Here is a 143,510-nt window from a genome sequence, read left to right on the forward strand (position 1 = left end):
TTAAGGGCTACGACTCAAAAGGAATGTAAGCTATAGCAAAAGGTACCCTAAAGTCAGAAGAATAGAAAAAATGGAGGAGAAAATCATTAAGATACAACTTGAAAAAAATACTCACATCTTGGCTACCTTGAGCGCTCAATTATAGCACTCATCCAAGTCTAATTTGTCCATCTCCATGGCCACCTCAAGAGTGATATTCTTAGAAATGTAATGGAGGTATTCAACTAGATGTGAAACATTCTTATTGCTTACTGGATCGAGCTCTCCTTCAACGAAGTCCCCATGCAAGAAGAAGAGGGACCATATCTTCCTTTGAAACCACCAAGAGATGAGCCATGTAACTTTGTCTTTGCTACCGAGGCTCAGGGAGAAAGGGGACCCCTCGAAGAGGTGGCACTTGGGGTAGCCGAGGAATCATTCCTCAGCCAGTTAATGAAAGAATCAAAGTCCTTACTAGACCAATCCATATCTGTCAACCACCATGCAAAACACGGAGAAAATGTTAGGTGAGCAGAAACAAAGTTTATAAACAAAAATAATAAAAAGGCAAGTAGCGAGGAAAACACAAGGCTAGAAAATAAAAAACAAGTTGACAAGGATCTCTGACCAACCAACCCTATCATCTTTAACCGATCTACACTCAAAACATCACTTTCACTCAACAGGACCAAAAACCTCGTCTCATAACATCTTACCTTCTTACCATTACAAGAAAATAGGCAATAGATGACGGGAAATAACCGTCATAAAAGGTGATGCATGACAGACAGTTCATCTGTCATCTATGTCACTGTCACTAATTTATGACATAATATTTTCCATCATGAATTCTTGATGGTATTTTACAATCATATATCAGTCACACAATATTTTAATGAGAAAAAATAATTAAATAAAATTTAAATTTATTAAAATTTGTGCTTTTTTTTAATTTTTTGGCGGGAAATTAAATTGTCATTTGTAAATTTATTATTCAATTTTGGTGGAAAATGTTTTTATGACAGATTTTATGATGTGTATTTCCCGTCATAAAGTTAATTTTTTTAAAAATTATATTGTGATTATAATTTATTTGTGAATTCCTGTTTACAAATTTAATTATTTAATAAAAATGAATATTGTCAAAAAATAAAAATAATAATAGTAATTAACATCCATTCAATCCAACAAATTAATTTCAAAATGAATACATCTAGTATTCAATGTCATTACCATTAATACATAATAAAACATCCCAAATTAAAAAAAATGTCAAAATATAAAACAATAGTTAAATTCCAATTAAACTCCAAGAAATGTAATTCAAATTCTAGACACTAAGCCAAGCTCCTCAACAAAACTTCCAAAGATTAATGGAAATATTCCAACAACAAGACTTCTAGAAGCAATACCCTCTTCCAACGGCAATACATTGAATAATCTTTGAAGCCATGACTCCTCAAGGCAATGCCAAAAATGTGTGCAAAATTAATGCTCTATCCACAAAAATTTCAGTCTATATTGGTAAGAAGATACATGAAGAAACAATTACCTTAGCATCATCATTATTGGAAGCCAAATCAATTGTAAAGACCACAAAATGTTTGGTTAGAACTAGTGGAAGTCTTACTCTAAAACTTTTAATTTTTGAATTTTGAAAGATCTAGTAATGACAAAGATTCTCATATCCAGTGACCAAGTTTTGAAAATTAGAATACAGAATAACGTCAACTAAATTCACTAATATAAGCTAGAGGAATCCCTAGTGGATATAGCACACATGCACACATGATATGCATCAGAATACACAATAATAAATTATCTCAAAGTCAATAAGAAGCCAAAACTAGAGATAAACTTTTAGCCACTATAAGGAAGACTGATATTTGTAGTGTGATTACAATAGACAAACAGAAACTTCACTACCCATAAGTAAAACAAAATAAATAAAGGATAATAACTAACCAAGAAATGGAAAAGCTCACATTCTCTGAACACGCACCCCAAAAAGAAAGAAAGAAATAAATGTTCTCATTGGATTTGAAGCACAAGCAATCCACTGACATCCTTCTATAATCAGCTAATTTAAAGGGGTTAAGCTCACATCTTTTACGGAAGCAACAAGAGAATCAACAACATTCCAGAGGATTTAGGGAAAAACCACGAGGCAAGAAAAAAGAAGATCCTTCTTCAATCTAGATATCTTGACACTGCTCACCATCTACAACAGTCTGGGGCTTAAAAAGCAGGTCACTAATCTCTCCCTCCCTCTAGCACCATTTTCTCTCATGTCTCATTTTTCCCTTCCTGCCAACTCCCACTACAATATTGAAACTTATTCTATCAAATCTTTCCCCCTTCAATAACAAGACCAAAACCAATTTTACTCCCCAGTTAGCTAGGTAGTAAATGGAAAATTGTGATTCTGTCATTAACCCGTAGAAGCAAACCAGAACTGCATAAATTTTCTTATCTTCCAATAGCTTTTTTTCTCCAGAAATAAGCACAACTATTTGACATGAAAATAGTATCTAACATGGCCACCTTTAAAGACAAAGACATACTAAGGACACGGTTTTAGATACGGATACAAGAAACAATCACAAAATGTAAAATATATACATATGATATTAATTTCCAATGGATACATCACTTCATTCTTTGACATAACTTCATCATATTACTAGGTTTGATTAGGTTATACACATATTTATTCATTTATTGTTTTCAACCTATAATCTACATGCACTTAGAATGAGAGGTACCTATAAAAACAAGTTACCAGAAAACAATACAGCTAGAAAACATTAAAACATTAATCTAAGTAGTTCTATAGGTTTAACTAACTGCAGGAAAAAACTATTGATTTTGTTCGCCAGATTATTGAGATCCTAATTTTGGTAAAAAGAAAATGAGATAATAGAAAATCAAAAATTAAATAGACACAAAATGAGAAATCAAGATCATACGGCAACTAATATATAGCATGGGCTGCAGCTAATAAGCAATATAAGCCATGATATTATGCCAGATACAAAATTTTGAGATCTAAGAGAGATCAAGAAGCATGAATATTAAAAGAAGTGAGTGCAGAAGGATAAGAAATCAGGTTGATATTCTTCATACTTTGGATCAACACGTAGTGATGCAATAAACTTGGAATTAGCTTCAAGTGTATAGGCTACCATGTCAACATTTCCGAAAACACACAAGATTGTGCTGGATTCATATATAGTACATATATAAAAAAAAAAACAATATGCTTCTAAACTTCATGAGAACATCAAATAATGAACTTACAATTTGATCCCTCATCATTTTCATCGCACCATTTGTTCCAATCAACCTTAATGTAAGGTGCTGGTTTCTCTTCTAACTTGAGTAGCCTTTTCCACCAACCTTTCTCTTCTTTTTGCACCGAGCATATTATGTTCCTTAACCCAACTTTAGTCTAACATTTCTGCTTTCTGCACCACTAGTAACAAAACTCAAAGCATTACAAAAGAGGTATATTTAGTTGCTCTTGACTCGAGTGAGAGAACATGATAAACATGGCATTCATTCACATGAAGCAGCCCTTCACTCTGGACCTGTAAAGGACCATAACCCAACCTATCTACTACAAAGTATGCTAAAAATAGTAGGGAAAATGATCTTAAAATAGCTCCCTTTCAATTTTTTTCAGCCGGGCAAAATTGATTCAGGCTTTTTATCAAACACTTGAAGGGAATACAAAAATACTAACTATATCCCCAATTCAAAGATAATGAACATATGACTATAAACATGTGATTTGCCACACCTAAGAACAAAGCCTATGTCATTTTGTAGTTCTAAGGTTTGCTAATTTCAACAAATTAGAAAATTCAACCAATGAAAATGAAAAAAAAAAAAACCTTTACATCACAGTGAATGAATTTAAGAACTACAGCTCTAGGGTTTTTAACTTCTTTACTAGGGTTCGAACAATAATTACTTGTAACAATCAAACAATCGGGTTCTAATATGCTCAGTCAGTGGTGTGCTCTTAGCTTAGGTTCTGAAATTTGAGTGTGGCAGCACGCGTTCCGTGGGTTCTCCGTATGGTTCTCAGTGAGGGTTCGCCGATTTCGAAATCAAAGAATCACAATGAAAGTCACCAGTGACCATGGCACTAAGCAGCGGAGATGGGTAAGCATGACGGCTAGGGTTTTTGTTGAGCAGCAGCAAAAAGGGATTTTGTTGGATGCAGCAAGGGTTTTCTTCGACAAGTTTAAGAGGTTGAGAGTATCAGCTGGGGGGTTTTAACACTTAGAAAAATTTGTTGCTTTTTTTTTTCGAGTTAGTGTTTTATAAAAGTGGTAAAACGGTAAGTTTTACTTTTGGTTTTAAATAAAATAATACATTAAATTTGGGTCAAACATGGTCAAAATATTTTTTCTATCACAATATCTTGATATATCAAATTCTATCATGATTCTATCATAAATTCGTAATAAACAATGATTTTATCACAAAACCATCATAAATCCGTGATAGAAAATAATTCTATCACAAAGCCATCATTAATTCATGATAGATTGAAAATTATGTCACAAGTCTATCATAATTTTATGATATACCCAGAATCTGTCATAAGTTGTCTGTCATCTATTAGTAGTTTTCTTGTAGTGTACTCACTTCCTGAATAGGGCATTTCCCTTTTATCCATGTAATATCTATAAGATCGTGAGGAGCCCTGGGTGAGGAAGAGAAACCACATTTATGCAAGTACACCAAAAAAAATGAGGAAGAGACTTACCTGATCGAAGCCAAAGAAAAAATTAAAGAGTTTGTTAGGATTTCAAATGGATAAATAAGTTGGATTGCCAAAATGCTTGGGGATTGGAAGAGAACTCTAGGGATTTAAAAAAGGAACAAAAAGAAAAAGAAAGAGTATAAGAAGAATGGCACAAAAAGAAAAAGAAAAAGGTGGGTCACCACTTCAATCAAGGTGAAAGGTAGTATTTGTCAATTAAGGAAAGTACATCCCTTCAAAATTCAAATTGGAGGGAGAAAAAAAAAATCCTGACAAGCCTCTTTTAATGTCCCTAAATCCCAAGAGCGTGGTAACTGTAAGGCAAAAAAAAAAAAAAAAGTGGCTAAGTCAAAAAAAGTGGTCACTTTGCACAAGGAGACTCAAATGGCCTAGTCAAAATAGAGGTAGCCGAGGTATCCTTTTTATTCACTCATCCATTTACAAAGGAGAATCAAATGTCACCACGTGTCGTTCATAATTCTTTTGCAAGTTTCTTTTGTCTCAATTACTTTCACTAAAAGAAACTGAGGGGATGCTGTTTAGGGAAGAAATTAAAAGTCAATAATGGAGCGCCACATGTCAATGAAAAATTATATGATTGACTAGAGGGTACCTGACCTACACTGGATACACCTAATAGTTAAGCTGGTACGCGGGATACTCCATTTCAGAAGTGAAATGGATAGAGAAATCGTCTGAAATATTCGCTGCATAAAATATCTTCATCGCCTAAAAGAGAATATTTGATTTGACAAAATCAAATAAGAAATATCTTACTACCTGCCAAAAAGTAAACGACAGCACATTCTTAAAGTCTGACCAATAAAATTTCTCCAAATGGTAGGCGACCAAGACACCCAGGGCACTCTATATAAAGACACTCAAGTTCTATTTTTCTCACTCATGAATGCTCACAACAACACACACAAAAAAAGGCCTGAGGGTTCCTTTAACCTCTAGCCAACATTGTTAAGGGCTTGCAAACTCTTAACACCTAAAATATTACCCGCAAACTGACTTGAGCATCAAAGTGTGGTCACCGGCCACCGCTGGCTCAACCTCTAACCTTTTTTTCTATTTTGTAGGTTAAAAACAGCTCATAAGCCAACCCTCATTCCCTACCCAATTCTCTCAAAGCTCACTCACTTCCTCTCTTCACTTTCAACTTACATTCAAAGCCATCTCAAATAACGCACCTTGGGCTATGCGAGGCACCTCTATTATCCTTAATACAAATTTTATTGTATTTAACCATATTTTAATTTCTTTTTCCTTCATACCAAAATCTAGTTAAAGTAGAAACTATTGTACAAATCACTAGAACAACGTAAGCCATGGTTAGAAATTCAATAAAGGTCTAGCAGCACAGCAATATGATAATAATAATTTATGTACTTCTTTTCCCAATAAAAAAATCATGTACATGTTTCAATGAAAATACTTTGATCATCATGTTCATGAAAGAGCATTTTTTTCTAAATATGTCAATCAGCAATTATTGGAGAAAATCAATTAGATTTAAAACTATTTTTCTCAACTTTTTCCTGTCTCATTCTCTTTAGTAAAGAAGATAACAAAATCTCAATTCATGTCATCATATTTTTTCAAATTTAAGTCATTTTTTTGGAGACCTATGAATAAGGTGAACTTTATTTAAGAATCCAGAACCACATTTTTGGAAGCCAATATGCTAATATTCATTGACTACACCTATTCCCACTTCACACTAAACAAATGATCTTAAGATGGTATGATTGTATAGTTAAGATGGTCTAATTGTATAGCTTAAGATAATTTCTCAACATCTTATAAGCAACAAATGTGCACCAGTTTTAGTTTAACACACCAAAAATTCTAGCTATCTAGACTAGCATCATAGGTATTGCTTTTCGTTCTAAGATACTACAATGTCACCATATACTCCCTTTGGCAGAAGATGCATGAAGATTAAGTTTTTGCATCATAAAAAATAACCTAATGCTATAAAAATAAGGGACAAATTAAATAACAAAAAAGAAAAAAACACATATTTTAGTGCATACAAAATTAGGATTGCAGGAGTATTAAGTGTTGGGCTAAGCTTCATCGGCTTAAAATATTAGAAAATAATTAAGAACCATAATTGTTACAATTTACCTTTTTTATTACTAAATAAGATACAATTAACGATTTAGAAAATTATGGGTCACAACTCACGACAAACAGTTAGATTTGTTCACAAATGACCATTAAAATCTTAAGAGTAAGCACATTCCCTGCTGATGATTTCATAGGTTTGCTGATCATTCTACTATATCGATCCTTTTGTAGGTTCATTATGGTAACATTGTTAAAACTTCTCCTTCCCATAAATAAAAATATTTAGTGGACTTCTCAAAATGTCACAAGAAGCAAACTCCTTGTGTTGCTGTAATTTGGAAACTTCATCGAACTATTCAATTAGTAGAAGCGGTGGCTGGTGTGTACAAAGGGCTATGACATAGTCAACATGAGTTGATAGTTAATGTTTTCTATAAATTCCAAATTGAAAACCCATAGTTACAAAGATTTGTCCTCATCACGATGAATTTCAAGTTTTGGGATACATGCACACTATACTAATATATTCAACAAGTCTATTGCCTTGCCAATAAGCCTGGGTAATCGTTTATTGTAACATTTGTACCCTCAACATACGTGTCAGTTGTCCATTGTTCGTAATAGAATGAAGTAGTTTTATTTAACATATGAAATTAATTATATAATTCTTAATACCACCTCAATCTTAGGATTTTTTTTTCTTTTTCCCAATCTACTAGTATTTTAAAGAAAGAAAAAAATGTCATTAGTTTTGTTTGGGGAAGAAATTGAGGATTAACAATGAAGCTCCATATGTTAATGAAAAATTGTATAATTAAAATAATCGCCAAAGGGTACCCTGACTATACTGAATACACTTGATAATTGAGCTGGTACGTGGGGTGCGCCATATTAAAAGTAGAATAATGAGAGAAAATACATAAAATGCCAACTATGTAAAATATCTCCATTTTTGCATAATCAAATAAGGAATATTTTGTTGAAAAAGAGTGGACAACTAGTTGTCACACCTGTAAAAAGTAAAAGACAGCACACCAAAGACAGTGGTCCTCAGCTGCCACACCAAAAATTGCTAAAACTACCTTTAGAAAGATATCTTGGACCATCATGCAGTGTGCACCATGTGTACGAGAGTACAAACTATGCCAATAGCGCTCTTAGTAGTCCCAAGCATGCTCCTAATAGCTCAAAAATCTTGATAAATGTGAAAGGACAAAAGAATACCGGAAAGGACAACAAAATCACTACTAGAAATGCGTCACATAGCAGGGCAAGCAGGGTACTCCATATATAAATACACTAAGATTACGCTTTTTTTCATATACCAAAAAAAAAAGAGGCACATCACAAGAGCTGAGGTTCTCTTCAACCACCAGCCACCATTACAGAGAGCTTGCAAGCTCTCAAACCTGAGATAACATAACTCTAACTTGAGTGTCGAAGTGTGTTGCCAGCCACCCCCAACTCTACCTTTGACCTCTTTTTCGTTGTTTTGTAGATCTGAGGTGTCCTTTCATCTCTCATTCGAGATTTGAACCTCTCACCATTATCATCATTCTCCCACTCTTATTTATCTCCATAAAAGCTTAAAAAATAGTCCATACACTTCGATTAAGTGAGATACCCTGCATCCTAAAAATAAATTTTTTGTTTTAGTTAAGTCTTGCCTCTTTATCTTACACCCAAAATCTACCAAAAATAATTGGTGCCATCTGGGTGGGGAGCAGACAAAAAGTCACCACTATGGTTGCTAAACTAATCATGGTGTGTGCTCATAAACCATGGCACCTCTGATGCTATTACGATAGATCTTGTAAGAATGGGAGATGAGAGCAGTGATGAGGTTAGTAATCCAACAAGGAGAGCAGTCCAGCCCGAAAAGGGTAAGTTCATCAAACAATTTACCGATATTCCCCTAAATGAGGAGCCTGTTTTTCTTGCACCCAAAATCTACCTAAAACACTTATAAAAAAAAAAAACTACCTAAAACAAGTTTGATTGAAAATGATCTCATTGTAAGATAAAAAGAGAAAATGCCAATGGCCTCTTGGCACAACCATGCACCAAAATTTTGTTTTCTTTCCCAATTAAATTGGATAGAAGTAAACCACTCGCCCTAGAGCCACTCCCTCACAAGTGTGAGGAAAGTGGTTCGAACCCTCATAGAAGTATTGTGGGGGTTTAATTTAAATGTTCTTCCTTAAAAATTTAAGTGAAGATTCAAGTCCTTCGAATATTAGAGAAAGTTAAAATCTGTGCAGTCTTATATAAGATTTAATGTAAACTAGCCGCAGTAATGGTTTGATTGTAAATATCTGTTATAATATCATGTAATATGTTATAATGTGAGAAATAGTCTCATGTAATAAAACAAATTCGAGAGAGGTAAAAATTTCTCCTCCATGAACATAGGTGTAGTAGATATCCCGTCGGTATTATGTAAAAGTAAAAATTCGAGTTATTATACGAGGATGAAACTATCTCCCTCATTAATATGAGTGGAGTAGATATCCCTCAGTGTTATGTGATAGCGGAAATTCGGCTATTATGTGAATTATTAAGGGTAGTCTTAAATGTTTGTGATTGTAAATATTAGTAGAATACTAATTGTTATAGGTCACTCTATAGAAAAAAAAGTAAAAAAGAGAAAATGATTAAAAAGATTAAATTCAAAAATATTAAAGGCTTGTTTGATACCATTGTTCACCCCTTGTTTTCGTTTTCGTTTCCAAAATGCAGATATAATACATGTTTGGTGCATTAAATTCAAAAAATAGATTACAAAATAAGAAATCTAGATTACACCTTTATAACTACAATCATGAAAACATGTTAAACATGTTCTCCAAATATTCACAAGCCTGAACTAAAAAATAAACTAAAAACCATCGTGACCAGTTCTCTTCATCTTTTTCTCTTCGTCAACACTTCTCTTTCCCTCCTCATCTTTCTCGATCTCATGGCAGATCTTCGTCCTCTCTCTTTTTATCTTCATCCAACAACACACTCTCTCTCCTTATCTCTCCTGATCTACTCTCTCACGATATGCCAGTTGTTGTCCTTTGTCTCTGCCACCGCTGCAACTTCATCTCAGCCATTGTTGCAGCCCCATCTCCACCGTGGTCGCTGCTGCTCCGTCTCCGCATATCCGTTGTTGCTCCGTCTTAGTGTAGCTGCTGCTGCTTCGTCTTGATCACCTGGACTGTTGTTACACTCTTGGCTTTGTCTCTTGCTGGTATTTATTTTATTTCAGCAAATTTTGAGTAATTATTTGACTAAATATTTGAATAATTTTAAGTAATTGTTTTTAAAGCATGTTATACTGTGGATTCTCTCAGTTCATGCCAACATTTTGGAATTGATTATTTGTTCATACTTTCGTAGCATGAACCAGGACATTGAGTTTGTTGTCTGTCAATCCAAAAATTTTGTTTTATTACAGAGAAAATGAGTCAAGCAAATTGGGCTTTTCTTATTAGATAGAAATAGAGATTTTTCAAAGTTTTTCTTTTGATGGAATTCACTTAAATAGCCTGTAGCTTGTGGACTTATGAACAAAAAATAGAAACTCATTTTACCAATTTGATTAATTGATTATAATATAATAGAATTGATTGTAAATTTTTCGAAACTCATTTATTTTGTTTATCACATTTTTTTTGTGCAAACAAAAATATTTCCTTCTTATCTCACCAACTAATTGCAGTGACGAAGTATTCTTAAATTGTGACTACCAACGTGCATATAGAACTTTATTTGTTATTTCGATCTATGAGTTTAAGAAGTTGATGTTTTTATAGTATCTATTCTATGAACACATTTGTTTGTTAGTCAAATTGTGTTTATGCACTTTGGTTAATCATGTCATAGTTTCATAGTTTTGTACAATATATTGCTTCCTAATACTGCGTTATAACTTTTGGTCCATGCAGGAATGTATCAATGAGATTACCTCTTTTGAAAATATGGATATGTATTATTCCATTTCTTGTATTTTATTTATTTATTTACTTTAATGAATATGTTGTTTAAATTAAATGATGGCTCATTGCTGCAATTTTTTGTATTTAAGCTCTCGGCTTCCAATTTTTCTGAGATGTCTTGTGTCGATATATATTTTTTGCTTTAGAATTTCTTATCCTTAAAACCATCAGCAGCCCTTCCTGATTGATGGAATGTCATTGTATTTCCTTCTGGTTGACCTTAGTTTAGGTTTGTCTCTGATCCTTGATAATTTTGATTACGTTTTTGCCTTGTCATAGATAAACTTGAATGGTCCTTTCTTTCTATTGGTGGTTTATGATGGGGATGGCAAAATTCAGATCCGAATCCGGATGTAGGTGCATCCGGATCTGGATCCGCATTTATACTTTTACATCCGGATACGGGTAATATCTGCAATTGATGCAAGTAGATATTCCAGATATCTGGATCCATAAAATTAAAATTCAATAATTTAAAAATTAAAGTAATTAAATCAAAAACCTAATTAAAGTAATTAAAGCCATTCTGAAATTAAACTAATTCGTAAAGGTCCAGGCATGATTTTTCACTAAATTTATGCTTTTACATATTAATTCACTAAAAATATGAATATTGATTCGTTAGAAACTAATTGGCGTGGGCTTGGCAATTGGCTCACCTTTTGTGTTTCTTATTTTGGCCGGTTGTGAGTGGTGGGGAGCAAGGGTTGATTTTGGCCATTTGTGAGTGATTTCAGTTGCTTGTGGCTGTGCGAGGTGAGGTTCGGCCACTTGTGGCCTGTGGGTGGTTAGGAGCAGCTGAGTAGTGGAGGCATTAGTCAGTTGTCCGATGTCCATTGTCGGCGTGAGGCTGAGGGCAAGCAAGGGAGTAGCCGCACGAGGGAGCATGCGATGAGGCTAGGCGAGAGCAGAGCCATAGGAGCAGTCGTGCGTGTTCCACTGTCGGCGTGAGGCTGAGTGCGAGCAAGGGAGCAGGCAAGGCCGCGAGGTTGTTTGTGTTTTTAGGGTTACTGGATTTTAGATTTGTGTTTTTGCAATTTTAGCTTATATATTTTAATTATTTTCCAATAAAAATTGATTTAATTAATAATAGAATTAAAATTAATCCGGATCCGTGCGGATACTCATTCTTAAACTCCGGATCCGCATTTTTTAATATGCAGATCTAAATTTTTTTGGATTCGAATTTTCTAGATCTTTGCGGATCCGGACCGGACCCGGATTCTTTTGCCATCTCTAGTTTATGATATTGAGCTATGTCCTGTAAAATGCTTGCTAAGGAATTTAACTGTGAATTTGCTCTTTGAATAGGACAACTTTCTGATGTCATGGATGATAGAGGAAAATACATATACATCTTATAGGAAGAGATGAAAGTTGTAGCCAACTACATTAGGTGTCAGGGAAGAGTTAGCATATCGCATTTAGCTAGTAAGTCCAACCAGTTCATTAATTTGGAATCAAAAGCACAATTTGTTGAGGATCTCAGCAGTGTGGAGGAATTTTTGTTGCCTGATGTCAAGTATTTCTGTGGAGGAGACACATAATGCATGATGTCTATCATGTAATTTTTATAAATATTTTGTTTAAATCATATGTGTTGTAATATATATCTTAATTACAGTGCAAAAATAATGACAATGTAAATTTTTTTTTATTAATGCTAATACTAAAATTTTATCATCATGTGTTTTTTTATAATTAGTTTGTTTAAATAATTTATGTTATGTTCGTGTATGTATTAGTTAAATAATTATTTCTAACTATAAATTTGATTTAAATATTTAGTAAAAATTATTTTTGAAAATAGTACTACCGAACGCATACTCGCTATTTTTATTATTTTCAATTAGGTCTACTGAACTTATATTACTATTTTTAATTTTAAAATATAAGATACAAAAAATATAACAAACTCATAATTAAATTCAAAATACAACAAATATAAAATATAATTTTCATTCTCATTTTTATTCTTAGAAAATACAAATTCCAAAACAGTACCTAAAATTTTATTGCAACTGCTCATCCTGCAAATTCATGAAACCCTAAGGACAGATACGTCAACTTAAAAATTCAACTCGAATTTTAGTATTTTACTCTCAATTTTACACTTAATCCCCCAAAATTCTTCGTCGCTCTTGGGTCTTGTCTATTAACTCCAAAATCTCGAAAGCTCACAAACCCTAGTTCTGAGTCTCGAGTGCTCGACTCTCATTCTGACAAAATGGACGCAATGAGGAAGCAACTAGACGTCCTGATGGGAGCCAATCGAAACGGCGACGTACGAGAAGTTAATCGCAAGTACTACGATCGCGATGTTTGCCGTCTCTACTTGGCCGGACTTTGCCCTCACGAGCTCTTCCAATTAACGGTAATTAATTTAATTAAAATTTTTAATTTCTGCTGTTAATTAAAAAAAATTTAAAAACCCTAATTTTTTTTTCACAGAAAATGGATATGGGGCCATGTCCGAAGGTTCATTCTTTGCAGTTGCGAAAAGAGTATCCTCTTTCACAATTACGGCGTCGTATAATTCATACTGCTCTAAATTTACAAGCATTTTTTTAAATAATTTTGTAGTGATATCTCGTTAGTCATATGCTATTTTTTGAAACTGCTGTATTTCTGCTCAACTTAAGATAATAATGATTTAATTTAACATACAAGAAAGAATGCATGGAGCATTTGAATGGGGGGTCTGGTTTCAGCTGTGAGACATCCAGTAGTGTTATTGCCAATTGAACGCTGGAGCATTAGCCCTTAGATATAGTAGTTTCTATGTTAAGCACATCTTTCATAAGTAATTATGTGCCAGCATCAGCAGTTAGACAGTGGATTAATTTACCAGTAGTTGTTGAGACACATTTTATTTTTGTACCTGGTAATTATAATTGTTAATTGAGCCTACATGCTAAATCTGATTTAGATGTTTTCTCAAAAGCGTGTGTCACTCAGACCCTGGGAAGTTAAATGCGTCCTAGTAATTCTACGATGCTAATCAACTTCATTTTCGCTCCTCAATAAGACAAATATACTTAAACTAGCTGAGTCCTATTTGAGTTGCGGGTTATTATTGCTAATGTCTTAAAAGTTGGATAGGTTTTGTGGAATCCGCCTTACTCCTTGAGCTGAATACTCAGGTGATCTTGCAAAGTTCTGAATGCTACTGCCAAATGTCTGCTAGTGAAAATTAAAGATATGGTGGTTAACTTTTGGACTTTAAAGGGCTAATTCAAATTGGATGTCATTGGCTGGTATTACTAGTTTTGGGGAAATACCTTAACTGTTTTTAGATATGAAGAAGCCAAGGCAAAAGGCGTTGATAATTATGACAGAGAATTAGAAGATGCTATTGATAGACTTATTGTTGAGTGTGATAGGAAAATTGGTAGAGCTCTTAAACGTCTTGAAGATGACGATGCAAAGGCTGCTATTGCTATATCAGTCTCGGAGGTGACTCAGGTATCGATCGAGTCTTTGTAATTTTTAAATTTTCTTCTGGTCACCTTTTGGTTTGAACACTTATTTTCTTTCCTGATTTTGCAGACTCCAGAGGTTCTTGAGTTGTCAAAACAGATCAAAGAAAAGTTGAAAGAAGCTGATCAATATGGTAACAGACATCTGAACTGACATATGTCTTTTGACCTATGTAGCCGGATGGGATTTTTTAAATGTTGTATGTTTTAAATCTCATATTTTGTTCTGATTGAAGATAGAATAGGCATCTCTTTGTTTCATTTTGCAGTCTTTTTCTTATCTATCTGTGGTTTGCGGTATTTTCTTTTGTTCTCTTTAGTATTTTACACTGCTTTCGCTTCTTCCATCTGTAGGTATGTGATAGTTTCTTCAATTGTCTATTGTGTTTGTTTTAACATTTTTGCATTCATGAGTTCTTAGTTACACCTCAGTTGATTTTGATTTTCTACTTTTATAATTGGCTTATTGTGCAGTTGGATAAAATTTACAACCATTTTGTTAATAGGACAATTGGTTCTGGGGTGTAGTCCAATTGCAAATTAGTTGGTTCTTCGCATGTGCGTGTGTTTTGTTAGTTACGTATGTCCAGTATATGGGATGGTGCACTTTGGTTAGGTTTTGTCAAAACTCAAAAATGTTCAGTTGTACAGAAAATAGATAGTTATATCTTTGTTGTTTAAGAGTTTGTCTATATATCTAAGCATTAAATAATACGGAGGTGTTATATGAACAATCTTGTGAAATTGTTGAGATGGATCATTTCTTCACCGTATTGCTCTTCAAATTTTTCTCGGAATATGGTTGCTTCCTTTATAGTCAAATGGGACGAATTTTTTTCTTTTTTTTTTTTTATAGTATGTGCTGAGATATTTTCTTTAATTATTCAGATTATGAAGGCAAGACTGATCTTAAGATTCGAGCTTTGGAGGTGGTAGAAGAACTCAGAACAAAAAGAGCTGATAAACAGGTATCATTGGCTTCTTTAGGGTAAAGAAACCAACATTACTTGTACATATTTTTGTGGATTTGTAATCCCACTAATCCTTGTAATATCTCTTGTGGTTATTTATATAATCTTTTGTTTCTTAGCCCCAAAAAAAAAAAAAAAAAAGTCGAGGAAGCTAACATGTAAATCTCAACATAACCGCTGTTTGCTTAATTGTATTACCATGTTGTGGAATTTGTAAAATGTTTCATTTATCTAATAGGATAAGATTTTGACTTTTATACCTGTGGAATTCTGCATATTTCAACAGTCCATGCTCCTCTTGGATGCTTTCAATAAAGATAGAGCATCGTTGCCTCAACCCCTTCCAAACCCACCACCATTGGCACCTTTGCCAATTCCTGCACCAGATGCTCGTACTCAGGAAATGATAAATGAAAAATTGAAGAAGGCGGAGGATCTTGGTAAGTTACTTGGTTACACAAACTTAATGGATTGCAATTTGCATTATTGATGTGGAAATTTAAGTTAAATAAACTTGATCACATATGTTTTGCTGATGCAATTGTTTGAGTTCTTTGTTGGTTAATGCTTTTGAGAATTGATTTGACAGAGCAAATTAGTTACTATGCATGACAGTTTCTCAGAATTGAGATTTCGTGTTCTTTAAATTTGGCGTCAGTTGCGCAAATATGAACGAACATAATTTCTTAGCTGGATAATTCATTAGTTGCATTGCTGGGAAGCTTTTTAGGTTTAGTTCTCAAAGTTCTTGTATGTTGATCAGGTGAGCAAGGAATGGTAGATGAAGCACAAAAAGCATTGGAAGAGGCTGAAGCACTTAAGAAGGTTCTAATCTCCTAACTGAAGTTTTTTCTTCATTCATTGTATTTTCTTTCACTTGTTTTTACATCATTTTTAATATCTTTGAGTCGAACTAACGTTGCTTTATTTCTCTCTTTTCATTTTTTGCTTCTTATTTGTAATAATTGGTTCAGCTGCCTGCCAGACAAGAACCTACACTAGATTCCTCCAAATACACTGCTGCAGATGTGCGCATTGTAAGTCCATTTGTTGCTTGTTCGTGCATGCATATATGTATGATATGGGCCATATCGTTGGAGTAATCAATTTAATGAAAGAAATCAAAATCATAGAATGGACTGAGAGGAACCAGATAACATTTATACTTGCTTCTTCTCTTAAACCAAGAGCTCAATTGTTTTGATTTCTTGCGAACTGTTTGTACGAACATAACATTGCACATAAGGCATAAAAATGAGACTATAAAGCCTGAATGACATGTTTAAATATTGAAAGTTGCTACTTGGTGTGTTTCAATAGCGTCAGAAACTTTACCATTTTATTGTCTGATTTATAAACTGATCTGGGTGTAAGATATACAATATATTGACTCGTGAAGTTCTTTCTTATTCATATGTAATGGGTGTTGTTTATAGATGTGTTCTTACTCATTTCTTTGATTTCTCTTTAACAAGTTGTGTAGGGTATTTTCATACTGTGTGCTGCATTTGAGATTGTCCTGGGAATTTTTTTCCTATCATATAGAACATGAAGGCTTTGTTATTGTACTATTGTTCACAAGCCTAAATCTTGGTGATATGATTCTGGTTGCAAGTGAATCATATATGTGGGATATATATATACTTTGAATTCATGGTACAAAAGCAGCTTGTATTAATTCTTATTTCAATATTATTTCAGACTGATCAGAAGCTACGTGTGTGTGACATCTGTGGAGCTTTTTTAAGTGTTTATGACAGGTAAGATATTTTTCTTGTCTTTGGGAACCCCAATTTTGTTTTTTAGCTTTTCTGAGGGCAGTGAAGAATTAGTATTTGGGGTTTCAAGTGCTTCAGCTTTTGACCCGACTATTATACCTCCTTGTCACCAGCAGGCTTTTGGGCCCAGTTTTACGAGGATAACTTTTGCAGCTAAAGAATGTGCGTTATTTTCTGTTTTATATGCTTGTAGATCATGCTATTGTTGGATAGAAGTATATCGGACAACTTACCATACAAGTCTATCTGATATGAAAAGTTTTGAATATTTTGAGTGAAGCTTTTAATTTATCTTGTTACTTTCAGTGATCGTCGCTTAGCAGATCATTTTGGAGGGAAGCTTCATCTAGGCTACATGCAGATCCGTGATAAATTAGCAGAGCTTCAGGTAAAATTCATGATATGAAATTCCACTGTACTTCTGTTTTGGTAGATGCATTTGAGCATGTTGATTTCCCCTTAGAAAACTACTTTCAGCATAGTTTTCTTTTATTTATGTGGCTTAGAAAGTGTGATGGTTCTTTGTCATCTACTCGACTAATTTTGAACCATTGGCTACTGAATACCATTTATTCAAATGGTTTTTTTTACTGTTTTATCTTTCATATCTCCTTAATGTCCTTAAGTTGGTATTGTGAATATGGTTCAGGCACTGGTGTAATGTCTCACATTCCTGTAGAGATTCTCAGTTAGTTTATCATCTGTGAGTTTTTCTAACCTCGGAGAATGATAATTGTTACACTTTTCTAATCTCATCTGAGTATAATATAGATACTGGGACACTGAAGTGAGAATTCTTTTCTAGAACCATCAAAAATATGATTGGTACGTACATGACTCGGAAGATGCTTTATCTATGGTCTGTTACATCTGAAATGTGCTGAATGAATCCAATTTTTGGAATCAATGTATAACAGTTAGCATGAGTAACATCCCGTGTGTGGGTGTGGTATAGGTGGGTTAAAAAAAGGGCAGGCGATTGCTTGAAAAATGGACAGGTGATTGCTTACTGCAATATTAATCTTGGACTGCCTTATTTATAGAAGCCGCGATCATAAGCAGAGGAACTGTTGTACGCAATGTAAAATATTTTAAAATGTGTTGTTTCTTCCTGCGTGTACCTATTTCTGATTTTCGTCCATCATTGGTTGTGCAATTCTCGACCTTCCTTTGGCTGTGAATTATTAGCTGAAAGTTAAGTTTGTCAGATAAACTTGATGGTATCTACATTTGTCTCTGTCACTTGTTGACTTAATGTGATTCATTGCTGCTCAATTGATGACAGTGTTTTAGGTAACTTTTTTGGTTTTGGAGATCATAGGAATGCCAAATGCATCTTCAATTTCTTAAAGTAGGAGGTATTTTGTGCTTTAGGTGGTTGCAAAGGCCTATGAGAATCTTTTTGATTTTAGAGCTCGTCTTAAAAGGACTTCAATGATTAATAGTCTTTTTATCTTTTCACTGTTGGATTGCACAAGCATCATTTGTTTATTAATTATGTGAATTTTGTATCACTGAGAGTATAAGGTTAATAATGAGTACAAATGGTTTATAGTGGGTCTAGTTGAATGCTGTAGTACTTAAAGTATAATGTTTCATATTGTTGTTGAAATTCTGATTTTGTTTGTCAGCGAATGCAATTTTTATTAAATTGACCTGCATAGTGATTGAAATGCTGGAATATAGTCAACAAGAGACTTATTTATTTATACTGATGGTGGTGAGGTCTTGCTGTTATTTACCCCTCTTGAGTATACGTATGTCTCTGTATGTTATGGTGGTTGGTATTTACTTATATATGTATTAAGGTGCACCTATATTTATTATTGTTTTAACTGTATGCTTAGAGCACTACCAACTATTATTTTTTGCCTGTACACTTAGAGCACTACCAACTGTGTTGCTCTTCATACTACTTAAAACTCATTAAGGTATAATAGTTTTGACTTTCTTTTTTTATTTTCTTTTTTATCTTTTTTTGGGAAACAGAAAAATTCTTGATGCTTTAAATAGTTAGAGTACTCATTATGTGTTTCTTGGAAAGATCCCTTGATTGTGCTTATAAGATGTCATCCTAGCTAGTTTAATACAAGCAGTATTTCATGTCATGAAGAAGGGTTTTCAACGGTACTTTGTTGGAAATGTTTTGTCAGGAGGAGAGAAACAAGAAACACAAAGATCGCTGTGATGATAGAAGGTAACTTGTGGCCTTTTTGCGGTATTTGTATATGTATTTACTTTTAAGATGATCGTTAATAATGTTCTTTCCTTTGTCTTGTGCCCAATAGGTCGAAAGAACGAAGTAAGGATCAGGACAGAGAACCAAGCAGGGATCGTGAGAAGGAAGCAAGTCGGGATCGTGATCGAGGGGATAGTCGTGACCGCGGGAGGGATTATGATCGTAGTAGCCGAGATCGTGATAGGTACTATGATCGAGATCGCAGATATGATCGCGAGCGTGATAGGGATTCTGATCGCCACCGAAGTTATGATTCAAGAAGTCACCGCAGGTCACGCTCGCGGTCAAAGGAACGTTCAAGAGATTATGATCGCCACAGGTTTTTTTTTTCTACATAATTAAAGTTTAATCACCCTCGTGATGTTTGGCCTTTCCTCCCATTTTCTTTCCTCTTTTTCATTTTTTTTTCTTTTTTGGAGATAGTTCTTCAATTCTTGTTTAAGCTGTTAGTTACTCGCAAAGCCATGGTACAAGTATCCCCTGTAGATGGTCAAATTTGGCTGGTGTTCATGAGTCTTACCAGCTATCTATACGAGTCTTGTGCCTTGGAAATCATTCAATGGATATTTGAATTACTTCAATTTTTTTTTATTCAGTAGACAAAATATAATCAGAATTTCTGTGCTGTGCATTTTAGCTGTTTCACGTTTAGTGTTTTTTTTTTTGAGCCTTTGAGAACCTTCTCCATTTCCTTTCTTCAAGTTGCATTTTTTTTTCCAAACTTCACATTGGTCTTTGGTTTAGTACTTGTATGTCAACAATTTTGAAGCCGCTTGTTTTGGCGGATACCTTCTACTCTGTTCATAATTATGAAAGCCATGCTTCCAGTATTAACTATTCAACCAGCGAAGGTAGAGTTATTTGGTATGATGACTTGGACCAATTCTGTTCATGCTCAGAGTCCATTGCGTATGTACTTGAATGATTCTTTTATTTATTTAACGGTTTTGATTCCCTGTATTAATTGTTCTTTTGGACATCTTTTGTCAGGCGTCATGATCGGTACTAGAAGGCCAAGTTTGAGAACATACAATCAGAAATGTGTTCTTGTTTAGGTCAGTGAACTTATGTAGGTGAAGTATGTTCTTGTGTGTTTTTTCTGATTCCTTAGTGGAGTTCAGCAGTTCTACTGTTATGGTGACGTAACAACTGCTTCGAAGGTTTTGTTGAATTGCGTTTATGAGGTATGTGCTACAATGTTTTGGCATAATATTTATGGCTTAGTGTTACACTAAATTTCAAGAATATACATCATGATGAAGGTGGATAGAGTTAAGATTAGCTCTGACATGATTAAATTCATGAAACTTGAACCCCACCCTACAGAAGGAGTTTAATTTTTCTTGTGAATTTTGGGATGAATGCTACATGCTTCCGATGGTTTATATTGCAAGAGTGCAAGTCATGAGGCAAGAGTGCATGGTTATTTGGAAATGTTTCTGTAAATAGAAAACAAACAAAAAATAAAAAAAAATAAAAAAAAGGTTACATATAAACTGAACAATTTACCGTGGGAGAGGAGGTATCCATTAAAAGATTATTCAACCATCTGGCTTGGACAAATTGTTGGAAGTTGTTATGCAACAACACTAGGATTTTTTAGTCATTAACAGAATGCATTGTTACAGCTTCAAGTAGTTCAGCGTCGATATGTCTCCCATTAAAATTCCATCTTGTTTAAGAAAAGAAAGAAAGGAGAACTGCTGGAGGGGGATTTCCATTTTTTTTTTTTTTTAAGATTCTCTTAGATAACGTGGTGTGAGGAGTAAGTTGAAGATCATGCAAGGAGCTTGGTCAAAAAATTTGATTCCATTTGTTGAAATTGGTGGTATCTTACTTCAATGTTTAAATCTATTTGTATCGTTTGGACTGACTCCTTTCTAATGAACGCATTATGAATGACACAATACAATCTGCTGTTGGATGGCAAGAATCTTGTTTGTCTAATCAAGATGATTGATAACATGTTTTGTTTTTTCAGATCTGTTAGATATAGCTGTCTTTCATAGTCATCAATGAGTTTTCTATTTTTGGGAAAACTTTCCAAAAGTGCGCATTACTGTATTAATCTTATTAAACATCTAAATGATAAGGGACTAAAATGACTGAAACAAGAATTTTGACAGTTGGTGTTATATATTTTTCTCGAGCTACATCAGAAAAGGAATTACCAATTTAAATTTACTTTGTACTATATTCAATTCCAAAATCTTTTAAATGGATGTGTTCAATTTCTTTCTGGGGCAAATTAGCAGTCGAATTTATTTTCTCTGATTGGATTTTTGAGTTATAAGTAATTGGGCTATGGTAATTTAGAACTTTCATTATAGAAAATGGTGCTCTCAATCATTCATAGCATCGATTCTATGCCACGGCATTAAATGGGTTTTGAAACATAAGCGAAGAAATTGGAGGGCTTTGATCATGATAACAATGTTAAAGGGGAAGGCCTTTGTGGTCATCACCTTCCGGGCCCGATTCTTACAAGAACCACTAGCTAGTGTTGGAAAGTCTCGTAATTAGTCTTATTTCACTTGTTACTAAACATGATTAGTTGAGGTAATCAGAAATTCTGCTATACGTCTTAAGGTATTATGTCAGTCACAAAATAAGTAAATAATACTATAATGTGCGTATTTATTTTAAAAATTATTATAAAAGTTAAGGTTATGTTAAATTTAATTATACTTGTCATATATATATTAATTGGTTATATTAATTTTGACGCATTGTAGAATTTCTGGAGGTGATCATAGAGTCCTATTCTAATAAGAGATTTGAAAACTAAGTTTGAAAAATAGAAAAACAAAAACAACTTAAAGATAAAATATACTGTCATTTGAGTAATGTCAGAGTCGATTCAAAAAATCTAATCAGCAGTAAAAGGATTTGGACACAAAATATAGAAAAAAAAAGGGGGAAAAAAAAAAAGATCTTCCTACTAGTTACTGCCAGGACAGCGATTAATCGCGAAACAACTACGTATCCACTTGTGATTGGTCGGAAAGGGAGGGCCGTTAGGGTTGATGAATATAGGGAGAGCGGGGTTCCTTCATCCATGCAAACATCCCTAGATTCTGGCATTGTTCAAGGATCACATCACTAGTCTTTTGTGTGTGTGTGTGTGTTTTTTTTTTTGGATTTGTTTTTGTTTTCGTTGCTTTTCAAATTTTGATCTTAATGTCTTAATTCTTTTGTCATTAATTATTAAACAATAAGGGCCACTCAGGTGACTATATATTAGGTTTTGCGAGTTGGGAAATGTATTGTATTTTTGTTAATTGTTACTAATGGATGATTGAAATGGAATTAATTGTTTTATTTCGTATAGAATTTTTTGTTGATCTAATTGTAACTGTTAGTAGTACTATGAGTAATAATCTTTATCGTAAATATTATGTCCTTTTTTTATCTATACATGCAAACTCTCCAAACTATCAGCAGCGTATATCGAGCCTGAATTTGACTGGGAGTTGATATTGGAAGATCAAGATTTAATTTATCGTAACAATGGTGAAATCGAATCCAATTCCAAGCCTTGGATTAAATTTTGTATGCATCCATAATCTATTCATCATAGAGGATAGAGCACGGTATACAAAAGTAGAATCAGACGCTAATGCAACAGATCACCGAGCAATCCACCAGTGGGGAAGATTCGAGAGAATTAGTGGTTAGATGATTCATACAAGCATGTCATCAATAGCGGCTTTGGAGAATGCAATAATAACAGTTGGTGATGATGATGATAATGTGAATTATAACACTAAAGATCACGATGAGAGGTGTGCAATTTGAATTTGGAGGAGTACTTTGTAGGATACACGTTAAATTAATTCGCACGCAGTGTTTGCATGAAGCTCATGCAAACTTTATTACCCAATGGTTTGAACACGAGTTATCATCCCCTTGTGCTTTTTTGAAGTTTTCTTTGATTCACTCTGCTCTTTTGAATTTTTCTTTTATTCACTCTTTTTAAAAGCCTTTCGGTGAGAGAGGTTCTATAATATAAAATTATCGTTTGTAAGGGCAGAACTCAAAGTAAAACACCACGGGAGCCATATTAGATTTCAAATATTTTTATTTTTATGTGGTGTTGCACTTCTCATTTTTTTTTATCTCAAACAATTATGTAAAATGTGATATTTATCAATTGGTTGGTGAGATAATACAATTAATTCACTTAAATTTTGTAAAGAATTATTAACCAGTTAATGAATGACACATTATTTAGGATTAAACTTAGTATAAAAATTTGGGATGTCGGTCATTACTTTTTTGTTTATGTATACAGGACTTTATTTTGACATTAATACTAGTAGGAACTATAAAATCACATTTTTATCCAACATATCAAGTTATGGATTAAGTGCGTGCAAGGGTTAATTTAGATTTTTTATACTAATTTTCATATTTTATATAGAATCCTAATTTTTTTTCAAATTCCTTATATGCAATGGCACCCTCTAACCATATACTTCCTCCGCCCTGGGTCATTTGAGACATAAATAAATAATTTCTTATTAATATTCATAAAGAAGTAAACAAACATCAGGGTCTATTAATTTTGAAGCTAAACCACTACATAAACTAGAGGAACAAGTTATAGTTAGAGCATCAAGAAAAAGGTCTTCTAATTTAACTCTTCAAATACTTATTTGCTTACCTATGTGTAAAAACATAAATCATCTCCCTAAACTCTCTATATATAAAATTAAGTTTATATTATTTTAATCAAACTTTGGCTCAAAAGAATAACAATTATAACACCTTTGTTTTCAAGAATAATAAGATAGAAATAATATAATATTAAATTAAAGGCTCTAAAAGACTCTTAAAATAAGATTTTCAAATAATATATAGCCTCTCTCTCTTCAAATCTTATTTAAAAAAATCTCATTTGAAGAGTCTTTAGAAAAGTCCTTTAGTCCTTAGCTCAGGAGATTCTTCAAATAAAAATAAGTCTACATTAGTTTAATCAATTTTTTTCATCCAGTAAAATAATATAATTAAATCAATTTTTTTCATCCAGTAAAATAATAACAATTATAATAAATCTCTCCATTCAAGAATGATAAAATAAAAAATAACATAATAATAAATTGAAGACTCCAAAATACTTATTTGAATATAGAGATTCTTCAAATATTTTATTCGCTTAATTATGTTATACGGTCAAAGAATATTGGATGCAACAATGTTTAGGAAAAAAATATATATATATATCACCTACTTAGTTACAGTCCACGGCAGCGATGGTGGGGGGAGCAACCACGTGTCCACTCGTTCGCTGGAACGCGAGGGGTATTGGTTTTAGTGAATTGCCGGAGACAGCGGGGGTCCTTTATCCATGCTGACTTCCCTAACTTTTCACAATGTTCGAGGATATCGTCTCCATTCACATTGATGATTAACACCAATAAGATTGCAGCAAAAAACAAGATCCACAAGCTAGCGTTGGAAAGTCTCATTCTTTTTTCTTTGTTTGCTTTGCTTTTCTTCTTTTGTTTTATGATGTTATTAAAAAATATGAGGTGACGTCATTATATAGGTTTTCGAATTTGGAAAATGTATTGAGTAGTATGTTTTCGTTACTAATGGATGATTGAAAATGAAATATACTCTTTTGTTTCCTTTAAAATCGTTCATTATTTGCCAACAAAAGAAAAGGATATATACCAAAACAGAGGAGGGAAAAAAAAAAAAAAAGAGGTTCTGTTATGATTTGGTGGATAAAGATATTCATGTCGTTTTTCAATGTTTATTTTTAAATTCATTATAATCGATGGATATTACAATGTTTGTTGGGAATCTCTAAATTCATACACAAGAATAAGTAGTGAAAGAACTCGTGGAAATTAATTAATGGACCTTCATAAATAAAAAATTTTAAAGTAAAAAGAATAAAGATGTACAACCAAAAGCCATTGAACAACGGTACTTGTACAAACTGAGTTAGAAGTTTTATATGTGGCACGAAATGCTTGATTGGACAGAAGTTTCGGAAAGTTCACATAATATTTTCACTGACTACTTTTACCTTCAAAACCAATCCATGTCAAATAAGCTGTCAATGCAGTTTATACAATGGTGCAAGGGAGACTTGCTTTGCAGGAGGATTTGATATAACAAAGATGTTAAGCATTCAGTGATCACCAAAGTTATATCACTTTATGTTTAGAGAGTAATTCTTTAACGAAAACCTACTGATTTTAATAAAATAAGAATGCCATTAAAATATATAAAAAAAGTAAATATCTCAATGTACTAAACAAATAAAAAAAGTTATAGTAGTTAATATATTAAAATCTGTGCTTTTATGTATTTTAATAGTATTCTCACCTTCACAAAATCTAGAAGTCTTCACTAAAAAATGACAATATCTTAGAATCCTTAATCCATTTTAAAGTTTCCAGTTTCCTTCGTTTCTTCGGCACACATGCAAAGGCAGTGACAGCTGCATCATGAAATAAAGTTAAGCATATTAGTTATTGAGATATATGCAAGCAATGACAAACATTTTGAAAGGAGCATGCTAGATGAGATCATAATTAAAGAGAAATGATTACATAAGCTCTTGGCTTCTAAGCAATTGACTTACGCTTTCTCTTGAACGCATATTAGAATTTTACAAACAATCTTTAACTGCATTGAAGATTCAATATTTTTGCAATAACTCTCAAGATGAAGGGGTAGATAACGGCGACCTCAAGCAGATCTCGAGCCAGTCAACATATGATTTTAGTTATTTTTCATAAGACTAAAACTTAAATTTTTAGTTAAACATCAGAGTGCTAATGCCGAAGAAACTTCATTTTGAAGATCACAAAACGGATATTTTAAGATATAAAGACAAACTATTTGTATAAATTAATGTGATTCTCACTCGTTTATGTTGGTAGGACAAAATAATATTATAGGTGAGGCCGTTTGGAGTTAAGCTTCTTGATATGCTTTAGTATCATGTGAACAAAACTTTAGCCTCAAATCACTTTAAATGTTATGTACCCTTATCTATTTTGAAAGTTTACTAAATAATTCAAATGGGAAGTGGATGATGATCCATCATTTTGTGATTTTTGCTGATTTTTAATTGAAATTAATTTGAATGAATTAAAAATTGAATTTAAATTCAATGTTGAGTCTGAGCTTTGATGTGATTCTTTTACAAGGTCGTGATCAATACTCATTATTGAATAAAGATATACATGTAATCAAATCTGAATTTTATATAGTTATAAATGCACATGTGAAAAGATATTCAGATTGTTGACTGATGATTTGAATTTGTAGTCGTAGACATAATCACTCGAGTAATAATATCTGAATTTTACGGTTACGAACTCTTATGTGTGTGTAACCTGTATATCATGATTGATTGAATAAAAAAATTAAATAATATAAATAAATGATATGCTCAAGACTCGAGAGAGATGATGTTTTCATTCATTCAATTTTATTATGCCTCATTAGTCTGGTTTGTACAAAAGAATTTATAATTTTTTTATTTTAAAAAATAAAAAATTAAGTTCAATGTGTAATTTATTCTTCAGCAACCAAAAAAAAAAAAATCTTTGGTTTTTGAGTATTGCATGCCATATTGGAAAATTTATACCATTTAAATTTTCAATGGAAGAGTGCGAGCCATTGTTTGACCTATCAAGATATTGATAAAGATCTTATATATCCGGCAAATCCTAAGTTACATGTAATGTAATTTATAACCACACACATGAACAATGAGTGAGTCCCACACAACCAGTATTTATGTAAGTAGTTGTAAATTACATTTAATGTAACTTAGGAGGATCCTATATATCCTGTCACTATCAATTGCTTAATGGTATTGGACAGTGGATGGCGCACCATTTTGATTATTTTCCAATTACAAATAAAACTGGGAACTAACTGTCATGGTACAACCTGCAATGATGAAATAAACTGCACTTTTATTTTTGTAATTTACTCTTCCCAAAAGGATTATTTCTGATCACACAAGCTCATATCTTGAATAGGGACTAAAAAAATAATTTATTCGGACGTCTGCAGCTACACATTTTGGCGGGCACCATGCCAAAATAATTCCAACCAAGACACAATAATTATCTGCCTTTTTTAAAAAAAAAATCCTTCAAATAAACATGAAAAAATATTATAGTCTTATCTAATCGTTGGCATCAAACTCAAAACATGCCTAATTCCATTTCTTTTAGCTGCGCTGCCACTCTCATATGGTGCTTCAGCAGCCTGTTGCTTCATTCATATAGCTCTTCTGCCCCTTATTCAAACGAGACAAATCATCTCGCATTGCTTGCCATAAGGTCACACTTTCATGATCCAATTGGATTTACGACTTCATTGAACAATTCTATAAACTTGGGTCAATGGACTGGTGTGACTTGTGCTCATCGGCACCAAAAAGTGGCTAAGTTAGATTTGAGAAAGTACCAAAGCTTAAGAGGTTTCTTATCCCCTTATGTTGGAAACCTCAGCTTCCTCAGGCACATTAACATTGCAGACAACAGTTTCCATGGTGAAATTCCCCGTGAAATTGGGAACCTGTTCAGCCTTGAAACACTAATGATCACAGACAACTCTTTTTCGGGTCTAATGCCTACCAATTTGTCTCATTGCTCTAATCTCATCGCGTTTCATGCCAATAACAACAAGCTTGCTGGGGAAATTCCCGAAGAGATCGGCTGAACTGTCCATTCGTAGGAATCTTCTAACATGACAGCTCCCTGCTTCTATTGGGAATCTTTTAGCTCTTCAGGTATGTGAGAAACTGTAAAGAAATGTGTTTACTAAGTGAGAAAATGACAGAGAAACGAGAGAGAAAATTTGAAGAACAATCTGGATCGTTTTATTATTGTTACAACTTTTACAACTATTTATTTAGCAGTTGGAAAAGATCAACTAAAGCTACTAGAATCTACAAAAATAACCATGCACAGTACAATTAACAAATTATGTTTTATACACATGAGAAAATATATGCTGTGTGTGCGTCCAATAAGCTTAGCAAGACCCTAAACAATATTTTGCTATAGCCCTGTTTCAGCCCATATGCTAACATTCCCCCTCAAGCTAAATGGTCCAAGAAGAACATTCAGCTTGGATTAAGATACTAAAATTGGCCATATGTCAGTGCTTTAGTGAGAATATCAGTTGTTTGATCCTCGCTAGGAACAAAGCTGATTGAAATTTGTTTTGCTGCAATTTTCTCCCTAATGAAATTGATATCAAACTTAATATGTTTAGTTTTTGCATGATAAACTAGATTAGTAGCCAAGGATATAGCACTCTAATTATCATACCACATAACTGGTGTTGCTTTCATTTTAAATTTTAACTTAGTAAACAAAGCTTGAATCCACAAAACCTCAGTTGTACCCAATGCCAGAGCACTGTATTCTGACTCTGTGCTAGATCTAGATACTACATGCTGCTTCTTTGAAGACCATGACACCAAATTGGAACCAAGGTACACTACGTAGCTTGCTACAGACCTTCTATCATCTCTATCACATGCCCAATCCGAGTCACTGAAGCAAGTTATTTGTAAATTACCACTATGATATGGCTGAAGACCATAGTAGATTGTACCTTTAAGATATCTCAGTAGCCTCTTGCAAGATTGCCAATGTTCTATTGTAGGAACTGCAAGAAATTGACTTAGTTTGTTCACTGGAAAGGCTATGTCTGGCCTGGTTAATGTCATATATTGTAATGCCCCAACAAACCTTCTGTACTGATAAGAATTATCAATTTTAGTGCCTGAGTGCTTTGTGAGTTGATAAGAGGTAGCCATTGGTGTAGGAACTGGACTACAACTATCCATGCCTTATTTAGATAGCAAATCAGCAATGTATTTACTTTAAGAAAGATGAATACCTTCTTTGGTTTTTGTTACTTAGATACCAAGAAAGTAATTAAGCTCTCCGAAATCTTTGGGAGCAAAAGTGGTTTGCATATAAGAAATTACTTGCAACACACTAAGTGGATTAGAACCAGTGATGATTATATCATCTACATACACTAGAACTAGCAAAATGTGACCATTAACCCACTTGTAAAACAAGGATGAATCTTTCTTACAATTAACAAAAATCCATTGTGTAACCATGGCAGATTTTAATCTATCAAACTAGGCCATTGGAGCTTGTTTTAATCCATAAAGAGCTTTTTTTAGTTTGCAAACATGATGAGGCTTAAAAGGCTCAACAATCCCTTCTGGTTGTTCCATATAAACATCTTCATCAAGGATCCCATTTAAGAAGGCATTATTGACATCAACCTGTCTAATAAGCCACATGTTCATCACTGTCAAACTAAGAACAATCCTTATTGTAGATGACTTAATAACAGGGCTAAAGGTTTCACTATAGTCAACACCATAAGTCTGATAAAGCCCCTTGGCAATAAGTCTTGCTTTGTATCTAGATATTGACCCATCTGAGTTGTATTTGATTCTGAATACCCATTTGTTACCAACTACTTTGATAGGTATTGTAGGTTCAACCAGAATCCAAGTTTGATTTGCTTGAAGAGCATTAAATTCTTCTTTCATGGCTTCAAACCATTTAGGATCTATTAAAGCTTATGCTACAAAAGTTAGTTCAGAGGGTTTGGACAAAAGAGCAATAAGATATGTTTTAGGTTTGAAAATACCAGCTTTAGACCTAGTGATCATAAGATGACCAGAAGGCTGTGATGCTGGTAATTGATGAGTATGTTGAGATGAAGAAGATGTGTTAGGTTTTGTTGTAACATGAACTTGATTATTTGAAGAAGATACATGCGAAGCATTAATAGGCAAATGAGACAAAATCTTACAGGAGTCTTGTGGTGGAGGTTCTTGGAATTTAGTTGCTGAGAAAGGTACTGGAAAGGCTTGCATTGAGGAAGATGAAGATGTTGTATCAGAATTTGATAGACTTGAGTTTGTGACTGAAAAAAGATCAACACCTGACTGATATGGAAAGGATTTTTCATAAAAAATTACATGGTTTGAAACATAGACCTTTCCAGATGAATGAAGACACTAATATCATTTATGATGGGGACTGTAACCTATGAAAATGCACCTGCTTGACTTGAACTCAAGTTTATGTCTATTATAAGGTCTGAGGTAAGGATAACATGCACAGCAAAAATCCTTCAAAACTGAATAATCTAGATGTTATTGAAAGAGTTTGAAGAAGGGTGATACATTGTTCAAAACAAGTGTAGGTAATCTGTTTAGAAGAAACACAACAGTTTGGAATGCATTCCACCAAAAATTCAGGGGTAATTTGGATTGAGCTAACAAAGTCAGACCAATATTTACAATGTGTCTGCGTTTCCTTTCTATCCTTCTATTTTGATTATGAATATGAGGACAAGGATACCTAAATTGAATATCAGAATCAGCTAATAGAGAAGAAAAAGATATGAATTCACCCCCAGCCAATTTGAACAATTTTGATTTTCCTGTCAAGGTGTTGTTCAATAAAGGTTTTTGAACATTGCAAAAACTTGTAGTGCATGAGATTTGGCTTTTAAGGGAAATAACTAAGTAAATCTGCTAAAATCATCTAGAATGGATAAGTAATAGTTGTAACCCTGAGTAGATGTTATATGAGAGGGTCTCTAGAGGTCAGCATATATGAGTTGCCATGTGCTATGGTTTTGGTCTCTACAAAACCAAAATGTTGAAGATGGTATATATGGCTGAATGTCCTACCCTTTGGTGAAGCAAATTTACATATACTGAATAAACAAACATTGACATAGCAGTAGGCTTCCAAACTGCATTATTTAAACAAGCTAAGATTTTTGAGTGACCTGAACTGGAACTTGACTTAACAGAAGTAGAAAGAGTAGAAAACATAGACAAATGCTTATGAGTAGGAGTTTGAGAGTAGTAAGCTGAGAAAGTTTGGTTTAGAGACTTCAAGGTTTGAGAAGATAACATCTTGAATCTGATACAAGCCTTCGTTAGTAATACCTCTGAGCAAAAGAATTCTTGTGTTCCTGGCCTTAATGAGACAGAAATTATCAACAAATTCAACAAGAACTTTGTTATCAGTTAAGAGCTGAGAAACACTTAGCAAATTTTTAGTTACATGAGGCACATGTAAAACATGATTAAGTAATAGTGGTTTATGTGAGAGTGTAGCAAGCAATACATATCCTATATGTTTGAATTTCAAGCCATTTCAATTTCCTACAAGTAATTCTTCTTATCCATAATAAGGTTTCAAATCAAAAAGTTTACATGAATTATTTGTGATGTGGCTAGATGCTCCACTATCTATATACCATGAGGGATCTTTAATCACTTCAACTGGAGAAATGACTGGAGCAACAGAGTTTTGACTTTGATTGAACTTATGATCATTACTCACTCCATTATAGTAGTTGAAAGCAGCAGGATTACTAGGACTAGAGTAAAATGAACCAAAAGGCAGTCCAACAACATAATCTGAATGAGTTGATTCTGGATAAGCAATGTGACCTTGATAACCTTGATTAGGGATGGCAAAAACCGGATCCGGGTTTGGCCTTTCCGGTTTCGGACCCGGATGCCAATTCTCCTTCCCGAATCCGGATAAAAACCTGCATTTTCTTTCTCCGGGTCCTGTACGGGTTCAACTCGGAAAAATTCGGGTTTCCGGATTGCGGGTTTTAAACCCAGAAAGTTGGAGGCTGGAACAATGAAGCCTTTGTGCATGCCCCTTTTGACTCTGTACAAGAGTGGATTAGCGGTTTCTTTAAGGTGTCGGTTGAGACACCGGCGAGTCCAGGAGGCAGCAGCCATGAAAGCAATGAGCAAGGTTTGAGATCCAGCATCCACGAACAAGAGAGAGATGAGATCGAGCGCCAGCAAGAGTGGATTAGCAGTTTCTTTGAGGTGTCGAATGAGGCACCAGCGAGTCCAGGAGGCGGCAGCCATGAGAGCAGCGAGCAAGGTTTAAGATCCAGCATCCAAGAACAAGAGAGAAATGAGATGGAATTTGATGAGAGATGAGAGATAAAGTTGAATTTGATGGTGCCAAAGATTGTTTATTGTCTTTGATGATGATCGATGATGAATTGACAATGATTTAAATTGATGTTGAGGATGCTATTGATTGTTATTATTGTTGATGATGAATTGACGATGGGTGGATGATGATGAATTGAATTGATGTTAAGGAAGAGGAAAATAAAGGTGGCAGCTGGGGTAGGGATTTAGGGTTTCTTTTTATTTCTTTTCTTTTTTTTTTTTACTTTTGGCTTTTATATTTGTATTTAATGATAAAAATTAATTAATTAATAAATTATTAATATTGTAGTGCGGGTCCGGGTTCCCGAAATTCGGGTTCGGTTGAACCCGTAATCGGACCCGCATGTATCCGGGTTTGAAAAAATGCTACCCGGATTTGCATTTTTATGCACCCGGGGCGGGTTTAACCCGGACCGGATCGTCCGGGTTTATTCGGGTCCAGGCTGGGTCTGGAAAAATTTGCCATCCCTAACCTTGATAACCAAAGCCTTTTAAGAAGTCACTATTGCCACCTCTTCCAAAATTACTGAAAGGCTTTTGACCAAAATTATTTTGATTGAAACATTTACCATACTGATTAAACATGGGTCTAAAATTTCATCTTCCAAGACTTCTCTGAGGAACAAAAGCAGAATTATACATGTTTTTGCACTTATTTGCACTATGACCAGGTATAAAACAGATCTAACAGATTATATTTGGCTTAAATGGCACATTATTTCCTCCATTACCTCTATTTCCAAAATTATTTTATGTGTTACCACCAAAACCTCTTATGCCTTTCTGATAACCAGAATTACCTTTATAGAATCTCTGATTCTTTTGCACAACATTAGCAGTGAGATTATGCATGACATCAATACTCAATTTTCCTTTCTTTTGTTCAAGCCTCATTTCATGACTTAACAATATTGCATATAGTTCATCTAGACTCATATTTTCTCCTTTTACAAGTAATGTAGTGACCAGTGATTCATAATCTTATGAATCCAGACCTGTTAGAATATAGGTTACTAGATCATTATGTTCAACATACTTTCCAATAATAGCAAGATTATCAGCTAAACGTTTTATTTTAGAAAAATATGCAGTCATAGGCATATAACCTTTTTAGCATCTGAAGTGGCATTACCTTAGCCCGAGTTTGAGAAACAAACATTCGTGTAAATGATTCCTACAGTTCATGAGAAGATGCACAATGAATAACAGATGTCAGCAGATTCTCTTGAATTGAGGAAAACATCCAGCTGAGAAGTAATTGATATGTTTTGATCCAGGAGGCAAAAGCAGGATTCTCATTTCTTGAATTTGATCTAGCATTTAAGGAGCTTGATGCTTCATTGATATGAGTGAGATATTGTTTTGGACACTGATTTGCTCCAATTATAAATCCTTCCAGTCCATTTCCTTTGATCAAAGCTAGAACCTGATTCTTCCATACCAGAAAGTTGTTTTGATCAAGTTTGATAAGTGTAACAAAGTTATAGGATTGTGTGTTTTGATTTATGTTAGCCATTAGCTCTGATACCATGTGAGAAAATGTAAAGAAATGTGTTTGCTAAGTGAGAAAATGATAGAGAAACGAGAGAGAAAATTTGAAGAACAATTTGGATCCTTTTATTATTGTTACAACTAAAATGAATGTTTACAACTATTTATATAGCAGTTGGAAAATATCAACTGAAGCTACTAGAATCTACAAAAATAACCATGCACAATACAATTAACAAATTATGTTATATACACAATAGAGAGGAGTAACGAATTCTGCCAGCTCAGCATGAGAAAATATCTGCTGTGTGTGCATCCAGTAAGCTTAGCAAGACCTTGAACAATATTTTGCTATAACCCTGTTTTAGCACATATGCTAACAAGGTAATTAATATGGAAGCAAATAACTTAGTAGGGAGGATTCCAAATGCCCTATCCCAACTAAGAAACTTAATTCTAATAGATCTTGGCCGAAATAGATTCTCTGGTATAGTTCCTGCTTGAATTTACAACATCTCTTCCCTTGAGTAGATTTATCTCTCAGGAAATAGATTCATCAGAAGTTTACAATTGACACGGTATTCAATCTTCCGAACCTAGGAGAACTTGCTATTGGTGAAAGCAATCTTACTGCATTTCTTCCGGATTCATTGTCCAATGCATCAAATCTTGAGATACTTCACCTTGCCAACAATCATTTCAGAGGGAAAGTGTCAATTAATTTTAGCAACCTTAAGAATCTGTCGAGGCTAAATTTAGGGAGTAATTATTTAGGAAGCGGGGCAGGTAATGATCTTGATTTTATAACACTTCTCACAAATTGTAGCAAATTGGAAAAGCTTGGCCTATATTATATTCAATTTTGAGGAGTGCTACCACGTTCTATAGCCAATCTATCAGCTTCATTGACAATAATTGCTATGGAAAACAACCAAATATCAGACACCATACCTATTGGGATTGAGAATCTTGGAAGCCTGAATGCTTTTAGCATGTACAATAACCAATTAACTGGCATTATACCTCCGGTAATTGGCCAGCTCATGATAGACAGCAAATGCATGAGCCACGAAGATCTGGAAAAATGCTAAAGCCAAATCCTAAGTTTACTACGTGAGGGCATGAGTCCCATGCAAGCCATGTATGAGACATGCATGCGCTGATATTGTGAAGATACGTGCTGGAGCTGGAGCCGTCCCATGCAAGCCATGCATGAGACATGCATGTGCTGATATTGTAAAGATACGTGCTGGAGCTGGAGCCGTGATCTAGGGATAAGCTTATCAACGATTGTGCAGCGATTAAGGAGGGAAGCTAAGACACAGAAGTTGTTTTCGATTATTTTTCGGTCTCGAAATATTAGCTAAGTTGTTATTTTAATATTCGTTTATTCAGCCGTGATTGTAGTTGAAAACCAAAGTCTTGTTATTATAAATAAGTTCCAAAATATGAATAAAGGCATTGAGAATTCAAACTATAATTATTTGGTCCTTTCTCGCCATAAGCAGAAAAATATCACTAGCATTACTCGTAATCATTGTCTGCATCTGACTGGGACCTAACAGCTCAAAAACTTACAAATGTTATACATGAACGAAAACTTTTTAGAAAGAGCCATTCCCTCCTCTATAGGTCATCTAACTCTATTATCAAATCTTTTATTGGATTTCAATAATTTGCAAGGGCCTTCCAGTTCATTGCAAATCCCCTGCAAACATCGCTTTTCATTTCCCCATTCAAACACCATGGCTAGGGCCTTCCAGTTACACACGACCGAACCCAACAATTCGAGCCATTGCACTCCCAGAACCATATCTAACCCTGATATTGGCAATGAATAAACAGTGAGTGAAAAAGGGTCATCTTGAATTACAATATGTACCTTTTCAAACTTTCTTTAGCATATCAAGTTTTCTCCATTGGCAACTCGAACTGTGAAAGCCGCCATTGGTTTGATTGGCAATTGCAACATGTTGGCTAGTTTAGTACTGATGAAATTATGCGTGGAGCCGTTATCTATTAATACTATAATTTTGTACGGCCTGATTCTTGCCATAACACGCATTGTTTGGGGTGTGGCCCATCCAATTAACGCATACAAGGAAATTCTAGGGTTGACTGATTCACCAGGTTCCCTTGTTATTTCTTCTCCCATGATTTTTTCATTAACAGCTTCATCTGGTAGTTCTTCACTCTCAAGGAGCAGTAGTTGTGCCTTGGTGCATTTGTGGCTGGCGGTAAACTTCTCGTTACAGTTGAAGCACAACCCTTGTGTACGCCGATGTTGCATCTCTTCCCATGTCAGTCGTTTGAAATGTACTGAAGGTGAGGCTCGATTCGAGGCTGCTGGTGGTCGGCTAACAATTAGTGGCCGGAGAAACTTCCGCTGATGAGATATCTGGTCATCCTTCATTCGTGCAAGGTTGATTGCTTCCTTCAGTGTGCGTGGCCTAACATGCCAATGTCTTTTGAAATTTCAGGTTTTAAGCCGCCCATGAACGTGCCTACCAATGCCTTTTGAGACCACCCATGAACTCGGTTTCCTAGCTGCTCAAATTCCTTCTGATAATCCCGCAGAGATCCTGTTTGCCTTACCCGAGATAGCTCTTCGTCAAAGTCCTCGCAATCCGTTGGGCCAAAACGTGCCCACAATTCATCAACAAATGTCTCTCATATAGTGTTATTGTAAGCATTTCTCTAAGCACTTCATTGCAAATTCCTTCATACTTGCTTATATATTGTGTTATTGTAAGCATGAATAAAAAGCACTAGCCACGTTTGTGTTATGTTTTGACTCTAATTCTTTTATGTTTTGATTCAATTCTCGTGTTAGATTTTATTTTTTTTCATTTCTCCTTATTTGAGTTTTGTGTTGATTCATTCTTCGGAACAAAAACTAGCTAGCAACATTAGGAAAATACACCCCAAATATTTAAGAAAAGGGATGCAAAACTCCTTAATATTTTAAAAATGATATTTAAATGCTAATTTATTAATAGATTCTATTAATTTTAATAGAAAATTTATTTTGCACTTAAAATTATTATTGTCTCTCTCTATCATATACAAGTCAATATATTGATTCTCGACATGTCATCAAAATATAATTATTGTTTATTTACTCATAAATCATTAATAAAATTATGAACATAACCTCATTTATAAGCACAAGTCAAACCATTTAAACTTCCATGATCAACTAAAAAAAAAAGGGACAGTTAAAAGAAAACCAAAAACTGTTACAACAATACTCACTTAATCTTAATAGTACTATTTAGCATATCCAATTGACATGAAATTATCAATGCATTCACTATAACATCATCATCTTCAATGGGCTTCATCTCCCTCCATCCCCACCCCTCAACTTTACTATTCTACCACTCAATAGGAATGGCAAATTAGTCCATCCAAATTGGATATTTATATATTCAATTGGGTAATATCCATCCAAAATTTTTTTAGATATGAATATGGATATTTTAAAAAATATCCAATTAGATATTGAATAGATATGGGTATTTAATGGATATCTAAAATCCAATTCATTTATCCGATTTTAAGTTAAAAAAATATATATCGTAAAACTAAAATGAGAAAATAAAAACAAATGTCATATGTTATCGATTTAGCAAACCCTAAGATTGTCAACACTCACCAGCCGCTTGCCGCTCGCCGGCGCTCATCGCTCGTCGGCTGCTCGTCGCTCGTCACTCATCATTTGCCGCTCATCTCTTCTCTTCTCTTTTCTCTCTGTCACTGAGGAAAAGAAACAAGTGGAGGCGAACCTGCGTGTATGTAACTCAAAGCTCTCTCTTTTTCTTCACTTGCACTCCCCAATTTTTTTTTGATTCATTGTGTTTGATCTGTAGTAATTGATAATGGATTCTTAGTGTAGTCTCTCAAAATACCGACGAAACAATGTAGTTCAGTTGTGATAGAACTTTGCATTCCATGTTGACTCTCAAATATTCTCTCGGCTTAGAGTTTTTTATTTATTTTTGCTTCTTTTTATTTGATTAATTTTGGGTTTTAAAATTGTTCAATTTCAAGTATTATAGGCGATTTGAGTTGCCATTTTAGCATGATGACATTGTTGATTGCAAGCATCCTTAAACTTTAAAAAAAGAATTCCATCCTTACCTCCTAAAGACTTTTTACTGTTATGTTTTCTTAGAGTAGATAATGAGTTCTCGTTTTGTTGTTGATTTTCAAGTTTAACAATAAAGAAATCAATATTTAAGGTTTTATCATAGCATAAGCCTTGCTAATGTCACTGACATGCGCCACTAATCATACTTATTGACTCATTTTTTTACTGCTTAAGTCAATATTTGAAAAAAGGAACCATGATTGAATTTTGAAAACAACATGAACTTGCATTTCATGGAAATCTTTTAATGGGTCAAGTGGTAAGCATGTTTCCACATAAAAATATTTGAAAAAAGGATGGTCATGGTAGAAGTGATTGTTACAAGATGCTAACAAACACGCAATATTCTATAATAGAAGACAAGACTTGACTTCCCAAGTGGCAACTTTTTTCTTATTGAGAGTTTTATATTTTAAATTGAAAATTACCGGTTAATCATGCGTGTAGGTTTTTCAGGAATTCACCATATAAGGTGACATCCTACTTGGGAAAACCTGAACAAGTACTTGTTCATTGTTACCGAACCACTTACCCAGTTGTCCAAATCTGAAGTTATTAATTTGTTAATCCTGAATTCGGTTATTCAAAATGTGAATTTTATTTTAACTTGTTTGAATCTCTCTTGTTTTGTTCTTATTCCTAAAAAAATTAATAATTGTATTTTAGTAGCTATCAACTTTTGATCCTCTACCTTAACTATATTCTTGTGATAACCGCGAGAAGGGCATCTTAGCAGTTCCATAGTGACAGTAGTCCGAAAGTAAACTCCATGTTTACAAATTCCAATCCTAGCATTTTATTTTATATTGAATTTTGAGGAAATTAATCAACTTCTTATGATTTATGGGTTCTACTCATTGGTTAATTTTTTTTTAATTTAGTTTGCTTGATTGAAAATTCAGTTATTTTTATTGGTTCTGGAAGTTTATATTTCCTTCAATTGCATTGTTTTCAATTACTTGAACCGTCACAAACTAAACCAAATTGAACTTTTTCAATTTATTGGTTCTGGAAGTTTACTTTTAATTCTCAAATTATTTTCTTAGCATAGTCTACTAAGAAAGCAAACAAAAAAAATAAAAAAGGAAGTAGCTTGTTAATGACTGCTCTGTAATGTCTTTTTTTTAAGTTAATTATGTCTGATCTTGATCCCGATCCTGTTGTTCAATTAAACCCTCAAACCTGAAGTAATGTTAATGCTGAAAACTCACAAACTCATTCAATTAGTGAATGTACAAAATGAGACTCGGAAGGACAACCTAGAAGCTCATTGAAACAAACATCTAGAGCTTGGGACCATTTCACAAGGAGAACAATTAATGGAGAAATGAAGGCAGTGTGTAATCATTATGGCAAAGGTTTTGCCGAACAACAATCGAGTGGAACTTCACATTTGCTAAACCATATTGATAGGTGTCCCAAACGGATACAAGAATTAGCTCCAGCCCCAGCTTCTAGCCCTAGCCAAGCATCTAAGGTCTATAAGAAAAAAGATGCTGAAACTTCAACAATTTCAGCATTTGATCCCACTGCATTTGATTAAGCACTTGCTAGACAGAAAATAGCAAGAATGATAATCATGCATGAGCTTCCTTTGAGGTTTGTTGAGTATGAAGGTTTTAAGCTGTTTGATTTTGAAAAGGCTAAGACAATAGCCTTGCTGGAGGATATTACTATTAAAGTTTCCATTACTACGGATATGTGGACATCTAGCAATAAAAAAAAGGGATATATGGTTATGACGACGCATTTTATTGACAATTCATGGACTCTACGAAATCCAATCTTAAGGTACCAATTTAAAAGTTTAATAAATGTTATTTATATTTTATTAGATGTACTTTATTTTATTTATTCTCATTCGTAATTTTGTTTATTCTTTTATTGAATTGTCTAGATTTATATATGTGCCTTCTCCACACACTGCTGAAGCACTTTCTAATGAGTTGGCTAAGTGTCTATTGGATTGGAATGTAGATAGAAGGTTATCTACAATAACAGTTCATAATTGTTCCACTAATGATGCTATGATTCCACTTTTGTTGGCTAAGTTTCCTTTTGGTTCATTAGAATTAAATGAAAAATTGTTGCATATGAGATGGTGTGCTCACATTTTAAATTTAATTGTTAAGGATAGATTAGATCCAATAGGTGATGGGATTGAAAAGGTTAGAAACAGTGTTAATTACTGGATATCATCACCTAAAAGGATAGAGTAGTTTGAAGATACGGCTAACTGCCAATTGAAGTTGAATTGTTCTAAGAGTTTAGTGATTGATTGTAAAACTAGGTGAAATTCAACATATTTGATGCTTGAAGTTGCTTTGATTTATAAAGATGTTTTTACTCGTCTAAAGCATCGTGATAACCAATATAATCACTTGCCCACTGAAGTGGAGTGGGAGTTGGCAAGAGTAGTATGTGAGCATTTGAAACCCTTTTATACCATGACAGAGATGTTTTCTGGTACTAAATACCCAACAACTAACTTATTTTTTCCAATAATTTGTGAAATTGGATTATCAATGAATGCTTGACTTAATTCTTCATGTGATGTGATAAAAAAATATGGCGAAAATTATGTTAGAAAAGTTTGGAAAATATTGGGATGAAATCCATGGTGTGATGGTTGTTGCTGTTGTATTGGATCCTAGATACCAAATGGTTCTAGTGGATTATTTCTAGGGATGTCAAATACATCCGGATCCATCTCGGATCTAGAAAAATTCAGATCCGGACATGGAAATTTAGGATCCGGATGCAAGTGCATCCGGAAAAATCGGATATCCGAATCTGGATAAATTTTATTTTAGATTAAAAATTAAATTGAAAAAATATATTAAAAATTAAAAATAAATTTTATTTGTGGATTTATGATGTTGTTGTATAGTATTGATGTTGACTTATTAATTGTTGAATTATGATTGAATTTTATTTGATATTATTAGGTCAATTATTGAATTTTATTTTCAATTAAATTTTAAATTAAAAATATATATTAAAAATTAAATTTTATTTGTGGATTTATGATTTTGTTGTATCTTATTCATGTTGAATTATTAATTTTGGATTATGATTGAATTTCATTTGATTTGATTAGGTAAATTATTGAATTTTATTTTAAATTAAAAAATTAAATTAAACATATATATTAAAAATGAAATAAAAAATAAAATTTTATTTGTAGATTTATGAGATTATTGTATGTTATTCATGTTGAATTATTAATTGTTGAATTATGATTGAATTTTATTTGATATTATTAGGTAAATTATTAAATTATTGAATTTTAATTTTTGCAAATCCGGATATCCGGAATATCCACCCGCATCCGTTGCGGATATTAACTCCCATCCGGATTTGCATCTTTTTTTACGGATCCGGATGCGGATCCAGATTTAAAAACTTACATCCGGATCCGGATCCGGATGCACCTACATCCGAATCCAGATCCGGATTTTGCCAACCCTAATTATTTCTTTCCTCATATTTATGGCAGTGATGCATCAACTCATATTGATAGAATCTGTACTCTTTGGTTTGACTTATATTCAGAATATATATATATATAAAGAGTATGGTTGGATCGAATTTGGTTGAAGGATTTGATGAGTCTAGTGTCGTTTGTAATTTTAGTTCTAGTTTAGTTGTGATGGGCATGTGGGATGTGCAAAAGTTTAATGCATTCAAAAGTCAACATATTTGTAAATGATCAGTTAAGTAGGAAAGATACTTACTTGGAAGAGGAGAATAAGACTACTCCAGACTTTGATATTTTAATGTGGTGGAAGGTGAATAGAAGTAGATATCCTATATTGTATGAGACTGCTAGAGATTTGCTGGTTGTTCTGGTCTCTACAGTTGCTTTCGAGTTTGCTTTTAGTGCGGGATGTCGATTTTTAAGCCCACATCGTAGTAGGCTTCATCCAAGTATATTAGAGCCCTTAATGTGTACTCAAAATTGGATATGGGCTCAATTGAAAGGTATCAATTTCAGCTCACTTTTGCATTTTATTCGATTTTGATAGTATTTGTTTTCTTTATATTTTACATTTTTTTTTTCAAATAGGTGGAATTACTAGAGATAAGGTGATGAATATGGAAGAAATGAATGGAGAAGTGACTGATAATGATGATGAAGAGGAGACATAGCCATGTTCTGAATAGTATTTATTTTTCTTTTTTTGGTATGTGCTTGATGCCTATTGTGATGCTCAATTATGAATGATCATGGTCATAAACTCTACAAATTATTTACTTGTTTAATGCTTTGCTTTAATTGGCAGATTAATGATGATGGTCTGGTTGGAGATTTTAGAAGAATGAATTTTTTGTATTTAGTTTGAAATTAATTTGTAATTTCATATTATAATTTCTTTTTTTAATTCATAGTTTTGATATTTATTATTTGAGATGTTTTGTAATTTCATATTATGAGTTGATATTGAAATCTAATACTAGTTTTAACTATTCTATATTATTGTTTTTTATTTCATTTTTTGTATTATTTTTTATAGGGATGACAAAATTCTCCATGAGTTTGGTGCTTATGGGGTGGATTTTGAATAATTTGTGGGGAATGGGGTGGAGAATAGGAAAAAATAATTCCCAAATTCTTAATGGGGTAGAGTTTGGTTTTGTACTTCCCACCTCACCCCACCCCAATCCCCATTATATATAAATATTTTTTCTAATTTTTATTTAATAATTTTTGTTTTATCAATTGTAATGTTAGCTAATAAATTTTCTTTTTATTTTTACTTGACATAAATAGGCTATAACTAAAATAAAACCCTATAATATAATTTTTATTCAACCTAAAACATTGTTATGTTTTCTCTCTTAAGATACTGCTCTCTTCAAACATTTTTCAATTTTGATATCATTTCAAGATATTATTTCAAACATTTGGAGTTTTTTTAAAAATAATTAAAATATTTTATAATATGATAATGATTTTATTTAAGTCGTTAATTTTTAATTTATTTAAATCATGTATTTATATTTACTATAAAATAAATAAATGAGGAATGCGGTGGGGATGGAGAAATCATTCCTCGTGTGGGGATTTTCAATTCTCATCTCACTAAATTTATTGGGGAATGGTGACGAAATTTTTAATAGGGTGGGGAATGGGGTAGGCTTTCCCCCTCATTCCCCACCCCCACCCCACCCCATTGCCATCTCTAATTTTTTATATAATAAAAATCAAATATCCATGGATATTTATGTCTATATGGATAAAATCCAATCCATATCTAGTATTAAATGTTGGATATGGATATGGATATATCCATCATAGATGACTACAAATTTATACTTGGATGGATATTATTCATCCATAATCGGATATTTGTCATCCCGCCCTCAATCTCAACCCCATCATCAACTTCCACTACAGAACCTTGAAACCCACTTGCTGTCTCTCCATTCATCAATCCAATAACTCAGGAACCGACACGAACATCAATAACAAATCAAAGGAATATATCTGCTAAGAACTATGATCAATCAGCAATAAAGAGAGGCTAACCTGCCACACATCAAAGCATTAGTTAATGCAGACCAGAGATCAAAATGAAAAAAGACTTTTTTTTTTTAAAAAGCTACAATATGAAAAAGTTACTCTTTTTTGGCCTATTTTTCAAAATTTACTATAGGACGGTCAAAGGTGATTTCTAAAAGAATTTATCAAACACTGAAATTAACTTTTAACTTTTCAAAATAACTTTTTAACCTCCTAAAAGTAATCGTAAAAAGACCCCTTAAAAATAGTGTCCTTAGCTCACTCTACATTGACATTCTCATTGAGACTTGCATTGAGAAAACTCAACTCATTATTCTTAAACACATAACTCCAAATCTTACTTGAGAATTAGTGTCATTGTAAGTATATTCTCATGTTCTAAATCAATAAACACGAGAGAGAGAGTTCATTGTTCTTAATGAAGATTAAAAAAAAAGTGAATAAAATGAGGATTAAATTATTCTACAAAGAAGTAATAATATTTTTATGGAAAGATTGGGTTATTCTTAGACCACGACAGATACTCCCAAGTACTTGGAAAAATAAACACTTTTCATCTTCCCAAACATAATTTTTTGTAGTTTAGGGGTATCTGTCACACCTTAAAAGTATCTTTACTAATTCGAATTTAGTTTACAAATGAGGGGTCTTTTTATAATATTGACTTAAAAGTAAATTTTGTATCCACGCCGTCCTCTTATCGAACACACTGCACGCAGAAAAACGCCATTTACTTTCTTCTCGTTCAGCCTCAAATCAATCGAAACCAAATTGTAAAAAAAATAAAATAAAAAAATTCCAAAAATGAATCGTCGAATAATTTTATGGGCAATTTTGTTGGTGGGTCTTTGCAGAATCGAGGCAAAAGCTCAAGCATCCTCGTCAATATACGATCACTTGAAGGCTCACGGCTTGCCGATCGGGATTCTGCCGAAGGGCATAACGGAATATTACGTGGACCCCACCTCAGGATTCTTCCAAATCAACCTAACGGAGCCATGCGATGCCAAGTTCGAGAACCAGTTCCATTACGACTTCAACATCTCAGGGTATTTATCTATGGGCAAGATCGGGGAATTATCCGGTGTTTCGCAGCAGGAACTGTTTCTGTGGTTCCCCGTCCGATGCATACGGGTTGATGATCCTAGTTCTGGGTTAATTTATTTTGATGTTGGTGTTGTTGATAAGCAGTTCTCTCTTTCTCTTTTTGAGGACCCTCGTGATTGCACAGCCGCTGATCCTGATGATCATTCATCGAACGGTTTTCAGGTAGTTTATTTTTTATTTATTTATTATAATTAGAGTGATCAAATTATGTGTTTGTGGAAATGGGTTGATGTAAATTAGGTTAATTTCATGATTTTTATTTATTATAAAAACAGGAGATTAGTGGTTGATTAGACAGTTTAGTTTTAACTTTGGTGATAATTTCATTGATTACGTTAAGCTTGACCTCAAATTTAAGGTAAATTTGTAATTTTGTTTTCACTCAATATTAAAAACTTTTACTTTATCATCAATGTTTACCATTCACCTGCTCGCCTATACTTGACAGCTACTAATTCCCTTTCATAGGGATTATGGATAATAGCTGAAGGCCTATGTGTTTGATTTTATATCAATGACTATCCATTGGGAGAGAAAATGGTAGAGAAGGTTTTGGGTGTAATTTTAGAATGTTGAGGCTTCTGACGAAGCTTGAAACTAATGGGATATACCGGTTTTTCAGACAAACCTTAGGGAAGATTGATGAAATTGATTTGAGTTCAAAATCTTGCTGAAATTTATTTGTTGTTTGATGTCAATCTTCAATGAACTGATACATGAATTGTGGTGGTAATGGTAGTAGTACTTCATTCTGTCTTGAATAGATTATATTGAGGATGGAAACATAAGTTACCTATGTATTGTTAGTATGTGCCAGAGAACCTTCAAGAGCGAATGTGAAGTTTTATGCTGCAAATGTGGTTAATATTTTCTCAATTTGATTTTGAATCTAATGTTATGACTAGTGATTTTTAGAACCAAATGGACTCTTGCGGTGATAATTCCGTTAGTTGAGTTATGCAGTTGATGTTCATTCTCGTTTGGTTAGAAATTTTTTTATTTCTTCTGCTAGTCCTCTAATGGATTAAGGTAGCTTAATAATTTTTGGCAACGACTCAAGTACAACCCAAGAGATTGTACTTACTATCCACAATTCTTTGAGAATGCAAAATTCTGAGTTTATATGTTGAATATTTATACCGTGCTTCTTGGTTTGGAACAGATTCATTAACATTTTGCTGCATGCCAGATAACAATAGCATTTTATAATGAATGAATTTTTCTTTCTATCTGTTATTGGCATCTGACAAATTGCTAAATTTTTTTTAACTTTTAGTTTCAGGACCAGTTCGTTAGTCTTGGGCATGAAATTGGTCGGAAAGGCATTCTAAGGGCTGATTCATAGATTATAAAGGCAGTGAAGATATCCAAGGTCCAAGATAACTCAATCAACTTGTTCTCTTGCTTTTTGCCTGAATAGGCTGGTGGAGAGTCTGTTTGATGGGTTCTATGCTTCAGTACATGTGCTTGTTTGCTTTGTTATGCATACCTTTTGGCCCAAAGGTTCTATCTTTGCGGGTTAAGGTAATAAAATTTTGGTAAAACATAGCGGAAAAAGCTAAAAGGTAATGTACATTTGAGTCTTAGGTTTTCAATAGGATGTGATAGGCAACTGGTCAGGGTTGGTTTCACTATCCACTTGAAATCTCTGTTGTTTGTTGTTTTCATACTGTGTGCATATAATGAAATGGGTTTTGTATTGTTTTTATGTACATGGAGGGAATTCTTTTTGTTGTATTGTCATATTATCATTATGTTTGAATGTAGAGTTTTATGAGAAAACAAACTGCCTGAAGATCATGTCTTCATTCTATGTTTTTCTGTATGCCTTTTCTCTCTCTTTTCCTCCCAAATTAGATTGTAAATTCGTAACCAATAAATGCAGAGTCCCACTAGATTTCATATTATTCATGGACTTCTAACAAGTGAGATTATGTTCAACATGTATTGGACCCTATTCACAATCCTGCCAAGTATGCAGTTCTTATTTCGTACATTCTTATTCTTTTTCTTAATGGAACTTTGTAAGTTTAAGCATTATAATAAGGGAATCTCTTATTTTAATAAAGTAATTGGTAAATTAAAAGATAAAAAAATATATTTTAATATATTGCAAAATAAAATATAGTATATTGAAGTATATATTTTTCTATCTTTTTAATTTGTTCCTTACTAAATTTCCTTATTGTAAAATTAATTCCCCGTATTCTGAATTTTTTTTCTTTACGGTCCATGTCTTTATCTTTCATTTTGTTATCCTACTCTACATATTTCATTTTAGTGGCCTGACATTACCCTAAATCATCACTGACAGGGTCAATTGTATTAATGTTTTAAACAGGACAATATTAGACACATTTAATAATCAAGTCTTATTTCTAATTTTGTTTTTGACACAATTAATAAATGAGTTATAATTGTATTGATCATTTTTTTTGTGTCCTACTTAACTAGATACATAATAAAGATGGGTTTCCAAAAAGAGTATCCTGGATTTGTCTTCATGGAGTAGTTTATTTCGAAGATTCAATCAATTTTTTTTGTCAATACTTTTTTATGCCTTTAGGCTCCTAATAATTTTTTTAATGCAGAAATATGTGCTATTACTTAGCTACACACGAATACGAGCACTATATAAAACATCAACATGAATTAAAATTTTACTTGAAGGGCAAGGCAATTTGAATCAATGAATTTGCTCTCTAAATTTATCATTTAATATTTTTATAATTCACTGATTTATCCTTAAAACAAATTTATATCTAAGGACAGGAGAATTTAATAAAATGTTAAAAAACTATTTTTCACGCCCATTTTTTGACAAAATTATCTGCTACTTCTTTTAAGGAAAGAATAAAAAAGTGCAGCAAAGTTGATAGGAAAAATTATTTTGAACCCTCAAAAAAAAAAAAAAAAACACTTATCTCTTTATTATAAACTATTGTATCATTTAAATTATGAAAATATTGAGATCAATTAAGAGTGTTATTAAGGATACTATGAAATAAACTATTATATCATTTAGTCTTGGAAAAAAAATGAGATAAATATAGAGTGGTATTAGAAACACATAAACTTGTACATGTTGATAATGTACGAAGTGTTATCTATTTTGTTTACTACACTCTTATGTTACAATATATTTAGAGCTTCATTACATTATAAAGATAATCCTTTATGTTTGCATAAAATCAATATTCATTTGCTAGGACCAACATTGTGTACTTGTAGATTTATCAATATTCATTTGCATAATGTAATTGACTTCTGTTAATACCTCTCAATGTTAGATTAAACATGAACATTACCCAATTAAGCGTCCCAATAATGTAGCTTATTTTGATATTATTCTACAACTATCCCTCAATTTTTGTCATACTTGTTATCAGCAACACGAATTATTAATCTTCCATGGAAAAAACTAGCACAGCTCATTCTTTTATGGCAACAATTTTATCATTGAAATGGGCAAAAACATCAGCTGGTTTTGTAGACATTGGATGGGAAGTAACTTATTTCCCACATCGAACAGATAGAGACAAATATATATCTTTATAAATAGCCTTACGCTCAGTTACAATCACCGGGCTCAGTAACGCGAGCCTGTAACCAAGTGGGGCATCAAAGTGTTTGGACGTTGCCTGGACTTTGCAGGCAGGGCTTACTGGGTCTTAAACGGACTCGCCCAATCCAAGTAAAGAGTGGTCCACGTGGGCTGAGCGAAGGCTTGGCTCGCTTGGCTCCTAAAGTGGAGGGCACAGCGTGAGGCTGGTTTCACAGAGCAGCGACAACCTCCCGCTCTCGTCAGTGGATGGATAACGGGTCGGTTCCCAGTCAGTTCGCTCATACCTGGATGGTCCCTCTCAATAGAACAAACACTTTTAACATTTTACATAATTTAGATTTTTCTCTTTTTGGATTTTACATAGTTTATTTACTCAGTCAAGCCATATGTGCTTGTTCATTGTGTTGGAAAAAAGAATAGAAAGCATATAAATTTAAATTAAAATGCTTGATTGTTTGTTTGTTTTTTCAAATGTTTGGATGGGGATGATAGAAGTACCTCCCAGGATAATTTACATTGCCATACAAGTTTTTCAAGAGATACCCAAAAGAAAGTGACTAAACATTAACCCCTAAGCTTAATTACTACTGAAACTTGGATGATCGCGACTTCGCGAGTGCAAAGTGTATTCCATTCACAACTAATCAAGTTGCTCTTGCAAGAGGATAATAAATGTGATAGTTTTTAGTAACTCTACTCTTAAAAAGTTGGGGTACTACAATCATTGGAGAAACAATACTTAACCCCAAAGATGCTGTAAAATCGTTTCAATTTCTCGTTCGAGAATTAAAATCTTTGCCCTTTCGAATTGAATCATTTTCTTATATCTAAGAAAAAAAATTCCAAATTAATAAGAAGGAGGCTTAATTGGAATGAATAACAAATTTTTTTCTATTGTTGATCGATAACCACCAACAACTCCGAATTGGATAAGTTTCTTCTCAATAATTAAGTGCTTGGGTCAATAGAATCCTACCTAATGGAGAGATAATTGGAGAATGTAACAAAACCCTATACTTTTCATTAGAAAACTAATAAACCGATAAAAGATGAATTATTTTGTGAACTAATTTTTGGGCATATTAAAAGTGAAATTTGTGCTTGTGAAAATTATTGAATAATCAGAGATGAAAAATGATGATCGTGGATGTAAAATGTATTCAATTCACAACTAATCAAGTTGGTCTTACAGGATAATAATAAAATGAGATAGTTGTTAGTGACTATTGTTAAAAATTTGGGATACAAATGCGATTTTTTTCTTTTAAAAGAAAGTTATCTCCACTAATTTGGTGTACCACACGTACGTGACCCTCATACAAAATCATCATATTTTATTGAAATGATAAAATAAGTAACCGTTTATTGTTAATGAATATCCTTACAAACAATTAAATCTTAAACTCATGTTGATACATTTTTGGGATAATGCTATATTTACATGGGTGAAACACATTGTTTGTATCCCATATGTACAGTTATTCAATTTATGCCTTAATAAATTTTTGTGTTTCCATTCTTGCTTTTTCATTCACTTGATTCGGGGCTCGCTATCGGTTTTGGTTATGCTTACTTTGCTTGTCTTGTGCTCTATTTTCAAGGTCTCTTGCTGAGAATTGCCCTTGCTTAAAGTGTGTTAGAATTTCATTTGTTATTTTAACACAACAGACAATCCATCAATATATTTCTTGGAGAATTTTATCACTGTTGTTGTTTTCTCTTTAGACAGAGAGTATAGTTTTTTCTCATAAGAGCAGCCTCGCTCTCTTCCATCCAATCTACTTGCCGACATCACTGGAAGGGGTAAGCAGATAGAGGGCCCCCGCCCATTTCTGTCGTTGTAAGCCAGAAAGCGTACCGGCAGTTTGAGCCACGAAAGGGCCGCTTAAGAGATTCAAAACGTTACTTTCTAATGAGCATCATCAAGCGTGTTTCTCTACAAATCATATATATATATATGATTAAGCAGACTGATCCTGGATTAGTTGGCCAAAGCATTAGATTTTAGAATCTCTCTCATATAGATTCAGTTGAAGAAACAGTTATGATATTGGAAGAAAGACATTTTATCCCACATTACCTAAATAAGAATACATATACCACTTTATGAAACGCTTGATTTTTTTTAATATTTTTAAAAATATTTTAAGTTGCATTATTGTGAATTTTCTTGATTGGTAAATGAAAAAGTAAGGTGCATTCCATCTATTGTTTTGCAAATCTTCTTTTTCAATTTGTTTTATAACATAAAGATGGTTAGTTTTTATGAATATAAAAACATATTTAGTGGTTATTTTAAGAGGGGTTAATTTCGGCCAACCCCTCGTGAAGTGACAATCTTCAAATCGCCCCTCTTGCTATTGGAAATATCAAATTACCCCTTAAAACTCATTATCTGTCTATTATTTTTAATGACTAAAAGGATAAAATAGTATCTGCACATTTTCCTAACAATCAATTAACAGACAAAGATCAAATCTAGGTAAATTAATTTTCATGGGTCCAAGTTTTTTTAGGTTTTTCAAAACACATAAATATTTCAAATATTTATAATATGCTCCCTAATACTTTAAAATATTTTTTATTTTGTGCCTATATTGTTAACCTAAATAATTCTTCATTGATTTTGATGATAACAAACATGATTAAGTTTTGGTTAATCTTTTAAGAGTTCAATATAATTTTCTCTATCTTTAAACAAGCCTCATAAAGAATAGTAAGGATTTGGAGTCAAAACAGCAGTTTTTATGGAAAACGGCGAACCGACATGTGTAATAAACGGCTCACCGATATCAACCAGTAGCCTCTGGACATAAACGGCGAACCAATATGTCACTAAACGGCTCGCCGATATCAACCAGAACTGAAGGGAAGTCTCTAGACATAAATGTCAAACCGACAAGATTGATAAACGGCTCACCGATATCATCCAGTAGTCTCTGGATAAAAACGGTGATCCGACAAGTTTGATAAACGGCTCGCCGATATTAACCAGAACTGAAGTGTAGCCTCTGGACACAAACGGCGATCCGGTATCTAGATAACGGCAATCCGACAATTTGAAAACCAGCCCAACGGTCATATTGACCAGTCAAACGACGATCCGACATCTAGTTAGCGGCGATCCGACAGTGTGCAGAAAGTCAATAACGGCTAGTTTTCAGCTCCAGATATAAATAAGATCATTCAAATTCAAAGGAGGTTGATCACAACACGACCTTTGAGAAAATATTCGAGAATACAATCTTCATAAAGCTTAAAAACACATTCTTGCTTCATTTATTCACATATTAAGCATCATTGTGTAATCTTATATATTGTGAGAGGCAAAACAATTTGTAATCTTTTACTTTGAGTGATTGTAAGTGTTGGGATACACTTGGGTTAAGAGATTGGGGATAATCTCTTGTTGTAAAGGTTTATTGACACCTTGGAAGTCAAGTGTAAGCATTTGAAGCCTTGGCGGCTTGCTTAGTGGAATCCTCAAGCCCGGAAAGCTTGGAGGCGTGGACGTAGGCGAGGTTGGCCGAACCAGGTAAAAATCTCTGTGTTTGAATCCCTCTTCCTTTATCTTTTTATATTGTGATCAACTTAATTGTTATTGCTTTGAATTTGAATTATATTTGCATTAAGTTTTTCTTTATAAATTGAATAATTTTTAGAATCCCAATTCACCCCCCCTCTTGGGTTGCATACTTGTTTTTCAATTGGTATCAGAGCCTTGTTCTCTTGTTAAGACTTAATCGTCTAGAGTAAAATATCAATGGCAATCCTAAATGACTCAACCTTTAGAGAAGGGCAATCCACAACTAGACCCCCATTTTTCGATGGTAATGACTATGCTTATTGGAAAACTAGAATGAGAATCTATTTGCAAGCTTTAGATTATGAAATTTGGGAAGTTGTTTGTGATGGTCCATTCATGCCTATGTTTAAAGATGAAGTAGGAGATGATATTCCTAAACCATCGAGTCAATGGAGTGAGTTAGAAAAGAGAAAGATGTCTCTAAACTCCAAGGCTATGAATGCTTTGTTTTGTGCCCTTGATAAGAAAGAATTCCATAGAGTATCTAGTTGTGAAAGTGCACAAGAGATATGGAACAAACTTGAAGTTGTCTATGAAGGGACAAATCAAGTAAAAGAGTCTAAAATCAGTAGATACACTCGTCAATATGAGTTGTTCCATTTGGAACAAAATGAAAATGTGTATTCTATGTATACTAGATTCACGGACATAGTGAACACCCTAAGTGCCTTAGGAAAAACCTTCTCAAATAGTGAGAAAGTTAAGAAAATTATTAGGTCACTTCCAAAAGAATGGAGACCTAAAAGAACCGCCATTGAAGAGGCCAAAGATTTAAATACTTTAACTCTTGATGATTTAATTGGTTCTTTTATTTCATATGAAGATGATTTAGCTGTAGAAAAAGGACATGAGGAGAAGAAGAAAAGTATTGCTCTCAAAGCTTCAAAATATGAGAGTGATGGGGAAAGTGAACCGGATGATGAAGAGCTATCCATGCTAGCAAGGAGGTTTAGAAAATTCTTCAAGAAAACTAGAGAGCGAAGAAATTTCAGAAACTTCAAGAACCATAGGGAGAAGAAGGAGGCAATCACATGCTATGAATGCAAGAAGTCTGGACATATAAGATCGGAGTGCCCACTTATCAACAAACTCAAAAAGAAAGCAATGGTTGCAACTTGGGATGATAATGGGGAAGAATCAAGTAATGAAGAAGGATCGCAAGAAGTATCAAACCTAGCACTCATGGCAATAGGAGGGGATGATGATCTCAATGAGGTAAGTGATCCCACCTATGATGAATTGTATGATGCTTTTAAAGATTTGCATAATGAGTTGATGAAGATTGGCAAAAAGAATGTATGTCTTAAAAAAGAAATGGCAAAGCTTAAAAATGAAAATGAATCTCTAAATGCAAGAATTGTATGCCTAGAAGTAGAGAACAAAACATTGCATGATGAAATTGCATTATCAAATGAGAAACCTAGCATCTTACATGAGCATTTAGAATCACACATAGATGAGTTGAAAAATGAGAACGAAATGCTCAAGAAGAAGAGTAATGAATTGAATGAAATTGTTTTGAAATTTACAAATGGGCAAAAGATGTTGGATAATATGCTTAACTCACAAAAATGTGTTTTTGATAAATGAGGACTTGGATATAAGCCTAACTTGAAGCAAAAATATTATAAGAATTATTTTGTTAATGCTACCTCCACAAATGATCATAAGATTGTATATCATTATTGTAATCAAAATGGTCACATGAAATATAGATGTCCCGTAAAAAGAAATGCATATTATGGTGTCAAATGCATTTGGGTTCCAAAAGGAGCCGTTGCTAACTCTCAAGGACCCAAAAAGCTTTGGGTACCTAAAACTTGAGATTTTTTCTTGTAGGGCTTGAAGAAGAAGAAAAATAAATGGTACTTGGACAGCGGTTATTCAAGACACATGACTGGAAACTATGCATGGTTCTCAAGCTTCACCAAAATTGAAAATGGTGGAGATGTATCTTTTGGAGACAACTCAAAAGGAAAAATTCTTGGAATTGGAAATGTTGGTAAAGTCTCTTCAACTCTAATTAAGAATGTATGTTTGGTTGAGAACTTGAAACACAACTTAATTAGCATTAGTCAATTATGTGACAAAGGTTATAAAGTTATTTTTGATAAATTTAGTTGTGTTATTGAGAACTCATGTGATGGCAAAACCTTATTTGTTGGAAATAGATGTGGTAATGTTTATATCATTGACATAGAATGTGCATCTACTCTTGATAAATGTTTTTCGGCATTGCATGATGATTGTTGGTTATGGCATAGAAGGTTAGGACATGCAAGTATGGATTTAATTTCAAAAATTTCGAAAGATGATTTAGTTAAAGGTCTTCCGAAAATTGGTTTTCAAAAGGATAAGATTTGTGAAGCTTGTCAATTTGGAAAACAAATTAAAACTTCTTTCAAGAATAAAAACCATATTTCTTCTTCAAAACCACTTGAACTTCTTCACATAGATCTTTTTGGGCCATCTAGATATGCAAGTCTAAATGGCAAATATTATGCATTTGTGATAGTGGATGATTATTCTAGATATACATGGGTATTATTCTTAGCCAATAAGGATGATGCTCTTGATGCTTTTAAAGTGCTTTGTAAGAAATTACAAAATGAAAAAGGACATGGTATTGTATGCATTAGAAGTGATCATGGAGGAGAATTTGAAAATCATGTATTTGAGATTTTTTGCAATAATCTAGGCATTGAGCATCAATTTTCATCACCTAGAACTCCACAACAAAATGGAGTTGTTGAGAGAAAGAATAGGTCTATTCAAGAAATGGCTAGGACCATGTTAAATGAAAATGCATTACCAAAATATTTTTGGGCCGAAGCCGTCAACACTGCTTGTTATGTTTTAAATCGGGTGTTGATTAGACATAATCTTAATAAAACTCCATATGAGCTTTGGAAAGATAGAAAACCCAACATTGGTTATTTCAAAGTTTTTGGATGCAATTGCTTTATTTTAAACACAAAAGATAATCTTGGTAAATTTGATTCAAAATCTGATGTTGGCATCTTTCTTGGGTATTCAAACTCAAGCAAAGCTTATAGAGTTTATAATAAAAGAACTTTAGTTGTGGAAGAATCCATGCATGTTACGTTTGATGAGTCTAACCCCTCCTCTACGGAGAAAAGAGTTGCTAATGATGATGCAGATGGAGATTTATAAGAAGAATCATCAAAAGAGATTCAAGAGAATACATCACAAGAAAATCAAGAGGATAGACAAGAAGAGCAAACAAATACGGAGCTAGAGCAACAAGAAGGTATTTCTCAAACACTCCCCAAGGAGTGGAGGTATGTCTCTTCTCATTCTAAAGATGTAATTTTTGGAGATCCCTCATGAGGTATTACAACTAGATCATCTCTTAAGAATACTTGTGAGCATAATGCATTTATCTCTCAAATTGAACCCAAATCCTTTGCGGATGCGGAAAATGATGAATCTTGGATTATGGCAATGCAAGAGGAGTTAAATCAATTTGAAAGAAACAATGTGTGGGAATTAGTTCCTAAACCGGAACATCAATCTGTCATAGGTACTAAATGGGTGTTTAGAAATAAGATGGATGAATCCGGTGTGGTTGTAAGAAATAAAGCTAGATTAGTGGCTCAAGGTTACAACCAAGAAGAAGGAATTGATTTTGATGAAACCTTTGCTCCTGTAGCAAAGTTAGAATCCATTAGGATGTTATTAGCATATGCATGTCATAAAGATTTTATTTTATTTCAAATGGATGTGAAAAGTGCTTTCCTAAATGGATATATTATGGAAGAAGTGTATGTAAAACAACCCCCTGGTTTTGAAAATGAAAAATTTCCAAATCACGTTTATAAGTTGCTTAAAGCCTTGTATGGTTTAAAACAAGCACCTAGAGCATGGTATGATAGACTTAAGAATTTTCTGTTGGAAAATGACTTTTCAATGGGTAAAGCGGATACTACTCTATTTGTTAAGTATAAAAACCAAGACATACTTATTGTTCAAATTTATGTTGATGATATTATTTTTGGTTCTACTAATGAGTTGTTATGTAAAGAATTTTCATCGTGTATGAGTAAAGAATTTGAGATGAGTATGATGGGAGAGTTGAAGTACTTTCTTGGACTTCAAATCAAACAAAACGAGGAAGGAATCTTCATAAATCAAGCCAAGTACGTAAAAGATATACTCAAATGATTCGGCATTGATGACTCGAAGACAAAAAATACACCAATGAGCATAACAACCAAGCTGGACAAAGATGAAAAAGGCAAAGAAGTGGATATCAAAATGTATCGAGGTATGATCAGATCCCTACTTTATTTGACTGCAAGTAGACCCGATATCATGTTTAGTGTATGTTTGTGTGCAAGATTTCAGTCATGTCCCAAGGAATCTCATTTGCTTGCTGTTAAAAGAATTTTCCGTTATTTGAGTGGAACCATAGATATTGACCTTTGGTATCCTAAGGGAACTCATATAGATTTAACATGTTATTCGGATGCGGACTTTGCCGGTTATAAAGTGGATAGAAAGAGCACTAGTGGTACTTGCTATATTCTAGGACACTCTCTTGTTTCGTGGTTTAGCAAGAAACAAAATTCTGTCGCACTTTCAACTACCGAGGCCGAATATATAGCTGCCGGAAGTTGTTGTGCACAAGCACTTTGGATGAAACAAACACTTAGAGATTATGGTATTAATCTTGAACAAATTCCTATTAAGTGTGATAATACTAGTGCCATAAATCTTTCAAAGAATCTCATTCAACACTCTCGAACCAAGCAGATAGAAATAAGACATCATTTCTTGAGAGATCATGTTCAAAAGAGAGACATTGCATTAGAGTTTATTTCTACAGAAAAACAACTTGCCGATATTTTTACAAAACCACTTTGCGAAGAACAATTTTCCAAAATTCGGCATGAACTTGGGATGATGAAATTTTCACATTAGCATCTTCATTCATGCTATTGAGTCTATTAACATTGATTGATCTATGACTTGATGTTTTAATTTCTTTGGGATGCTCAATCGTAATATATATGCGATGTTTATGTATATTTGAAAATGTATGAATTAATTGTTGCAATACATATATAGATATGTTCATGAATTATGCATTGAACTGGCACTCAAATCATTTTAGATCAATAAAATGATCTTGAAATGTATTAATAAGTAGCAAAATATCAAAATACATGTGCCAAATCATAAGTTGTAGAAAACGGATTGCCGTCATTTCAATAAACGGCTAACCGTTTTGGGCAGAAACAATGGAACGTTTTCTGGAAGCTATCGATTCGCCGATAACTATCTATCAGCTCGCCGTCCTAATACAAAATTCTAAGGGGACTCCCTGGATCCTATCGGCTCGCCGTTATTTCTATAAACGGCTCGCCGTTTTGATGAATTTGTTTGGATACTACTCTCTGGACTCTGTCGACTCGCCGTTTTCTTTATAACGGCTCGCCGTTATCACGCGTTAATTGAATAGTCCTTTGTCTTCCTCCTCATTTCGGTTTCCCTCTCTCTCTCTCTCTCTTCAGCCCGCGACTGTACCAGTTCTCTACTCTCAAATCCATCACTTTTCTTGATTTTTTTTCATCAAATTGAAGCATTACAAACCATTTTTATCTTCTCTAGACCCTTTTAACCGACTCAAATCCTTCTCTTTCATCTAAAATTGAAAAATCCTCTTTTTGAAACCCTAGAACCAGCCGAGCCTTCCTTGCTCAAATTAATCCAAATCTCTTCCTTTTTCCAATCACATTTTCACCCACAATCACTATCTCATCTCTCAAACTTCTTTTTCATAATTTTTTTTCTTCTTCAACTCATCCATGGCGGAACGACCACAAAGGCGTGCTCGAACCAAGCACACTGCTCCACGCCGTTCTAGTCCACCCAGGTCTCCTCCTCAAGACTTCGAGAGTCTTCATTTTTTCGATGCTACCTCTGCTCAGCGTTTGCGTGAGAAGTTCATGGGTAAACCCGTAACTCCCTCTTTTTCTCTTAATATTTCGGAGTTCTCGGATATTACTGTTTGTGGTCACTCAATTACTCAAATGCTTAGTCATTGAACGTAAGCTTTAAGTATTGAAGAACCTATTTATGAAAATCTAGTTCGAGTCTTTTATTCAAACATAGATTTCTCCTCTACTAGTCGTGACGAGCTTCATACATTCGTAGGAGGAATTCGCATTGAACTTGATGAACCCGAATTATGTAGTATTCTAGGAATCGCTTATGGAGGGTTAGATCTGTACACCGCTAGGAAAAAGCCATCTTTTAGTAATTTTCGTCATGTGGATGGTGTACGGAACATTTGTCGTCGTCGGGATCTTTCCGATGACATCTGCTCTTTGTCCTTTAGGTCTCAACTCCTCCCTTTTCAGATTCGAATACTTCACATTATTCTCCAACACATGGTCACTCCTAGACAGGGTCACACTGATGAGGTCACTAGGCTTGATATTGGTCTATTAGATTCTCTCATTCGTAGATGCCATGTGAGCCTATCCTACACTATTATGTGTCATATGTTGTCCACTCTTAAAGTCTCCAACCGATCCCTTCCTTATGGCAGCATCATCACTAGGATCCTGAACCACTTTCATGTTCCTATCGTCGAGCCTGTTTTTCTCGAGACTCGTAAGCTTGGTCGAGAAATCATTTCTGCCATTGGATTCTTTAAGAAGCGTGGGAAATGGGAAACGACCACATCCTCCAAAAACGAGGCCACACTGATAGCACCCGAGGATGATCGCATGCTGAATGATGTCTACTCCAAGGATGAGCTACCTGATTTTCGTCTTGGGGCTAGACTGCGTGTTCCTCGCCGAGCAGCAACACCAGTAGCACCAGCAGCTCCTGCTTCACCAGCAGCAGATGCACCTTAGGATGACGAGCCTACCGAGACTGCCGTCCCTCCTGTGGCATCAGCTGTTCTTGAGGATCGCTTCCAGCAGCTTCTCGACCGAGTGAATGCTTTGTCCCAGCAGCAGCAGCAGCTTCGATATGACTTTGCAACCTTTCGGGAGCAAATTTCAGATCAGCAGATGGAGTTAATTGCGGGCCAGCGTCGCATTCTCGGCTACTTTGGATATGACCCCGGCAGCTCGTCTTCACAGCCCCCATCTTAGATTTCTTTGCCCCTCTGACTTTCGCACAGATATTTTCTCATTTCATTTGCTGAATGTGTATGATATTATTTGTGTTCTGAGTGTTATGTGTTTTATGGTTATGCTTTTGATAATTCATGATGATAATTCATGTTTGGGTTGTTTTTGGTATTACATTGATTACCTTGCTCATTCTGGAAGTGTGAATCTGTTGGTATGGAGGTTGGTTGATATGGTGGTATACTAATATGGAAGTGCTTTTTGTTTTGACTCTATGTATTCTTGAGGATATATTCACATTTCAGGGGGGATTCTGCCCAAATTTTTCCAAACATAAGTCCTTTTTGATGATGAAGGGGGAGAGAAATTGGCATGAGTTTATTGGAAATTGGCATAATTGTTTTTGGCAAAATAGTATTGGCATAATTTTTTTTTAATCTATCTGTCGTGTTTTAACATTTTGAGATTAACTGTTAAATGATTTTTTTTAAAGGAGTTAACAAGTCTTTCAAAATTTCACTTAGGGGGAGCACATATTTAGGGGGAGCAAAATTACACTAGTATTGTTTTTGAAAAGTTTGTCATCATAAAAAAGGGGGAGATTGTTAACCTAAATAATTCTTCATTGATTTTGATGATAACAAACATGATTAAGTTTTGGTTAATCTTTTAAGAGTTCAATATAATTTTCTCTATCTTTAAACAAGTCTCATAAAGAATAGTAAAGATTTGGAGTCAAAACAGCAGTTTTTATGGAAAACGGCGAACCGACATATGTAATAAACGGCTCATCGATATCAACCAGTAGCCTCTGGACATAAACGGCGAACTGATATGTCACTAAACGGCTCGCCGATATCAACCAGAACTGAAGGGAAGTCTCTAGACATAAATGTCAAACCGACAAGATTGATAAACGGCTCACCGATATCATCCAGTAGTCTCTGGATAAAAACGGTGATCCGACAAGTTTGATAAACGGCTCGCCGATATTAACCAGAACTGAAGTGTAGCCTCTGGACACAAACGACGATCCGGTATCTAGATAACGGCGATCCGACAATTTGAAAACCAGCCCAACGGTCATATTGACCAGTCAAACGGCGATCCGACATCTAGTTAGCGGCGATCCGACAGTGTGCAGAAAGTCAATAACGGCTAGTTTTCAGCTCCAGATATAAATAAGCTCATTCAAATTCAAAGGAGGTTGATCACAACACGACCTTTGAGCAAATATTCGAGAATACAATCTTCATAAAGCTTAAAAACACATTCTTGCTTCATCTATTCACATATTAAGCATCATTGTGTAATCTTATATATTGTGAGAGGCAAAACAATTTATAATCTTTTACTTTGAGTGATTGTAAGTGTTGGGATACACTTGGGTTAAGAGATTGGGGATAATCTCTTGTTGTAAAGGTTTATTGACACCTTGGAAGTCAAGTGTAAGCATTTGAAGCCTTGGCGGCTTGCTTAGTGGAATCCTCAAGCCCGGAAAGCTTGGAGGCGTGGACGTAGGCGAGGTTGGCCGAACCAGGTAAAAATTTCTGTGTTTGAATCCCTCTTCCTTTATCTTTTTATATTGTGATCAACTTAATTGTTATTGCTTTGAATTTGGATTATATTTGCATTATGTTTTTCTTTATAAATTGAATAATTTTTAGAATCCCAATTCAACCCCCCTCTTGGGTTGCATACTTGTTTTTCATATATGACTAATTTTTTTGAACGAATTAAATTTTGCCTTTTTTGTATTTGAAAAATTTATTTTAAAAAATAAATATAGAAATTAATTAAAAGCTACAAATGGAAAAAGAATAACATTTTACCTTTTTTCATATTTATTATTATTATCATTATTATTTTTATTTTTATTTTATAAAGGTATTTAAAGAAAATATAGATATATAAAAAAAAAGAAAATCAAAGAACAAAAGAAAAATGCTACTGGAGTTTTACCAAACAAATGAAAGGAGTAAGGATGAGAAAAATAAAAGGAAAGAAAAAAAATGAAGAAAAAGACAAATGTACGAAAGAAAAAAAATGAAGAAAAAAATGTACAAAAGAAAAAAAAAATGAAGAAAAAGACGAAGAAGGAGTAAGGATGAGAAAAAAAAAACAAATGAAAGGAAAAGATGGAGTAAGGATGAGAAAAATGAAAGAAAAGAAAAAAAAAGTTACTGGAGTCATGTAGATGAAAGAAAAGAAAAAAAATGAAGAAAAAGGCGAAGAATGAGTAGTTACGAGGAAAAAACAAATTAAATGAAAAGACGGAGGAGTAAAGATGAGAAAAAAATAAAAGAAAAGATGAAAAGAAATGAAAGAAAATGAAAATTGAAGAAAAAGACGAAGATGACATTATTGTAATTTAAATACGATGTCATGTCTTGTTATTTATTTAACTAACATGTCTAATTTAGGAAAATTATCAATTTATATAGGTCTATTAAGTCATTTCAACAATTTATTTTTCAATGACTAGTCACACATCAACCATTTTATTTTTTAGTCCACAATGCTGTTACAAGAATATTTTGTTAAGCTATGTGTATTTTCATATTTTTATGAGTTAACGGCGGTCAATAGTTAAAGATAATAAGTTTTGGAGGATAACTTGATATTTTCAATAGTAAAGGGAGCAATTTAAAAATTGTCACTTCACAAGAGGTAGGCCGAAATTAACCCTTTTAAAAGTATTATTTAAAAATTAAAATAGAGAAAATATGCTTAATAGTTTTATCAAAAAAATTTGTTAAAATAAAAGATATGTCACATGGGTGGGACCTATATAATTTGTTTTTGTTTTAAACAAAAAAGGGAGACACGCAGAGGCGGAGCCATGGTAATTTTTATTGTCCTTAATCCTCAAAACAAAAGGCTTGCGTTTCTCAAGGCATTGAAGCCAAAAACGACAATACATCATTCTCTACTTTTCGTTCTTCACAAAAAATAGAAAATGGATGCATACGAAATTTATTTTATTATGGAAAAATATCTACTGTCCATTCATTTTTTTAAATTTTTTTAAAAATACATAATTTATTTATTTTTACTGAAATCCACCTAAAGTTATATTTTGTTTCATTTTCCCACTTCCGTTTAGAATTCGTTAAGAAAACTAATAGAAACTTAAACAAATGACTATTTTATCCTCAAAACGAAAATTACAAATTCACCCTAAAAAATACAAAAATTGATCAGATTAAATCTGATTATTTCCCCATCGGTCAATAAAAAAATTAATTCCACAACCATCAAATGTATGATTTTTTTTTAAATATGTATGTAATTAGAATGCTAAATTATAACAATAATATTAGATAAAATCTGATTATTTTTGGTATTTTTTAAGGTGAATTTGTAATTTTTGTTTTGGAGGGTAAAATAGTCATTTGTTTAAATTTCCGTTAGTTTTCTTAACGAATTCCAAACGGAAGTGAAAAAGTGAAAAAAAAATGTAACTTTAGGTGGATTCCAGAAAAAAAAAGAATTGTATATTTTTGAAAAAGTTAGAAAAAGCAGGTGGACGGTAGATATTTTTCCTTTTATTATTTTCGCGAAAGAAAGAATGCCTGACCAAAATTTTACCAAACAGCCCCTAAGATTTTATTTTCTTTGTAAGCTGTATTACTGGACAAAACTACAGAATCGTCTTTTGCTTTTATGATTGGACCTCACTTTCTTTAATATTTACAATTTTATTTATAAGTATTATGGTAGTTTCAATTTCTCATTCTTCTCCTCCTCTCCTCCATATTGTATAATTGTAATAAGTATTATGGTAATTTCAATATCTCATTCTTCTTCCCCTCTCCTCCATATCGATTTCTCCATTTATTCATTAATCAACCCCTAGTTGTCATTTTGATTAAAAAAATTCATCACTCAACCAATTGTAATTAACAAGGGCCAACTTCATTGCAGCTATTGATTGGTTCCCTTAATTACCATGAGATTTATTTCCTCTATAGCAGCAAGAGCTTGATCATTAAAATTTAATTTTACTCCATACACCATTGCCAAGATCAGAATTGACCTTAACTAAATTTGAATTTAATTGTTTCTCAAAAAAATGATTCGTGTATATATTATTAGAAAGACAAACATCCTTATCCAAAAAAAGGAAAAAATGAAGAAAGATAAACATCAAATGCAAAATTATATAACAATCCGGAAAAGTACAGCTTCTAATTTATAAGAACAGTAAAATTAGACAACTTGCAAAATAGAACATACAGTTTGTATGAAGGTGAGGATCAAGAGCAGAACGGCAGCAAACGTTGCAGTGCCTCTCCAAAGATTGTTGAAATAAACTCTTTTCAAGGACGCCACAACATGGTTCCAAGGATTATCGTAGTGTTTTTTCAGCTCCTTGAAAATGTCACGATAACAGTTATCGTCTAAACTAATGTGCAGGCAAATATTATTGAACATTTTTGCAACTTTAACATTGTCGCCAACATGACTAGATATAATCCCTGCATCAGCGAACAAATTGACATCTTCCTCAGAGTTGATAAGAGAATCCATCAGATTGATATAATCGCATATGTAGGTTTCCTCAGGATAGTGACACTGCTCCAGGGCCATCAAGTTTCTTAACAAGGATTCAGTCTCATCATATATCTTGACTTTTGGAATATGCAGCTTGTGTGATTTCAACCATAAGAATGGGATAATATTGCGAAGCTTGTTCTTTTCATATTTTATATTGAGTAAGCCCCCTCGTTTAACTTTCTTGAATTTCACTCCTGACTCTTGCAGTTTGAGTGCACAAGGTATATCTGGATTAGAAGTAGACTGTAGCGGTCTCCTTATATATGTCATCATCAAAACACGTCTCTTCAAATCAGTGAAATGTTTGATCTCAACCTCGTCGCCTGGTACTAAAACATTGAGCGAACTGTCAATGGGCATGTTAATATCGAAGAATGCACAAGAAATGAAAAGCAGGGAAGCTGATGTCTCGGGAAAGGCTATCTTGAATAATTCCTGAAGGACAAAGTACGGAAGCTGATTTTCAAGCATTAGCAAATCCAAAGCAATATAGCCTTCTAATCGTGGTTTAAACCTCAAAGAATTGCGTTCCGAGAATCTCAAAAAGTGCTCCAAGATAAAGACAGAATCATACAGAATCATTGTCACAAACTCAAGTTGCTTTAGAAGATCAGACGACGTGATCTCTTCGTAACAATTGCGAATGCGTTGTTCATTTTCCTGTATGAAGGTTGCAAGTTCCTCCCATATCTCCGGAGTGATCCGTCTACTAAATTCTCTTTTACACCTTATTTTTTGCTCTTCCATGTAAGCAAATTCTTGATTATCATAATGGAGAGGACCTATTGAAATTACCTTAGGAGTGTAAGCTTCTTCGTTTACTCTACGGAGTTCTTTAGGGACCCTGTAAATACAGCACTCAGGTCGAGGCTCCAAGTTTTCATCCTTGCCAATTTTCGACTCTTTGTGTTCTTCGATGGAAGCAAATCTTATCAAATTATTGCTTTTCATTTTGAAAAGTTTCAGATCCTAACCATCAAATAAAGAAAATGATAGAATCAATCATCAAATAAAAAATGAGCTTTTCTTTTTTATTATTCTTATTAAATGGTGATGTCAAGTGAGTATACCTGACTTTTGCAGCAACGGCACTAGAAATACTGGTTGAGACTTCAGAGCACTGGATCTGTTCGAGCTGAAGTATAATTTACTTTCGTTCTCTTCTCATGTCGCAAGTATGATCGACTGATATTTGGTTTTTTCCAAAAACCGCAGAAATATCTATAAACATATCGTACACTTATATCTTTAAAAATCAAAGGAGGGACGCAAAATATCTACACTACTTTTCAAACGCATGGTGAAAAATATAGGCCAATTTACTTAGTGCAAGGGGTCTGGTAAGTCTAGTCTAACTTAAATTTTTTACTTCAAAATTTTGTCATAAAATTTAAGTAATTAATTTTAAATAATTTATGATAGATATTGAAAGTTAAAATAATATTTAATAATAAATATTCATTCACATTTCTTGAAATCAATAACTCAAGATTTATATTAATTTTTTTAAAAAATTTAAATTAGAATAACCTAACGTTATTTAAGTGGACCATCTCTCCGTCTAATTATGTACTTACTCTCATGCAGTCCCTTCTTTGACTACTTTTGTGTAATAATTGAAAGCTCACTCTAATTCTCCATCAACTCCACACAAAAATAAACAAAAATTGAACTAATAATACAATTTAGAAAAAAATTTAAATTAACGACAAACTTAGCCAAAAATATATCTCGAGAGGATGAAGATGAGATTGCATATCATATGTCATCGCTTTCACTGCTGCTTGTTGATTTAATAATGACAAGTCAAAGTGGGGTTCATATGAGTGCTGCTAAATAAATAGAAGAACGAGAGAAAGACGAGAGAAATTATAATCCAAGCTGCCGTTTTGCTTTATCTCTCTCTCTTCTGTTAGCTTTTTCTCTCTCTCTCTCTCTTTTTTCTCAGCACATGCTTCATTCTCTCGTCTTTCTCTCGTTCTTCTTGATATTTAGCATTTTCCGTTGAGAAAAGTCTTCCTCGCGACAATGGTGACCCTTCTATTAATTATTGGCAGTAGATAATTTTTTTTTCAAGTATAATACTCCAAATTTATAGTTCAGTCAATTATGCATGTGTACAAATTATTGAATACCCAACAACTAACATCACTATCCGTCAATCGATAATAATTAAATTTTGGATCCAATTATATAGAAACCACTTTACAGTAAACTACTTTTCATAATCACAAGATAAAAATGTATAACATATTTTTTACTATGTATCATTTTATATATGTGGTTATGATTTATATTTTATCTTAGAGTAACTCTAAGATAACCATGTCTTTCATTACAGCAACTACCTTATTATATTCACTTATTTTGTCAAATTTCAATTCCTCATGGTCAATCATCCTTTGCTTTTGAATCTAAAGACCCCTAAATTCTGTTAAATATCCGGAAAATTTTCTAGTTTCTTAAATTTCAATTTATTTTTCCGGTCAATTGACCATTACATAAAATATTTTATGAATTGGTTTCTCCCCAAAAAAAAAAAAAAAAAACTACAGGTCGCACTCGTAACATGCAGGCTTTTTCTTTGAAGTAATTATTTTCAGAAATGGTACGGGACTGTTAAAGTGTCTCGAGGTTGTGTGTTGACCATTTCAATTTGCAGAGTGGAGGATCATATACAACAATATCCCCCATTGCCTATTGGATCATTTATAACAAACAGCAGGACGTTTCAAACATTAGATTAGAAAAACAATCACTTATTTCATAATTTAACACGCAATTTTCTTTTTTTAAAAAATAACCAAATTTGTATTTAGGAAAACTCATACTTATGTTAACGTAAATCATAGTACAAGTTCTATTACAATTAATAATAGAAAAAGATACTTAAATCTCTAAGGTTTGAAAAATCAATCATGTAAATTTTCAGTAAGAGACGCCAATATTTTTTTTTAACTATAATACTCTTTAATTATATATTATTTCATAATATATCTCGAGAGGATGAAGATGAGATTGCATATCATTTTTCATCGGGAAATTACAGTAATAACCATTAAAGTTTTGATTTTTTTCATCTTAACCCGCCAAAAATATTTCTATCAACATTAGCCATAAAATAACTTTTGAGACCAAAATACCCCTCCCTCATCTCTCCCCCAACACTCCCTTTCACTCATCTCTCCCAAACCGATCCAACTCCCATCATCGGCGGCGACATCAACCCTCGTCGGCGGCGGCTCCATCTCTCACCGGCATCCGATCTATGATCTACAACCTTAAAAAAAACCTAGGTTAGTCATTTTTCTTACTTTCATTAATTTAAAATGAGATTTTATAATAATAATAGTTATAGCTTGAGAATAATGGTGGTGGTGGTGGTGGTGGTGTTTGTGGTGGTTGGTGGTATTTGGGAGTATTGTTTTTCGATTTTGAAGTGTTGTGGCTTAATTTTGGGGGTGGGGAGGGAGGGGGGCTGGGCGCGCGTGCGCAGCCATCGCTGGGCAACAGCGCGCACCCATGCGCGCCCCGCTGTCGCACCAAAAATTAGAGTGTCCTTTTTTTTAACGAGTCAATTTTTTTTTCTGTAAACGTAATGTAATAATTTTATAAATATTACAGATACATGGCGAAATCAGAATCACCGGATATCAAAGTAGGCAAGATGTATTTTCGTTATGCCAATCACTTTCCTGGTCGAATTTCGAGCATGTGTAAGTTATCTTCGGTCGTAAAAGCCATCAAAGAAAAATTAACAAAGCGGCAGTTGAGTATGTTCAAAAAGGATATATTTGGGCATTTCTTGGAGTGTCGAAGTTTTCCATTTAGTGGGGTAATTTTGCACAATCTTTTACTGAGGCAAGTGGCCCATGAAGAAGATAGCTGTGAGGATCAGTTATGGTTTCAAATTGGTGAGCATTTGATTCGCTTGTCAATTGTCGAATGGTGCTTGGTTACTGGACTTTCATTTGGTGTTGATACTAATAAAAAAAATGATGAAATAGAGCAGAGGTTACGGAATACGTATTTTGGTGGTGTGCATCGAAAGATTAATGTGAATGAATTCGATGCAATATTTAAGGAGTTGAAATTCGAGAAAATGGACGATATGGACGCATTAAAGATTGCGCTGTTTTATTTTGCGGACAGAGTACTAAATTCAAGAAAAAATCACTGTCAAATCAATTTCGATTGGCTTACCAAGTTGATGATATACAGTACTTCTGAAAGCGTCCATGGGGTCTATTGTCGTGGGAAATGATTTATGAGAGTCTTGACAATGCATTGTTCGAGAAAGACGAGAAATTTAAGAAGACTCGGTTGAAAAATCTAGATCATAACATTGAAAAATACAATCTTTGCGGCTTTACGTCTGGGGTTCATGTGACTTTTTTTTTGTTTATTAATAAGTTTTATAGTATTAAATATTTGATAGTATTAAATATTTGATAGTTGTTTTATTTGATTTTTCACTTTGGTTGTTGTAAGCTTGAATTTACGAAGCAATCGGAGGGTTGCCATCAACATGGGTCGTCAAAACGAAGAATAAGATTCCCCGCATTTTGCAATGGAAGCCCATGACGTCTTCGAGAATCAACTTTGCGAAGGTTTATTCGTTCTTCAACGACGAATCTCGTCTTGTAAGTAATATGTATTACTTATTTTTTTAACTTTACTAAATTTAAGTTATGTATACTTAATTAAAATTTTCAATTGAATTTATGGCAGGGGGACGTTTTACAAACTCTTGAGCCAAATTCAAAGGAGAGTAGCAGAAAATATTGGCTCTCTGTGAAGGATTACTTGCCAAGCATTCCAGACTGGGTTCATAAGGTTGGTATATCTAAGTACTAAAAATTTTTTAATCGAAATTTTTGACTTTTTATTTACTAATTTTAAATGATACTTTATACAGCACCAACCCTCAATCAACGCGATGCCGTCGGTTACAAGGCAATCAGACGAGCATGACGATCATGACGACATACCAAACCCAATACCAGAGCAGCGTCATGACACTTCTGAGGATGAGGTGGTTGTTGATGACCACCAGCAGCAAACAGACAACTCTGATGACGCACGAGATTATGAGGTTATAAATAATATACGATATTTTTCCTTTATAAATTATTAATTTTTTATTGTTATTATAAAGTTTTTTGTTTTTTCTTTTGTAATAGTCGAGGACAAAGCAGTTTAATGATTACATACGACGACGGCTGGATAAGATTGATCGTAACATGTATGAAATAAAGTCAGAATTAAAAGATTTTAAAGAAACCGTTGTTGGCTTCATCGACACATTTTCTAAACGTCCAAATAAGGATTCTCCCACTGCACGCTCGTATGCGGTGAGAAAATTTAAATTTAATAATTATGTTCGTTTAACTTTTAATTTGATAGTTGTTTAATATGTTATTCTTGGCGAATGGACAGGCCCCGGATGACTATGGAGTGTATACTGATGTGGGCAATGAAAATTTGTCTACGCCCACGTCATTGTATAGTTTCTACGGGGATGTTAGTGGGGAGAGCGTGCAGGTGTTCACTGAGGTGCCTCCGGGCGTTAGTAAGTTCAGCCGCGCGTACATACCTTTGTATGTTTATAACAGTCCTTACATGATTCCTCCGGTCAGGGGAGGACAGAACGTCCGGCATTTACCTCGACCCCAAATCATGGAGCATACGATTGACATGAGTACGAGTGTGGATGTAAATCCACTGAGAGGATTTGAGGACTCTAGTCTGTTTGCTGAGTTTGATCGATGGTTCACTGGTGATAGCAGAGTTCGCCGGAGAGTCCAGCACCCGCGGTCATTCTTTCAAATAATTTTGGGTACAGCTGCGATGGGATGGCTAGGCGATGAGGTATTTATATTTTCGAAGTTATGTATATTGTTGTGGATTTGTTTCACCAAAAATTTTCTTTTAAATCGTAATATTTCTATTTCTCTACAACATATTCACGAGTATCTCCACTTGATTAGCGAGACACAACGGCAGTATCCAAATGCCTTACTCCAACGTGTCACACATACTGACACATTTTTTTGGGTAACGTGCCGAAAAAACTGATAAATACTATTTAATTTTTTTTTATTGTTGCCTTTAAGTTTTGTTAATTTATGCATTTCTTGGTTATCTATGTACTAGGTGTTCTTCAATCAGTTATGGAATAACAGGGATTGTGCAGTCGATTCATTGGTATTCGACGACCGCTTGAATAGTTATCTTTGTGGGCGACAACACACAATGTCCAAATCAATGAAGGATGTCGATATGGTATGTATTTTATTGCATTTCACATGCTCCATAATGAAAATATTCGAGTTGTCGTTTTTTCTTTGTTGTATTTCAATTTCATATATAACGAACATGTTTTTCAATAGTTATATACAGTTACTCATCCCTGTTAACTTGGACAGCGTGCATTGGGTACTAGCACGAGTTGACTTTCGAAAAAATAAAGTCTGGATTTATGACTCATTACTCACATTCCGCGACGACAAAAGGTACAAGTTGCAATTCAAGCCACTTGAAGTTATATTCCCTCGATGGTTGGAATATGTTGGCTTCTACAATATCCGACCTGAGTTGCGGAGTGCAGACCTTTGGAAAGTTGTCGCAGTTAAGAGTGCGCCACAACAAGAGCCCGGAATTGGCGTTGCGGTGTTTTTGTATTGATGGTTACGATGTATTTAATGTTCGGGCTTAGATTGGAGTTTAACGATAGTCATGTCGAGTACTTTAGAAAGAAGATTGCGGTTGACATATTTAATGACGATATTGTATTGTAAACCTATGTAGTAATTTCAATGTTGAAATTTGAAAATTTATTTTAATTTGCGCACTTAAGTTTATATAATTTTAATGTTCACATTTTAATATTTAAAATAAAATAAAATTTTATGACATATAAGTGTACAATACACAAAAAACAATAATAGTTTTAACCAATGAAATACAAAAAACAATAAAAGTTTTAACCAACGAAATACAAAAAACAATAACAGTTTTAAGCAACGAAACACAAAAAACAATAACAGTTTTAACCAACGAATAACACACAAAATACAACTAACTTCGAGTCGACGCAATGAGATTCTTACATCGCTTACGATTATGGCCCAGTTCATGACACCGCCTGCATCTTACAGTCCGCCGGTTAACGTCCTTGCCAGCCGAGGGTATTCTGAGCTCTTTACGACGGCCAGGTGGTGGTGCCTCAACTGGTGGGTATACTTGCATCTCCTGAATTTCATCTGGAACTTCCCAATCAGCCACATCACCAACTGGCTTCACTGGTTGTGCATAAGCTATCGCCAGCGATTCTGTAGTGTAAAAGTCCGAGCAAAGGTTAATAAAATCCACCCGGTGTGTTAGACACGCCGCAATTGCATGAGCACACACAAGCTGATAAATCTGAAACACTCTGCAGGAGCAAGTTCTCTTTTGCAAGTCAACCAAACCTTCCTTAAGCCCACCGCCTATAACTTGAAATCGATGCGGAGACACCGGCTGAACTATCATTCTTTCAGCTATAGTTCTCCTCTCAGTGACTATTTCATCCGCCCATGTTGTTAGCCGAGTAGTTATTGATTCAACCATAATTTTTCTATCATAAAACCATTGCTGCAATGTTTTCCTAAAGTGATCAACAAGATGAGTAACAAGAAATTTTTGAGGTTCCCTCATGAAAGCATTAACACTCTCCGCGATGTTGGTGGTAAGTATGCTGTACCTCCTACCTTCAAACTGAGACCTTGCCCAATTACACGTACCGACATTATTTTCTAGGTAATCAGCCGCACCCGAGTGGATCATCCACAACCCTTCAATTTGTCTCTTAAATTCCTCGTGGCCATATGCTTTTGTTGCATTAATAAAGGCAGGCTCAAATTCATCCCAAAGAGCTTTGGACATTCTAAATTGTGACTTAATGTTACCTTTGACGTGGTAAAAACAAATGCCATGAGTTGCATTGTGAAATACTTTAAGAATGATTCTCCTTATAGCAGTGCATCGATCAGAGATAATTACCAACTCAGGTCTATCGCCAATCACTCCGTGTAACTTCATCATAAACCATTCCCAAGCATCATTGTTTTCTGAATCCATGATCCCAATGGCTAACGGATACAATTGATTGTTACCATCAAGACATGTTGCCACGAACATGCTTCCACGATATAGTCCCTTCAGATGAGTACCATTTACAGTAATGACAGGCCAAATGTACTGCATAAACCCCTTGATGGAAGATCTGAGTGCTACAAAATAATACAAGAAATTACCATCTCCATCCTGCTCGAGGTGAGTGACTGTACCCTCATTCGCTGTAGTTAGTACGTGAGAGTATTTAGGGAGCAAGTTGTATGACTCTGCAGGGTTGCCTTGAACTATTTCAAGACCAACTTCTCTCGCCCGATATGCCTGCTGGTATGTTAACTGAACAACGTATTCCTGTTGCATATCTACTCTTATGTCATTGGGAGTATAAGTCCTCTTATCTTGAATATATTTTTTTGCGATAAATGACCGACAACCCGGCTCCTTACTTGATGACGTCCATCAACCAATACCTCATTATGACAAGTGTGTACATTATCAATTCTCTTCACCACCCAAGGAACATTTTGCTCGTTCGAACATCTAGTTGTTCGAATACGCCATTTACATGATTCTGAGCAACAGTGAGCCTCGAAACGTGTCGTAGTAGACCGTGCAATCTTGAAATCAAACTTATCTCTAAAGGCCACCTTGCGTAGTTGTAATATAAACTCATTCTTCTCAGTAAATAGCTTACCCACACTGATATCATCTGAGTCACAACTGTTAACAAAGCTTGGAGCAACCATGTTCAAAGGCAAAGTTGGAGCAAGACTTGTAAGGGGGTCAATTCTCCTTCTCGATCAAATCATAGAAGGAATAGGTCAATTGCCTCTGTTATTCACAGGAGTATTGTCTTCACACTCATCCTCATGCTGAAAGGACGGAACATTCGAAGGACCGGCTCCTCCATCATCACCATCATTATTGAAACGAGTGGGTATTATTAGAAGGTTCTGCATAAACATTATCCTCCTCTGTCTCATTATGAAAATCATCATTGTCCCGAAAATCATTGTTGTGATACGGAGAATATCGTTGCTCCAACGACGTCGTTATTGGAAATACCGTTGCTCTAACATCTTATAACGTAACGCCATTATCATCAATGTTGTCATAATTATCGTGGATTGGAGAGTAATATTGCTGCAGTGATATTGTCCTTGGCAACACCTCTTCATCATTATCGGGGCCAGACATATTTGCTCTAAACGAAGTTTCTGTATCGACATGTGGCTCAATACCTTCGCTCAGAACTCGAGGTGATGTGGTCACGAATATAGAAATGCATCCAAAATTGGCTACGTCGGATGCCATATGCAACACAACCCTCACCATTTCATCATCACATATATCCATGGGCATTGCACATATACGATATAATGTGTTACTATACCTCAAAGTTGTCTTCATTGTGATATTATATTCATTAGGGTTTATTTGTAATACCTCGTATACTCTTGCCAATAACTGATCAAACAGATAATTTTTTCCAACTAAAAAAGCTCGATTTTTACCATTCACATACTCCATACGACCATCCTCTAGTGTCTCCCACCAACCATCTTAACACAATTCAAGTACAACTGAATCCATTAGGCCTGAAATTATATAAAAAAAATATTTGAGCCCTATCAAAATAATACAATTTTAATGAATTTCCAAGGGTTGGTGCGACAGGGGCCTGTCGCACCGAAGCTTGGTGCGACAGGGTGCTTGTCGCACCAAGTTTTGCTGCGACAGGCAGCCTGTCCCCAGATTCACCCCGACTCAGTTCAGCAAGTTCAGAAAATAACTCATACCACTAAGTGATGTCGATTAGTGTTGGATCTAGATATATTATGATCGGATATCACTTTTACCGTTGTCTTTTGCCGTCGTCGTTGACTGATGATTCAAGAGTGAAAAGCTGCTTTTGGTTTGACGATATGGGAGAAACAATGTTGGTTTTGTTTTGTAAAGAAGGGTAATTTGGGGAGAAAAGCTTGTATTTGACTAATGTTGATAGAAAAAAGTTGAGAGGGTTAATTGTGAAAATAACAAAATATTTATGGTTATTTTCGTAAATTTTTCTTTTTCATCGCTTTCACTGCTGCTTGTTGATTTAATAATGACACGTCAAAGTCGGGTTCTTATAATTTGTGGTGGAAGACTTGGTGAGTCAATGTCAACTGAACAACTATAAAGATTCGGCAAATGCTATGTTACAATTAATGTAACATACACGCTCAACATCAACCACACAAATTGTGTGGGTCCATCATTTGTGTGGTTGTTGTTGAGTGTGTATGTTACATTAATTGTAACATAAGGGCTCCCTAAAGATTCATGTACAATTTTGGTTGAGAAAAGTCTTCCTCAAGACAATGGTGACCCTTTTATTAATTATTGGCAGTAGATATATTTTTTTTCAAATATAATACTCCAAATTTATAGTTTAGTCAATTATGCATGTGTACAAATTATTAAATACCCAACAACTAATATCACTGTCCGTTAATCGATAATAATTAAATTTTGGGTCCGATTATATACAAACCACTTCACAATAAACTATTTTTCATAACCACAAGATAAAAATTTATAACATATTTTTTATCATGTATCATTTTATATATGTGGTTATGATTTATATTTTATCTTAAAGTAGCTCTAAGATAACCATGTCTTTCATTACAACAACTACCTTATTATATTCACTTATTTTGTCAAATTTCAATTCCTCATGGTCAATCATCCTTTAGTTTTGAATCTAAAGACCCCTAAATTCTGTGAAATATCCGGAAAATTTTGTAGCTTCTTAAATTTCAATTTATTTTTCCGGTCAATTGACCATTACATAAAATATTTTATGAATTGGTTTCTCCCCCAAAAAAAAAAAAAAAAAAAACTGCAGGTCGCACTCGTAACCTGCAGGCTTTTTCTTTGAAGTATTTATTTTCAGAAATGGTACGGGACTGTTAAAGTGTCTCGAGGTTGTGTGTTGACCATTTCAATTTGCAGAGTGGAGGATCATATACAACAATATTCCCCATTGCCTATTGGATCATTTATAACAAACAGCAGGACGTTTCAAACATTAGATTAGAAAAACAATCACTTATTTCATAATTTAACACGCAATTTTCTTTTTTTTAAAAATAACCAAATTTGTATTTAGGAAAACTCATACTTATGTTAGCGTAAATCATAGTACAAGTTCTATTACAATTAATAATAAAAAAAAGATACTTAAATCTCTAAGATTTGAAAAATCAATCATGTAAGTTTTCAGTAAAAGATACCAATATTTTTTTTTAACTATAATACTCTTTAATTATAGATTATTTCATAATATCTCTCGAGAGGATGAAGATGAGATTGCATATCATTTTTCATCGCTTTCACTGCTGCTTGTTGATTTAATAATGACACGTCAAAGTCGGGTTCATATAATTTGTGGTGGAAGACTTGGTGAGTCAATGTCAACTGAACAACTATAAAGATTCATGGACAATATTGGTTGAGAACAGTCTTCCTCAAGACAATGGTGACCCTTTTATTAATTATTGGCAGCAGATATTTTTTTTTTCAAATATAATACTCCAAATTTATGGGTTAGTCAATTATGCATGTGTACAAATTATTAAATACCCAACAACCAACTTCACTGTCCGTTAATCGATAATAATTAAATTTTGGGTCCGATTATATAGAAATCACTTCACAATAAATTATTTTTCATAACCACAAGATAAAAATTTATAACATATTTTTTATTATGTATCATTTTATATATGTGGTTATGATTTATATTTTATCTTAAAGTAACTCTAAGATAACCATGTCTTTCATTACAGCAACTACCTTATTATATGCACTTATTTTGTCAAATTTCAATTCCTCATGGTCAATCATCCTTGAGGGCCGTGCCACCTCCGAACTAACTTCCAAGCTGAATCCTCATACCGTGTTGGCTATTAGTAAGGGCCTCATATGCTGACTTAACAGAGAACTGTCCTTTTCTTAACGCAGTCCAAAAAATTTGATCATCACCTCTATTATCTGTCAGTGGTTGAATTGCTGCAATTTTCAGAATAATGTGGTTAGGAAGAAGGTTACCAAAAGCACCCCACTTTCAGTTGCCATTATCCTGTCAATTTACACACAAACTTGGATAACAAATCATTTGGAATAGGTGCTATAGCATAGCACAACAAAGGTTTATTTTTCGTAACCCAATAACCCCACTAAAACTTGACATTCCTACCATTACCACCAGCGTATCCCCTGTATGGTATCATGCCATATACTTCCAATCGACCTCCACAAATGTGAGCCATAGCGTCTGGGCAAGGTCAAAGGAAGATTCAACACATCCACCCTATATTAGTGCAAAGGACTTGAGCCCAAAGGCTATTAGGTGAAGAAATCAGCCCCTATGCAAGCTTCATTAATAAGGCTTTATTCATCACATCAAAGTTTTTAAAACCTAGGCCACCACAAACTTTTGGTTGACAAATCTTCTCCCAACTGACAAGAACTCAGCTTACGTTGGTTGGCAGAACCACTCCAAATAAACCTTTTACATGCTTAGTCAATTTTGTGCTTGACGCTCAAAAGGTAAATTTGAAGTTTGCATGGCATGTATAGGAACAGCTTGGATCACGGATTAGGCCAGGGTTATTCTACCTGCAAGGGCAAGATGAATCGCATTCCAGCCCGACAGCCGCTTATCCACCTTCTCAATAGTTTATTGATAAGTCTTCTTTATGACTCGTGAGTGAAGGAAGGGCATGTCTAGGTACTTGTCAAGATCTTTACATGTAGTGTAACCGAGAACTTTGCCAAAGTTATTTTCTTCTTCATGGCTGACATTTTTGGAGAAAAACATTTACGTCTTTGTTTTATTCACCTTAGCATTAGAGCTATTACAAAAGGAATCAAGGACTGAAGTTAGAACCCTAGCTTAGATAGCCGAAGCTTCAGCCAATAATAAGAGATCGTCTGTAAAAAAAAAAAAAGTTGGTAAGGGAGGTTCCACTGCAGGAGAGGCGCACAGGCTTTCAATCTCCATCATAATTGCTTTACGGATGCCATGGCTGAGCCATTCAATACATAACACAAAAAGATAAGGAGAAATTGGATCGCCCTGCCTTATACATCTAGTGGGTGTAAAATCATCCGTGACCTCACCATTCCACAGCACATTCATACTTGCAGTGGTGATGCAAGCCATTATGAGTCGAGTGAGATCTATTGGAAGTCCCACCTTTAAAAGAGTCTCGTGGATAAAACTCTAGCCAAGCCGATCATAAGCTTTCTCAAGGTCCACTTTTATTGCCATATATCGCCGTCGACCCGTCTTTTTCCTCATTGAATGGATCACTTCCTGAGCTACAACAATATTCTCAATTATATGTCGACCAAGAACAAAACTCGTCTAGGGAGGACTAATAAGGTGTGCAGAATATTTTTCAAATCTGTTGGCCACAATTTTGGTCATGGTTTTGTAAAGAACTGTGCAAAGGCTTATGGGTCGATACATTTTTAAACTGATCGGGCTGTCACTCTTTGGGATGAGCACTAACAGGGTTATGTTAATCTCTGTCGAGATGTGATTCATTGCAAAAATATTCTTGATGAAGCTACAAAAAGAGACACCAATAGTGGACCATTGTGACTGATAAAAGATAGCATGCGGGCCATCCATTCCAGGTGCTTTCAAGGGTTTTATACCGAAGGCAATATTCTTAATTTCTGAATCCTTAATGGGAGCTTGTAACAGATGGAACATTTGTTGGTTATTTGCTTGAATAACTTGTGTCAAGGAACAAACAAAACCAGAAAAATAGCAGAGTACGTATGACAGAGGAGAGAAGAAAGATTCATTTTATTTTATTTGTATATTGCCTTAGTCTTACAATTGAGACATATATATACTAGCGTCAATCCTTTGACAATAAGGAATTAATCTAATCTGACTTAATATTAAACTAGGATTCCTAATATGACTAAAATCAAGTAAACTTTCCTAATATGACTAAAATCAAGTAAACTTGAACATCACATTAATTAACATTCTCCCCCTTAATGTGATGTTCTTCAACTCCCAAAAGCTCTCTTAGTTGATGGAATTTCACTTTTAGTAGAGCCTTTGTGAATATATCAGCAACCTGCTCTTCAGATTTGCAATGCTTGAGCTGAATGTCTCCATTGCCAATTGCTTCTCGTATGAAATGATACTTGATGCTTATGTGCCTTGTTCTGCTATGATAAACTGAATTCTTTGCCATGTCTATAGCTGATTTGTTGTCACAAAACAATTTTGTACTTTCATTTTGCTTTTCCCGAATATCTTCTAAAATTCTTCATAGCCAAATAGTTTGAGAAGTTGCCAATGATGCTGAAATATATTCAAATTCAGCTGTGGGTAATGCCATTGTTTGTTGCTTCTTTTATGCCCAAGAAATTATGCCGGAACCAAGTGAAAAAGCGTAACCCGAAGTGCTTTTCATATCATCAAGACAGCCACCCAATCACTATCAAGCCATAATTAATTGTGCCTTGTAAGTATCTTAATTAGCACTCTTCTTGTTGCCCCAAGATGAATATGGCTTGGTGCTTGCATAAATCTTGACATCAAACTTGTAGAAAAAGTGATGTCAGGTCTTGTGGCTGTGAGATAAAATAAGTTTCCAATTAAGCTTCTATAACGGGTCTCATCAATCTTCTTCCCTTGTTAATTTTTCAGTTACTTTAAGAGGTGTTGAAACTAGATTGCAGCCATACATTCCAAATTTCTTAAGAATACGTTCAACATATTTCTTTTGGCAAATAAATACCCCATCATCTTCTTGAAAAATTTCAATGCCAAGAAAATAATGCAGCATCCCCATGTCACCCATTTCATATTTTTTCATCATCTCCATTTTGAATTCTTCAATTATATTCCCATTGTTGCCAGTAAAAATCAAGTCATCAACATAGAGAGCAACAATAAGAATGTCACACATACCTTGGCATTTCACATATAAGGTGGGTTCTCTTTTGCTTTTATTGAGTCCTTTTTCTAAGAAATAGCCATCAATCTGAGTGTACCAAGCTCTTGGAGCTTGTTTGAGGCCATACAAAGCTTTATTTAGCTTATATACCTTATGTTCTTCTCCATTGACAATAAATCCTTAAGGTTGTTCAACATAAATATCTTCTTCCAATTCTCCATTCAAGAATACTGATTTAACATCAAGTTAATGTAGTAACCAGCCTCTTTGTGCAGCCACTGCAATAAGAGTTCGTATGGTGTCAAGTCGAGCAACTGGAGCAAAAGTTTCATTATAATCAATACCTGGTTGTTGTGAATAACCATTGGCCACTAATCTTGCTTTTTTTCTCTATACACTTCCGTCAGAATTATGCTTCACTCTATAAACCCATTTTACTCCAATTATTTCTTTGTTAATTGGTATCTCAACAAGTTGTCATGTTGTATTCTTCTCAATGACATCAATTTCTTCTTGCATGGCTTTTCTCCAAGCTTCATCTTCTATGGCTTGGTTAAAATTTTTAGGTTCAAAGACACAAAAGTTGCATCTCGCATAAATGTCAGCGAAACTCTTCATTTTTCTTGGACTTGTAGATGAACTTGATGAGTCACTTAATGCCAACAATGGACTTGATGGTGGAGATATTTGAGGTAAATTTTCATTGTTGTCAATATCACGATTCGATTGTTTTTTTATTTCTTCCACATTAATAACCTTTGGTTCACCTTTGCTTTGCTCTGCTCCTAATTCCATGTTGCTTTTTCATCAAATAACACACTGACTTATGACAATCTTGTTACTTTTTAAACTATACAACCTATAGCCTTTAGATTGTGAGCTATAACCTGTAAAAATGCATTTTTCACTTGTCTCATCAAGTTTTTGTTTCTTTTCTTTTGGAACTTGTGAGTAGCAAATGCAACCAAATACTTTGAGATGTCTCAAGGACGGCTTTCTTCTGCTCCAAGCAATAATTGGTGTTTGATTTTGAAGTGCTTTTGTTGGGCACCTATTTATCAAATATACAGACGTATGAACTGCTTCACCCCAAAATGTTTTAGGCAGCCCCTTTTCATGAAGCATTGACTTGGCCATATCCATTACGGTTTGATTTTTCCTTTCGGATACCCCATTTTAATTTGTTGTGGAGTATAGCCAACAGTAAGCTGTCTTTCAACACCTTTATCTTCACAAAACTTATCAAACTCTCTTTAATTATATTCTTTACCTCTATCACTTCTCAAAATCTTTATATAATTTCCACTTTGTTTTTCAACAAAACTTTTAAATTTCTTGAAAATGGTAAAAACTTTACATTTTTGCTTCATAAAAAATACCCAAGTCATTCTTGTAAAATCATCAACAAAGAGAATGAAGTACCTATTTTTACCATGAGAAAGTGTAGACATAAGTCCATAAACATCCGTGTGAACTAATTCAAGTGCTTTCTTTGCTCTCCATCTAACTCCTTTTGGAAAAAGCTGTCGATGATGCTTTCCAAGTGCATAGCCTTCACAAACTCCTTCCATGTCTTCAATGCAACTCGGTAGCCCCATAACCATATTATTTTGAGAAAGTAATTGATGGTTGTCGAAGCCAACAAAAATAAATACCTACTCTAAATAAATTGTGTATAATGATTGAGCAGGGTCGTGTTCACAGAGATCGGTAATTATTTAAATCCTTTTAAAATGTAAAACGTAAAATGGGGGAATTGTTGACAATAATAAAAATCAAATTAAAATAACAAGAAGGCAAATTAAAGTTGTAATTCAAATTGGAGAAAGCTCTGGTTGAAGGAATTAACTCAGCTTGATTCGACTACTGATCATTGATTCAAATATAAATTATTACTACTTATGAATAGATCGGTTATAGCTACTGAGACCCTCTAATAGCCAATCTCTCCTTAATTAGTCGATAACCAAGGTACGACCATTGGTTATTTCCCTAATCAATAGACAACCTTAGATACGATCATAGGATTTAATCAATTGACAGTCTGAAAAACCAGAGAGATCCAAATCCTAATTAACAAACACATACGATGGTTCATTTAAATTAGATTGTTTATTCTCACAACACAACTCTCTGCTATGTTATTTGTCACAAACATTAAAATCTTCATACGATGAATCCTTTAATTGACAATAGATTAAGTTGATAATTAAATAGTGGCCAATTATCTAATTAACAAACATAATCATGATAATAATTTAGAGAATAAACAAATACCCAAAAAGTAATAAAACAATTAAAGCATAAGAAAGATCTCACAGTAGTGATAAATCAAAGCTTCATTAACCTTCAACCAGAATAATAGGTTTAGTTCTTCATAGAGAGAAGAGAAAAATTTAGATCTAGGGTTTCTTTCTTTTCTCCCCAAAAAGTCCCTTTTTTTTCACAATAGATTCCTCCCTTAAATACTCTCTCTCTTCTCCTGTAGAATTCTATTTAAAATAAAATACTAATATCTGAAATATTAAATTCGTAATTACAAAAATAACCAAAAATACAAAACACGTTAAACTAAAAACTGCAGGTTCGTAGTTGACAGCACGCGCCGACGCCTTATCAACAAAGTTCTTCTGACGCTCATAATTTCTCCTAGAGAACAATCATCCTTAAACATCATTTTGTATCTCAATTTCATCACCAATCAATAGAATTGCACCTACAAAAGTAAAACACAAGTAAATCACTATTATTAAGTGCAAAACATCGATATTAAAGGAAGTAAACAATGCAAAACTAGTGCATAAATTTCACTCTAACAAATTCCCCCACACTAAGATGATGCTTGTCCTCAAGCATATAACTCAAGACTAATCTCAAATCTCCACTAAATTCTCATCTCAACTCATCCAAAAACAATTTTAAGCAAGCATACTTCAAGAAATTAAGTCGATCAACATTCGAGAGACAAGGATTTTAAAGCATAGAATCTCATGAGATAGAATAAGAACATTCAACCACCAAAAAGATCCATTCAAAATTCAAGTGCAACAAGATTTAATAGCCCTCTCATTGACTTCACTCCATGCACTCAAAGTGTTTAGGGTGTCATTTATGCACTCAAATCAAATCAAAAAATGCTACTACCATAAGCTTGCTCATATATCACATCTCAATCCACAAAACATGAATAAAATGAAAAAATCTAAGGGTCTTAAAAGGGTTGTAATGGGGTTAAATAGGTTAAATGAAAAAGAAAGGTCTACGAAAGAAAAAGAGATCAAAATGAGAATAATGAACTCATTGAATGAACTTATGATATCAAAATGCTTATTTCTACTCACGGTGCTAAGAATGTAAACATTTTTTTCTCTTTTTTTTTGATTTTTTGATTTGTCTTTTTCTCTTTTTTTTCTTTTTTTTTCTTTTTTTTTCTTTTTTTTATCAAACAAAAGAAACAAACCTTGCACAATTTAATTCAAGCATAATGCTTGTTGATCTAATTGAGAAACTTTAATACAAGGTAGGAAAAGCAACAAAATATTTATAAATATATCCACACAATGAGTCCAAAAATCTCCTTAAATTGAGGCTCAAAAAAGAAGAAACATGGTTAAGTAGACAGAGAGAATTAGATGAGTAATGGTTAAGGCTCAAACAAAGAAGCAAATAAAGGTCTTTAGGTAGAGAAAAAAAATGTGAGAATAGAAAAATGGAAAGTGGTTTGCCCTTATCATTTTAATGCATAAAATCCTGTAATGCGGCTTCAACATGCATAACAAAGCAAGTTCTGGAATAAACAAACTAAGATTGATATTCACATAACAAAAATAATTAGAGCAAAGTGGTTGCTCATAAGCTCAAATCCTCACAAAGTTGGTAAATTTGCCATCAAATCATGTACACTCTTCAAATGAATCAACCATCAATAGTGGTGTAGAATGAGAAGAAGGTATGAATGATATATAAAAGAAAAGGTAAAAAGGATAAGAAGTGAGAAAGATGTATGTAGTAATAAAAAAAATGAAAGATAAAATGTAAGTGATGAAAGAATATGGTAAAATAAAAATAGATATGAATAATTTGAGATAGATGGGAAAAAAGTAATGAGAAAGAAAAGAAGCATACTAACTCCAAAATCATTTAAGAATGAGTAGAGTGAAAATAGATGAGTAGAGTGAAAATAATACTTCCAGACATCAATAATGCAAAAATCTCTCCCCCACACCAAGAACTTACATTGTCCCCAATGTAATATAATCAAAGCTTACATAAAAATTAAAGTGTAAGGATAAAAGATTAAAGGCAAAAACTTCCCTGAATTGTGAGCTTTGATCCTCATAACGTCTATGGGCTTGACGGAAATGGTGGGATAAATCTCACACTCTCGAAGTATGCGGCCAAATTCTGCTCCATCTTGTTCAGCTTTTGCTCTATTTTCTCTAACTGAATGCTCAAAGGTGGTGCGGATGTAGAAGGAATAGTCGGTGGGGCAGCAGTGTTGTCGTCAAACTCGTCATCAGAGGTAGCACTACTTCTAGCATAAAGCTTCTTTGGAGGTTGAGTGGGTCCTGATTCAGTAAATTGAAATCTCCCCACCTTGAATTCGACCACACCTGTTCTTTTAAACACAGACATATCCAACAATTCTTTTTTGCAAGCAGGATGCAAATCATTATTGTCAGGATCAAGCACACATAGGTTTATAGCTAACATAGTAATGTATGGACCAAGAAATAAAGTCCTATACCGTTTAAGCACACTTTGAAATTGATCTGCTAACCAAAAACCTAAATTAGGCATCACATCATTTAACATGCACCAGATAAAATAAAATTCAGTTTTAGAGAAAACTCCTGAGTGATCTTTCTTTCCTAAAAAATTATATGCTAAGAATCGATGCACACATTTCAAAACAGAATCACGTAAGAAAGAACTCTTTGATTTACTCGGGTCATAGGCATTGTGATCAACAGATAAATTACGCCAAAGACCATAAGGCTCAAAATTTTCGCTAAAGTCACAAGTTGTTCCTAAATATGCATCACTAGAAGAATAATCATCATCAATGAATCCTAAAGCTTGGTTAAAATCCGTGATAGAGTGTGAAAAATTTCGCCCCATTAACCTAAACTTTATAACATCCGGGGTATGCAAAGTAAAATCATTCGGTATATTAAATTGAAAAGTAGCATAGAACTCCCTAATCAACTCAACATAACCCAAACAATCAACATCAACAAACTTATGCAAACCAATCTTATCTATCAAAGAATCAAAATTATCCTTAACATTCAATTTTTCAAGAGTCGGGTAATGAATATACTTAGTTGGAAGTATTTTTCGCTTGGAAATATCTTTGTACCTTTCTTTCTCTTGTTGAGTCGCGAATGCAAGGCACCCTCCGAGATTGGATTCCGCAAATGGCAAAATACTCATGCCTTTTCCATGTTTCAATCTTTGTCTCACGGCTTGGCGTGAATCTGAAACTGTGTTCCATGGAACCGTAGTGGGAGCGGCAATCTTGGATTTCTTTGCAACGAGTGTCTTTTTAGATGACTTGGAAGTTAATGCTTTCCTATTTGGCATTGTTACAATACTTTCACTCACGGATTTCGATTCACCCGGCTGGAATACAGGGCGTAAGCTGGTTACGGACGATTGCTGCTCGGCTGGAGCTTGGCACGATGGTGGATTGCTGGTTGCGCGCTGGTGACGCTGGTTGCGTGCGGGATGCTGCGCGCTGAGGCTGATTCTGATGCGCTAGTGACGCTGGTTTCGTTGGGCGCGCGGGCTGGGGCTGATTCTGTTGCGCGTGCGGGTTGCTGCGTGGCTGCTCGGTGAAGGCTGGATTTGCGCGCACGGCTGCTGCTGCTGCGTGGGCTGGTGCGCGATGGTGGATTGCTGGTGCTGCGTGGCTGCTCGGTGAAGGCTGGAGAAGAAAACCAATTCTGTGAATTAGGAATTTTGTGAACAGTAATTTTTTTTTCATTTTTTTTCAAATAAAAAAAATATATATAAAAAAGAAAGAAAAGAAAGGAAAGAATTTTTTTTCTTTTTTTAATTTTCAAATAAATAAATAAATAATTTCTTTTTTTTAAGAATGAACCACTTTGAGACACAAAAAAGATTTTCAGAAGTACTTTTCTAATAAGCACGTGGGCATGCCTTAAAAACATTTTACGTTAAAAATCACAGAAGTACTTATTAGTTAAGACGTGGGCACGCCTTATCAAAAATTTTCTTCAGACCAAAATAAGCAAACACATTATTTTTTTAAAAAAATCTGAATCAAAATTAAAAGAAGATATAACAAAAACCAAAATAAATAAATCATTTGGGTTGCCTCCCAAAAAGCGCCTTTATTTTATGTCTTTGGCTAGACACATTTATGCATCAATCTCTATAATTGGGACTCTCAAGAGCCACATCCTCCACAATATTCACCGAAAAATCTTCATAAAAAGGTTTTAAGTGATGACCATTAACCTTAAAAATTTTGTCAGAGGTCGGACTCCGAATCTCAACTGCACTATGAGGAAAAACATTAGTAACAATAAAAGGTCCAACCCAGCAATAACATAATTTACTCGGAAAAAGTTTAAACTTAAAATGAAAAAGAAGAACTTTTTGACCAACAAAGAACTCCTTTCTTAAAATCATTCTATCATAAAATGTCTTCGTCTTTTTCTTGTAAAAAACTTCCTGCACTATAGGGTTAATAACATCCACAGAAAATACTGAATGTTCCTCACTACGATATTTCATGGCATCATTCATATTGAATTCCATAACCTCTCCATCAAACTCCATAGTGAGAGTCCCTTTATGTACATTCATTTTAGTCCTAGCAGTCTTAAGAAAAGGTCTTCCTAGCAAAATTGAGACAGAATTAGAGGAGTTATCATCTTCCATATCAAGTACATAAAAATCAGCAGGAAAAACCAACTCATTAACTTGTACTAAGACATCTTCTAATACCCCATCAAGATATGCATTAGACCTATCAGCTAGTTGAATTATCACGCTAGTTTCTTTTAATGGACCAATATTCAAAGATGAATAAATGGAATGAGGCATGACATTAATAGAAGCTCATAGATCTAACATAGCCTTTTCAACTCTAACACTACCAATTTTACAAGGGATAGTAAACATACCTGGATCCTTGCACTTAGGAGGTAGTTTATTTTGGAGAACTGCTAAAACATTCTCCCCCATGTGAACGTTTTCATCTCCTCTTAATTTTCTCTTGGAGGTGCACAGTTCCTTAAGGACTTTAGCATATCGAGGTATTTGTTTTATAGCATCTAATAAAGGAATATTTACCTCAACCTTGCAAAATGTCTCAAGGATGTCTTTCTCTTATTCCTCCTTCTTGGATTTTGCAAACTGGCTTGGAAAAGGAAGATGTATCACAATAGGTAGGGGTTTCGCTCTGGTGGGTTGCGCATCTTGAGATTTAGGCATCAATTCATTCTTCTCAAGCTCATCTTCTACATGCTTTGTCACTTTCTTACTAGGCTCTTGTAACTCCTTCCCACTTTTAAGGATGACAACACTAACGTTTTGTTTTGGATTCACCTCAAATTGTGAAGGCAATCTTCCTAATACTTGAGACTCTAGACGGCTCACTGTAGTCGCCAATTGACTCATTTGGTTCTCCAAATTCTGAATGCTTGCTGTAGTTGCCTGTTGAAATTGTTAAGTGTTAGTTGTTGTGCAAATTTTAATGTACTCGCAAGCGCACGAATCTATTGTAGTATAGATCAATGGTGACGAGTGTCGATCCCACGAGGAGATGGATTTTAATTATGTGTAGAATTAATTTTGTAAATGAGTGGTTGGATTTATGGTGGAAGTGATTTGGAATATGCTAAAACTTAAATTAAAATGGCGAGAATAAATTCTAAAATTGGAATTGCAATGGAGAGAATAAATTGTAGAGAAAATCTATTAAATTGACATACTTGGGTATCTGGATCCGTATCAACATGCATCATGGGCTAAATAATCCGTATTAATACCAATTAAATCATAAGGGGGGAATCCACACCTCATGAACCACGCTCTAATCAATATGGTGCTAAGGGCTTATTGTGCCAAATAATAATAACCTTGTACTAGAGGGCCGGTGAAACCAAGGCGGTACTAGACAAGATTAGTATTATTTGTCGACGAGAAGTCAAAACATCCACAAAAACTAGAGGGGAAGAGAAAATAAATTTACCAAATAAAGCCCATGACACATGTTGAGACTTCACCTTCAACCCAAGCTTGAAAGAAAATTAGCCACTCATAATTGAACTAGGGGTAAAATGGGAATTTATTAAAATACGAAGAAAATACAAGATGAAGAGGGAATTACAGAAAATGGATCCCAAAAATGGATTCAGAGATATCAAATTAGGGGGGAGAGGCCCCCTTTTTATACATACATGGAGTAAATCATGGCCATCGGATTAAAAACAGTTTGGACGCTCAGGATTGCGCCACGTCATCAGTCAATAGTCCACGGTTTGACCACGCGGATGAACAGTAACACGGTTTGACCCGGATGAACAGTAACGCGGTTTGGTTGAAAATAATCCTGTGTGATGCATGCACCGTACGCGAGATTTTTCGTCCACTGATATGCTGCCACGTCACCATCAACAGTACATAAGAATTTTAGTCCAACAGGATCGTGACACCTCATCAGTCAATGCCACATCATCGGTCAATGCCACGTCATCGGTCCGTCTATGTGAGCAGTGCTGTGAACAGTAACATATACAGTACCGTATACGTGAATAGTACCGTACATGTGAATAGTGCCATTTTTCCTTTTATGCTCCTCCTAAGGTTTTCGACCGTCCTGAGTTCAAAAGTGATGTCCGTTTTGCCGTCTGATCTCTCCTTTATTGTGAAATGACTATAATGCCCCTAAAATACATAAATTACTTAATTAAAATAAAACACACGTAATTAAATCACAAGAATGTTAAAAACATAAAAATAAGGGTTGTTAGTAAGACTTGAAATGTAAAATGATGGTTTTCTCCTTTATAAATATGCATTTTCTAACACTCAACATTAGTCGCAAGTGATTTAACAATTTCTTCAAGAGATATACTTGACTTGGAGTTTGATTGTGGAGGTGCTGGTTGTCTTGATGGATACTGTTGTAGGAATCCTGACGGCCTAACTCCATGGCTGAAGTTGGGGTGATCCTTCCATCCAGATTGTATGTTTGTGCATAAGGATCATACCTCCTCTGAGGCATGCCTGGAAATCCTCCAACTGCATTGGCTTGTTCAACGGGTTCTTCTTGAAGTGTAGGACACATATCAGTTGAATGACCCATATTGTAACAAATGCCACAAGTCTTCACATGTTGCACATTACCTAAAACAAACTTTTCCACAAGAGAAGTAAGTTTATCTAAACATTGTTCAACAGAAGAAATATTTACCTCATTCACCTTCCTTGAAGTGGGATCTTGCCTGCTGCCAAATTGTTGTGCATTGGCAGCCATATTTGAGATCAACTCCCTTGCTTGAGTAGGGGTCTTGTTCACCAACATGCCTCCACTAGCAGGATCTATCATACTCCTATCCATCAATGATAGTCCTTCGTAAAAATATTGAATAAGAAGTTGATTAGAAATCTGATGCTAAGGACAGCTGGCACACAATTGTTTGAATCGCTCCCAATACTCATACAAAGTCTCCCCAGGAAGTTGTCTAATCCCACAAATGTCTTTTCTGATGTTGGTAGCTCTTGAAGCAGGAAAGTACTTCTCAAGGAACTGCTTCTTCAAACCATTCCACGTTGTAATCGATCCAGGAGACAAGTAGTACAACCAGTCTTTAGCTAGCCCATCTACAGAGAACGAAAAAGCACGCAGCTTAATCTGCTCTTCAGTCAAGCCTTGTGGTCTCATACTTGAACACACAACATGAAACTCCTTGAGATGTTTATGAGGATCTTCACCTGCAAAACCATGAAACTTGGGTAATAAATGAATAAGACCAGACTTTAATTCAAAATTTACCTCTAAGTCTACATATTAAATGCAGAGTGGTTGCTGATTCAAGTCTGTTTCAGCTAACTCTCTAAGAGTTCTTTCTACATGTGTAGCTCCATCCATCACTTGTTCTTCCGAATCGCTAGATGATTCAACTAAATCAGGCATCGTATCTGTTTCAGAAAGCAAAGGCGACGAGGATCGTTGCTTAGCTCACTTCGTCTGCTATCTCGGCTGGTGAGCTGTCTTCTCAATTTCAGGATCAAACGAAAGTGTACCTGTACGAGAAGAACGAACCATACACCAAGTAAAACGTAAAAAAGATTAAATAAATGACACCAATCCCCGGCGACGGCGCCAAAATTTGATAGTTGTCGAAGCTAGCAAAAATAAATACCTACTCTAAATAAATTGTGTATAGTGATTGAGCAGGGTCGTGTCCACAGAGATCGGTAATTATTTAAATCCTTTTAAAATGTAAAACGTAAAATGGGGGAATTGTTGACAATAATAAAACTCAAATTAAAATAACAAGAATGCAAATTAAAGTCGTAATTCAAATTGGAGAAAGCTCTGGTTGAAGGAATTAACTCAGCTTGATTCGACTACTGATCATTGATTCAAATATAAATTATTATTACTTATGAATAGACCGGTTATAGCTACTGAGACCCTCTAATAGCCAATCTCTCCTTAACTAGTCGATAACCAAGGTACGACCGTTGGTTATTTCCCTAATCAATAGACAACCCTAGATACGATCATAGGATTTAATCAATTGACAGGTTGAAAAACCAGAGAGACCTAAATCCTAATTAACAAACACATACGATGGTTCATTTAAATTAGATTGTTTATTCTCACAACACAACTCTCTTCTATGTTATTTGTCACAAACATTAAAATTTTCATACGATGAATCCTTTAATTGACAATAGATTAAGTTGATAATTAAATAGTGGCCAATTATCTAATTAACAAACATAATCATGATAATAATTTAGAGAATAAACAAATACTCAAAAAGTAATAAAACAATTAAAGCATAAGAAAGATCTCACAGTAGTGATAAATCAAAGCTTCATTAACCTTCAACCAGAATAATAGGTTTAGTTCTTCATAGAGAGAAGAGAAAAATTTAGATCTAGGGTTTCTTTCTTTTCTCCCCCAAAAGTCCTTTTTTTTCACAATAGATTCCTCCCTTAAATACTCTCTTTCTCTTCTCCTCTAGAATTCTATTTAAAATAAAATACTAATATCTGAAATATTAAATTCGTAATTACAAAAATAACCAAAAATACAAAACACGTTAAACTAAAAACTGCAGGTCCGTAGTTGACAGCACGCGCCGACGCCTTATCAACAAAGTTCTTCTGACGCTCATAATTTCTCCTAGAGAACAATCATCCTTAAACATCATCTTGTAGCTCAATTTCATCACCAATCAATAGAATTGCACCTATAAAAGTAAAACACAAGTAAATCACTATTATTAAGTGCAAAACATCGATATTAAGGGAAGTAAACAATGCAAAACTAGTACATAAATTGCACTCTAACAGTAATTTCAGTCCATGGAAATCTAAATGACCAAATCTTCTATGCCACAGCCACGATTCTTCAAGATTGTTTACTTTTAAGGCTATATCTCCCCCATATTTGAGAACAATCATAAAGCTTCTATTTTTCTCCATGTTTATCTTCTTCACCAAATGCATGTTGTCTTTTTTATCATAAATGCAATAGCCATTGTCTTCAAAATTAACCACATATCCATGTACTAAAAGTTTCCCAACACTGAGCAAATTTTTCTGTAGGTCTGGAACAAGTAACACATCTTGTATATACTTAGTTCCAACATTAATTTGAACCCCAATTGTCCCTTTTCCTTTTACTTGTACCAAAACACCATTCCCCATCTTTACTTGTGAGTTAACTGAAGCATCCATATCCAGGAAGATTTTTTCATCATTGGTCATATGATTGCTATAACCACTATCAAGAAATCAAACATTGTTTTTATGTTCAGAGGCACTTTGACAAGCAAAAAAATAAACTCTGATCTCATTTTCTTTCTTCTGCAATACTTGCTTGCTTGTTGTTCTTGTTTATACAGTTTTTTTTCAAGTGTCCAAATTTTTTGCAATTATGACATTGAGGTTTGCCTTTGAACCAACAATATTTTTCCACATGACTGCTCCTTTTGCAAATATTGCATGTTTGCTGCGCTTGTGACCCTTCTTCATCTTCTGATTTTTTATCATAATTAGATTGTCCTCTTTCTGCACTTCCTTCTCTTCTTCTCCCTCTTCCTCTTCCTTGTCTTCCACCTCTTGAAGAATTGCTTTAATTAAAGTTAAGCTTAGACTGAAACACACTCTCAACAGATTTTTTGGAGTGTCGTAACAATCTTCGTTCAAAAGATTTTAAAGAACCCATTAATTCTTGAATCATCACTGTAGAAAAGTCTTTTGTCTTCTCTATAACAGAAACGGTGGGATCAAATTTTTCAGGCAAACTAATAAGCACCTTTTCAACTATTTTCTTATCTTTAATTTGATCACCATATATTTTCATTTGATTTACAAGTTTTGTAAATCTATTTGAAAATTCTTGCATGATTTCATTCTCCTTCAAATTGATATTTTCAAAATCCCTTCTAAGATCTTGAAGTTTAGAGATTCTTACTTTTGAGCTCCCTTTGAATTCATTTTAAAGAATATCCCATGCCTCTTTTGCTTTTGTTGCACCAATAATTCTTGGAAAAATTGAGTTGGACACTTTTTGTTGAATTTTTCCAAGAGCACTGGCGCCTGTGACAAATCTTCTATTGATTTCGGTTCTTTAAATCCTTCCTCTACTAGGTCCCATAAATCAAGAGAGATGAAAAGAATTCTCACCCTTACACACCAAAAATCATAGTTCTCACCCTCAAAGAGTGGCACGTATGATTGTTGTTGAATTGGTGTACTTGGTGCACTCATATTTCGCTTTACTGACTATTATTTCAGCAACAAATTTTCCTTTTTAATTTTTTCTGGTACAGTCCCTTTATATCTTCAAGCTTTGATACCACTTTATGTTGGTTATTTGCTTGAATAACTTGTATCAAGGAACAAACAAAACAAGAAAAATAATAGAGCACGTATGATAGAGGAGAGAATAAAGATTTATTTTATTTTATTTGTATATTGCCTTAGTCTTACAATTGAGACGTATATATACTAGCGTCAATCTTTTGACAATAAGGAATTAATCTAATCTGATTTAATATTAAAACTAGAATTCTTAATATGACTTATAAGATTAAGTAAACTTGAACATCACGTTAATTAACAACATTGAAGTATCCAAAGCTGGAAAGTAGCCCGTGAAGGGGTAGGGATGGCACCTATCCGTTTCTGTAGTGTACAGGCAGAGAAAAAGTTAATAGCATGAGTCTTAATATCATCATTGTCATATAACCACTTACCTAACTCATTTTTAATAGCTGCAATCCGATTTGTTTCCTTCTAGTTATAGTTGTTTGATGGAAAAATGTTGTATTGCGATCACCATGACTAATCTATTCTTTCTAATATTTTTGATACCATAGTTGTTGAAGTCAACAAATTGTTAGTTGCACCAACAATTTTAGAGAAGCAAAATCAAAATTGATTTTGTAGCTGAAAAGAAAGAATTGACAAAGGGGATGAATTTGAAAAATAATAATAATTAAAAATTATATTTTTAATTATTTTATTCTTTGCATAGTAATTCAATTCTCTTATAAGTAGCTAAGGATTTCATTCATTTGAAATCATCCCAAAATTGTTAAGCTTATAAGTTTCTAAGCTTTTGAGAGAAGTGAGAGAAATGTGTTTGCGGAATTTACCTTTCCTGCAGAGTGTGAGAGTACTGGGTATATTTGGGTTTCTGAGAAGTGAGATTCGTTACTCAAATATTTGTACTCTATTAATTGTTAAATAAACAATTATTCTTTTTTGCCTCTGTGGATGTAGGTTTAATTACCGAACCACGTAATTCTTATGTCCTTTATTTTTCTATAATTATTTAGTGCGCTTAATTCCGCATTCCGCGCACAACAAGTGGTATTAGAGCCGACGGTTTGTACTTGGGGGATACGGTACTGTTCACGCATATGGTACTATTCATGTATACGGTACTATTCACATATACGGTACTGTTCACAAATACGGTGGAGACGACCATTTGTACTTGGGAGATAGTCTATCGTAAGTAGTGTGTATTTTTGCATGTCTAGAAAAGTTATGTCAACAAAGGTGATAAGAGTTTAAGGATTCTGGTTTTTAATTGAGACCGAGTTCCTGTCCAGTGTCCTGAGAACTTTCCTGATGCATTTATTCATGTGAAATTAACATTATAGAGGCTGTTTTTCAAGTGGAAATAGTTCGTTAAAAAAATGGTAGAAGGTGAAACTTCCAGAATTAGGGAAAGATCTACCGAGACTATTTCAGAAGACACTTCAGGTGGGAGGCGAGATTTATTAAATCGCTATTCAGCACCTGTTATAGGAGGTCAAAAGATTGACGTTGAAAAGTTTGATGGGAAAATCAACTTTGGCATATGGAGGCGCGAAGTTATGGATGCCCTTATTCAAATCGATCTCGATGTTGTTCTGAAAAATAAAAGAAACTTGTATGATGAAGAAATTTGGGATCGTATGAACAAGAAAGCTTGTGGTCAGATCAGATCTTATTTGACCAAGGACATGAAATACTTGGTGAAAGACGAGGAGTGTGCGGTGACTTTGTGGCGTACATTAGAGGAGAAGTACCTGGTGAAAAGTCCTGAAAATCGCCTTCATGCAATGAGCCAAGTATATGGTTTTTGAATGAAGCCTGGGGTGTCAATGCATGATCATGTCTCAAGATTTGAAAAGTTACTTACTGATTTGAAGAATCTTGATGAAGATATTAAGGATGAAGTCAAGGCTATATTTCTGTTGCACTCACTACCAGAGGAATATAGTCATTTTGTGACTACTTTGATATATAAGAAGAGTGTGATCGTCTTTAAAGATGTTTGCACAGCATTGACTAGCTTAGAGATTCGGAATAATGATAAAAATTCTGAACGAGCATCGTCTGAAGCTTTGGTGAGCAGAGATTGGGCAATGGAGAAACAGAAGAAGCGTGGTGAAAAGAATTCTCGATCCAAATCGAAAAGTAGAAATATAGCTCGAGACGAGTGTGCCTTTTGTCATGAAAAGGGCCATTGGAAGAAAAATTATCCAAAGGCTCAAAAGAGAGATGGGAAGAAACCAGCAGCAGCAAACATGGCACGAAAAGATGAAGACTCTGATTATTCACTAAGTATTACTCCTGCAGCATACGTGGCTAGTTCGAGTGAGTGGATACTTGATACTGGAGCAACCTATCATTTGTTTCATATTAAGGAATGATTTACGGATTTTCGTAATCTGGAATCCGGTGCAGTTGTGATGGGGAATGATCAACCTTGTCGCACAATAGGGATAGGAACAATTCGGCTCAAAATGTTTGATGGAATGGTCAGAGAACTCAAAGAGGTTAGATTTGTTCCAGCTTTAAAGAAAAATCTAATTTCTGTGGGTGCTTTGGAAGCTAAAGGCTACAAGGTTACCATTGCAGATGATATAATGAAGTTTACACATGGAGCTATGGTGATTCTGCAAGGGGTTCGACATCACAATCTATACTATTTGAAGGGAGGTACAACTGATGAAGCAAATGTTGTTGAGGCGCACAATGACACCACCAAGTTATGGCATGTACGACTGGGACATATTGGCGAGAAGTCTTTGCAAACTCTGATGAGGCACGAACTCTTCAAAGGTACAAAAACCTGTAAATTAAATTTCTGTGAGTATTGTGTAGTAGGCAAGAAAACAGGGGTCAAGTTTGATACAGCTAATCACGATACTCGTGAAATCCTTTAATATGTTCACAGTGATGTATGAGGACCAACCAATACTGCATCAATTGGTGGAAGCCATTATTTTGTTACATTTATTGATGATTTCTCTAGACGTGTGTGGGTGTACACCATGCGAGCAAAGGATGAGGTTCTAGAGATTTTCGTGAAATGGAAGAAATTGGTGGAGAATCAAACTGGTAGAAAGATTAAAGTATTACGATCTGATAATGGGGGTGAATATACGTCTGATCCATTCTTGCAAGTATGCCAGAATGAGAGTATTAAAAGATATTTCACGGTGAGAGATACTCCGTAACAGAACGATGTGGCTAAGCATATGAATTGTGCTTTACTGGAGAAGGTACGGTGTATGTTATCTAATGCTGGTTTAGATAAAAAGTTTTGGGCTGAAGCTGTGAGCTACGCAAGTCACTTGGTAAACCGGTTGCCTTCTTCTGTGATTGGAGGTAAAACTCCTATGGAAATGTGGTCTAGAAAGCATGCACAAGACTATGATTCCCTTCGTATATTTGGGTGTCCAGCTTATTATCATGTCAAAGATGGTAAACTAGATCCTCGTGCTAGAAAAACTATCTTTGTGGGATTCAAAGGTGGAGTAAAAAGCTTCAAGCTTTGGGATCTCGAAAACAAAAAATTTGTGTGTAGCAGAAATGTCACATTTGATGAAGTTTCAATGATGAAAGCTTCAAGTTCTCAGTAAGTGGAGAACAAAACCAAATAGGTATTACAGCGGGTGGAGTTTGATACAACTCCATATGTACCAGTTAGTTCTACATCAAAGAAGGGTTCAACTATGAAAGTGACACCTAAAGTTGAAGAAGAGGTTGTTTATTCTGATATCCCACAAAATAAAGAAACAATTGATGATGTAGATAATGATGATTTTATAGTAACAAGGAGGCTAAGAAGAGAGATAAAGAAACCCGAATGGCTTACTAAAGACATGGTGGTAGCCTATGTATTTCCAGTTATTGATGATGACATTCCCAACACTTTTGATGAAGCATTACGCAGTAGTGAAAGTGATCAATGGAAGTTAGCCATGGAAGAAGAAATGAAATCTCTCCATCAAAACCAGACTTGAGAACTTGTAAAGTTACCAAAGGGGAAAAAGGCTATTGGGAATAAATGGGTCTATACCAAGAAGCAATGATCTCCGAATCAATCAACTCCTCGATACAAGGCAAGGCTCGTGGCAAAATGTTTTGCTCAGAAGGACAGTATTGACTACAATGAAGTTTTCTCTCCAGTTGTAAAACATACTTCCATTCATATCCTACTTGCTTTAGTTGCAGAATATGAGTTAGAGTTGGCTCAGTTAGATGTTAAGACGACATTCTTACATGGAGATTTGGAGGAGGAAATCTATATGATTCAGCCTTGTGGTTTCAAAGTTGCTGGAAAGGAGAATCATGTGTGTAGGTTGATTAAATCTTTGTACGGACTGAAGCAGTCGCCAAGGCAGTGGTACAAAAGATTTGATCAATTTATACAAGGGTAGAAATTCACCAGAAGTGAACACGATCATCGTGTTTACTTTAGAAGACTACTAGATGGAGCTTTCATCTATTTGTTACTCTATGTCGACGATATGCTTATAGCTTCGAAGAATAGAGATGAGATCGAAAGATTAAAGAAGCAGCTGGCTTCTGAGTTCGAGATTCAAGAATCTTATTTGAAGAAAGTGCTAGAAAGATTCGACATGGATGACAAAACTAAACCGGTATGTACACCTTTAGCTCTTCATTTCAAATTAAGCTATTCTTCATGTCCTAGATCTCAAGAGGAGCGCGATTACATGGCTCGTGTTCCATATGCTAGTGCTGTGGGTAGTCTTATGTATGCTATGGTATGCATAAGGCCTGATATATCTTAAGCAGTGAGCATGGTTAGTAGATACATGCACAATCCGGGTAAAAATCAATGGCTTGCGGTAAAGTGGATTCTCCGATATTTGTATGGGACAGTTGATGTTGGGTTATTGTTCAAGAAGGATTGTGGTCAACAATGTGTTGGGTATTGTGATTCTGATTTCACTGGAGACCTTGACAAGCGAAGATCAACAACGGGCTACGTATTCACATTGGGTGGAGGTCCGGTTAGCTGGAGGTCGATTTTGCAATCGACAATTGCTCTGTCCACTACGGAAGCAGGGTATATAGCGGCAACTGAAGCTGTAAAAGAAGCCATCTGGTTGAAAGGCTTGTTTGGTGATTTGGGAGTAATCCAGGAGAACATTGCGGTCTTATGTGATAATCAAAGTGCGATATTCCTTGCGAAGAATCAAACATATCAAACTCGGACGAAGCTCATAGATGTGAAATATCATTATGTGAGAGAGATTATTGAGAGCGGTATTGTGTTGTTGAGAAAGATTGATACCAAAGATAATCCATCAGATATGTTGACGAAGGTAGTTTCTGGAGTTAAGTTTCAACATTGCTTGAAAACTAATTCAAATCCTTCGATTATGTTAAGATATGTCCTTCGAGAATTTTGAACTACGGTTAGCTTGATCCCAAATTTTGGGTACGTAGACATTCATAGAGATGCAGCCACTTTGGGGATGATGACTCGTTGGTAGTCGGCTCAGATTTGAAAAATTTTCGCCGAGGTGGAGATTTGTTGAAGTCAACAAATTGTTGGTTGCACCAACAATTTTAGAGAAGCAAAATCAAAATTGATTTTGTAGCCGAAAAGAAAGAATTGGCAAAAGGGATGAATTTGAAAAATAATAATAATTAAAAATTATATTTTTAATTATTTTATTCTTTGCATAGTAATTTATTTCTCCTATAAATAGCTAAGGATTTCATTCATTTGAAATCATCCCAAAATTGTTAACCTTATAAGTTTCTAAGCTTTTGAGAGAAGTGAGAGAAGTGTATCGGGGGAATTTATCTTTCCTGCAGAGTGTGAGAGTACTGCGTATATTTGGGTTTCTGGAAAGTGAGATTCGTTACTTAAATATTTGTACTCTATTAATTGTTAAATAAATAATTATTTTTTCTTACCTCCGTGGATATAGGTTTAATTACCGAACCACGTAATTCTTGTGTCCTTTATTTTTCTATAATTATTTGGTGCGCTTGATTCCCAATTCCGCGCACAACAATAGTAACTCTTCATGTGACAGGACTTCCTCCAATTCCTTCCGTAACATCATTTCCAATCGAATAAGACCCTTGGACTCATGCAACTCTAGAGCCTTTTGAATGCTACCAAGCTTTGCTAACAAATGCCTTTTCATTTGAAAGATGTTACCAAAACTTTCTTTATTCCACTGGCTTAGCTTTTCTGTGAAACAACAAACGGCCTCCAAATACTGGGTGTTAGGATTCCAAGCTGAAGCAACAAATTCAGTAAAACTTTTATGGGTTAACTAGGCAGCAAGGAACCAAAATAGTCTATTACCCTGACTTCGCCCTTCGAACTTGTCAAAACAGACCAAAATAGGCCTGTAGTTCGATTCAAATTTCGAGAAATGCAAAGTTGAGATCTCTTAGAACTTCTAGAACCACACATCATTACAAATAGCTCTGTCAAGGCATTTAAATAAGAAGCCTCTTGCCCAGGTAAAGCGCGACCCCTTGAATTGAAGATCATGTAACTGGTTTGAATGAAACCAATGATGAAATAAACCATAAGCACCAGCTCTGTTAAACGAACCCCATTTTTTCTCTGACCTATATAGGATGGTATTAAAGTCCCCTCCGATAAGCCACGGTTCTTGCATTATCTTAGCAATTTCACCAAGCTGTACCTAAAGATGCTTGTGAATAGATGGGTTTGGGCGGCCATACACTGCAGTGACCCAAGAAAGTAAAACATTCTTCTCCGAGATCCTGAAGTGCACAAATTGCTTATGATTAACAAAGACTTTAACATCAAATTTGTCCTGCCATAGAATTCAGATGCCCCCTAAGAAACCATTAGCTTCAATTCAATGAGACTTGTCAAAACCGCTATGCTTAATAAAGTCGTTAGCTTTGTGGCCACTAATACGAGGTTGAAGGCTAACTACCATGGTGGGTTTATAGTTGTTAGACACAGCACAGAAAATACGACGAAATCACTTAAATGCTGTGCCTTGAGCATTCCAAAACAAAATCGAGAAAGACATAAAAATAAAAGGGAGTTGGGAGAGGACATAATAAAACGTTGGCCCTTAAGCCTCATGTTCGAGGTCCATGTCCTTCTCATCCTTGATAGGCCAAGAAGATCTCAGCGAACTTCTAAGAAGAATCCCAAGTTTTTAGCTTTTTATTTTATTTTCTGATGTTTTGTATTTCTGCTCATTCAAAGTTGTTACAACTTATTTCCTTGAATTTTGGCTAGTTAGTTTCCTGAGTTGAAGCTGATCTGTTAAGCTTAACTCTATTTATTGGAACGTTAGCAATGAATAAAGGGACAATAATTATTCTGCAAACAATTGTGTGGTTTATCTTTCACCCAAAGAAAGTGAGTATTTATTATATTTTCTGCTGCTGTGATTGGGACCTAACATTGGTATCAGAGCAGGTTATAATGGCATCCAACAAAGAGAGGATTGAGGCTTTGGAGGCTGGACTCGGTGGAGTTCAAGATGGAATGCATCAACTGGAGTTAGGCGTAACTGATAAGCTGCACCATTTGGAGGAAACCATCAACAAACTTTTAGAAGCTTTTCTTTCAACCAAAGAAGCCTTTAGCAACAACAACCATGGGCGAGAAGGATCTTTCCGTTCACATCGAGAGGAGAATGACGGCGGCAGACAGATTTTCTCTTCCAAGATGGCAAGGTTGGAGTTTCCAAAATACTCTGGAGAAGATCCCACTGAATGGCTTAGTAGAGTAGCTCAATTCTTTGAATTTCAAGGCATAGCAGATAATCAGAAGGTAACTCTAGCATCTTTCCACCTTGAAGGAGAAGCTAATCAATAGTGGCAATAGATGCGTCGGACTTACCAGGAGGAAGGCTGCTCAGTGACCTAGGAGTTCTTTGAAGAGGAATTATGGGCTCGTTTTGGACCAACAAAGTGTGAAGATTTTGATGAAGCTCTGTCTAGAGTTCGACAGGTTGGATCCCTTGGTGATTACCAAAAAAAGTTTGAGAGGCTTGGCAATCGAGTTCATGGATGGACATAGAAGGTTCTCGTTGGCACTTTCATGGGAGGATTGAAACCCAAAATTGCCGATGGAATTCGAATGTTCAAGCCCAAAACATTGAAGGAAGCCATCAGTTTAGCAAGAATGAGGGATGAGCAGATTGCCAGAGCAAAGATGTTCACACGACCTCCACTTCTGAACCGTGTACCTACCACCAGCACCACAATGAATCGTTCTAACCCAACAGCCACACCCAAGAGGTTAAGTTGGGACGAAATGCAGAAACGGAGAACACAAGGTCTTTGTTTCACCTGCAACGAAAAATTCACCCCCGGACACAAGTGTCAAGGACCTCAACTACTCCTTTTTGAGTGCCCAAGCAGCAACCAAACCAAAGAATATGAGATGGAGGACGAAGAGTTGCAGATGGCAAAAACTCCAGAAGATCAAGTCGAACCAGAAATCTCACTACATGCACTAACAGGCTGGACATCCCCTCAAACCATTCAAGTAGCAGCTACCATTGGGTCTCAACATGTGATGGTGTTGATTGACAGTGGATCTACTCACAATTTCCTGAGTGAGAGAGTAGCCAAATTGCTTCGACTTCCAGTGATACCAACGAAATCGTTTGCTGTCCGCGTAGCAAATGGGGAACGACTAACCTGCCAAGGTCGCTTTGAAGAGGTACAAGTGAATTTACAAGGCATTACTTTTTCACTCACCTTTTATTCTTTACCCCTAGCAGGACTTGATATGGTGTTAGGCATCCAATGGCTAGAGATGCTAGGTTCTGTGGTCTGCAATTGGAAACAATTAACCATGGACTTCCACTGGCATAATCAAGCACGGAGGTTACAAGGAATTAACCAAACCATTCAAGCTACATCATTGACGTCAGTTGCGAAAGAGATGCGCCAAGGCCAAATGATGTTTGCTATCTACCTGCACACTGTCGAGAGGTCCACCTGGGCAGACATCAGTCCTAATATGCAGCAGACATTGAAGGACTATGCAGATGTGTTCAAGGAACCAACCACACTACCACCCTTAAGAGATATCGACCATCACATTCCCCTCAAAAAAGGTACTCAACCCATCAATGTTCGGCCTTATAGATATGCATATTTTCAAAAAGCAGAGATCGAAAAACAGGTCCACGAGATGCTCAATATGGGAATCATTCGACCCAGCACTAGTCCATTCTCATCGCCCATTTTGTTGGTGAAGAAGAAAGATGGTACTTGGTGATTTTGCACAAATTATCGAGCACTAAATGCAGCCACCATCAAAGATCGATTTCCTATCCCCACGGTAGATGATATGCTAGATGAGTTGTATGGGGCAGCCTATTTCACCAAACTAGACTTGAGAGCTGGATATCATCAGGTACGAGTACATGCTTCCGATATTCCAAAAACTGCATTTAGAACCCATAATGGTCATTTTGAGTATCTAGTTATGCCTTTTGGTCTAAGCAATGCCCCTTCCACCTTCTAAGCCATTATGAATTCGATATTCCATCCTCATCTTCACAAGTTCATATTAGTCTTTTTTGATGATATTCTTGTTTATAGTCCTACCTGGGAATTACATATAGAACATGTCAGAACCACATTAGACATCCTGAGACAACATCAGTTTTTCACCAAAGCAAGCAAGTGTGACTTTGGCAAACAAGAACTGGAGTATTTGGGCCATATTGTGAAGCATCAAGGGGTAAAGGTAGACAACAAAAAAATTGAGGCCATGGTAGCTTGGCCCCAACCTGCTAATATTACTGAATTACGTGGTTTTTTAGTCTTGACAGGTTATTACCGAAAATTTGTTCGGAACTATGGATTTTGGCTCGCCCCCTTACCAATCTCCTTAAAAAGGGAAGCTTTCAGTGGACTGAAGAAGCAGCGGGTGCATTCAAGCTGCTCAAGCAAGCCATGATAACTACCCCAACTTTAGCCATGCCAAATTTCAATGACTCTTTTATTGTTGAAACTGATGCTTCAGGTGATGGAATCGGTGCTGTCCTTACTCAGCAGGGTCAGCCAATTGCATTTATGAGTCGCGCCTTGGGAATTAGTAAACGAGCATGGTCTATCTACGCCAAGGAAATGCTCGCAATTGTAGAAGCAATTCGGACCTAGCGGCCATATCTTTTGAGCAGGAAATTCTTCATTCGGACCGATCATCGGAGTCTCAAATATTTTTTGGATCAACGTGTGGCCACTCCTGAGCAACAAAAATGGGTAGCAAAGCTTTTAGGCTATGACTATGAAATTCTTTACCGGCCAGGACGTGAAAATTCAGCAGCTGATGCCCTCTCTCGCTGCCCTCGCAGCCCTCTCCTTAATCCTTTGTTTGTTTCACAGGTTACTCTTTGGGATGACATGAGAAAGGCAGCACAAGATGATCCCTATATGCAGCAAGTGAGCCGCCAATCCACTACAGATCCCACTGGTCCATACTCAATGCGTAATGGTCTCTGCTTCTACAAAACACGAGTAATTATTCCGCAAGCTATCCGCAACCAGCTGCTACAAGAATTTCATGACAACAAAATGGCAGGGCATTCGGGTGTATTGAGGACATTCAAAAGGTTAGCTCAACAATTTTATTGATCGTCCATGTACCGGTCCGTCCAAGACTACATTACGCAATGTGAAGTTTGCCAAAGAACAAAAACTGAAAATCTGGCCCCAGCGGGATTACTTCAGCCACTTCTCATTCCCTGTCAAGTGTGGGATGATATTAGTCTAGATTTTATTGAAGGTCTTCCCTCCTCCCACGGCAAGGATAGTCTTTTGGTGGTCGTAGATCGACTAAGTAAGTATGCTCATTTTGTTGCCTTATCTCATCCATTTTCTGCAAAGATTGTAGCTGAACAATTTGTAGAGCACATCATCAAACTCCATGGCATGCCGAACTCAATCATTAGTGACCGCGACCCCATCTTTATCAGCAAATTCTGGCAAGAGTTCTTTACTATGTTAGGAACCAAGTTGAAATTGAGCTCCGCTTACCACCCGCAGACCGACGGACAAACCGAAGTTGTGAACCGCTGTGTTAAACAATACCTTCGTTGTTTTGTCCATCAATGGCCACGAAAATGGTATAGTTATTTACCTTGGGCAGAATTCTGGTATAATACCACCTACCACAGTTCAATGGGGATGACACCTTTCCAAGCCTTGTATGGTCGGTTTCCTCCCTCCATTCCACTTTATTTTGATGGGTTATCTCGGGTTAACGAAGTTGATCAAAACCTCTTACAGCGGGATGAATTGCTCCAGCACTTGAAGAAAAATTTGGATGTGGCAGCCAATAGGATGAAACAAACAGCAGACAAGAAGAGGCGAAATGTGGAGTTTCAAGTAGGTGAGATGGTCCTTCTCAGGCTTCATCCTTATCGCCAACAAACTGCCTTCAAACGTGTTCATCAAAAACTTGCCAGCAAGTTCTATGGCCCTTATCAAATCGAGAAGAAGATCGGTAATGTTGCTTACCAATTACACCTACCAGCAGGCGCCAAGATTCACCCTGTTTTTCATGTCTCTCTCTTGAAGAAATATGTTGGGGGTCCTCCACAAGTTACTTTAGAGCTTCCACCTATTACTGATGAAGGTGTGGCTTCCGTAGAACCAGAGACTATCCTCGATACACGCTGGATTAAGCAAGGCAATAAATTCATCGAGGAGAGCTTGGTGATGTGGAAGCAGTTGCCCAAAGAAGATGCTACATGGGAAGACTCATCACTGCTGCGTAATCAGTTTCCTTATCTGGACTTTGAAGACAAGGATCCAATTGGCGGGGGAAGTATTGATAGGCCAAGAAGATCTTAGCGAACTCCTAAGAAGAATCCCAAGTTTTTAGCTTGTGTTAGACCAAGTCTAAACCAGTAAATAGCAGCAGTAAAAGCTTTTTATTTTATTTTCTGATGTTTTGTATTTCTGCTCATTCAAAGTTGTTACAACTTATTTCCTTGAATTTTGGCTAGTTAGTTTCCTGAGTTGAAGCTGATCTGTTAAGCTTAACTCTATTTATTGGAACGTTAGCAATGAATAAAGGGACAATAATTATTCTGCAAACAATTGTGTGGTTTATCTTTCACCCAAAGAAAGTGAGTATTTATTATATTTTCTGCTACTATGATTGGGACCTAACAATCCTCAAAGGAGATATCATCATCTGAAGAGATAGAACCATCATCCTTACTGTCTTTCATGTAATCACTATCGTCAATGTCATCATCCAAATCCTCCTTCAAAGCTGGATTCTCATTATTAGGAGGGTCACCTATAAGGTGCAGAAACTGGTTGTGAGCATCCTCTGTGTTCATGTTTGATTGGGGAATTGTTGGTGAAATAGCAATGGATAGTTGGGTTATTTTCCAGGGGCTAGTCAATAGAGATGGCTGTGTGGTAAAGAGGGTTTAAGCTGGTTTAGACGAAAGTTGGGGTGGGGGTATGTATCTGTGTTGCATAGCTCTTGTTGGAGTTACGTAAGATGCTAAAATTTTGCATGGGTGTAGGCTCAGCGCTTTTAGTAGTAGGAGTTGCAAGTATGTTTTTTTGTTCTTTTAATTTCGTATGGCAATTGATGTGTAGTCAACAGATGAAGTGGGTTTAACATTTTTCTTTTTAGGTGGGAGCTATTTCAGACTTTTGGGTGGTTTGGATGAGGTATTGGCAGCCATGTGATTGTTCAGGGTAGGGACAGAATCTTCATTATTATAGCCTTGATTATAGTCCCCTGCAATAACATTGGCGAGAAACCCATAATGTGATTCATTACCAAAATTTCTAACTGGTTCACGCTTGAATCACGTAGAATCTCCTTTCCTTTATTCGCTCTAGGTTTTCCTTTTCGGGAAACAAAATCCTAGGTCCAAACTTGGGAATATGCTGAGCAACCTCACCTGACCCCTCCGGCACTGGCAAATCAATGTTCACTTGATTGATATCTACCCTTTTCACTCCTGACACACTTCCAGCAGCATGATTCGGGCAGGCTTCATGGGTGTGTCCGTACTTGCCACAACCAAAACAAATTGTAGGAAGACCCTCATACTCAACTTTCTGCACCTTACCATCAAGAAAAAACTGTGAAATTAGAGGTTTTGTAAGAGCTACTTCAACTGTCAGGCGTGCAAACTTGCCCCGGGTAGCGGATTCATTATTATAGTCTACCTTAATAATGCTCCCAATGATTTGTCCAAGCATTCGAAGGATCTTTTTGTGATAATAGTGAAGTGCCATGCCTAGTAAATGGATCCATGCTATAACAGATTCAATCTCCTCCATCGAGTTATCAAAACGTGGAGTCCATAGTTGAACAATAAGATAGTGCCCCATAATTGTCCATGGCCCCTGTGTCAAAGCAAACTCCGCATCTCTTTCCGATTGGAACCGAACGAAAAGGTAATCATTCTCTAGATCAATAACGGAGAAACCTAGGGCTGCATTCCATAGAGATCCCAACCAATTACAGAGGGCTGTATAACCAATATATCTCCCTAGCAGTTTCACCACCTCTATATGCTGCCATGGCTAAATCAACTATGCATGGATTTTTTGGGAGAGAGAGAGAGATCGAGGGTATACTAGCTCCGTTCTCTACCACCACGTTCTCTGGGTCAAAATCTAACTTATCTTCATCACCAACTAATTCATCTTCCAAAGTCTTTTAAGACTCCAATAATTTATCCCTGAAGGAGAGAGTCTCTGCGTTAATGGCATCCTTGTCTGGAGCCTTAAACCTGGCTTTCTTGGCTGAATGGTCAAGCTCCAACGGCGGTGGAGAGAATTTTTCAAGTTCCATTCGCGGGTTCGAATTTATAAAACTTTTATTGTAACTCATGTATGATACTTTAATGCTATTTGTAAGTACATTATATGATAGTTTTTCTTATTATTTATGTAAGCCATCCAAGAATTGTTTAATCATTTGAATTAAAATTAATGGATTAAATTATGTTCAAAATCTATTAGAAAACTAGTAACTATAGGGTCCAACTAGCATGCAACTGTGTCTTCATATCCCATTTTTTGTCTTTTGGTGATCCAACCATTAGATTTAACCAAAGAGTTTTACAAAAACTATTCCAGCGACAATAATGTGATTAATTGGTTATTAACGTTGCAGCCTTTCTATTTTCTAAAAAAATAAGGACAAGTTAGGTTTCAAAATTTTGACACATAAATCTGTTAAAATATTTTATTATCTTTATACGGGTCAAGGGTAATTTAGTAAATGAATATATTTGAATATTAAAAATATGGATGGATTATTTTAACTTGTTAAAATATTCTCCGCACTCACTTACTTAGAATACCAATTGGATTACAATAATGTTATCTTGTGTTTAGTATAACACATGATTGGGCAAGGTTTTATATAAATTCTAACAATATTAAAATGAAAAATAAATAAATATTAAGTAAATGCTTGGATAGTAATTTAAATTCTAATACAGAATTTATAATAATATTTTTAGAGTAATAAATTACTATATGTAAATTTAAAATTATATAAAATTAATTATACCTTAACACATATATGAAGATGAGATAATATTTGCAAAAATATTATCTCAATTATTTATTCAATGTGAAAATAAATAAATTATATAATATTTATTCTATTACTTAAATTTAAAATTGTAAAGAATAATAACGTCAATTAATGGATTTTGGGAGAATTACCTTTTTAAAAAAAATTAAATTAACTAATTTTTAGTGCTTCTAACGTAACCCTTTTATTTGCTGTTGTTAACACAGGATAAAAATTTAGGATAGAAAACTTAGGTCTTCTCAGAGTAAAAAACATCACCACACGTTGATTTGGAAGGCTCAATCTGTATTATTCTTAATTTATTTATTCATGTCAAACACTATATTGGGATTAAAGTTTTGTAAAATAAGCCTGTCCCACCATCTTTAACTGCATTCAGTAGCCTTTATTGTTTAGATCTTATTATAGAAAGTAAGATATAGCTCTTTTCTTATAATAGTGGTAAAAAAAAGAAAATATAAACACAATAGATTTTTTTAAGAGAATGCAAGCATTAATTTTTTTTGAAGGTTATGTGTTCAAAAAAATAATATAATTTATGTGATTAGAAGACTCTCTACTTTTTGATATTTTAGAAGAATCATATGTTTGATAATGAATAAATTAAGATCTAAAGTAGGACGAACCAATTGAGAAGGAGATAGAGAAAGAATAGATTTAAAATTATTATATTTTAATTAAGGCTTATTATGTAAAATTATTGAAACTTATAGACATAAAACAATAGGGACCACTAAATAAAATGACGAAATTGGGTGTTTGGTAGGCAAGATAGTTTTGTTCGTAATTATAAATCCAAAAAGATAGACCTATTATAGAACACACTCACCGCATGTCTTATTTTGTTTATAATTCTCATACGCAATAGAAAAATAAATTGATAGTTGAAATATGCACAAAACAAAGAAAACAGATAAAAAAATAATAAAAGGATATTTATATAGTAGGAAATAAATGTATTTAATAGAGGTATTAAAGAGAGAGAATATCAAAGTTTCATTTGGATGCTTCGCAATTCAAATAAAAGTTAGAATATTTAACTTTTTTTCATTTAAAACTAAACATCTTATAATCATACATAGGTTATAGAAACAAACAACCTAAAAACTCTAAATGTTTAAAAATAATTAAAATTCAAACTTAAAAAAAAAATACAAACAACTCGTAAGTATTTGTATTAGTAGCTATAAATCTTAGACCTTCTAAAATAAGAGAAATAATCTAAATTCATAAACTACAATTACATATATAAGTCAAGTAAATATAAAACAGGATAAATCCTAATAATATATGAAATATAATATTGACTCAAATGTGATCATGTCTCATTGCCCAGAAATGCTGGAAAATATTTCCATTAGCATGCTCAGTTAGAATTATTTGGCTAAATTTCTATGTTGCCATGAAACTATGAAAAATGCTTCCGTATCCTCAATGTGATGATGAAAAATACTTGGTTACTGATTACTTAATTTACTTAGGTGACAATAATTTATTAATAGTACAATTTGAGTTGATATACTATTTAGATATATAACTTACAAGCTTGATTCAACATGAACTTAATTGACTTAGATGACAACAAATTTATTAATAGCACAATTTGAGTTGATATTAGAGGTGGCCAATGGGCCGGACGGCACGAGGCACGGCACGGACACGGCACGTGTCCATACAGCATGGCACGGCACGAGCACATCCCGGTTGAGCACGCGGCACGGCACGACACGCACGTGGGCCATGCCGGGCTTAGATTTTAGGCATGCAGGCCTTAAAAGCACGGCACGATTAGAGATGGGCAAAAGCACGGCACGCGAAAAAGCACACAATAAGCACGTTTTAATTTTTAATGAAAGTAAACTTAAAATTTTATGATTTTATAAATAACTTGAAATTGAATCTTTTAATATATTTTATTGGCTCAAGTTTTTAAAATTTATTTAATTCTTAGTTTCAAAAAAATTATAATTGATTTATGTTTATAATTTATTAAATAAATACTTGATATCATGATTTTAATAAATAAAATTATAAATATCATGATTTTATAGATATGTATTAATATTATTATAAACGATGATATATGACTCTACGTAATTTCAAGTTAACAATTAAATTAACCCTTAAAAAAATTATTATTATTGTTATTGTTAAGCACTAAAAAAGAATTCTAATACCATAGAGTCAAACTTAGTAACTAATATTACATTCTCTTATTATTATTAATTTATTATTATTGAATATGGACTTGAGTTTTGAATTTTTTATTCTATTAAATTTAAATAAAGGCACATGGATCCAAAAAAAAATACATAAGCTTGAAAAAGAATAAGACAACAACTTGGCATGCACACTTAAAAAAAGAAAAAAGAAAAAGAAAAAAACTTAGTGGGCTATTTTTCCTAGGCACGACACGGCACAGCACGAGTGGGCACGAGCACGAGCACATGTGGGCACAGCGCGTGTGCCAGACTGGCACGGCACGGCACGAGCACGAGCACGTGTGGGCTTCCTTTGATGGACCTGGGCCGGCACGGCACGGCCCGTTGGCCATCTCTAGTTGATATACTATTTAGGTATGGTTTACAAATTTGATTCAATAGGGACGAAGTGGACACAAGTTTATAATAATATGTCATTGTTCTTGGGGGATTTTACGTTCATTACTACTTCAAGTAAAAAACGAAGATGAAATTGAAAATGGTGCAAGTGAATTCAAGTATACCATACATCATTACTGAGGATACTTCTTCAAACATAGATGGGGTGATAATCTACTCCCATAGGTTTCAGCTCAATTTTATGCATGATTGGAATGTTTCACCAAAACCCGGAAAAGTTTGTATTCAACCTTCTCCACCAATGGATTTTGATTGATTGGGTTACTTTGCTGGTACCGCATTTTTTGAGATGTGGCCATGTGATAAGAGTGGTGCTTGGTATTACTTCCGCATCAAGCACTTTAGAGAGGAGTAATAGAAGATAAAACTCTAAATTCTAATCCTTCTCAAATAAGCGTATTAAAACAAGATAAATCGTAATAAAATGGGAACTATAATATTGATTCAAATGTTAGGATATTCAACTAAATGTTAGCATGTTCAAATGAATAGCAATAGTTGGGATAATTTTTAACGTTGCCCTGAAAAAGTGTAAAATACTTCCATATCCTCAATATGATGATGAAAAAAACTTGGTCAATGATTACTAAATAATTCGGGTGACAACAATTTATTAATGGCAGAATTTGAGTTGATCTATGGTATACAAGTTTGATACAACAAGGATGAAGTGGACTCAATTTAAAAGTTTAAATAACAAATCATTCTTCTTGGGTGGTTGTGCATACATCGTCATTTCCACTTCAAGTAAAAGATAAAGAAGAAGATGAAAATTGTGCAAGTGAGTTCAAGTATCATATACATATTATTGGGGATACTTCCTCAAACATAGATGGGGTGATAATTTACTCTTATAGATTTCACCTCAATTTTATGATTGGAGTCTTTCACCACGACTCGAAAAGTTCTGTATTAAACCTCTTCCCCTGATGGATTTTGATGATTGGGTTACATTGTGATCAAGAAACTTAATTAAACTCTCACACTTTTATTTTGCTCTTACAATATTTTTTAAGATGTGGCCATGTGATGAGAGTGGCGTTTGGTGTCACTTCTGCCTCAAGCACTTTAAAGAGGAATTACAGAAGAAGATAAAACTTCATTCGCATTTTTATTTAAATTTTATTTTATATATAAACTACATATAAAATTTATTGCCAAGCGTGACGAGTGATAGTATTTTTCAGGCATTTTTGGAACAGAGTTGCTCAACCTGCAGTAGATGTTAGAATCATATTTTCTTACACTCGTAGCTTGCTCCAAAATAAGATAATTTCAATTGCTGATTCACAATGCATATAACTTGGAAGTATTGAATCAAACCTGTATTTCCGAAACGACATCATTTGCACTTGGGATTGAATTTAAAAGTCACGTGCTTGTCATGTCTTTATAGCAGAAAACTGAATTGAATAACACGACATATGATTGTGCGTTTTGATTCAACTCATAAGAAACTCACGTGTGAGGCATGTGCTGAAGCTTAAAGCCAAGTTTGTTAAGGTTGTTAGCCACGTGTTCTTATCTGAGCAATCTAGAAATCAGAATTGTTAGTGATCCAGGTTATATTAAGCTGGTTTCTTAGTCGGTTTCAAAGATGATTCTCTAGTGTTCTATTATGAGGTTGTAGATGGAGAAAGTTCCATCTTGTTCTCTGGAGTCTCTGGTACAAAGCTCTGTAAAACCTTTCTCCATTGTTAGATCAATAAATCTCATCTGATAGCTTTCCTTGGATGTAGGTTGAGCATTCCAGCTCAACTGAACCACGCTATGATCTTGGTGTGTTGATTCATCTTGATTTATTTTCTTTTTCTTGGTTAAATCCTGTTAGTACATTGAGTTGTGAGTTCCTCAGAACGATCTTGAGATTGTGCAACTTGTATTGATTTGATTTAAGGGATCTTGGGCGGTGATCTGTTGCATTGATTGGAAAGCAACCTGATTACTACATTAGTTTTTCTTTTCTAGAAATTCCTTCGACGCTGGCATTCCCTTTCCATTTGTTTACATGAATGGATTGGGAAGTCTGGACTTATCTAATAAGCAAATGAATCGTGAAATCCCTGAGCACTTAGTGATAGGTTGCCTTAACTTGAAAAACTTGTCTTGGTTAAAATTAGATGACAATCTCTTCATTGGAAAAACCCTAAAAAAATTGTTTAATTGTTCTATTTTTAGAGGATTGAATCCCAGTAATAATAATATCTCAGGTAAGGTTAATTCGAACAAATGTATATAATTTATGGTAATTTGTACTGGGGAGTCTTAAGTTGTTCAAGTCTAGTTGGTTGTGAAATTTAACTACCCTAAGTAAATTGCTTAATAGTTGGACGTGGTTCGTGAATTTAGGAAAGGTTTTTGAACCACATAAAAATACTAATGTGCTTTTACTTTCCACAATTCATTGCTTTCGATAGAATTAATTAGTTTTATTTATTTCAATGCCTGTATATGGAATAAGATATTTCAAATTCATCATTGGACAATACATATTGCTAATTAATGTTTGCAGATAGCTCTGTTATGTGTATTGGGATGACCCCAGAGATATACCATCCATTTTATAAGTTTACTCAATGCTTAGAAATGAAAGCAGAGATTGCATGATCCCTAAGAAGCCTGCAATCTAGAACTAGGCTGATTAAGAAGAAAGAAATAAATCTTTATCTCTGTAAGAAACAATGTCAGTTGATGATGTAACATACACAGAATTGGCTAGCCAGATGAACTTATAGGCTTTGATATGACCAATATGTTGACCTTAATTATTATGGAAACTTAATTCCTTTAGTGGATTGACTTCTTACAAGATCAGACAAAACAGTGAAAAATCAACCAAAGTTGGTTGGTGTGAGTGGTTCAGCACTCTCACTCCTTAAGAGAGGCCAGGGGTTCAAGCCCCGCTCTCGTATGAAGTTACCATTTTGGCCAGCACTTTACCCCTTACGGGCCGACCCGGTGCGAGCGGGGATTAGTCTGGATTGTGGTATGGGCTTAAAGGTGCTTCTCATAGTTGGGGCCCACTTAGGATCACCTCGTGGTTCAGAAAAAAAAAAAAGAAGATTAATCTGGATTGTAGTACGAGCTTAAAGGTGCCTCCCATAATTGGGACCTACTCAAGACCACCTCGTGATTCAGACTAAAAAAAAATCAATCTATCTCATGGAGTCTTGAAATTTTGAGTTTGAAGTTCATAACTTTGAAATTTGAACTCCATCGATTTGTTACAAATGGACTCGTGATAACTGAAGCCTTAAAGATTTGGCAGCAGTAAATTGTTAAGCAGACAAACAAGTTCCCATTAGTGTTTCTCCCCTCTCCCACCAAACCCCAACCACAACAACAACCCCCCACCCCCCCCCCCCCCCCCCCCCCTCCATCTATAACAACACACCAGGCCAAGAATTATATATTTTGTTAACTGATCAACTGAAAAGCTAAACAATTAAAACGGGTGGACTCCGCTAGCTATGCCCTACAATAATAAATGGGGAAAAGCCATCCACACCCCTAATGTTTATTGAAGTATCACGCAAACCCTTTAAATGGTCACATAGACCCTTTTTCAAAAATAACTATTATACCCTTTGATTATAACAACCCACATAAATATAGATATAGTGATAAAATAAAATAATAAATAAATATGATAAGATGTAAATAAAATATTACAATAAATATGATAAGATGTAAATAAAATATTACAATAAATGTAATTAATAAAATAACACATATAATGAAAATTGTTTTTAATATTAAGTTATTATTAGTCTATCCTGACAGATTTTAATAATACCAAAATCTATTAATTCAAAAATTGACTTTAACATTCATACTAATAGAGACATAATTAAAAAAAATATTGTAAATAGAATAATATAAATTTATATATATTACTGTGAATTAGGCATAATTATTTTAATATTATTAATATGTCAAATTGATTTTATTATTATTAAAAGAATAAGATAGATTAATAATGTTAAACTAACTTTTCTAATATTCAAAATATTTTATAAATTTTTTCTTTTTTATATATCATATGATTTTAATTTTAATTTATATTTACTATAGAAGTTTATTTAAAATCAATTATTGAGTTGTTGTAATTAGAGGTATAATGGTAAAAAAAAGATCCTTGTGATATTTAATGAAACTAAAAAAGTTTGGGTGATCATTTAAACAAATATTGGAAGTGTAGATGCCCTTTCCCCATAATAAACTTCCACCAGCGTTTTGTAAAGTAAAAAGGTTGAGATGAAATTTCTACAAATAAACAGTGATATTTCGTTTGGGAACTCGTCTACAAACTAGTGGAATTAATATTTTATGTTAAAACCAATTTAAAATCGAGCGATGGTCCATTACTGACCAAGTCTCTTCGGTTAGTTGTTAGATAATCGCATAGCCACAAAGACCAAAAAAAAAAAAAAAATGGTAAATTTCGGTTTAACTGAATTTCAAGGCAAATACATTTTTCTTCTACAAAATACAATATGTGTAGAGCTTGTATTTAATTTTTGGCCGTGTGGACCAAAAAGAAAATGAAAGAAAAAAAAAGAAGACCAAAGATTCATATCTGAATTTTGTTTGAGTATATCAATGTTCTGATATTTTTTTGATAGCATAACTGGCATCACCTTTCATAAAATGTGATTTTAAAAACAACGGCAAATTCAGTTTATCCCTTCATAGAATGACACATTTTAATTGCCATCAAATTATTGAAAACATCAACGCGTCTCATTTATTTTATGAGAAATTCTAAAATATATCAGAGGTATTATGCCAGCCATACAACAAGTAAATGGTGTTATGACATGTGTGCATTTATTTTAAAAAACCATTATGCAAGTGGTTATATTAAATTTAACTACACATGTCATGTATGCATTAATTGATTACAATACATCAGAGATATTCTAGAATTTCTCCCCATTTATCGTTCTAAAGACTGGGATAAATAAGGGTTGTGTTGACGAAATTCTTCATTAAACTTTTTATTGTTTGAATGATGACACAAGGATGATGATAAAAACAGAAACAATTGAGAACAAAAAATGAACCAGAGAATCAAAGAAAGAAAGAACAAAGATAATTACGTGTTTCAGCTAATTTGCATTAGCTTACGTCAACGGGAGGAATAATTTGACTAGCCTTTATTCAATTAACCAAGATACGTTATAATGAATTGACAGAGCATAATACACAGAACAAGAATGCCCCCTATCTCTCAGCAATCACTATTTATATAGCTCTGAATATAGCCGAGATTGTTGTACCAGAATCAGCCGTTTTAACAGCTTTATAACGAACCCAGATGATGCTCAGAAAACACACGTGCAGTCATGTTTATAACGAACTGAGAAGGCCGTCTCTAATCACGTGAGTTGCCCATGCTTCATTAAACCAAAATAGCAATGTCTCAGGAGGTTTAGAATGAATCGTAAACCATACTGGGGTTAAGGCCCAGTTTTGTTTCCATTGGTGCTCCGCCCCTGATCTAAAATGTTACCATAACTCAATATAAGTCGAGCCAATATAGAGAGCCCAGACCAGCTGAGTCCTCCTGACAACTGTTACACAATTTAAAATGTGGATAAGTATAAGAAAAAATAAACACATTGTAACAACATATTATGATTTTATTAAATGAATATATACATGTATGATGTATCAGTTATGAAGAAAGACAATCCCCCCCCACCCCTCCCCCCCACCACCACCAAAAAAAAAAAGTTAAAAAGAATTAAATAGAACATATAAATTGTTAGATGTGTTTGTGATAAATAGCGTGGAGCTCTCTCTTATTTAGGCAAATCCCAAGCATCTTTTGAAAAGGTACTTTTGAATGAAAACCTGTGAGTAATCCGATTAAGTGAAAGCATTTCATGATTATCTGAAGTCTGTCAAAGAGTAGTACTTCAAGTATTGATGTAACCTTAATTCATTGGAAGATCAATTTTTTGACTCATAAAATTGCAACCATACTATTCATATTTGATACATGATACGTTGCCTGAGAATACTAAAGAAGCCTACAAAATCTAGATGAAGGCAAGAAGATTTGTGTTGATCAATGATAAATTATATCGAAAATCAAAATATGGGCCTCTACTGTAATGTTTAACCAAAAATCAGGAAGGATAGACTCTAGAGAAATACATAGCGGTGAATTTGGCAAACATTCCGGATCAAAAGTGCTAATGCATAATGTGCTGCGGCAAGGCTATTATTGGCCAACACTACGAAATGGCACAGAACGTCTTGTCAGAACTTGTGAAAAATGCCAAAAACATGCCACTCTAATTCACCAGCCAGAGGAGGAATTAACTACCACAGCAGAACCATGGCCTTTCGTACAATGGGGAATGGATATTGTCGGTCTTTATCGTTGGTACCAGGTGGGGCCCGATTTGATCTACTTGGCACTGATTATTTCACAAAATGGTGGAAACGCAAGCATACACCAACATTACAGGTACAGAAGTGGTCAAGTTCATTTAGAACAATGTATTAAGCAGATTTATACTTCTCCGTATTGTAGTGATAGCTAATGGCAAACAGTTTTAAAATGAATAGATCACAGGATTTTGCACCAGCTACGGCATGAATGGCGCTTTTCATCTCGGAGTTACAAGGTAATGTTCAAGTTGCGATAACCAACTAGACAACCTTCTCTAATCTAAATTGGAAGGCAGAAAGGGAAAATCGCTTCAAGAATTGCCGAATGTGATATGGGCATATCAGACTACAGAATGTAAAGCCACTGGAAACTCCCCGTATGAATTGGTTTATGGTACAGAAGAAATTGGAAGATAGAAAGGGAAAATCGCTTCCAGAATTGTCGAATATGATATGGGCATATCAGACTTGTTACAGAGAATGGTTAGAATTGTGAGGAAGAGTACACTTGATGATTTCCTAGCTGACGTGTAACAATTAGTTAGCTGACTCAACTTCATTGTTAACGAACTTGTTAGGCATGAGTAGAAGTTATAACAAACTCTAGTGAATGCATTTTTATGATGTATAAATATACAGCTTAGATCATAATTGATGAGCTGAGTTCATTCTAACAAATTCCAGATTCTTCTTTCTTTCATTTTTTCTTTAATTTTCTTACTTACCAAAGACACAATATTACAAATCTTTCCTGGTATCAGAACAAACAATGACGAGGTCTAATCAAATTTCAGGATCTCATAGTTTTGTTACTCCTGTTAAACTAGATTAGAATAATTTCATTGTTTGGTGAACTCAGATTTTAACATCAATTAAAGGAAACAACTTAGAAAGTTTCATCAATGGTGATCGAGCTTGTCTAGAGCAACTTCTCTCATCAGCTAGCACTAGAGCTACTGATTCAACTGCAACAGAGGATCGAGAGATTAATCTAGAGTATACAGCTTGGATGAAGACTGATAAGTTGATTCTGAGTTGGATGATGTCATCTATTTAGAAAAACTTGCTTGCAGCAGTGATATATTGCTCTACTACTAAAGAGCTTTGGGATACACTCAGAAGTATGTTTACCTCGCAATCTCAGGCTAGAATAATGCCTCTTAAAATGCAGATTCAAACACTTAAAAAAGGATCAATCTCTATGATTGATTATTTTGCTAAAATGAAAATATTATCTAATAGCTTAGCTCTGGCTGGAAAGCCTATTGAATTGAATGATTTTATTTAATATGTTTTGACTGGACCAGATTCCTCTGACTATGAGTATCTAGTTACTAGTGTCTTAGCTAGAGGTGACAAGATTAGTCTCTATGAATTTTACTCCTTGTTGTTGAGTCATGAAATAAGGGTTAAGCAGAAGAAAGACAAAATTACTAGTGGTGTTACTCATAATTTGTCAACTAATATAGCTCAAAAGCAATTTAATTCTAGAAAAAATGCTGATGGTATTCCAAAATCCAATAGTGGAACTTACGGAGGAGTTTACAACACTGGCTTTGGGAGTTTTGCTAATGGCAGTGGTTTAGGGTAGTCTAGTGATGTTAATTCAACTATCATTTGTCAATTTTGTTTTGCACTGGGTCATGGAGCAAACAAGTGCAAAAATAGGGTACAATTTTTCTTTTGTACCTTCAAGGAATCTAGCAAGAGGAACATTTAATGGCAATTTCAGGCTTGGTCTGAGAAATTTTGGAAGAGGATTTAGAAATGCTAGTGGTAGATTTTTTAATGGAGTTTATGGCAGAGGTTTCAATTCTCATTTTGGCAATGGTTTTGGTCATCCAAATCTTGGAAATTTTAACATGCCAAGAGCTTCTGGATATCAACGTTATATGATGTACTCATATCCAAATGCATTTTATGTTTCTAATCTTGGTAGCTTTTGTGGTGCTAGTTCTTCTGCTCCTGGTTTTAGCTTTAATGGAGATTATAGTGGTTGTTATCCTTTAGCCCCTTTAGTTCCTACTCCAAAAATGGTTGAAGATCCTACCTGGTACATTAATAGTAGTGCAACTAATCACATCACCAATGATTTAGGTAAACTTTTTTAACCCAAGGCTTACACTAGAAGTGAAAAATTACTTGTTGGGACTAGTTCTCCTTTGCATATTAAATAAATTGGATTAGTATTGCTAGCCATAACCACACATGAACCTTTATTGCTAAATCATGTTCTTTATGTTCCTCAAATAACCAAGAATTTACTTAGTGTCTCAAAACTCTTAGCTGATAATGATGTTACCATTGAGTTTCTTGAAAATTCTTGTTTTGTCAAGGCCAGGAGCTTAGGGATCATTTTGCTTAGAGGAATTGCAAAAGGAGGATTGTATCAAGTCCAAATTGCATCTCAACTCTCTGATGATAACTCAGCTTTGTTCTGTCAATCTTCTTCCAATAAATTTGAGTCTATGTTTGCTTATTTTCCTTATTTGTTTTGTAATGCTTCTGATGTCCTGAATAATTCTTCTTTAATCAATAATCACTCATGTAAGCCAGCCTTGATAGCTAATGAAAATACAATAGATATCAATCTACTTTATAAAAGGCTATACATTTTGCTATTCATACTCTCAAAATTGTATTGAAGGGTTGTAATGATATTACCTTAAATAAAATAAAAAACTTGAATTTCTGCAACGCTCGTTAATTTGGCAAAAGTCATTTATTACACTTTGATTTTGTTCCATAAAAAATAATAAAACCTCTTCAACTTTTGTATGCTAATCTTTAGGGTCCATCTCATGTTGCTTCAACTCAAGGTTGCTCTTATTATTTGTCAATTTTAGATGACTTTAGCAGGTTCACATGGATCTTTCCTTTATTTGCTAAGTCTAATGCACTTTAAGTGTTCATAACCTTTAAACGTTTCAATGAGAAACACTTGCATAAACATATCAAAACTATTCAAACATATTAGGGAGGGAAATTTAGAAGTTTTTCTACCTATCTTGCTCAGTGTGGAATCCAATTCAGACACTCTTGTCCTTATATTCACCATCAATATGGCAGAATAGAGAGAAAACACAGGCATATTGTTGATATTGGCCTCACTTTGTTAGCTCAAGCAAATTTGCCACTGAAATTATGGTGGAATGCCTTTCACACTGCTATTTTTCTCATCAATAGTATACCTACACCAACCTTGAATAATATGTCTCCTTATCAAAAGCTTTTTCATCAAAAACCTGATTATAATTTTCTCAGAACCTCTAATTGTGCATGCTATCCTTATCTTAGGCCATTTAATAGACACAAACTTGAATTTAGATAAGGTAGGTGTGTCTTCATTGGCTACAGCTCTCAACATAAAGGGTATCAATGTCTTCATTTTTCTAGTCGAGTGTATATCTCCAATCTTGTAATCTTTGATGAAGATTCTTTTCCATATGTGTCTGGTTCAGTTTTTTCTTCTGTTACTCAATCTTATGCTCTAACCGATACAGTCTCCAATGCTTCTACCATCTCAACTCCTTCTTTTACTCATTTTCAAATACTATAACCTCCTCTGCAATCTCTTTCAACAGGTGTTTCCTCAAAGCCTTTATCAATAGCTCCTAGAGAGGTACATTATCCTTATTCATCATCTTTTAACATTCATTCTCACACACAACAACTGTCTGATATTCTTTATCATCCTCTAACATTCATTCTCACACACAACAACTGTCTGATATTCAACACTTAAATAACACTCAATCACCACCACATGTAATACCTGCTGCATCGCCAGTAAGACATCCAATGATCACTAGATCCAAGGCTGGTATTTACAAGCCAAAGTCATATCTTGCTACTCTTTTGGCTACACCTTTGGAACCTACCTCTGTTTCCCAAGCAATATGTGATCCAAAATGGTTTAAGGAAATGCAAGAGGAGTATCAACTCTTCAAAGCAATCATAACTGGGAATTAGTATTACCAACAGCACTTGTCAAATTAATAGAAGTAAGTGGGTTTTTAGAATAAAACATAACTCAGATGGTACCATTTCTAGATACAAAGCTAGATTAGTGACCAAGGGTTTCCATTAGACAAATAGAATAAATTATACAGAAACTTTCAGTCCAGTTATGAAAGCTTCAACATTTAAAATAGTATTGAGCTTAGCTGTCATGGAAAAATGGATTCTTAGGTAGGTTGATGTAAATAATGCTTTTTTAAATGACATTTTGGCTAAAGATGTATATATGGTATAGCCTGAAGGATTTTCTGATCCTACTAAGCCCAACCATGTCTGCAAACTCAAGAAGGCCATTTATGGATTAAAGCAAGCCCCTAGAGTATTGTTTTACAGGTTTAGAACTACTATGATAGCTCAATGGGGCTTTCTAAACTCAAAATCTGATAGCTTACTCTTCTATAAGTGGGAAAATGGTCATATTCTACTTGTTTTAGTATATATTGATGATATAATTGTTACTGGCTCTCATTGTCAGCTGGTGTAGCAAGTGATCCACAATATGCAGACTACTTTTGCTTTAAAAGACTTGGGGGAATTGAACTATTTTCTTGGGGTTAAAGTTTCAAAGACAACAACGAGCTTTTATCTCTCTCAAGCAAAATATATAGCTGATCTCTTGGCAAAGCATGATATGGTAGATTGTAGCCCAGTTTCTACTCCAATGTCCATAGGACATTATCTCAGCAAAGAATCAGGTCCAACTATTTCTAATGCATCTTAGTATAAAAGTATAATTGGGGCCTTGCAGTATATGACTTTAGCAAGACCTGAGATAGCATTCTCTGTTAATAAGCTTAGTCAATTTTTATCCTCACCAACAGCAGAACATTGGGAAGCATGCAAGAGACGTTTGAGGTATTTAAAGGGTTCCATTCATTTTGGTTTGCATTTTTACATATATTGCAATTATTAATTAATAATGAAATATTCCCTAACATTTTTCATGGAAACTATTTGATTGTAGGAAAGGTATTGTAGAAAAATGGAAATCCTTTTCAGTGTTATCTCAAAGAATAATTTCAAGGATGAATTGGTGTAAATGAATGAGGATTCTAATAGGCTATTTATAGTGTACTAAACAAACTTTAGAAAAGGTTGTAAGTTGTAACATTTCATCATAACTCTTTAATTTATCCACATGTAAAATATGTTAAAATAGCCACACTCTTACAATAGAAGTTACAAAACTTCACCAACATCTAAACGACATATCTTGTACAAATCTTTTTCGTTATTTTGTTTAAAATGAAAATATAGCTTTCATTGATTGGAATTAGAAAGTAACAACATAATTTGAGGTAGGAAAGATCCTTTATAGAATATAGGATTTTCAAATTCTAAAGCTTTCTTAGCTAAAGAATGAGCTATAACATTACATTCTCTTGGTATATGATGAATTAAAAACCGATTCGATCTTTGAATGCTTTCTTAAATGTTTGCAATTATCTAAGTGGTTTGTTTTATGATATATTTCCTACTCAAAATTAAGTCTACCACTTCTTGCGAGCCTGATTCTATAATCATTGGAGAGTACCTTGCATTCTTAGCAATTTTGATACCTACACTTACAACTTCAGCTTCAATGTGAGTAATGTTCATTTGGAACATAGATCTTTGCACTGCAGCTGCCACTACCACTCCATTTGAGTCTCTTATAGCCACTCCCAACTCTACAGATTGGTTCTTAATCTTCACAGTTGCATCCACATTGATTTTAAACCAGCCACTAGGAGGGGCGTCTAGACCTATGTCTATTTATTTACTGATTTTGCAAAGCTTTTATAGATGGCCCTTTGATTCTTCTGTAGGATTCTAAGCTTACCTCAGCTTAGGCAATTGATAATTATGAATCTTCTCTCTTATTCTCAAAGATAAAAAGGCTCATCGAGTACCAAATGGCCCAACAAAGCACAACCATTAGTTCTAGCTCATTTTTGCCTCTTTTCCCCTGTATTTCTAGCAACACAACCATTAAATCTTAGTGCTCCAACTTCTTAATCTCTTCTATAAAAGCACTATTCTTCCACACTTTTTACCTGCTTTGCAATCATTAATGCATGAAACATATATTTGCTTTCCAATCCACATCTCTGACAAATAGGGCTCTCAACAATTTTCCTTCTCTAAAGATTATAAGTTGTTGGCAAGTGATTTTTGACTGCTCTCCATATGAAAATCTTGATATTTTCTAGTAACTCAGTAGCCCAAATAACATTCTATTGACTTTGTGAGCTGTCTGACTACAAAGGTTGTCTAGAAACTTCAACTTTAGTACAAGTTGATAACCACTTTTAACTTAATACCGCCTATATTTATCATAATACCATAGATATTGGTCTGGCTTTGGAGTCCTTGGAAGTTGAATTTGAACAATCATGGCTGTATCTTCCTTTATAAAGTGTTGAAAAATCTTTTCCTCCTTCCTATATTGGTTCTCATAAATTAATTCATCTACTACTGCTTGAGGGTCCATTGTTGGTGGTGAGAAAGGTTTAAAAATTTTCGGCCATGGCAACCAATTACTTTTGTAAATGTACACCTGGTTTCCTGAGCCCGTTTTCCACTTTAATCCTCTATGTAAAATATGTCTACCATATAGAATGCTTCTCCAAATAAAAGATGGATTTGATCCTAATTTTGCCGCCTTGAAATTAGATTGTTTGAAGTACCTTGTCTTTAAAACTCTTGACATTAAAGATTCAGTATGCTGGATAATTCTTCGTCTTTGTTTCGCAATCAAGACTTGGTTGAAACTTAAGAAATCACGAAATCCCAACCCTCTTCTTATCTTTGTGTGATAAAGTTTATCCTATTTAGTCCAATGATTGCCTCTACGATCCATTTTTTATCCCCACCAAATCTGGCTATTGCCTTTTGAATGTCCTCATAAATGCTTGAAAGAAGCTTGAACACACTCATTGCATATGTCAGAATCGCTTGAGCCACTGCATTTACAAGCACTTCTCTGCCCCTGCTTGAAAATAGTTTACTCTGCCAAGTAGATAGCTTGTTCAAAACTCTTAGTTTTATCTCATTGAAAAAGCTGACTTTTCTCCTTCCCACCATAGATGGCAAACCTAGGAATTTTTCATGCTTTCAAATTACATTGAGTTGAAAAATGCCCTTGATTGTGTCTCTCTGGCTAGTATGAACATTGTTACTGAAGAACATTGAGGACTTTTCATAGTTAAAAGTCTGCCCTAATACTAAACCATAACAATAAAAAATGCTTTCCAAGTTCTTGCAATCTTCTTTTGTTGCTCTCGTAAACACTAAACTATCATATGCAAATAGTAAGTGTGTAATTGATAGATTGCTGTTGAACTTCAGACCATGTATAATCTAGTTTTTTTCAGCCTATACAAGCATGTTGAAGAAGACTTGTGCACATAAAAGGAATAAATACGTGATAAATGACAACCTTGTCTCAACCCTCTTTGAAGTTGAATTTGACCTTTTGGTACCCCATTGATCAGAACTGAGAAAGAAGTAGTAGTGATACACTTTATTGTTAAATCAATCCAATTAGAAGAGAAACCTAACTTCTGCATGGTACACCTCAGAAAATTCTATTCCACTCGATCATATGCTTTACCGATGTTTGTTGGTTTGAATTCAAATGTTATTGGTGTCAATGTGCAAGTGTACATAATAAGTAATATAATGATGAATATTCAAGATCGTCTCCACGGGGATTGATATTATCAGAATTGCTACAACAATCTTGACAGCAAAATTTTGTCTTTATTGAAAATAGATTGAACAATTAAACTAATAAACTACGTAATAAAAGGCAATAAATAAATATGAGGAAATGCAAACTTTCATGTCACACACAAAGATAAAATCAATAGGAATGAAGTAGTTGAGTGATTAAGCTCTCTTTATGGTTTTGACTATTTCTTCTAATTCTAGGTTCGGTTGCTACAACATCTGCTACAACACTTGGCAGAATCCTCATGTATCATCAGCTGTCACATGTTGGATGTCTTTTAACTATATGCAACCTAACAGTGACCAATTGTTAAGCCAACATAAGTTATAACATTACACGTTTAGGTTCTAATTACCCCACAAGGTGAATCCCTATGTCTAGTTCATTACTAATTTTAGATTAAGTATGACCCTTTCGGAATCAAGTTAAACTCAACCTAGGAAACGCAATCTAAAACCAAGTATTGTTCTGATATGTTCCACTAAGATAGACTTTTTTGTAGCTCTTCCTTAGCTTGTATCATTAAATGAGTGGTTGGGCGAAATAATGATTATAAATAAATATAACCAAAATAAAATGCTATAGCACACATGTAGGAACACATATAATCAGTCAAATAACCATCAAGATTGTTTATCACTCAACCACAAATAAAGTTAGTTCATAATTTGGAAAAGAAAAAAAAAACGACAAAGTGTCAGCCGTCAACATATCATCATGATCCAAGAATAAACAAGAAAACAAGAAAAGAATAACCAAGACTGAATTCCAAATGATTCCCTCAATTTCTCCACTGATGCAGCCTTGATTCTTGCTCTTAATTTCTGTTTCCCCTTTGCTTCTTTTCGATTTTTTATCTTGGTTCACGACCTCCTCATTTTCCTTTGCATACATGCCTCTTTTATAGCTGAAAATTAGGGTAAACGGAAGTCTAAGGCACATATCATCTAAATTAGGAAACTACAAATCGCAATCTGTTAGGTGACTCGCGCGAAATCTTTTCTATCAATGCTCAAGGATTGTTATAGTAATGGCTATAGCATTTGTACTGTTCTAGACTTTCTTCAATTCTTCTATAGCCATGTTCTTTTGTCCTTTTTGTAAGCCTATTGCAACAATATACTTTCCATGAAATTTGAGCTTCCGGTTACCTACAATTATGCATATATTTTTCACACAATTATTCGAAATCAAACAAAATTTATTAAACTTAAACTAAAATGGATGTTACCACAAACAATCATTAAAATGCACTAAAGCACATCATTTACTCTCTAAGTAATCTTGATTTAAGCCTAAAAGTGCCATGATAACTCTTATTTCATAGAGTTATAAATGTGTAATTTTAAAGCTACCAAGCCTTTCTTCTTTCTTTTACCCTGCCTTATCTTATTAAGACATTCATAACCGATGATTATATTGTCTGTAATAAATCTATTCAGAACGACTATTCCGAATGAAGGCACTTTAGTTTGGGGATACAATTTTATCTAAGATATGCTTCAACTTATTAGCCATTGATTTTGCAATAATTTTATAAATAACATTACAAAGGCTTATTAGTCAAAATTCATTCAGTGATCTGGGCTTTGTGACTTTTAGAATTAAGGCAATATAGGTGTGGTTGAGAGGTGCTAGTTACCTTTCTCATTGAAGATGTGTAGACAAGTAGTGACCACTCCTTCTTTCACCGAACTCTAGTGTTTTTGGAAGAAAACAACTGGTAATCCATTTGGTCCAAGCACTTTTGTGGGGCACATCAAAACCAATGCTTCTGTGACTTCTTCTTCAGTAAACGGTGCATCTAGCTAGTTGTTCATCTCTTCATTCACCTTAACTCTCATATCTTTAAGGGTTGCATCCATTTGATCTGCAGAAAATCCTCTCCACCTTAACTTTTCAAAGAGTTCACAGAAAATCCTCTCCACTTTGCTACTTTCTTTAGTCCACTTCCCATTGTCATCCATTATCCTCTAAATTATGTTATTCTTTTTCTTTGCTGAAGCTTTAGAATGAAAAAATTTGTGTTTTGGTCCCCTTCTTTCAACCAATTTGCCCTTGACCTTTGTTTCTTGAAAATTTCATCGTCTATAAGTATGTTATCAATCTGCTATTCAGTTTTATTTAATTCATCTCTACATTCATAATGACTAAACTCCTATCTGATTGTTTTTTGCTTGTTCTTTAGCTTTTTTAATTGCTTCTGTCTTTCTTTAAACTCCTCTTTACTCTATAGCTGTAGTTCTCCCAATGACTCCTTTGTTTTCTTTTTGAACAATTCAATTGGATTCTCTTCATTCCATCTACTCTTTTCTTGCCACTCTTACTGGACTATCTCTCTGCATTTCTCGTACTCGCTCCACATGTCCTCATTGTGCACTCTTTGAAAATTTCTCCTTTTGTATCTTTGTCCCTTGTCTTTTCTAATTATCTCCATCAAAATGGGGTTGTAGTATGACCTCCATGAGATAATACTCTGTGCTACTGTCTCTTGGTATAAGCTACACCAATTCTGATTATAAAAAAACCTATCTAGTCACTCCTCAATCAAATGGGGGCCAAACCTTCTATTTGACCAAGTGAATAGGTAGCCATTTAAACCCTGGTTAGTCAACCCACAATCCCTAACAACTTGTCTAAATTCATGTACCTTACTTGAAATTTTTCTCATTTCTGCCCATTTTGTTTTGTTCAAGTTTAGGATTTCATTAAAGTCTCCTAAACAAAGCCATGGCAAGATTGACATACCTGCTAGCCTCCATAAAAGCATCTACGTATGTTTTTTTTATTCTGATTCTGGGTGACCATAAATGCTTATGCATCTCCAAAAACTTCCATTCTCATTATGAATAACAGTATCAATATGGTACTTACTATACGCCTGCATTTCAAACTTGACTTTTGAAGTCAACAACAATGCCAATCCACCTCCCATTTCACTTCTACCAACTACAAAACAATTGTCAAACTTCAAAATTTTCCCTTTAACTTCCATTTGCTTTGCTTATTTTTGTTTCACAAAGAAATACAATCTGAGATCTAAGCTCTTCGAGAAGTTTTTGAGCTTTTCAGAACATTCAGTCCTTCCCCAAACCTCGAATGTTCCAACTTATGATCTTCAAAGCTGTTGGCGGTGCTAGATTCCAACCATCGCTGATTGTTCCCTTTGACACATATTCATCGTCCTCTACTGTAACAGTTTCTTTTGTCTGATTTCTCACTTTAGCAATAACCTTTGGTAAGTAATGGCTTCGTTGAGCAAGTTCCTTTTTGTGTGGGCTGGATTTTAATCTTTTTTTTTATTTTAGGCTCTCCATGTTTACATCACTTGCTGGTCTTTTGGCCTTGATAAGTTTCTATTGCATCTCTTTTTTATTGTCCACCTTTCAAACTTGTAATTTCCATTTGAGAATCTTGGGCTTCAAGCTTACTTCATACCCACTTTCCGCATCCTTTATTTCAGATATCTCTTGGATCAATAGATACATGAACGACATACTCGTCTCTTTTCTACAGTGCTCTCTTTCTCTCTGAAAGGGGTACTAAGAATGAGAGGAAAATGAGTTGCCATGACTCTCATATGTCACTCATTTGTTGAGTGGGTAGGTATTTCAGAGAAAACATACGAACCAACAAAAGGTATGGGTAGTGAGTTGGTAAAGCATTAATCAAAGAGTAATTGCGGGGGGAGAAGGGAGCATTGTGAGTTGGTTCAAGAGTCTTTTATTGGTAGTCTTTTTAAGTCGGTTTGTAGTATGGATACAGAGGAACTCGTTCGAAAGTGCAGTGCTATAACTTTACAAGAAGAAGAGAACGACAAGATTACGCTGTTAGGCAGCATGAAAGAGAAAGGTTTGAAGCTTGCTGCAAATTATTTGGTGGGTAAAGTTGTGCTAAATAAAGGAATCAACACAGAAGGATTGAGAGCTGTACTGCAACAAATGTGGAGAACTATTAAAGAATTCAAGGTGGAAAGTGTAGGAAACAACATTTTTATTTTCAAATTCAACTCAGAAGAAGAAAAAAAAAGTGTTCACGGGAGGGCCTTGGCACTTTGCTGGTACGTTGATTGTTATGAAAAAACCAAAGGGCATAGGAGATGTTAATAATCAACAGTTCACACATGCATCCTTTTGGGTACAAATCTACAATGTGCCTCTTATGTGTATGCATAAAGGCGCAATCCAAAAATTGGGAAAGAAAATTGGAGATGTTGAGGAGATTGAAACAGATGATGATGGGGAATGCATTGGGCTATATGCTCGATTAAGAATTTCGGTAAACGTTACACGGCCCCTTAAAAAGATCTTATTTATTGAGGAAGAAGACAAGAAGAAGATTCCAATGGCAATGGTGTATGAGAGATTGCCAGACTTCTACTTTTGTTGTGGTATCCTAGGACACCAATACAGAGAGTACCGAGGACAACCAAAGGATAAATTTCCATATGGGAGTTGGTTAAAGGCCAAAACCGCAGTCGAGAGAGCAAAGCTTAATAAAGACAAATGGGGATGGAGTAAAGAGCACCATAAACCAAACTCTCCACCTGCAACACTTGCAAACCAACCCGGGTAATGGAAGCGAGCCAGGGGCAACCCATGCTGAGCAAAACCAAAATGCATAACAAATGAGAGGGCAACATATGGCAAAAGTAGGTGAAGGGTAATCAATTTACAATACTGAAAGATTGAGGCAGACGCTGACAAGCAGTAATGCGCAAGCTAACATAGCTGATACCATGGACTCAACTAGAACTCTGTGCAAAAAGGAGGGAAAGAATGGTGGGAAGGAAACTGAGGTTGAAAATGAGAGAGGAAACTTTGTGGAATGGATTACCAAAAAGCCTATGCAAGCTCAAAAGGAGAATGACAAGGAAGAATATATAAATGGGCTGAGGGATGTTGCTCTGAAGCCCAAAAGGAAGAAGTGGAAGTCCAAAGCTAGAAATGCAACAAGTGGAGAAGAAAGTACAACTGAGGTGCTTGTGACTAAAAGGCCTAGAACCGAGAGTGGTAATTTAAGCCCAGAAAAGAAAAGATCAAAGCTCACGAGCCCATGCCAGCTTCTAACTAACAAACCCCAGTCATATTCCCTTGCAGTTAAAACTACATTGAACTTGGAAAATCTTGAAGAGGTGGTAAGTGAAGATGCAGTAGAAATGCAAGAGGATGTATCGGCGGTGGCTGGTGAACAGCCCCGTCGGGAGCCATGAAAATTCTAAGTTGGAACATCCGAGGTTTGGGGAATACCCGGGCGCGCCTAGAAGTAAAGAACATTCTCCAAATGCACAAACCTCAGATTTTATTCTTCTGTGAAACTAAGTTGTTGGCTGTGCAAGCTAGAGAGGAGTGTAAAAGGCTAAGTATTGAGAATTGTTTTGCTGTAAATAGGATGGGCTTAAAAGGAGAGCTAGCGTTATGTTGGAACACAGAGGCCCTTGTAACTATCACTTCATATAGTAATCACCACATGGATGCTGTAGTCCAGCTGGAGAATGGAAAGCAATGGAGATGCACGGGGATATATAGACATCCAGAAATGCAGCAAAAACAACAAACTTGGATGCTGCTTTGAAGGCTGTCAGGTTTGTCTAATCTCCCGTGGTTATGCTTTAGTGATTTTAATAAAATTTTAAGCCCAAATGAGAAATGTGGTGGGAATGATCGAAATTTGAGTATAATGGCTAGTTTTGAAGAGGCTGCTTAAGCCTGTAATTTGGTAGATTTAGGTTGCATAGGCTTTTACTTGGTCTAACCAGAGATTTGGCCCCCATTTTGTTGAGGAGAGATTGGACAAGTTTATGTGTAGTAGGGATTGGGTTAACAACTTTTATGATCATGCAGCAACAAACCTTTTAACCGTGAGCTTTGATAACTGCCCAGTGTTGATGGAAGTTCGAGAAAGAGGTAAAAGTGTCTATTATGAGAGGAAGGCACCTCGTAGGATTCATTATGAGGATATATGGAGTGCCTATGAAACGTGCAAGAGCATTGTTCAGGAGGAATGGAGTAGTCAAGGGAATTGGAAATATGGGAATCCAGTACTTCAATTTCAAAAATCCACCAAAAGTTCTATGGCTAAGCTTAAATGGTGGAGTAAGCAGGAGTTCGAGGAAAGAGAAAAAGAGTTAAAGCAGATGACGGAGCAGCTAAAAAGTTTGAAACATAATTTTGAACATTACGACAGCGGAGATGAAATTAAAAGTTAGAGAGGAGAATCAATAATTTGTTGATTGATAAAGAAATGTACTGGAAGCAAAGATCAAGGGCTGACTGGTTAAAAGAAGGAGACAAAAACACTAAGTTCTTCCATTCAAAGGCTTCAGCAAGGAAGCGAAAGAACAAAATTTGGGAGATCGAGGATAAAAAAGGACACTAGACAGAAGAGGAAGCTGAGGTGGAAGCAAAGTTTTGTGAGTACTTCCAAGAGATTTTCACTTCTTCAAGGCCAAACCAAGCTCAAATAGATGCTGCCTTAGCTGGATTACTGCCAAAGATAACTGAAGACATGAAGAATCAGCTAAATCAGCCGTTTACAGCTGAGAATATTTCTGAGGCTCTAAACCAAATGTGCCTCACAAAGGCACCTGGTCTGGATGGACTTCCTGATGTCTTTTTTCAGAAGCATTGGCAAGCAGTAGAGTGTGGAATTGTTTCAACTTGTCTACACACTCTAAATGAACGAGGTAACTTAACTTCGTTAAACCACACTTATATTGCTTTAATTCCGAAAGTTCATAAACCTAGAAAAGTCACTGAGTTTAGACCCATTAGCCTTTGCAATGTAATTTATAGAATTATCACTAAGGCTATAGCAAATAGAATGAAGCCCATACTTGCACAAATTATTTCGCCGTCTCAGAGTGCTTTCATCCCAAATAGACTCATCACCGACAATATTATTATTGGGTATGAGTGCCTCCATAAAATTAGGCACAGTAAAGGGAAAAGAAATGGGTTAGTGACTTTAAAACTAGATATTAGCAAAGCTTATGATAGGGTGGAATGTGAGTTTTTGAAACAAACAATGACAATGCTGGGATTTTCAAATAAATGGGTAGATTTAGTAATGAATTGTATCACCACAACATCTTTCTCTGTACTCATAAATGGGAGTCCTAAGGGGATGATTCACTGACAAAGAGGCCTTAGATAAGGCTACCCTCTGTCCCCATATTTGTTCATTTTATGTGCAGAATCTTTTTCCAACTTGTTGCTGCAAGCAGAGCAGAATCATCAATTCCAAGGGCTGAAGTTTGGAAAGGAGATTACTATTTCGCATTTGCTCTTCGCTGATAACAGCTTGGTGCTTACAAAAGCTTCAGTTGATAGTTGTAAGGCTCTCAAAGCGATCTTCGACCGTTATGCTGCGGCCTCAGGACAACTCTTCAATTTTGACAAGTCGTCTATGATTTTTAGTGGCAAAATCCCAGGAGACAGAATTAATGCAATCAAGAGCATATTTCAACTCAAGGTGGTGTCTAGACACGAAAAGTAATTAGGCTTGCCATCTATGGTTGGAAGAAACAAGAAAAACTTCTTTAATGAAGTGAAACTCAAAGTGGTGAGCAAGATTTCAAATTGGCAGCATAAATTCTTTTTAAGTGGACGTAAAGAAGTCCTTATTAAAGCAGTGGCTCAAGCAGTTCCAGTCTATACTATGATTATTTTTAAGCTCCCTATAGGGCTATGCGACGACATTCAGATGGCAATGGCGAAGTTTTGGTGGAGATCAAAAGAGGACAAGTGTGGAATCCATTGGGCAAGGTGGGAAAAAATGAGCCAAGCAAAGAGTAGAGGAGGCCTCGGATTTAGAGAGATGTCCAGTTTTAATCAGGCTTTAGTGGCAAAACAAGGATGGAGATTGCTGCAATACCCGCATTTATTAGTTACCAAAGTGTTGAAGGCTAGGTATTTTCAAAAGTCAGACTTCCTGAGAGCTTAAGCTGGATCTAATCCGTCTTACATATGAAGGAGCATATTGTGGGGAAGACAGGTGCTGCAAAAAGAAATTCGGTGGAGGATTGGCAATTGTGAACAGATTCATATTTGCAGGGATAATTGGATACCAAGGCTCGAAACCTTTAGGCCCCTCTCAATCCAAAATCTACCAGCAGAAGCTACAGTCTCAGAGCTTATTAATTTTGAAAACCAGTGGGATCACAGAAAGGTGAAGCAGTGGCTTTCGGAAGAAGATGCAAATGAGATTTTGAGAATTCTGCTACCGAGAAAACCGAGGATGGATGAGATAATTTGGCATTTTGATAAAAAAAAAAAGATTATATGCCGTGAAAAGCGGATATCAGCTAGCTTTAAAAATGAAGTACCTTGATAAACCAAGCTGTTCATACAAGAGCTTCAATCACTGGAACCGTTTATGGACCCTCCAACTTCCAGAAAAAATCAAAATATTTATGTGGAGAGCTAGCCAAAACCTATTGCCCACTGACGAGAACCTGTGGAAAAAAAAGATATTAGTAGAGCCTTACTGTCAAGTCTACAAACAAGGAGTGGAAAGCGTATCACATGTATTGGTGCATTGTAAAGTTGTAAGGAAGGTATGGGTTCATGCTCCCTTTGAAATATGCTTCCCTGATGCTACTAACCAAGATATGTGGAGTGTTATGCTTGAAATAACTAAGAAGCTCAGCAAGTCAGACATAGAAATTTTTGTTGCCTATTGTTGGGCCATCTGGTATGGTAGGAATCACAAGATTTTTTATGGAAAAAAGATGGGTTGCTGTCGAGTGGTGGCTAAAGCTGAGGCTGTAGTTGAGGCTTATAAACAAGTGAGTCAGCAAAGGCAAGGATCAGGGGGAATGCATAATCCAATGAAGAGCCAGAAGTGGTGTCCTCCTTCTGTAAATGTTTTCAAGGCTAATATGGCTGCCGCTATTAACTATGAAAAAGGGATAGCAGGGTTAGGAGCTGTAATCCGATATTCAAACAGCAGAATCATAGTGGCTACTATCAAGACCACGCAATTTACTGGAGATGTTAAGGCTGTAGAAGCAGAAGCTGTTGAATGAGGATTAGTTGTGGCAAAAAATGCAACTCTTAGTTCATTAATGGTGGAGACGGGTTGTCAAGATGTGGCGAAGTTGATCAACAACCAAGAGGGCAGCAAAACAAAGGTAATAGAAATGTTGTATGGACAGCATCATTTGTTTGGGTGATTTCTGAAATCCAAGATCAAAGGAAGGATTTCCAGCACATTAGCTTCCATTACACCCCCAGGTCATGTAATTCTCATGCTCACTCTTTGGCTAAGCTTGCTTTAAGAAGTAATAGAAATGTTGCATGGACAGCACCATTACCAATTGATGTGGAATCTGTATTCTCTTGTTTACTTTAATAAAAGTTTAATTTCCTTCTAAAAAAGAAAAAGATATCTCTTGGATCATTTGTTTTTGGGCCAAATCATTGACATCATCAAAGTCTATCTTTTTTTTCGTTTGCTCTCCCTCTTCTTTTCATTTCTCCCGCTTCCGTTATCTTTGATATTTCCATCTTTTCACTTAAAACTTCTGTTTCGTACTTTTTACTTCCCTATTTTGCTTTTTCTTCTTTATTGCCCATCTTCCTAGGGGATGTGACATCATTAACTGGTTCCCGCTGTCTTATACAACTATTTTTTAACCCTTTTAGATTAAGAGCCATTTGCAATAAATGATTATGAACTGTCATTTCTTCGTAATTGGATCTACTAACTCGATTCACCTCCTCACCCAACTGGATTCGGGTTGTTGCCTTTTCTGGATTTGGGGGTTTTGAGCTGTGTTTTTCTAATGTTGCCCGTGTCTAGCTGTTCTCCATTTTTTTTAAGTTGTAGGATTTTCGTTACTCTTGTTGTTTTCTGATTTCCATAGATTCTTTTCTCTGTCTTGTTTCATATTCTTAGTTGTTGTGATGGCTTTGAGATGGGGACGATACTCCAGTTTATCTTGAGGCTGGTTTCTGTACTTAATACACTCTCTATATTGATAGCCAATAATTCCATAACAAAAACAAAAGTCTGGTTACCTTTCATACACAACTGGTATTTAGACCTCAGTTACTGTTCTATCTCGAACCTTTGTATTCTCATCTTCCTCTACATTTCTATTACCCTCTTTCTCATCATTTTCTTTTTTCAATACTATTATATTCTTTAAAGGCTTTGTGATGTCCACATTTATCTTTAATTGAGTAGTTTTCCCCACACATTCTCCTGTCACATCCTTGTTACTTCCTCCATTGTGCCTATTGCTTCCCCGAGATCAACAATGGTCTCCTTATCCATACACATTATGGGTACATTGAGAATTTGTACCCAAAATGATGCATGTGTAAAAGCTTGTTGTGTGACATCCCCTATTCCAGATGGTTCCTTGAGTACTATGAGTGCTCTGTTGAAATGCCATGGTCCTCCCGCCATTATTCTTCTTTTGTCTCCTTCAAAGCTAAACTTAAACATGAAGATGTTATCCTGAAGACTTTCTGTCTTTACCTCTCACATCGTTTTTCATACTTGTTGCATAGTTTTCTTTAGTCCTTCTATGTTTACTCCTCTATTGAGTAATACCTTGCCAATCAAACATCCCGCTACAATTTTTTCTCCTTTCTTTTTCATCTTAACCTGTTCACCGTCAACCCTCCGTCAATGCAAATAGTCTGATCAGTTATATATAAGAGCATCTCCAAAAGACTCTATAAATTTTACTCTTCAAATATCTATTTGCTTACCTATGTGGCAAATAAAAGGGTAAAAAAATATGATATTCTCTAAAAGACTCTTCAAAATAGAAATAACTTAATATTATTTTAATTAAATAATTATTTTTTTAAAGAAAAAGTCAATAGCAATTAAAACACTTCTCTCTTTTTCTCCAATGAAAAGTAATGAAGTATAAATTGAAGAGGGAGAAATCAACTCTCCAAATTTGAAGAGAGAGAATCATTTCTTATTTGAAGAATCTTAATTAGAGTGTCTTTTGGAGCCTTAAATATTGAGGTAGCTCTTCAAATAATTAATAAAATCTTATTTAAAGAGTCTTTTGGTGATGCTCTAAGGCGCTGGCATACCTAGAAATGCTACCAAGGCAGGTCACATTGGACTTTGGAATCTCAGATCTTCGAAGACTTTCTCATTACAGAAATGCTACAAATTAGAAAATTAAAAGTCATATTTTTTAGCCCAGTGATTGGTTCAAGCCTACCGGAGTCTTATTTTTCCAAATTTGAGCGGGGGAGATTTTTCCGTGCATGTTTGTGGTAATAAATCTCTGAGTTTAATTAGCTTGCATACAATCCTTTATCGTTTTCACAATGCTCAATAACCACCTGTCTCACTATTATTTTACATTATTATTCTTAATTTTTAAATGCACTTGTATTTGTATTTATTACAAATCATATAAATCATATAAGTTGAAATTAAAATAAAAAATTAATACTAAAAATAAGAAATGTATGTTTTAAGGTGAATAAAAAATTAATAATAACATATTTTTCTTGTATTTTTATTATTTTTATACATTTTTCTAATAATAAATGTGTATTTTATATTACTAAAATTAAATATTAACAAACAACCTATTTATCCTTATTTTCCTTCAAGTTTTTTTTTTATGTTAGTGGGGTTATTAGATGTTATGAAAATAATAGAGAGATATGTGGTATACATTGATTTCAATTAAAATGAAATTGGCTCTTATGTTATATAGATTGTAAAAATCTATAGATATCTAAACTAAACTCTCAATAGAATCTAGATAGTAATGTATGTATAGATTGTAAAAATCTAAATAAATGAATTATGTCGATAATATGTCCGTGAAAATATTCAACTTACAAATACAGCCATGGAAGATTTGGTAATCCAAACACTACTAGAAAAATGGTCTTTACTGATTTTAGAATAGTGTCAGAAATTACTTTTACTGACACTTGTTAATTGTGTCAGTAATCTGGGAGTCAAAAAAATAGTGACACTTGTAAGTGGTGTCAGTGATTACTATTACTACAGTATCACCGATATTATGACACCATAGTATTAGTAGTTATTGATATTTTATTAGTGTCTATGATTACTGTTACCATGGTATCACTAGTTAATTTATTTTAAAAAAAATAAAAAATTAAATTGGATCATTGCCTATTGATTTATTTGTAAAATTAAAAGCACCACAAAATAACAAAAAGAAATTGATTTATATCACAAAATCTTTCATTTCACATTTAAATATTATTAGTATATATTACAAATTGAACTTCAATAGCCAAAATATGAGATATCCTACTCTCATAACTAAATAATCCAAATTTAATACATAAAAATTAGTCTCTGTCCCTATCTGACCAACTTCCATCAGAATTAGCCTTATCACTTCTGCTTTCACTGTGATAATTGGAGCGCCTCCGACTCCAAGTTGTTTCATGAACTTGACGTTCATCATCATGGCTTCTGCCAGAACCACTTTTCACACGATCAGCCTCCCTTGATCTAGACCTTCTGTAATGATGCCTGCATAAGAAATTACAAAACCATAAATAACCAGAAGATTTCTAACATCAGCAGTAAATACATTAAATAATGAAATTTGATCATAGTTTGGATCATCATCCCTTGTACATAAGATTGCAATGCTACATCACCAAAGGCTTCTTGTTGAATCTAATTATTTTCTTGCCATGTTTGCAACATGGTCATTACGCCACATACTATTCATACATTTTTTAAAGTGGGTTTTAAACTCGAACAATAGACCAAAAAACCAACAGAAGAACTTTCTTTAAATCTTGCATTGAAAGAACATCTTTTCATTATTCATTGCTTCTAAGAAAACCGAGTTAGGAGACTTGAAGAAAACACAAATGAAGAGAACGATACTATGAAGAAACCTCTCAAAATCATCGGTCAAACATGGAAGTTTAAACTAAAAAAATTCAAATAACAGAAAGTGAATTAAATAAACAAGAGTTCATATATACCAAGTACAGTTTTTAGTGTCTATGACTAGTAATAAAATCATACCTGTCGACATTAGTTGAATCTATCTTGTTCCTCGTTTGTCCTTAGCGTTCTTGATTCCAGGTCCCAGATTCATCAGAATAACCAAATAAAGCAGCCATCTTTTTCACCCAATATCTCGGAGGTGGTTTATCCCAATCAGCCCATTCATAGTCTCCGCCAGGGTTGCGGAAACAGTGGATAAAATTGCAAGCCATTCCACAAGAGCATGTCTGTTAAAATATATGCCCAACGAAGATAATAAGAGTGTAAAGAAAAGAAGAAAAGAAACAAACTCATTTCATATCAAAAGCAAAATGGCAAAGAAAAAAGCAAGTGTATAAGCCGCACAATTATAACTCTGAAAAATGAGACAATTGGCTGTACCTTTGGTCTTGACTTCATATATTCCCCACATATGGCAATCTTCCATCTAGTCACATTAATAAATTGATTGGTTGGTGCGAGTTGTATAACAGCGCCAAATTGATTGTAATTAAAATTAAAAAGAATATGATTACCTTAAATAAAAAAGAAAAAAGGAAAAAGGAAAAGACTAACCTTTAAGAATAGTCCTAAATATAATGAAAAAAGATTTATGCCTTTGGTACTTTCTTCTCTCATTGCAATTCACAGTGTTGACACATTTTTTTCCCTGAAAAGTACTGCAAGTTAGTAGATTTATCACTAATCAGATTTAATAGGAAACGTTGACAGCTTGAATTTAAGATTTTCTTTAATTTAATTTGGAATGCTATGAACAAAACATAATTAGACATGTCAATGCACCACAAATCAAATTTCCAAGTCATTTGGACAACTCTACATTTGCCTTTGGTACTTTCTTCTCTCATTGCAATTCACAGTGTTGACACATTTTTTTCCCTGAAAAGTACTGCAAGTTAGTAGATTTATCACTAATCAGATTTAATAGGAAACGTTGACAGCTTGAATTTAAGATTTTCTTTAATTTAATTTGGAATGCTATGAACAAAACATAATTAGACATGTCAATGCACCACAAATCAAATTTCCAAGTCATTTGGACAACTCTACATTTGCTTCTCACATGATAAAACTATATAAGTTAAAATTGCATATGAAACTATAAAAGTAGCAGCAGGTGTTTGAATATATATTAAATTTAAAATACTAAATATATCATAATGATACTTTCCAGATTTTAAGTGGACATATAAGTCAACAACATATTAAAATTTGAGGCTATTCCGATATCATTAGGCTGGTGTTTGATAGGATCAAAGATTAATGAACAGTTCTGTCAAAATTGCATATGAAACTGTAAAAGTAGCAGTGGGTGTTTGAATATATATTAAATTTAAAATACTAAATATATCAGAATGATACTTTCCAGATTTTAAGTGGACATCTAAGTCAACAACATATTAAAATTTGAGGCTATTCCGATATCATTAGGCTGGTGTTTGATAGGATCAAAGATTAATGAACAGTTCTGTCAAAATTGCATATGAGACTGTAAAAGTAGCAGCAGGTGTTTGAATATATATTCAATTTAAAATACTAAATATATCATAATGATACTTTCCAGATTTTAAGTGGACATATAAGTCAACAACATATTAAAATTTGAGGCTATTCCGATATCATTAGACTGGTGTTTGATAGGATCAAAAATTAATGAACAGTTCTGTCAAAAGAAGTTACTGCAGAGACAGCAGAGTTTGAAAAATCATTAAAAATAAATTACAAGTTCAATCAAAATAAAATTTTCCAGATTCGAAGTATGCAAATAGAAGTGTAGTTTATCCGAATTTCAGCTTATTCTAACTCTGTTAGACTATACGTTTGCAATATCAAACATGGTACATATGTAATTTCTAATAAAATTGGACAACAACCAACCATATTGAGAAATCCATTCAAAATCAAATATAAACTCAATTCATTCCAAAATTTCCAGAATTAAAATGTTCTCATTTAAACTTAGTTTAATCAAACTTTCAAATCAATTGAAAGTCATTTAGTCAAGTTCGGAAACAACCACGTTCACAACAACAGTCTATCAATCCTCAAATTTTCAGAATAATTTCGTGAGGGAGAATGGAGATTTTTACTTAAGAAAATTTTAGGTTTGGGTTTTCATACACACCATTAAACGAAATATATAATACATACTAAACCCATGATTGTCGATTGCCATTATTCTTTTGATTAACAAATTGCATTCAACCTAAATCCATAATCACCGATTGTAATCATTCTTTCACTTAATAAACTGAATTCCACCTATAATAAAACTGCGTTTTATTTATTTTATTAAACAATAAATTAGATTATAAGCAACAAAAACCCTAGATGGCTAGATTTCCAAACAAGTGCAAGCTCTCATTTGCACTCAATAAACATCAATCAATTAACAGATAAATACTTAAACAATGAGAATAGAGAATGAGACAAAGAGTTACCACAACACTGATTCGGACTTTCAAACCTTAGCTTTGCCCAAATTCTTCACAGCACTTTCTGGGTTCTTTTCAGGGATATTTTAGCTTAAGGACGACGGGTTTCAAGGTTTTGACAAAGGCGGCTTTCAAGGTAGATCATTGTTAGAGAGAGAAAGAGAGCGAGAGAGAGGAAAGGAGAGAGAAGGAAGAAAGCTTCGGCGGCCGTGAGATAGATTTTTTACTTTAACAAAAATTTTTAGGTTTTAGGTTTCACACTGAACATGAAAGATTTTTAGGTTTTAGGTTTTAAGTTATAATATTTATTTATTTATTAATTTATATGTTCAAAATTGCAATTTGTGGCCGAGTGGTATAGCGGTTAAAATAAAAAGGTTATGGCTTAGAGGTCTTCAGTTCGATTATTAGTAGATACAAAATTAAAATTTTATTTTTTTAACTACTAATACTTTAGTGTCACGAATCTGTGATATTTGATTTACTGACACCGTAGTATTAGCAATTTGTGATACTTATCTGTTAAACACGGAAAAATGCCCCAAATACATGTAATTACTGATACTTTATAATAAAGTGTCAGAAGACAAGTGTCACAAAAGACCATTTTTCTAGTAGTGAAAGGGCCACAGAATTAGCTCTTATGCTGTCTTTTGGCCACTCACGTGCCAAATTCTTTGCAACTTGGCTCATGGCTGCTGCATAAAACAACGCGATCGACATCTTTGCATCTTTAATCCATTTACATATGCTTTACAATGATTATTAACTAATATCGTACGATGAATAAACAATCCAATCACCTTTGGTTGGTACATATATGGATACGCCACTTACTGACACCATGCTAGAAACCGAAGACATCATAACAATACTGGCTGCCCCTGATGCTTTCGGAAGAGGATGTTCCAAGTTGGGACTTGTGAGAAGCTGACTTGAAATTGGCAGCCATGAGAAACACAAGTCTCAACCGTGAAATCTACAGTATTCAGTCTACTCACATTTGCCCCAATGTTGTTTATCTAGAGAGACATTGACCAATTTTAATATTATCAATAAGCATGATTACATAGAAGGGAACCGATTAATTTGGCCAACATGAGGTGGGGTTTTGGTCACTTGAAATAAAGTAAAACAAAAAAGGGTATATTTTTCTCTAGTCTTTTAGGATTTAAACCAACTATCCGATCAGTTCTTATATATTAACAATGACCAAGACATCTTTATCCGTTCACAGAGGTTGAATCTAACATTTCAAGAGTAAAATAATATGTAGTTTCGTGTCACTAAAATTTTAAATAAATCCATTATGTATCACGTAAAAGTAGAGAATAATTACTAACTAGGTATTGACTTAAACCCGAAGAAACTAAAGGCATTCATCCAAAAAAAATCTTAAAAAAATGAAGGTGAACATACAAGGATGTTAAGTTTCGCATTGAAGAGGGAAACAATATCTAGCTACCGCTATTGAACTATTTCACATTGTAAATAAGGACAAACAATATCTACGGCTATTGTTACACTACAAATCCTTTGATAGAGATGCATATTTGTGTAAATGGTTAGGCATTGTAATCACTTCACTTCTCAATCAACATCAATTACTGTGTTGTGCGCGGAATGCGGAATCAAGCGCACCAAATAATTATAGAAAAATAAAGGACACAAAAATTACGTGGTTCGGTAATTAAACCTACATCCACGGAGGCAAGAAAGAATAATTGTTTATTAAACAATTAATAGAGTACAATATTTGAGTAACGAATCTCACTTCCCAGAAACCCAAATATACCCAGTACTCCCACACTCTGCAGGAAAAATAAATTCCCTAGACACACTTCTCTCACTTCTCTCAAAAGCTTAGAAACTTATAAGCTTAACAATTTTGGGATGATTTCAAATGAATGAAATCCTTAGCTATTTATAGGAGAAATGAATTACTATGCAAAGAATAAAATAATTAAAAATTATATTTTTAATTATTATTATTTTCCAAATCCATTCCCTTTGTCCATTCTTTCTTTTTGGCTTGAAAAATCTCTACAATTGTTGGTGTAACCAACAATTTGTTGAATCGTGCTACCAACCTTGAAATTGGCAAGCTCTTCTTTGACTTTCCAACAATTCTCCACCTCGACGAAGATTTGTTCAAATCTGAGCCGACTACCAACGAGCCATCATCCCCAAAGTGGCTGCATCTCTATGACTGCCTACATACCCAAAATTTGGGATCAAGCCAACCGTAGTTCAAAATTCCCGAAGGATATATCTTAACACAATCGAAGGATTTGAATTAATTTCAAGCAATGTTGAAACTTAACTCCTGAAACTACCTTCGTCAACATATCTGATGGATTATCTTTGGTATCGATATTTCTCAACAACACAACATCGCTCTCGATAATCTCTCTCACATAATGATATTTCACATCTATGTGCTTCGTCCGAGCGTGATATGTTTGATTCTTCGCAAGGAATATCGCACTTTGATTATCACAAAAGACCGCAATATTCTCCTGGATTACTCCCAAATCACCTAACAAGCCTTTCAACTAGATAGCTTCTTTTACAGCTTCAGTTGCTGCCATATACTCTGCTTCCGTAGTGGACAGAGCAATTGTCGATTGTAAAATCGACCTCCAGCTAACCGGACCTCCACCCAATGTGAATATGTAGCCCGTTGTTGATCTTCGCTTGTCAAGGTCTCCAACGAAATCAGAATCACAATACCCAACACATTGTTGACCACAATCCTTCTTGAACAATAACCCAACATTAACTGTCTCATACAGATATCGAAGAATCCACTTTACCGCAAGCCATTGATTTTTACCCGAATTGTGCATGTATCTACTAACCATACTCACTGCTTGAGATATATCGGGTTGCATACCATAGAATACATAAGACTACCCACAGCACTAGCATATGGAATGCGAGCCATGTAATCGCGCTCCTCTTGATATCTAGGACATGATGAAGAGCTTAATTTGAAATGAGGAGCTAGATGTGTACATACCGGTTTAGTTTTGTCATCCATACAGAATCTTTCTAGCACTTTCTTCAAATAAGACTTTTGAGTCAACCATACGCTCCCATTCTTCTTGTCTCTACGAATCTCCATCCCAAGTATTCTCTGTGCATCACCCAAGTCTTTCATCTCGAACTCAGAAGCTAGCTTCTTCTTTAATCTTTCGATCTCATTTCTATTCTTCGAAGCTATAAGCATATCGTCGACATAGAGTAACAAATAGATGAAAACTCCATCTGGTACTCTTCTGAAGTAAACACAATGATCGTGTTTACTTTTGGTGAATTTCTGCCCTTGTATAAATTGATCAAATTTTTTGTACCACTGCCTTGACGATTGCTTCAGTCCGTACAAAGATTTAATCAACCTACACACATGATTCTCCTTTCCAGCAACTTTGAAACCACAAGGCTAAATCATATAGATTTCCTTCTCCAAATCTCCATGTAAGAACGCCGACTTAAGATCCAATTGAGCCAACTCTAACTCATATTCTGCAACTAAGGAAAGTAGGATACGAATGGAAGTATATTTTACAACTGGAGAGAAAACTTCATTATAGTCAATACCTTCCTTTTGAGCAAAACCTTTTGCCACGAGCCTTGCCTTGTATCGAGGAGTTGTTTGATTCGAAGATCCTTGCTTTTTGGTGTAGACCCATTTATTGCCAATAGCCCTTTTCCCCTTTGGTACAAGTTCCCAAGTCTGGTTTTGATGGAGAGATTTCATCTCTTCCTCCATAGCTAGCTTCCACTGATCACTTTCAGTGCTGCGTAATGCTTCACCGAAAGTGTTGGAGATGTCATCATCAATAACTGGAAGTGCATAAGCTACCACCATATCTTTAGTAAGCCATCTGAGTTTCTTTATTTCTCTTCTTGGCCTCCTTGTTGCTATAAAATCATCATTATCTACATCATCAATTGTTTCTTCATTTTGTGGGACATTAAAAGAAACAACCTCTTCTTCAACTTTAGGTGTCACCTCCATAGTTGAACCATTCTTTAATGTAGAACTAACTGGTACATATGGAGTTGCATCAAACTCCACCCGCTGCAATACCTCTTTGGTCTTGTTCTCCACCTGCTGAGAACTTGAAGCTTTCATCATTGAAGCTTCATTAAATGTGACATCTCTGCTACACACAAACTTTTTATCTTCGAGATCCTAAAGCTTAAAGCCCTTTACTCCACCTTTGAATCTCACAAAGATAGCTTTTCTAGCACGAGGATCCAGTTTACCATATTTGACATGATAATAAGCTAGACACCCGAATACACGAAGGGAATCATAGTCTTGTGCATACTTTTCAGACCACATTTCCATAGGAGTTTTACCTCCAATTGCAGCAGAAGGCAACCGGTTTACCAAGTGACTTGCGTAGCTCACAGCTTCAGCCCAAAACCCTTTATCTAAACCAGCATTAGATAACATACACCGTACCTTCTCCAGTAAAGTACGATTCATATGCTCAGCCACACCGTTTTGTTGCGGAGTATGTCTCACTATGAAATGTCTTTTAATACCCTCATTCTGGCATACTTGCAAGAATGGATCAGAAGTATATTCACCCCCATTATCAGATCGTAATACTTTGATCTTTCTGCCAGTTTGAGTCTCCACCAATTTCTTCCATTTCACGAAAATCTCTAGAACCTCATCCTTTGCTTGTATGGTGTACACCCACACACGTCTAGAGAAATCATCAACAAATGTAACAAAATAATGGCTTCCACCAATTGATGCAGTCTTTATTGGTCCCCATACATCATATTCAAGGATCTTACGAGTATCATGATTAGTTGTACCAAACTTGACCCTTGTTTTCTTGCCTACTACGCAATGCTCACAGAAATTTAATTTACAGGTTTTGGTACCTTTTAAGAGTCCATGCCTCATCAGAATTTGCAAAGACTTCTCTCCAGCATGTCCCAGTCGTACATGCCATAGCTTGGTGGTGTCATTGTGCGCCTCAACAACATTTTCTTTATCAGTTGTACCTCCCTTCAAATAGTACAGATTGTGACTCCGAACCTCTTGCAGAATCACCATAGCCCCATGTGTAAACTTCATTATACTATCTTCAATGGTAACCTTGTAGCCTTTAGCTTCCAAAGCACCCACAGAAATTAGATTTTTCTTTAAAGCTGGAACAAATCTAACCTCTTTGAG

At 34.7% G+C, this 143,510-nt stretch overlaps 7 protein-coding genes and 1 long non-coding RNA gene across 13 annotated transcripts; 5 read left to right on the forward strand and 3 right to left on the reverse strand.

The window, feature by feature from the left end:
* The first annotated feature begins 12,923 nt into the window (after positions 1 to 12,923).
* LOC102608140 (uncharacterized) lies at positions 12,924 to 20,670 on the forward strand. Of its 6 annotated transcripts, none has more exons than XR_008055684.1 (13): positions 12,924 to 13,192; positions 13,270 to 13,322; positions 14,115 to 14,283; positions 14,368 to 14,431; positions 15,186 to 15,265; positions 15,555 to 15,708; positions 16,032 to 16,093; positions 16,243 to 16,305; positions 16,970 to 17,028; positions 17,160 to 17,208; positions 17,353 to 17,434; positions 19,200 to 19,243; positions 19,335 to 19,388. XR_008055684.1 is itself a non-coding variant. In XM_006480393.3 (13 exons), the coding sequence occupies exons 1-13, from the start codon at positions 13,046 to 13,048 to the stop codon at positions 20,292 to 20,294; spliced, it is 1,266 nt and encodes a 421-aa protein (XP_006480456.1). In that variant the 5' UTR covers positions 12,929 to 13,045; the 3' UTR covers positions 20,295 to 20,670. The 6 variants fall into 6 exon arrangements, 1 of the variants encoding a protein (XP_006480456.1); XR_008055686.1 differs by having other exon boundaries at positions 17,163 to 17,208; XR_003065919.2 differs by lacking the exon at positions 17,160 to 17,208 and adding an exon at positions 17,696 to 17,749.
* A 7,919-nt stretch (positions 20,671 to 28,589) lies between these two features.
* Positions 28,590 to 29,126, reverse strand: LOC127903068 (secreted RxLR effector protein 161-like). The gene has a single exon (XM_052443724.1). The coding sequence runs from the start codon at positions 29,124 to 29,126 to the stop codon at positions 28,590 to 28,592; it is 537 nt and encodes a 178-aa protein (XP_052299684.1).
* Positions 29,127 to 37,299: 8,173 nt separating this feature from the next.
* Positions 37,300 to 42,225, forward strand: LOC127902971 (uncharacterized). The gene is made up of 2 exons (XR_008055688.1): positions 37,300 to 41,943; positions 42,029 to 42,225. It is a non-coding gene; the product is annotated as an uncharacterized LOC127902971 (long non-coding RNA).
* Positions 42,226 to 44,181: 1,956 nt separating this feature from the next.
* LOC102607361 (uncharacterized) lies at positions 44,182 to 46,388 on the forward strand. The gene is made up of 2 exons (XM_006480392.4): positions 44,182 to 44,755; positions 45,870 to 46,388. The coding sequence occupies exons 1-2, from the start codon at positions 44,291 to 44,293 to the stop codon at positions 45,936 to 45,938; spliced, it is 534 nt and encodes a 177-aa protein (XP_006480455.1). The 5' UTR covers positions 44,182 to 44,290; the 3' UTR covers positions 45,939 to 46,388.
* A 16,536-nt stretch (positions 46,389 to 62,924) lies between these two features.
* LOC102607067 (putative UPF0481 protein At3g02645) lies at positions 62,925 to 64,672 on the reverse strand. The gene is made up of 2 exons (XM_006480391.4): positions 64,487 to 64,672; positions 62,925 to 64,385 (listed from the first exon to the last, which is right to left on the reverse strand). The coding sequence occupies exon 2, from the start codon at positions 64,365 to 64,367 to the stop codon at positions 63,069 to 63,071; it is 1,299 nt and encodes a 432-aa protein (XP_006480454.1). The 5' UTR covers positions 64,368 to 64,385; positions 64,487 to 64,672; the 3' UTR covers positions 62,925 to 63,068.
* Positions 64,673 to 67,044: 2,372 nt separating this feature from the next.
* LOC127903069 (uncharacterized) lies at positions 67,045 to 67,680 on the forward strand. Its single transcript, XM_052443725.1, has one exon. The coding sequence runs from the start codon at positions 67,045 to 67,047 to the stop codon at positions 67,678 to 67,680; it is 636 nt and encodes a 211-aa protein (XP_052299685.1).
* A 290-nt stretch (positions 67,681 to 67,970) lies between these two features.
* LOC127903070 (uncharacterized) lies at positions 67,971 to 70,103 on the forward strand. The gene is made up of 7 exons (XM_052443726.1): positions 67,971 to 68,059; positions 68,148 to 68,252; positions 68,335 to 68,511; positions 68,600 to 68,770; positions 68,856 to 69,287; positions 69,573 to 69,701; positions 69,819 to 70,103. Exons 1-7 carry the CDS (start codon positions 67,997 to 67,999, stop codon positions 70,101 to 70,103), a joined length of 1,362 nt encoding a protein of 453 aa, XP_052299686.1. The 5' UTR covers positions 67,971 to 67,996.
* A 393-nt stretch (positions 70,104 to 70,496) lies between these two features.
* On the reverse strand, positions 70,497 to 72,277 carry LOC112499345 (uncharacterized). Its single transcript, XM_052443727.1, has 2 exons — positions 71,978 to 72,277; positions 70,497 to 71,882 (listed from the first exon to the last, which is right to left on the reverse strand). The coding sequence occupies exons 1-2, from the start codon at positions 72,275 to 72,277 to the stop codon at positions 70,497 to 70,499; spliced, it is 1,686 nt and encodes a 561-aa protein (XP_052299687.1).
* Positions 72,278 to 143,510: the final 71,233 nt, after the last annotated feature.

The sequence above is a fragment of the Citrus sinensis genome, chromosome 6 (assembly GCF_022201045.2).
Source record: "Citrus sinensis cultivar Valencia sweet orange chromosome 6, DVS_A1.0, whole genome shotgun sequence".
Classification (NCBI taxonomy): domain Eukaryota; kingdom Viridiplantae; phylum Streptophyta; class Magnoliopsida; order Sapindales; family Rutaceae; genus Citrus; species Citrus sinensis.

What these genes read in the sequence shown, in the direction of transcription:
- LOC127903069 (XM_052443725.1), top strand. Translation starts at nt 67,045, where the DNA reads ATGGCGAAATCAGAATCACCGGATATCAAAGTAGGCAAGATGTATTTT.
- LOC102608140 (XM_006480393.3), top strand. Translation starts at nt 13,046, where the DNA reads ATGGACGCAATGAGGAAGCAACTAGACGTCCTGATGGGAGCCAATCGA. An exon ending in CAGTCTCGGAGGTGACTCAG is followed by an intron (nt 14,284 to 14,367) that starts GTATCGATCGAG and finishes CTGATTTTGCAG; the next exon opens with ACTCCAGAGGTTCTTGAGTT. An exon ending in GAAAGAAGCTGATCAATATG is followed by an intron (nt 14,432 to 15,185) that starts GTAACAGACATC and finishes TTAATTATTCAG; the next exon opens with ATTATGAAGGCAAGACTGAT.
- LOC127903070 (XM_052443726.1), top strand. Translation starts at nt 67,997, where the DNA reads ATGACGTCTTCGAGAATCAACTTTGCGAAGGTTTATTCGTTCTTCAAC. An exon ending in TCAACGACGAATCTCGTCTT is followed by an intron (nt 68,060 to 68,147) that starts GTAAGTAATATG and finishes AATTTATGGCAG; the next exon opens with GGGGACGTTTTACAAACTCT. An exon ending in ATGACGCACGAGATTATGAG is followed by an intron (nt 68,512 to 68,599) that starts GTTATAAATAAT and finishes CTTTTGTAATAG; the next exon opens with TCGAGGACAAAGCAGTTTAA.
- LOC102607067 (XM_006480391.4), bottom strand. Translation starts at nt 64,367, where the DNA reads ATGAAAAGCAATAATTTGATAAGATTTGCTTCCATCGAAGAACACAAA.
- LOC112499345 (XM_052443727.1), bottom strand. Translation starts at nt 72,277, where the DNA reads ATGGTTGCTCCAAGCTTTGTTAACAGTTGTGACTCAGATGATATCAGT. An exon ending in TGGTTGATGGACGTCATCAA is followed by an intron (nt 71,883 to 71,977) that starts GTAAGGAGCCGG and finishes GATATGCAACAG; the next exon opens with GAATACGTTGTTCAGTTAAC.
- LOC127903068 (XM_052443724.1), bottom strand. Translation starts at nt 29,126, where the DNA reads ATGGATAGTTGTAGTCCAGTTCCTACACCAATGGCTACCTCTTATCAA.
- LOC102607361 (XM_006480392.4), top strand. Translation starts at nt 44,291, where the DNA reads ATGAATCGTCGAATAATTTTATGGGCAATTTTGTTGGTGGGTCTTTGC. An exon ending in ATTCATCGAACGGTTTTCAG is followed by an intron (nt 44,756 to 45,869) that starts GTAGTTTATTTT and finishes TTTAACTTTTAG; the next exon opens with TTTCAGGACCAGTTCGTTAG.